At 47.2% G+C, this 108262-nt stretch overlaps 1 protein-coding gene across 1 annotated transcript; it reads left to right on the forward strand.

Annotated features, from left to right (window-relative positions):
* Window positions 1-27627: 27627 nt before the first annotated feature.
* On the forward strand, window positions 27628-70553 carry Kif5b (kinesin family member 5B). The gene is made up of 26 exons (XM_060380631.1): window positions 27628-28162; window positions 34713-34800; window positions 41743-41816; window positions 42729-42833; window positions 43254-43302; window positions 43853-43908; window positions 44000-44087; window positions 44246-44370; window positions 45768-45872; window positions 46151-46296; window positions 46978-47126; window positions 48799-48992; window positions 50114-50182; window positions 52949-53155; window positions 55716-55859; window positions 57847-58035; window positions 58420-58537; window positions 59056-59117; window positions 59207-59316; window positions 60110-60211; window positions 61409-61469; window positions 61559-61630; window positions 61774-61878; window positions 63097-63313; window positions 63844-63990; window positions 68089-70553. The coding sequence occupies exons 1-25, from the start codon at window positions 28037-28039 to the stop codon at window positions 63972-63974; spliced, it is 2892 nt and encodes a 963-aa protein (XP_060236614.1). The 5' UTR covers window positions 27628-28036; the 3' UTR covers window positions 63975-63990; window positions 68089-70553.
* The last annotated feature ends 37709 nt before the right edge of the window (window positions 70554-108262 follow it).

Genomic DNA, 108262 nt, shown 5'->3' on the forward strand with positions numbered 1-108262 from the left:
GGCCTTAAATGTTTGTTGGTTGGTATGTTTCCTGGTTTTTTGGAGACATGTGGCCTTGGCTGGCCCGTGGCTTGCTATGCAGACCCTGAACGGATATAGACCCACCTGCTCTGCCTCCCACTTCCTAGGATTAAAGACGTTTAGCACCGTACCTGGGTTGGTCCCTAACGTCTTCAGGTCAGCGAACTAAATGACGAAGATAGGTCTGCACACAGCACGGCTGGGAATGTCAAAGCTGACATGAACAATGGCTTTCAGTCACTGGTGCCTAGACTGCTGTGCTTTCCATGAAACTGATGAACAGGCCTCTGTGTGTGCGTGTTATATTGTAGGTCATGTATATATGTGTGTAGGGGGTGATGTGTGTATATGAGTGTGTGTGCATGTGTGTGCATGTGCGCACACACGTGCAAGTGTGTGTTGAGAGAGGCTAATGCAAAGTAGCTGAGACAGAACAATTCTTGGCTTGCGTGTGTAAGTATCTCTTCAAAAATATTTTTAAATGTGTTCTTTAATAATTCTATATTATGAATACAATAAAATGTAGTCACATCCGCCTCCTTTCCCCCCTCCAACTTCTCTGAGAATTCTCCTACCGCCCCCTTGTTCCACCGGGTTCCCAGGGCCCTGCCTAGTGTCTGGCTGTGCGTCTTTGCAACACAGCAGCAGCTTGAGGCAGCTCTCGGATGCCTGGGCCAGGCGCCAATCTATGGGTAGAGCAGAACATCATTAGGGAGCATTTCATTGACTTTTTAAATTTTTATTTTTTGCCCCGCCGTGCTGGGTCTACCCTCTGTCGCTGGGCCATCCAGTTCTTAGGCATAGAGGCAACATCCACTGTGTCTTTTTTTAATCCACCTCGCACGATCACAGCTGTCCATGTGTGCACAGGCTCGGCACTGGAACGTGTGAAGTCTGTTGGGGACCACACCCCTAAAGAAAGTGGACTGTCTTCTCCCACCTACCGACTATGGATAGCACCTCTCGCAGGGGTAGGCCTTTGTATGTCCCTCTCCCGGGCATGCTTGGGCTTTGACTGGCTTGACCTTGTGCAGGCCTCATGCTCACACAGGAAATGCGCACAACCACAGGGACTGGGAGTCCATATGTGCAGCTGTCATGTCATGTCCAAAAAAAAAGCCAGAATGTTTCTTAATTCCACTTATTCCGTTTTTGTTTGAGTTTCCAGGGCAAGGGCCAAATTATTGCCTTCCTACCAAGGTAAGGCACTCCCACCTCTGCAGGGAGCCCAGGGCTTCTCACAGTGACCATCTGCCAGCAGGTTCCCCCCCCCCCTGTTACCCAAGACAGTATGTCAAATATGATCAAAGAGGAAAAGAAGTAGAGATCACAGTTTATCAGTGACTAATGGGATAAAATAATGGTACTGAGTCAGGACAGAGTCCCAGCTCAGCCCGGCTAACCTAGGAGAGGACACTTGTCTGGGTACTGCGCGCCTCTGCAGCCCTGGGACAGAAATGAGACTATACTGGGAAGACCTGGAGCCAGGACCTGCCCCCTCCCCAGCAGTGTGGCTGTCCTGCTTCCGGCTTCTGCCCTGTCCTTCCTCAACCCCGCCGTGAGCCACAGTCCTTCCCCAAGCCAAAGGAGGACCATGTGTTTGTGTCCTCCAAAGATGTGGCAAGGCAGGCAGGGCACTAAGTGCAAACTCTCAGGCCTGTGCTCTTCAGGGTAGCTCTGCTGCCCCTCCAGGACGCCCTGGCTCTGCCCAGGCCCAGAAGAATCCAGCTCAGCCTCGGCCCGCTGGGTCCTGTGCTACTCAGGGTCCAGCGGGGCCTTTCAGGAATCCTGCTCCGTGTTGTTACCCTCCTCTCTGTGTGGCACTTTACCTTCGTTGCTAGTTGCTAAGCACTCGGGGAAGCACATTCCAGATGGGATCCAAGCAGCGCTGTTTCTCCCAGCAAGCCTCACCCAAATTATGTCAACACTGCCGGGTTAGGGGCTGAGAGAGCCTGCGTCTGCATTGTTAAAGCCAGACAAGAAGCCAGCTGTTTCAACATGCACATCTGCCTCTCTAGACAGAGAATGAGTTCAATCGATGACTCAAAGGATGGTAAAAAGACCAGCAGTGTCCACCGCCCTGGTTGCTTCTCACTTGGGTTGCCCTGAGCCCAGCCCTTGCCTGTCCCGGCTATCTATCGACTTGTCCGCTTCAAGGCTGCCCGGTCCTACCCTGATAAGGAGCTTCCTCCTTTCCTGGGCTTCCAAGAGGAGGAGAAAAATGCCTTTTTTTGTCTTTGCAAAACTTCCCCCTTTGAATTCGGTTCTTCTCCAGTGTCTGAAGTACCCAGGGAGGAACGATGCTGAAGATTAGACAATCTGACTCTAGACGCTGCTATCAGAGCCCCGGTCACTATCTGAGGCTTGTGCCTCACTCCCGACAGGCCCTGCCGGCCTCCATCCCCTTCTCTGCATGTGTTCCTATGCTGCCTGCAGAGTCAGACTCTGCCCACCCCACCCATCCCCACCCTCATCCCCATCTCCATTCCCCCATTTTCCCCTCCCCCTACCGGAAAGATTACCAAGGCGCAGGCACCCTCCCTTGTTGGGAGGCAGCAGCATCACTCTCCCTGGCAAGGCCTCCCTTGGGCATGCTACTGTTCCCTCCGGGGAGCTCCGCAGCCACTGCTGTTGCCTCAGCTGGAGCTGGAGTTTCCCCACCCAGAGTCACCGTGCTGGGAGAACCCGCTCTCCCTCACTGCTGGTGCCTCTGGAGCACTGACATCATGGAGCACAAGGTCCCCTTTGCCTGTGCACACCCTCCCGCTCCGTCTCTGTGACTGACAGCTTGGGTTGCATCCTGCTCTCCTAAACAGCATGTTCAGCCTAAGGCTGGTGGATATTAAGTAAGGCAGTGTGGAGCAGAAACCCTCCTCGCATCATTTTGTTTTTGCTTCTCTGAGTGGATCACAGTCCTTGGCTATTTGAGAGAGAGGACACTTTCTTGCGATAGCTGATAACATGCAGGCCTCCATTCTCCTCCCCCTAAGTCTGTGTGATCCAGAGTAAAAGCCCCCAAACAAACAAACAAAAACATAGGCTTCAGTAGGGAAAGAGTTCACTCAGAAGACACAGGGGCAGACTCCAGTTTTAAGACCACCCGAGGAAGTCTGCCGCAGTTTTATTCTTTGTTTTTGTTTTGTTTGGAAACACAGCAGGCTGGTTGCTCTTTAGAACATGAACTTGGAGCCGTTATTAGTTGGACTTTGTATTCTCATTCACATCGATAAGCAATTCGGCTTCTCTGCACTTATGACTTATTCATACAGATGGCATTCTCTGGGGCAAAGCTTGGCTTGCCCAGCACAGTTGGAGAGTGCACTATGTTTCTAGAATGATCTTCCTTCTAAGACCTACCTAGAAGTACGGCATCTTTCAGGGTCCTTAATACGGCTCATTACCTCAGCCAGAAATAAGATCATGGTGACAGTTGAAGAAAGGGAAAGGACTTTCTATTAAAGGGGTCATTCCAGAGTCTTGATTTAAATTCCCTTATTTCAAAAGTTACAGGGCTTGTTTGTTGGTTTGTTTGGGGGGTAGCGCTGGGGTTGATCTGAGTGCTCTAGACATGTGACTCTCATTTTATTTCTAAAGGTACACGTGTCTATCAATTTCGTGTGTCGGCCACAGTTCCCTTATGGAGGTCAGAGGAGAGCTTGTGGGAGTCAGGTCTCTCTGTCCCCCGTCGTCCAGGGATCACACTCAGTGGTCAGGCTCACGGTGAGTGCCTTTACCTGTTGAGCCATCTCACCAGGCCTACACATGACAAATTTGCACTCTGCTAGTGAGCCAAGCCCCCAGCAGTTAAATGTCATGGGAACATGGGATTGTGTGTGTATGTATATATGTTTGTGTGTGTGTGTGTATGTATATATAGGTGTGTATATATGTGTATGCTATGGCCAGTCTATATGTGAACTGGAATCATATACCTGGGCCTGATATAATAACACCCTCCTTTGGATTTCCTGAGAAGGCCCTGGGGACACCTTTGTGACAGACGTCCTAATGCACCATCACCTCTGTCCTGGCTCGCATGGCCACAGCCCCATCTCCTAAAGGCTTACCAACTCCAGCAACATGATAGACCCTTAAAGTGGCGTCTGGGGACAGTCAACACTTAAATAGCGCGTCCCACACTACCTGGAAGACGCTTTTCTCTTTGGGGCAGCAACTCTAACAAATACTATTTTATTTTATTTTCTTGGCCTGGGCATCGAACTCGCGGCCTTGTGAATGCTAGGCAAGTGCTCTATTTTAAGTCTTATTTACTGTTTGGGTCTCAACTTCCATTGCACTTATCAGTATGGCTGACACGTTGAAAAAGAAAAAGAACCAGGCGCAGTGGCTCATAGCTTTAATTCTAGCACTCAGGAGGAAGAGACATGCTGATCTTAGTCGAGGCCATCTTGGTCTCACGATGGAGAGCCAGCTAGAGCCTACATTAATAGTTGTAAATTTAACTGATTTGAATGTCTCCATCTTGTATTTCATGGGCCTGATGAGGCCATTGGGGCTTGTGACTTTTAGGTTTATATTAATTTTAAACTTATTTTATGTGACTTTAATTATATAATCAATGTATACATATTTAAAAAAAATTAGAAGTACAGATAAGTGAAATTAGAATTCCCTATCAGCCGACTCTGAATGTGGGACAATGTGGCATAGCTTTTTAATCTAGAAATAGAGAGTTTTGTTTGCTTTCTTTCTTGAGTCAAGGTGTCAGGTAACCTCTGAGCAAGAGATGGAAATTTACCCTCACACAGGTCTTTGTTCCGTGACTGCTGCTTCAGTCACCGTTCAGACAGGCCTCTTGGCGCTGGATACTCAGCTGACAGACTGCTTCTTTGGTTGCACAAAGCTGACCTTCCCTCCCAAGCCCTTTCCGCTGACAGTAGTGAGTGCATGTTTGGGGAAGCCTGGCTATGGACACTGTAGGAAAGCCCCATGTGCCCCAATACGTCCACTTTGTGAAGCAAAGCCAGTCCAGAATGCTGGCAGGTGCAATGGCTGAGTCATAGGTCCAGGGTGCATACAGCTGGGGCTCAGCTGTGCATATAGGCTGCATACAGCTGGGGCTCAGCTGTGCATACAGGCTACATACAGCTGGGGCTTTGAAGGACCAATAGGGTTATCCCTACAGTGGCAGAAGAACATTTTCTGCAGAACTGTGGTAAGCCAGGGTGAGTGTGTGTATGTGTATGTGTGTGTGTGTGTGTGTGTGTGTGTGTGTGTGTGTGTGTGAATTGTGAGGAAACACCATGACCAAAAAGCCCGTTGGGGAGCAAAGGGTTTATTCAGCTCACACTTCCACAGCACTGTTCGTCACTGAAGGAAGTCAGGACTGGAACTCAAAGCGGGCAGGATCCTGGAGCAGGAGCTGATGCAGAGGCCACAGAGGCTGCTGCTTACTAGCTTGTGCTCAGCCTGCTTTCTTACAGAACCCTGGACCGCCAGCCAGGATGGCACCACCCACAATGGGCTGGGCCCTCCCCATCAGTCAGTGATTAAGGAAAGGCTCTACAGCTGGATCTTAGGAGGCATTTTTTTTTTTCCTCAATTAAGGTTCCCTCTTTTTTCAGGTAACTATAGTTTGTGTGTCAAGTTGACTGACAGAAGACTGGCTAGTGCAACTAGCCAGTGAAATTGACACCAATACATCAGTATTAAGCCACACTTTTCTTATTTGTCCCCAAATTCTTTTCTAATTTGTCTCACATTAACATTATAACTTTAAAACTCCCACAGTCTTTAGAAAGTCAAACATATTAAAATTTCAGTCTCCTTGAATAAATATCCAACCTCTCCAAAAATCCAAATTCTCTTTTAGAAGTTCGGAGTTTTTTTCAGCTGTAGGCTCCCTCCAGTATCAAGATTAAAATAAATACCTTCTTCAAGAGGGAAGAACCAGGCCACAGTCACAATGTGAACCCAGCGAAACCAAACTCCAGCAGTATAAATAACGCAGGGTCTCACCTGGGATTTCCTCACGCTCTCTGGGCTCCTCAGGGAGCTTGAGTCACGTCTCCGGCTCTGCTCTCCGCAGCACACACAGCTTGCCTTCCACACTCCTTCTGCCTCCACACCACTGCTGCTGCTCTTAGTGGTCAGCCCACGGTGCTGGCATCTCCAAAAGGCTGAGGCCTTCCACTACCACTGCTTTTCAGGTTCACTGGTGGCCTCTCACAGGCTCTCTTCCTGGTACAGGCCTCAACTTCTCTTCATAGCCCTTCTTCAGCCCTGGGCCTTCAGCTGCCACTGAGGCCGCACCTTTGCCAGTGGCCTCTCCGGGCCTCTCACGGCTCCAAGCCACAGCTGCTCTCCATCACCCCTTCACGCCTCCAAAACCAGCACCACCTGGGAGACTCTGACATTACCAAGTCCAGCCGCCAGCCCAAGGAGCGACCTCGGCCACTGCTGGCCACAGCTTGGGTGTGCGCACACTGAGAAAACACTTCCCGGGAGATTTCACCTCAGCCGTCTCTTCTCAACCATTGCTGACTCCCTAGCTCCAACTGGCCACCATCGATTGTCCAGTAACGCCAAGTGTCACTTTGTTGCTGCCGGTCTCTTGTTAATCACAGCAGGCTCTTCAGCCCCAGCTCACCAAAGTGACAGAATCTCAATTCAAAATATCAAATAGCCCTGACAGAGTCTTTCAACGTCTCTGAAACTTCTCAAGCCAGGCTTCCATCCTCTTCGCTACAATCAGCATTCTTACCTTCCAAGATCCCACAGAACATCCAGAGAGAGCTTCCAACACCCAGCAGATTTTCTAGCCCGGAAGTTCCAAAGCCCTCCACAATCCTCCCCAAAACACAGTCTGTCACAACAACCCCCCAGCGAGCTGGTGCCAACTTGTCTTAGTTAGGGTGTTTATTGCTGTGATAAGACACCATGACCAAAGGAAGTAGGGGAGAAATGGGTTTATTCAGCTCACACCTCCTCATCACAGTCCATCACTGAAGGAAGTCAGGACAGGAACTCAGACAGGGCAGGATCCTGGAGGCAGGAGCTGATGCAGAGGCCATGCAGGGTGCTGCTTCCTGGCTTGCTCCCCATGGCTTGCTCAGCCTGCTTTCTTCTAGAACCCAGGACCACCAGCCCAGGGATGAAACCCTCCACAATGGTCTAGGCCCTCTTCATCAACAGCTAAGCGAGAAAATGCCTTATGGCTGGATTTTATGGAGGCATTGTCTCAGTTAAGGTTCCCTTCTTTCAGATAATTCTGGCTTGTGCATCAAGTTGACCTAAGACCAGCCAGCACAATTCTGTTCTTCTACTGGGCCTAATTAAAGGTTTAAAAAATGGTAAAAATAGCCCTGTGTAGAACCAAGAGCATTCTGAATGATCAAGAAAAATACAGTAGAAGAAATTAAGGGCCGTTAAAACAGCTCAGTGGGTGAAGACACTTGTTGCCAAGCCTGATGATCTAGGTTTGATGCCCAGGGCTCATGAGGTAGAAGCAGAGACTTGACTTCTGAACACTGTCCTCTGACCTCTACATGTGTGCCTTGACATGTGCATACCCACCACACCCCACCCTACAACTCAATGATTGAACAAATATAATAAACATTTTAAAGAATTAAAAAAAAATGTGTATTCAGTGAAAGAAAAATTTAAAGAAACAAAGTTTTCAAACATTTCCTAAATATGCATTTACATTTTAAAATTATGCATTTAACAAATGGTATAAGAACTAAATATACTGAAAAAATATATATAAAGGGGATCTGCTTCTAGTTATTTTTACCTAAGTGTATTATAAAATGAGCCTGAGACCTCATCAGAGGTCAAGTTTTTGCAAAGATATAAAAACTGAACTAGTGTTGGCAGGGCCATATGTGGACAAGTCAGAAACACTCGTAGCTGTGAGTCAGTGCCTCTGGAATGCTGGAGAAGACAGAATGGCAGCAGTCAACCCAGGCACCCAAAGGCATGCGCTCGGAGAGCTGGTCCAGGTCTATTTTAGCAAGTGCACATGTCTCCAAAATGAAAGATATTCTCCAAATGGTCAAATGGCATCTGGACCTCACAGGGCTATGGCTCTTATTCACAAGTATTTAAAAAGTATTCAGACATTAATAGATGCCCAGAATCTTCAAAATGATAGAATAGGTGTCAAATGTTTTAAAAGCTTGTGCTTTGACCTACAGTCATTGCAGGCTTTAGCATTAAGCGACACAGGTACCTATTCCAACAGAACGTACCTTAGCACTGAAACTCGGAAAGGAGCACAGGAGCTTTTTGTTTTTTATGTTTTGTGCATTTATTTTTCTTGTTCTGTGATGAGGACAGCACGCAAGACTCACTGTCAGGCTACTAAACTCATGGCTGTCCTCAGCGTGGAAAAGGATTATGAGCCAGAAAGGCGAGTGAGCAGAGGCCCATCTGGGACACTGACAAGCTTCCCGAGGAAGGCCGCACGGCCTTCTAATGTTTGTAGAACAGCTCTGAAGAGTGTGAGTCTCAGTATCTGCGGCCTTTACAGATGCTGGCTCTCTGAGGGGTCTCTACACAACCACCAATGATCCCGCTGGGTATCGCAGTGCTTGACATTTGTGCAAACACTGTGATAAGCATGATCCATCACTCCCACTGTATAGAGCAAAACTGTCAGCTGCCAGCATAGGAGTATCTCAGAGAGCACAGTGCCAGGTGTCATCTGAGGGCCACTCAGGGTGTAATGGAGACAAGGAATGAACATACAAATCTTTAAAAGCGAGCAAACAAGCAGCCAAATCCTCTTTCCCATCAACGTTCTAGAATAGACATAAGGATCCAGCACTGGAGAGCCCGTCACTCCTGAGAGCAAGCATGCCCAGTATGCCCCTCTACCGACATAGTCTGTAGGAGCCAAGACAAAACTGAAAACGCCAGACACCTGGTTTAAACATGGCACCTTCCCGACAGCGCCAGAGTTAGCTCACAGGTGAATGCCTTCCCGGCACTGGGCCCTGCCCGCCTACACAGTAGGCAGAACCCTGGTGCTGGCTTCCGGTGCAATTCCTGTTTTCCCCTCCAGAGAGATCAAGTTACTGAGAAAAGGGTTGAGCAGGAGCCTGAAGGTGGTCGCGGTGGGCAGGGAAGGTAAGTGCTAAGTTGTAAGAAGGAAAACTTGGTTCAGATTGACTTCATCAATCTGGATCAAGACGTCTGGGAGTCTGAGGCCAGACAGTTTCTTCCCAACAAATCTAAATATGGTATAATTTGGAGGGAAAGTTTCCTAGTGTACAAGGACGTGTAATTACATTGACACTCGGGCTGCATGGCATTTCTTCCAAGGACATGAGTTCCAGGGGTAGACCATCTGGACTAGTTTAAAGGCCTACAGAAGGGTCTGGCCTGGTCTCCGGCACTCAGAGAGCACCGAGGCCATTTGGGCTATTAGTTATGCTGGCTGTGGGAGCTTGCGGGAAGCCCTGGCTGTACAGGTAACGTAAGGGGTCAGGAAGGTATCTCTGGTCCTGTTGGTGGGGCTTCATAACGGCCTGGTCCTACAGGTAATGCACACCACCAGACTATCAATCACTCCCACTTCTCAGCTTTCTAGAGGGAAGAAGGTTTCATATCTTTGCCCTTGGAGAGACAATCTCGGGCACTTCGCATTCTTGATTTCCCTGGAGATCTGTGGGTGCAAGGACCTTTGTGCTGTGCTCCCAACAAAGGGTAACTTGATGAGCCTGGACTTGGAGGAAGGGAAAGAGGCCCCTGTGTCCACCAACTCAGTGTGCTGGCCTTTCCACTGGGCGTGTGCTAGACTGCCAGGGGGAGGGGAAAGCACAATGGCTCAGTGCTCTCCTCTCACTGACACAGTGACCTTGGACCTCAGGAAGTCACTTCCCCTCCTTGGCTGCATTTCCTCCTCAATAAAACAGGGGTGATAATGCTGCAGCCTTTCCGGGCAGTTGCTGGAGGAGATAGCGGGCACGAGAGTGTTCAGGGAGTTAGCACCTGTGCAGATGTTGGCTTCTCTCCGGGGACAGCAAACACGAGGCTGTTCTCTCCTTCCCTCTCGGCAGCACTGGAGGCACAATAACAGATACCTTCAAGTCTCCCATCCCCCCACCCCCGACATCGCCACTTCTGTAATTTGAGTACAGCTTTGCACCACAACCCCATGTTATAATGTGGGGGGGGGGAAGGTCACAAATCACGATACAGCTGGAGTTCCAGAGGGTTCTTAGGCGTGCCTTCTTGCCTGGGGAGCCCCTACGAAAGAAAATGATCTTCTCCTGTCATGGTTCATTCCAACCACCTCCAATTTCAGAGACAATTGCTTTGACGGCCTGCTCCTGAGCTCTGAGTCTCTCACGCTAGTCTGGAGGTGACAGGAGGCAAAGAAACAAACAGCTGCTGTCGTCTCTCTGCAAGTGTGTTTTACTCTTGGTAGGCCCTGCGTTTCTTTGCTGTTGATAACTATGTATAAAGATCTTGATACATGTTCCTTAGACGTGTGAATCAGTAAATGAGCAAATGGAAGTGAGGGTCCTAGCTGGAAATACCAGAGGAATAACTGCTGACGTGGCTTACCAAGGTCAAGCATAATTTCCTTCATGTTAGCAATATTAATCCTGCTAGCGGCCACCTAAAGAATTCAAGCTCAGAGTAGAACACGTTAATCCCGCTGGTCGAGACTAAGACTGCTACCACAATTAAAGCCAAAACTGAAGCAAGCATTAATTAAATACTGGCCAGGAGGATGGGCCTCGGCCCTCCCTGGTCCATCCATGGGTTCCCGGGAAAATGGCCACAAGGCATGTTTTGCAGGGGCTTAAAAAGTGAAACCATGGGGCCCCCATATTTCCCATGATGTCCAACCAGAGGCCAGCATACATCCTGACATACTTCCTGCCTGTATAACTCCCTGGGGCATCCAATCAGGACGAGGGTATATCCTGGTGCGTTTCCTGCCTATGTAACACCCCCAAGCCCTCCATCCAAGCATGCACATTCTATGCAAACCAACTTGTTTAGGGGAGCAAAATCATGTGGTTTGTTATCCCCACAAACTATAGCTTCCAGCGTCTTCTCGGGAAGTCTCTGTCCTTGGGCAAGGGGTGTTGGTCTCATGGATCAATTAGGACATTAACTAAAATTTAAAACATAATTTGGGCTCTCACACATACGCCAGGTCAACCTTGGCTTCAGGAAAGGCAGAGACCGAGGGCAGCTGGGCAGAAATGAAAACAGAATGGAGCAAGGCTAGCCAATGGTCAGTGCACATCCATCGTAATTCCTGGGTAGGAACAGAACTTCAGCCCTAGGCCTCTGGTCTTCTTCAGGGTGATCAAAGGAGCCGTCTCAAGGCCATCCTGAGTGTGTAAGACTACTTGTGGAAGCAAAGTCTGGAGTCCTGAGTCTCCTCTTTACAACTCCTCCTCCTCATCCCTTCACGGTTTAACATTCAGGACCGCCGGCCACCCTAGACCAGCTCACATACCCTCCTTCCTCGTACTGACGACATTCCTGCAGAAGTCTGAATGAGAGCTGTTCCCACAGTCCCTGGCACCGGAGCGCTTGCTCTCTGTTCGGTGGTTCTGTTTGGGAGCGTCAGGGCGGTGCAGCTTTGCCGGAAGAAGGGCATCGCCGGGGGCTGCTGCTCCGGAAGTCGGCGCTCAGCTTCCCCCATTCCTTCCACTGTGTCTGCTGCTTCCTTCCATATTTTTTCCGCTCCACCATCATGGAGTCTCTTGGGTTTTTTTGTTTGTTTGTTTGTTTGATCATTTGTCTTTTTTTTTTTTGGGGGGGGGGTGCAGATGGCTCTTTGTAGCCTTGGCTGTCTTGGACACACTTTGTAGACCAGACTGGCCTCGAACCCACAGAGATCCTCCTGCCTCTGCCTCCAGAGTGCTGGGATTACAGGTGTGTGCCACCTTGCCCAGCTCTTCGTGAATTCTTAACCCTTTAGAACTCTTTCTTTTAAAAGTTGCCTCAGTCACAATATTTTATTTTAAAAAATCGTGATGTCTTAGCTAATACAGACCGAGGTGGCTAAATTGTATCTCCTGTCTCCTTGGTCCTGAAAAGCCAAGGGAGTTTTGGGAGGCGGCTGAAAGGGAAGAAACAGTTTTCACTCTAATCTTGGTAATGTACCGTCAGGTGTGTCACACTCAGTGGGCAGGTGTGTCACACTCATGGACACGCACTGACAAGCCGAGAACATGCACCCTCATCGCCCAGAGCGGACGCTCTCACAGAACAGAACATGGTAACTTCTCTGCCTCCACAGCTGGAACCCACCCAAGAACCTCCATGAAAGTCAATCACTTAGTCTAAAAGCGGAGGTATTCTATTTATAATTCTAGGAAAGAACTGAATGACTCAGGGCATTCGGTGTTATAATTATTATGCGATTTAAGATTACTGTGACACAGACCTTCTGGATGAGACCCGAGAGTCCTCTATGAAATCTCTGAGCAAGTTAACCTTTGTATTTATTCCTGCGTCAGAGGGTCCTTAGGTAGGGGACCCTGAACCTCGGCTAAGCAGCTCTGACGGCATCTGGAACCCTGAGCTGATCTTCGGCCCTGAGGAGCTGCGTCCTGCTCTGGGGCTTGCAGTGACGCAGCCACACCCCGCTCTGACTAACAGAGCAACACAGCACATGTGTCATCCCGGGGATGCTCCTGCCTCGGGAGGTTTGGTTCAGTGACTTGTGCGGCATCTAGAATGATATTTTCCTTCCTATTGGGGACGATGGCTTTTCTTGGTTTGACAATGATAAAACTACCACAGGGCAGGAAGAATGTTGCCATTACGTGCTAAAAGGGGGAAAGTCCAGTGTATTTTTGTCTTTTAAAAAGTTAGTCGGGCGGTGGTGGCCCACGGGTCGTGTTTAATCTCAGCACTTCCCTTCCGCTCACGTACTTATTAGGAGCAGCACAGGCAGTAGGTGAAGGTCCACGCAGACGTGTGGGGAAGGGCGTGAGGGAACGGCTTGGAGCATCCATGACCTCCTTGGGTCCACCGTCCTCCAGACCATCGTGCTCTGCTGTTCGTAGCCCTCCGACACCCCTGTCCTTTGTGGATTTTAGGAACGCCTTGTTCTTCGGGTGGGACGGACTGCAGCTTTTACCCCTGGTGACCATGTCACCTGACATCACGGGTGGGTCGGTTCCACAGGCACCTGTACCACCACCTGTGAACAGAATCTACCCAGCACTTTGGGTACCCTGATGACCCTGGCCATCTTGATGGGCTGCGTGTGACTTGTGTCCGTGATGACAATGATCCAGCCAAGAGCACAGGCTTGACTCGTAATCACGCCTTGGTCTTCCTGGACACCCTCAGTCACAGACAGCTTATGAAGCAGTGCAGCCAATGGCTCCGGCGGCTCCAAGGTTTTAGGCGTTGCATGCCAGGGAATGAAGATAAGGACGAAAGGGATGTTTTGACACTATTTTGCTGTTGTTCTATAATTCTAAAATGTCAAGGTTTGCTTTAAAAGAACAGGACACATTTACATAAAATCAAGACATTTCAGTGAGAGAAATCTGCTCGGTATTGGGTCAGAGACAGCACGAGGAGAAATGACGGGTTGAGGGGTGGATGGAGAAGGTGAGGAAGGCCACTCCACACCTGGGTAGTTACACTGTTGTGCAGTTAGCAATGCTGATCAAACCCTTTGCCTTGTGAGGATTTTATTGTGTAAGTAACGCCTTCCTAACGGGCTTAGGATATCTCAGGGAGGCACTGAAAGTCTTTAACGCTGTTGTTCAAGCAAATGCTGCAAATTACCGAAGTGGGGCTGCAGAGCTGGCTCAGCAGCTAAGAGCACCGTCTGCTCTTCCAGAGGGCCTGAGTTCAATTCCCAGCACCCACACAGTGGCTCACAACCAGTCTATACTGGGATGTGGTGGCCTCTTCTGGCTTGTATGTGACCTTCAGGTAGAACATTTATATAGGTAAAGTAAATAAATAAATCTTTAAAAAAAACGATTATCTAAGTAGCGGGACAGAGCCGGTTCTGAAGATGAGATCAGCAAGGAGGCGACTGCAGGATCTCAGGGCTGCAGTGTGAACCCAGGGCTGCGGGGCTGCGGTGGCGGTGAGTGCTGAGCTCCAGGCACGGTGCAGCAGGCAGATGGCCACTGCCAGGTCCCACCCTTGTCCCACACTCCAACCACAGGAGGCAGAGGGCGGAATCCCGCCTCACAGGCAAGAACTGATGCTCGAACTTGACGGCCTGAGGCTAAAGGGAGGTGATGGCGCTCGGATCTCCGGCCCTTCCTACCTGAGCTCATTCTACAGTTGTCAGACCTCGAGAGCACCCTTGACCGTCCATATTTGCTTATCCTGTGCTATGTCTGCATTCCGCAGGGTATTTTTGGATTTGCAGTGTATGCCCTAAATCTCGGAGATTAATAGCAAACTGATCACCGTCTTCCAGCCGTGTGCCACGTCTAACCCTCACATGTAGGGGAAAGAAAACCTCCAGCTCCCCAGGCTGCACACGAATCATCATTATTCTTTTTAGCCTGATAAGCTGAGGTCCGGGGTGCAGGCTTCCCTGTCTCCCAGCGTGCGCAGCACTGTTCGGCATTCCTAGCTGAAGTGAAGCGATTATGTCTTGACTTAGTGGCCTTGCTGTGGTTTTATTTGTGTGATTTTATTTATTTGTTTATGGCCATTTCTCCAGGAGAAGCAGATTCTTTTTTAAAGCCACAAGGTTGTTAATTTAGAGATTTCCCCGAGAGAACGGGACACCTCAGGGGAAGCGGAGCCTAGCAACCTCGTTCGCATCTGTTGACGAATAAAAACGTATCCAGGCACACAGGATTGAGGGCTACTTCCGGCACCCCATCTGCTTGACTCTTATTTCAGTGCTCCTTGTCTAACCGAAGGCAATGCTACAGGGGCCTCATTAAAGCCAGCCCCCAGGTGAGACGAAACTGTCCCTGAAAGAGGTGACACTTTAAACAGCTTGTAGTGTGTATTTGACTGTGATTATGCCTAAAATCCCGAGGAGAGATTTGAGAGGGAAAGAGACATTGAATGAGGATGGGAGGGGAAGCTGGGAGCTGGAATCCTGAGTTCTCCCATCTTCCCACAATCCTTTCTGATTCCTGCATCTCCCCCATCTCCCAGTGTTCTCATTTGATCATCTATCTGCTGACCTCTCAGACAGAGCCTACGACAGGAGTTTCCAATCAGTTAGCATCCATATTTCTGGAAAATTAAGTAGCCACACTAAGCAAAAGGTCTGCAGGTAATGTTCTGTGGGAGTGTGTGACTCAGACGTGCCTGATGCCTCTACCTTCGCCTCCTGTCACACTGCGGCGTGCTCAGTCAGACCTTCCAGTGTCTGTGAGTGGCAGGCGAGCAGGATTTTTACTGTGAATAATGTTTAACTTTTATTGGGTACCTATTTTGTGCCAAGTACTTTGATCGTAGTTTAAATAGAAATAGATAGATGCACATATACATTTGCAAGAACAATAAATCATTTTCAAAGACAGGACAGAGCAGAACCACATTTAAGGGAGAAATGCTATCCTCAAGAAATCTCAATCCTCGGGGTTTCCAACAATGTCGAGAAGCATTTAAAATATTATGCAGAAAGTATAGCTTACCATGTTCCTAAAGGTTTCAATTATAAAGTGTGTGTGTGTGTGTGTGTGTGTGTGTTTTCCCATGAAAGTCTGTTAGTGTGTCTTTCAAAACTGGGAAACAAGGGAACATTATGCCGTCACAGGTAAATTCAGGCCCTGAGTTTGGCCACAGGCACTGAGTTCAGAATCTAAGCTTCCCTGAGTTTAGAGCATCCCAGGCCAGCTGAGCTGAGGGCCCAGCAGATGACCAAATGGGAGGGCCAAAGGCACAACACTCTCCACAAACAAGCCATCCAGTCCCAGCACTGGCAAACTTTCATTGTCATAGTAAGGAATTACTTTAAATGCCAAATTTTCTGTGATTTATAACTAAAAAATCCAGGCGTGATGACAGTGTAACTATAAACTTACCATGAAACTATAATTCTAAAAGTTAATATATTGTATCTCAGGAAAAGTGTGGTGGTGTCTAATGTTTAACTGGAGGGTAGGGCCAGGAGGAGACGAAGGATGGGGCTACAATCAGGTTATAAAGTGAATAAATGATAAAAACTAAATTAAAGAAAGAAAATACCAAATCCCTTGGTAAACCTAAAGGAAAATACGAAGAATTTTGTAAATAGAACTCAACAGTCATATGCGTGTTTCACTACCAATAAGTTTCCTGTTCCACTAAAAAAAAAAAAAATAGTTTAATTAAAAACACTTCAAAAAGAAGGTATTCAACAGAAGAATGGGAGGATGGATGGATGGGTGGATGGGTGGGTGGGGGAATGGATGTATGGGTGGCTGGGTAGCTGGGTGTTGACTGATGTGTGGATGGGTAGATTCACAGAAAAGAAAGAGAGTGAAATAATTAGTGGAGATTATTAGAAAATTCTTGCGACTTTGCTGTAAGCTTGACAATTGACAAAGTGGGAGAGTGTGTAGTTGGAGCAACAGAATCTTTAGTTAGCGTTTGATTGTGTGTTTATTTGGGGTAAGGTCTGGTTGATCTAGAACTGGCTGATCTGAATGAAACGGTGTCTTCCTTCTAGTAGTTTCCTAATTGACCAATAAATCAGTGCGTTCACAGTGGGAACTTAATATCGGCCAGTTGTAGATGTACAAAGGGCTTTCAGAAATGTCAGTCATGTCCATCTAAATGCTGTGAATAAAACATCTGACACCTAATAGATCCCTCTAGTAAACAAGCTATTGGAATACCATCTTTCTGCCAGCACTGCTCAGTTTTCAGCCATAAATGATATCTTTATAATTTGATGATCTTGAAAAATGCAAGAGCCTCATACATTTTCAGTTTAGACATTTGCTACCCCCTTCAATTATCCTTCGGCCAGCTGAAAATCTTACATGGAAAATTCAGGTAATAAAAATTCATAGGTTTGGAATTGCAGGCCATGCTGAGCAGCATGATGAACTCTTCTGCCCTTCTCCTGACTCCCCAGATCATGAGTCACCCCTTTGTCCAGGGCGTCCATAGAGCACCACACACATGTGCAGGAAAAGCAGGGTGTCGCTAAGGGTAGCACCCTCTGCAATTGGTGGGTCCGCTGGAGGGACTAGATCATGCTTCTCTCAGACAGGGAGACTGCGTGCAGCAATCGCTTAGCTTTTTGCGTTTTGTACCTAGCGCGAGTGGAGTGGTCCGATTAAGCCTAACTGAGCAGGCGTTCCCGTGTGACTACGCTGGGATCAGGGAGGCCCTCCCCTCTTGACTCCTCTTTGGAGTCTATTGTTAAGATGTATGTGGTTAAACCATTAGGCTATACTTTTATACATGCACTGCAGAGCTCTGTGAGACACACACATCCCGTGGCCTTCTGAACAGATTTGCCTGCAATCCTTATCTTGTGGAGCGACAATGATGACTAGAACGGACAGGGAAGTGGGTTCTGGTGACCATACAGCCTTCAAGGTGCCAGACAGCCTTTGACATTCAGACGCACATTCCGAGGCTGTAGAGATGGCCGCTGAGCCAAGGACAAGTACCGCTCTTCCAGAGAACCCAAGTTCCATTTTTGGTACCCGTGCTAGACAGCTCACAACTGCCTAGCCCAGCTCTAGGGGAACCAGGACCTCAGGCATCTGACTCGCATGGATATGCTGATATGCACGCATACTTGGTTAGAAACAAAATAAATATTAAAAAACAAAAAAAGAGAAAAACCTTGGAGAAAAAAACTGTCACTTGGACACACGATGGTCCTTCACTGCAAGCAGTCACAGATGAGGTTCATGTTCGCTGCCTGTTAGTGGAGCCCACTTGACCCCTCAGTTTGTTTCCAGTTCCTGGTAAAGAAGAGAACGCTGATGGAACAGCACCAGCTGTGTCTTTACTTTGTGAAGAATCAGATCTTTGCAGCGTTAGTGTGGACGTGCTGGGATGAGCAGCACACATTTGCACACATGACAGGAGGAAAGAACGAACTGACTATCCAAGCACAGCGTATATTTCTGCACACACATCTCAACTGCTCTGCAGTGATGAACTCCTGATCAGGAAAGGCGGCAGTGTGGCATTCACAGGACAAGCAAGAGCTAGGTTTCTGGAATTCCTTGGTGGGAATTTCACCTTGGCATTTTGCTGCTCTGTTTCCTGAAATAACTTGGGAGGTGCTCAGGATCTCTCCTTCTGCCTTGCTTCCCTGAAACCCACCTATTCTGTCAGTGGAGAAAAGCAGATCACGCTTGTAAAAGCCCCTCTGGTTTGCAGCTGCCCTCTTGTAAGCATCACGCTTCTCAGATAAAGCAATTTTCCAAAGCCAACAAAACCAAAGCAACAACAGAAATTGTCTTGGACCTGCACGCGTGTTCCGTGGTAAGCATGCGCCCCTTCTCAAATACAGACATACACAAATAAATGGAGGCGGCGCTGAAGTGTTCGGGACCAGTGAGGTGTCGAGGCGGGAAAGGGCCTTGCGGTCTGAGTTCTAGGGGGTCCATGTGGTAGAAGGGGAAAACGAGCAAGTGTGACTCCACAGAGGGGCTGCAGCGAGGAGCAGCGCTTGTGCTCTGCACATAAATGAAGATAGTCGGTTCCCTCAATGTCCACTTCTGTGCTGTGGAGTCATCACTTCTACAGAGCTGGCCCTGGTGACTTATGGTTATAATGACCACCGCACCCTAAAACAGGACTTCCTGAGTAGGGAGCTGTGCACACTTGTCTCCACTGCCTCTCGAGCAGAGCATAGTGGTGAAGGGGTTGGTTCATTGAATTCCAGCGTAGTTCAATACGGATGATTTATTGGCACGTGAGAGAGCGCAGGTATTGAGCTAAAGCATTTTTGGAGAATGAGTAGCATTTTTCAGAAAGGGTATATTCTTCGGGTGATAACTAGAAACTCAGGCATAAACTGCGACAAGTTAAATACAGCAAGTTGGGGATGGAGACACAGCTTAGAGTGGTAGGGAGCTTTCCTGACAGGGGTCTTGAGTTCAGTCCCCAGTACTGCAAAAATGAAAAGAAAGCAGACCGAATAATCACATTTATCTTCAGTCTCCTGACTTTCCATATAAAATACATACAAAACTTTGTATGTAAATACATATAAAAGTCCTAACCCACAAGGGAAGGGAATCATAACCAACAAGACAGCACCGTCATTTTGGAGATGTCCTCTTCCCAAATGTTGTAAAGAGTTGAAAGCCAAGAATGCCATCCGTGCTCCACACACAGCACCCGAAAGCCTTAGGGATTGTAAGAACCAGGAGAAACGGGGCAGGGCAGAGCAGAAATAGGAAAGCTTAGATGAAGTTTCTATAGAGACCTTTTGATACATTCTCCCTCACACAGAGACGCCAAAAGTTTGCACCCTTCTGGCACAATTGAAGGAAGGAAGCTTCTTGTCTGGGTTTGCTGAGCCAGAGAGGCGAGGGCGGCAGACACAGCAGCAGAGAAGGTCGGTAGGCCGCCTTGAACACCAGAAAACAAAGCATAAAGCACCCAGCCCAGCTCAGTCAAAACAAAACAAGGAGAAAAGAACATTAAAAACCCGGCAGCGGGATGTAGATTAACCTAACGATAAATGAGAGCTCATCTCTGTGGAACTGAAGAATGTCATTGGGACATTTAGATCAGCACAATCGACAGACTCAGGGCAGTCCAGTGAAATGCTAGTTAGTTCATAAAATAGACAGTTGGAAAGTCCTTACGTGAGCATGAAGCTCAAAAGGCCTTCAACTGCCGTGGCGTTCTTGAGCAGATGGAGCACACACAGCTGGGGAGCGGACACCTGCACAACAGTGTCCCAGAACACCATGGCACTAGGATCAATGGGCCAATAAGTGACCCCCAAATAAGCCCACATATCCAACTGATTTTTCATGATGCCACGAACACACAACTGATAATAGGAAAAACTGAATATTAACCTTCAGAAGAATGAAATGAAATGAAATCTTATAACATATACAAAAATAAAATAAAAATGGAACAAACACCTAAATGTCAAACTCAAACTGTGAACCTGTCGGAAAACATAGAAGAAAGGTAGGAGGCAGTGAGGGTGCACACCTTTAATCCCAGCAGAGGCAGAGGCAGGTGGACCTCCGAGGTCAAGGTCATCCTGGTGTCCAGGGCAGCCAGGGATATTCAGAGAAACCCTATCTCAAAACAACCAATAATAATAATAATAATAATAATAATAATAATAATAATAATACATAAAGAATCAAAGAAGTACTCCATAATAGTGACCAGGACCAGGATGTTTGTGGATGTAATCCCGGAAGCATGGGAACAAAGCCAAAACTGACTAATGAGTTTACACCAAGCTAAGAGGCTTATGCATAGCAAAAGGGACAATTAATAGAGAAAACAAAAGCCTATAGAAAGAATGGGAGAACTCATCTGCAAAGTATGTATCTAATGGGGGCAGTGAATATCCAAATGATAAACACCTCAATCACAAAAAAAAAAACCAAAAAACAAAACCAAAAACCAAGTTGAACAACTTTAAATGAGTGAAGGACTTAATAGACATACAGTGGCCAACAGCTAGACTGAAAAATGCCCGGCATTACCAATCATTAGAAAAAATGCAAGTCAAAACCATGATCAGATATCACACCATACATGATAAAATAGCTATTAAAAACACAAAAGATTATAAGTGCTGGTGAGGATGTGGGGAAAGAACCCTCACCCACTGCTGGTATGAACAACAGCACAGTCACTGAGGAACAAACGCAGTTTCCTTAGAAAGTAAACAATGGGACCACTATCCCATCCAGCTAAGGAAATGCAGTCAGTGTGTCAAAGAGGCATCTGTGCTCCCCTGTTTTTACATCATTACTCAACAGCTAAGCCACAGACACAGTGCATGTGTCCAACATCAAATGGAAGGAGAAAGAGAATATGACACACGCACCGTGGATACTCTTCAGCTGAGTAAAGGAAATCTCGCCGTCTGTGTGACCTGGATGGACATGGAGGACTCTGTGTGGAGTGAAATGAGCATCCTGAGGATGCCGCTTCATTGGTCTAGTCCTGGCCTGGCCTGGCCTGGTTTTGACTTCTGAGATGGTGCACACCTGTGATCCCAGCACTGCTGCGGTGAGACGGGAGGCAGAGACAGGAGGATTGCCTGTCTGGTGGCTAGCCTGCTCGGCAGCAAGACAGAGCTAGCCTCGACAAGGCGGGAGGGCACTGACCCCTGAAAGTGTCCTTTGCCCTCCACACATGAACCCACGCTCCTACCATCCTAAACAACAACGATACTTTTGAAACGTTTAAAGCTCATCATCAGCTGCATCGCAAGTCAAAACCAGTCTGGGCTACGTGATACTCCAGCTTTAAAAAAAAAGTAAAATATAAAACTCGTACTGAAATAAAATATCTCATGTTCTCAGCCACACGTGAAATCTAAAACACTGATTGACCGGAGTAGAGAGTGACGGCCACGGGGAGCTGAGAGAGAGACTGGCCAAGACAGAAAGATTTCACTGACATGGGAAGAATAAGTTGAAGACCTGTGCTGTGAGCATGGTAGTTTAACCGAGTGGCGTGCTCTCGAGCTGTTTTAAGAGAGTCCACGGAGAGTGCCCTACTGCAAAATGGCAATTACGTGTGGCAATGCCTACGTTAATTAGCCAGATATCATCATTCCACAACACATACACACACTTCAAAGCCTCATGCTATAGGCTTTAAACACAACCTTACTTGTTGTGTTTAACTAAATAAATAATTTTAAAGATTTATTTTTATGTATGTGTGTATCTGCCTATGCCGCGCGCGTGATCAGGTGTTCTCTGAGTCCTAGGAGGTGGTGGTAGAGCCACCTGGCATGGGTCCTGGGAACCAAGCTCTGTCCTCTGCAGGAGTAGCCAGTGTTCCTAACCACTGAGCCCTCTCTCCAGGCTCTAAAAATGCACATTAAAAAAAAAAAAATAGCTGTTAGCGTTCTGGGTTGGTGGCACACACCCTTAATCCTAGCATTCAGGAGGCAGAGGTATGTGGATCTCTGTGAGCTCAAGGCTACCCTGGTCTACCCAGTGAGTTCCAGGACAGCCAGGGTTATTTAGAGACCCTGTTAATAATAATAATAAAATAATAATAATAATAATAATGCTTTTAAGGATTGAAAAGATGGCTATTAACTTAAAAGCCATTTCACATGAAATATAAAGCACATTTTTTAGAGCAATACTATTCTCTGTAATGATGTTAGCTCCTCTCCAGCTTTCTCATGGTGTTTTGCCTGCATGCATATTTGTGCACTGTGTGCAAGCAGTGTTTGTGGAGGCCAGAAGAGGGTGTTGGATTCCCTAAAACAAGAGTTGTAGATGGGGCTGGAGAGATGGCTTGGTGCTTAAGAGCACTGGCTGTTCTTCCATAGACCCGGGTACAATATCCAGCACCCACATGGCAGATTACAACTGTCTGTAACTCCAGTTCCAGGGGATCTGACGCCCTCACACAGACCTGTATGCAAACAAAACACCAATGCTCATAAAATAAACTACAAGAGTTGCAGATGGCCAGGAGACTCCATGTTGGTGGCAGGAATCAAACCTGGGTCCTCTGGAGGAACTCCAGGTCTCTTAACCACTAAGCTATTTCTCCAACTTTGAAATCTATAATCTAAAAAAAGAAAAAAAAAAGCCCAATTTAAGTGCATTCATTACACGTAAGTTATGTTTTGCAAACTTATTTCTGGGAGACAAAACTAAGTTCCAAGTTGCAGGAGCAGTTTGAAACAATAAGTGTATTATTGCATTTCGTGATTTTACGGGCCAAGAATTTAGGCAGGCCTCAGCTGGTTGACTTTTCTGCGCTGAGAGTGTTGACTGAGATTACTTACAGGTATTCACCTAATGGGTCCCTCTGGCCTGTGTGTCCAAAACGGCTTCCCTAACAAGTCTGGTCCCTAGGAAGGCAGAGCTGGAAGGCTGGGATTGTCTGAGACCACTGCCTGGAGCGCCTACACAGCACCTTGCTAGCATGGTGTTTTCAGGGGCAACCAGAACCCACAACAGGAGCATTCCAAGAGATGAGAGCGGATGGCGTGAGCCTTCTTCACAGGCAGCTTCAGACGTCATGAAGTGTGACGCGCCCTCCGTGCCGAACAAGGGCCGCAGGTGCAGCTTTGATCCTCGGAAAGAGATCACACAGAGCCTGGCTCGTTGGAGAGCCAGCCTTGAAGACTAAGTTAATCTATGTAGAGAAAGGCTCCACTCACGTATTCCTCAGGATGTTATGTTGACAAATCACAAACTCAAAGAAACCCATTGTTTCACTTCAAACGCTGCGTTAGGGGAGCAGAGCGAGCCCTCAGTGAGTGTTTAAGCAGGGACGACGTCCTGAGTGAATGGGTACTGACAAGGGCACCCATGTCTCACACCCACAGGGACTGGCCAAGCCTTCCCTGGGTCAGGCTCCTGTGGTCTGTGTGCAAATGTTTACAGGGCTTTCCTCCCCCAGCGTTAACAGCTTGAAACTGTTCCCACACAGAGATCTCCCACAGAGTCCAGCTGACCCCCCTTCTCCTGCTGTACACGATAAGGGCACTGTCAGACAGACACAGCCTAATCACTTCCAGCTTTTGTGTGTGTGTGTGTGTGTGTGTGCGCGCGCGTGCGCGCGCACGCGCGCGCGTGTCCTTTCTTCATTCGCTACACACCCTAGTCAGGTTTCCAGGACCGAGACACAGGGCTTGGCAACTGTGTAATTGTCATATTTATCTATGGAAGAAGAACGGATTAGAAAGTTTTAAAAGCCAATCTTTTGAGAACTGGAAAGATGTTTCCGTGACCAGGAGCATCTGCAACCATTCCAGAGGATGCCGGTTTGGTCCCAGTACCCATGTCAATTGGCTCACAACCACTTGCAACTCCAACTCCAGGGAATCCTCTGCCCTAACCTCAAATATGCCACGACTTTATTAGCATAATTGTTTATTATCACAAAAGGTTGAGAGAGATCATGGTTTTTTGTTTTGTTTTGTTTTTGTTTTTCCAAGACAGGGTTTCTCTGTATAACCACACAGGCTGTCCTGGAACTCACTCTGTAGACAGGCTAGCCTAGAATGCACAGAGATCCACCTGCCTCGGCACCATTCCATCTGGCCCCTGACCCCAAAACAGAGGGACAGAGCATCCTTCTCCTTGATTCTGTAATGACAGGATGTGGTCTGAAAGCAGGCTCCTGCAGGACATTTCCCTTTATGCCTTCTGTGTGTATGAAGACTGAGCTTCCAAAATCTGCTATCCAGGAAGAAGCAGCAAAGTGGGCTGGCTAGTTTCATGTCAACTTGACACGAAAAGTAGAGTTATCTGAAAGGAGGGAAATTTAATTGAGAAAAATGCCTCTGTAAGATCCAAGTGTAAGGCATTTGGCCCTGCCACAGTGAGTGGAGCCATCCCTAGGCTGGTGGTCCTGGGTTCTGTAAGAAAACAGGCTGGGCAAGCCATGGGAAGCAAGCCAGGAAGCAGCACCCTCTATGGCCTCTGCACCAGCTCCTGCCTCCAGGAATCTGCCCTGTTTGAGGTCTTGTCCTGACTTCCCAAATAAACTCTTCTGTCCCCAACTTGCTTTCTGGTCATAGTGCCTCATCGCAGCAACAGGAGCCGTAACTAAGAACAAGGGCTGACAAGCCAAGGACAGCCTCAGGTCCTTGGCTCCGAGCAGTTCCCCAGAACAATCCCCCAGGCCCACATCTACCGTCTTCGATTCCCACGAAGCCTTCTGAGTCGCTTCTTGGGAATGCTCCTCTGCTTTTCCCTAAAAACACCCCTATTACCTTAGAGTAAACCAGAGTTCAGTTCAATGGGGCGTCTTTCCCAACTGCAGCAGCAGATGGCTGCTGAAACTCTGCTCAGCACTTTAGGGCCCGGCTTTGCTTACCTGTGATGGAAGGCTAACAGTCAAAGAAACCAATGACGGTATTAGATTTACTCTTGACTTTCTCTTTTGTTTGATTTATAGCTTGTTTGTTTGTATGTTTAGGGTGGGGCATCTCTAGCTGTCTTAGGTGTCCTGGAACTCATCATGTATGACAGGCTGGCCTTGAACTTGCAATCCTTCTATTACAGCTTTTAAAGCTCTGGATTACAAAAAGGGCACACATTTATCTCCTTTTTTCTTTCAGGGAAGCTGAAAAAAAAAAGGAGGAGGAGAAGGAGGAGGAGGAAGAGACAGTGATACAATGATACATGGTTACTGGCAGGAACCAGGTACTGGAGAATTTGGAATGTAAATAAAAAACTTCCCTTTCATAAGGAGAACTAAGTGGCTGAAGAGATGGCTCAGAGGTTAAGAGCACTGTGCTTTTCCAAAGGTCCTAAGTTCAATTCCCAGTAACCACGCGGTGGCTCACAACATTCTATAATGAGATCTGGTGCCCCCTTCTGGTGTGCAGGTGTACCTGCAAATAAAGCACTCATATATAAAATAAATCTAAAAAAAAAGTTGTCTCAAAAGGAGAACTAGTTCCTTTTGAAATTAGAGATAAAGATGAATGACAGGATATAGATAAAATGAAGAAATCAGGGGCTGGAGAGATGGCTCAGTGGTTAAGAGCACTGCCTGCTCTTTCAAAGGACCCAGGTTCAATTCCCAGCACCCACATGGCAGTTCACAACTGTCTGTAATGCCAATTCCAAGGGATCTGACACCTTCGCAGTAAATAAATAAAATAAAAGTAAAAAAAAAAATCATATGAAAAATAATAGGACTGAAGAGGCAAGAAAGTAAAAATCTCAGCAGGCTGGATAATAACAGACATACAAACAGAGTAGTAAGGCATCTCTCAAGGACATAAAGTGTATGTCCATATGTCCATGATCCATAAACCATCATGGCAATTCCTGCTTACACTGACTCTCGACTTCTTACTGAAAAGCTTTGCTCTCGAAAATCATAGACTACGGAAACCATGGCTCCAAATATCAGTCAAAGGAACACCTTCCACTCACTGTGAGAGGACGACATAAACTCCATTTTGTCTGAATTTTAGGACCAGTTCTGACTTTAAAAGAAAAGTCTTCAGGTCCAGGAACTAGGCCACAGGTCACCAATTCCAGGAACAAGACCATAAAATCCCTTACCCAAGGCACAGCTTGGAGATAACCACAGGATTGGGAAAATATCATGTCTCAGGATGGAGTATCTGTGCCCACAGCCTTACCTCATCCTGTAGTTAAACATTCATGGCACAGGGATGCAGCCCACCGACCACCTGGAAGCAAGCCAATTAAGAATCGACCCTTGTAACTTCCCGCACCCACCAATGAGGTTTTAGATTACCTACCCTTGCTAGAATTCCCCTAGTTTCCTATACAAAGGCCTGCGCGCCTTTGTCTAGCGTCGACATTTTGTGAAATGGTTTGACGCCTGCATGCAGGTTTTCGGGAGATAAAACACCCTTGCCTAGTGAATATGTGAGCGGTGGTCTCCGTGCGGTGATTTCGGACTTAACAAGGTCTGGAGGATAAATAAAGCCAGTGCGGAAAACAGAAGAAAGGAGGATTAACGTCACTGAAGTTTTCCTGTGCAGCACCTCAGAGGCGTTTCCACGTAGAGTTTTTGCGGTATTCATCTTCTGAAAAGAGAATGCTAAGTCATTTGCTTGTTTTTGCAGTGCAAGGAGTGGTCCAAGCCACAGCCCTTCTAAGCAAGCTACAACTCCCGCCCCCGGAGCGGTTTCCTTAGATACGTAATCCACTCCTTCCACTAGGTCACTGGTTCTCAACCTTCCTAAAGCTGAAACACTGTAATACAGCACCTCAGGTTGTGGTGATCCCCAAGCATAAAAATCCTATGTTGCCGCTTCATGACTGTAATGTTGCTTCTCCCAAAGAGGTTGTAACCCACAGGTCGGGAACAGCTGATCTCGGCCTTCAAGGACAGTCTTCAGCGACAGGTTTCTTTGCGGTAGTGTGGCAGCGGAGTTGTTACCCGGTGGCTGGGGAAGGGGGAACCTCAGATTCATCAAATTCCTTTGGGATGCTGCTGCGCCCCACCTGTGTGACTGAAGATGTGTGTGCGCGTGTGAGTGTGTTTGGGGTGGGGTGGGGAAGGTATCCTTCCATTCTTCACCCCACCCATCTGTTCCACATCTTTTGGGAAACTTTTCTTTACTTTAAAGAATCTTCCTCTTATTGTGTCTTTCCAACCAATTCTGAACAAAGCTCGCAAGCGCGGGGCGGGGCGGGGCGGGGCACTGCTGAACCCCGGCCATGCCCCACCCTTAATTGAAATCTCCCCCGTTTTGGCAAAGCGATCTAAAAAAGAAACCAAACAAAACCAACGGCACATCAGTAATCACTTTTCTTCTAAGGCCAAAACGCAAGCAAACTGTTCCTTTTGGGCATCTGATGTTATACTAAACGGAACACCACCATTACGGGCTAAAACAAACGTCTCCAAAGAAGGCGAGCGGGCCTGAGTTCCAGGGAACCCCGCAGGGGCCTGGGCACTCCCCAACTTGCAGGCAAACTCGGTCTGAGCCCTAAACCGGCAGCGGGGTGGAGCCTGCGGCCCGGCGCGGGCGGTGATTGGCTGCTCGGCGTCGCCCCGCGCCTGCGCAGTGGCCCTCCTGCCCGCCCATCCCGCCGCCGATTTGGTGACTCCGGCCTTCGGAGGGTTCGCGCGTCGGCGGGTCGGGAGGCCGGCGAGCGGCCGCGGAAGGCGAGTGGCCGGACGGTCGGCCCGGCTGCCCCTCCCGGGAAGGCGCGCAGGAGTCGCTCTCCGGTGCCCGCAGCCCGCGACGGCCGGTGGGGGAGACGCCGGGGAGCACCGAGGCGCCGCGGCCGCCATGATGGGGCGGAAGTGACCGCGGGCTGCCGGCGAGAGCGCTTAGGTCGCGCTGCCCGGCGCTGCCCGGGGCGCGCGGCGCGGCGGAGCCCGGCCCGCCCGGCCCTCGCCAGCCCTGCCCGTCGGCCCCCGCCGCTGCCCACGAGACTGAGCGGCGGGGAGTGGCCCCGGGCCTGCCGTCGCGGCTGCCGGAAAGATGGCGGACCCGGCGGAGTGCAACATCAAAGTGATGTGTCGCTTCAGACCTCTCAACGAGTCCGAGGTGAACCGAGGCGACAAGTACATCGCCAAGTTCCAGGGAGAGGACACGGTGATGATCGCGGTGAGTGGTCACGCGGGCGCGGCCGCTTCGCGGGGCAGCGCCCGCTCCTCCGAGCTGGCCCTGCGGGGTCAAAGGCCAGGGAAGACCGAACGCCGTGCGGGCGACTTCCGAAGGTTCGAGGCTCGCCTCCCTCGCCAGCCCTGAGCTCCGGCCGCGGGGAGGTGCCTGCTCTGGCCGCCTGGACACTCCCCTACCTGGGGCTCTGGAGGCTTCGTCCCAGGAGCTGGTTCAGTGCGCTGTGTGTGTGTGTGTGTGTGTGTGTGTGTGTGTTCGTCTGTCTGTCCGTGTTTATTGTTCCTGATGCAGTTGGTGCTGTGGACTATCTTCAGATTGTGCACAATTCAGAGTGCATGCAGAACGCTGAGCTGTACAGTACGGGAAGTAATGGCTACTTTTTTTTAAGAGGAACATTCTGCTGGAGGTGAATCCCGGGGGAAGAGGAAAAGCAACTACGGTATGCTTGTTCCTCAAGTGCTCACCCTCTTGACTTTTTCATGTTAACAGTTATAAGTGGGGCCTGTAAAAAGAATTACTGGCTTTTCTGTGAAATTAAAGTAATCATGTCTAATACTGTAGTAGATAGAAGTGGGTTCAGATTGGGCCAAAAAAGTGTCAGAAAGATCTAGAATGTCACCCTCGCTGGGTTTTGATAGTGCAGGAAAGAAAGCTATCAGTGAGACAGGGTGTTGTGGTAAGGACCTTAGGGGAGGATCGCTGTTATTAGATTCGCATTAATACAGATACAGTCTTTTGAAGAAAATTGATCTTGGTAATCTGAGAGGTAGTAAATACTCCTTTGCAGTGTACATGTAACTGAGTTGATTGATTGTTAGAGAAACCCAGAGTGAGGATTTTTTATATATATATATATCTAGCCCAACAGGTTCTCAGGAAACAGCATTCTGACTTCAAGAAGATTAAAAGTGAATAAGATTGCCCTGCAAGCTAAACTAAAAAGTAAACTCTTCATTACCCATGACGCTGTGTGCCTTGCTACTGTGATTTAATGTTTCTTTTTGAGACAGAACTTTGCTGTGTAACTGCTCTGGCTGTGCGGGAACCCACTCTGTAGAACAGGCTGGCCTTGCACTCAGGAAGATCTGCCTGTCTCTGCCTCCCAAATTCTGGGATTAAAGGCGTGCACCACCACAGTCAGGCCTAGGATTCCATTTTTATGTCAGCATTTACTCGAAATTGTTTATTCTTGAGTGAAGGTCTATATTTAGTATATTGTTTGGGCTACTTAATTTAGAAATAGGGCAGAGAGGTCATAGGAGACCAGCCATTGATGGTTGAAAGCACTGGCCTGAAGATAGTGCTAAAGTTCTCTAGTGGCTGTGCAAATGTGAAGGTCTCCAAAGTCCAGTTTTGGAGATTGAATGTGTTAATACCACATCCTCTTGGTAGGCTTTTGGCAGAAAAGAAAAACAGAAACCCATCAGGTCACTAACAGATTCCAACAACTGCTGTGTGGAGACCGTGGGGTCAGTTCTTTGTTAGTAAGTCTGCAGGGTGCTCTTGCTATAGATGATGTCATAGGACAGAAGGGAAGTTAGGCATAGGAAGAGGGTGGGGCCGAGGGGCGGGTTAGTGTTGTGCCTGCAGTCAATAGCAGCTTCACTTCCAGGATTAGTTAGCAAACCTGAGGCTGCAGGTTCCTTAGGAGCTGTGGTTGGCAGCTTCAGCAGTGATTTATACAGTGGAGATATAGTTCATTTTCCACTTGTATTAAGACAGTCTTAATTCTCTTGAGTTTTTGTGCATGTTCAAACAAATCTACAAATATCACAAAGATTATTTTGCTTGGAATACCAAAATTTAGAATTTAAAAATGTATTAAGTTCTGGTGCCTTACACAGCAGTAATCACATACTTGTGTGTGAGACAGGACTGTGGCCAGCTGCATTTTGAGAACCTGGGGATTTTTGTTTTTAAACTGTTTGCTTTTTAAAAAGCTGTATGTGGTAGCTCACGGCCTTAATCCCAGCACTCTAGAATCTGATGCAGGAGGATCACTAGTTTATCCTGGGCTATAAATCATGACCCCGCTTTTCTCTACCCCCAAAGAAGAGAAAGAGAGAGAAATTAAGTTAGAAAGTGATTTTCTAGTGTAGGACAAATATGACGTATATACATGTAACAAAAGATAGCTACCATTAAAAAAAAAGATATTCTAGTCTTTCTTTCCTTTGGGAAAAGTTGTTCGTAATTTCTGTTTCAAAGTTTCTTTTCGTAAAACCGATAAGTCTAAGTGATGAATAGAAACCTTGGATAAATGGTGAATAAAAGTATTGGGAAAAGTACACTATAAAACCAAGAAAACATTAAGGACACAGAGAGGATGTTTTAAAATGTTTTATTCATTATTTAGGAACTGATTTCTTATATAGAGTAACTATATTGATATGCTGGGGTCTTTGTATCCAATTTCTTAGTGAATTGTATTTTTAAAGCCTATTTGGGAATTCAGTAGAGGATTTAAGGAATGAAATGGAGGCCTCTATGCCAAAGAACCAGATTGAAAAATAATTGTAAAACATCTTTTATTTAATTCATTTTATTGGCTCCTGAACCTCATAAATTAGAAATAGTTTAGGAGAGAACTGTAGTAGCATAACATGTAAAACTAAATTATTTAAAATAGGCTGTTTAAGTATTTTGTTTTGTCTTAACTCAAAATCTAAAACCTAAATGTGTTCGTTTATAATGTCAACTGATGGTAATCATAATCACTATTCATATAGGAAATAATTAAGAATTCTGCTTTCTTTTAAGCTTAACTTTTTAATATTTGATCCAAAATTTTTCTTGTTATCTTCAGAATCAATAATTTTAATATGACATTTTAAACTCGCACACAAGTATGTGATTACAGCAGTATAAGGCACCAGAACTTAATACATTTTTAAATTCTAAATTTTGGTATTCCAAGCCAAACAATCTTTGTGATATTTGTAGATTTGTTTGAATGTGCACAAAAACTCAAGCAAACCTTTTGATTTTATAGTGTTGTGTATGTTTTGTTTAGCTTTTAGTTTTGTTACATAAATGCTTGGTAAAGTGCCATAAATACCACACCGAGTGAAACAAATTATTCCCTGAAAATCTTTAAACAATACAAAATAGCCTATTTGAGTTAGCTTACAAAACAGAGAGAGAGAGAGAGAGAAAGATCCATTTGTTCCACTGCACTTGCTGAAAACCCCAAAGCTAAAAAACCTGTAGAAGTTATATCTTCATCTGGGTGTGCATGTTGAATGTCTTTAATCATAACTCCTTATATGGTATATTGTTCAGGCTGCCAGAATCTCAGCCAGCCTGCTGTAATTCATTGACATTAGAAGAGAATTAAAACTAATTAGATTATCTTTCCTGTTTCCTTGCCTCAAGCAAAACACAACTTGCACTTACAAGTCAATACTGGTTTGATGTACTTGATTGCCTTGAATGAAACTTGAAAGAGAGGAAAGAGCCACCCTCCCCTCAGTGTCTAAGGAAAATCCAGTGCACTCTGCAGTCTGAAAGATCTCTGCTCAGAATTCCTGTCAGTAGGCTATCCCTGCCTCCTGACCAAATTTGGTTTGATCTGTGTAATTGCATATGGCAGTCATTCAAGAACTCTAAGGTACGATGTAGTTCAGTTACAGTCATTCCTTGGATTTATCCCCTTAAAGGCTAAGTCAGTTATGGATGCAGCTTATGACTTAGAATTTGTAAAATAGAGTAATTTGGAAAACAACCTAAAATAATAGGTTGTGTAATGTATATTTGAAGTCAAAGCAGTGAATTGAAAAACAATTAAGACCAGATGTATAAGTTTCCTTTGTTTACATATTCATAAGATTGGGATGTATCTTCATTACGAATTGTTCACTTGCAAGGTCTTGATTTCCAAGGAAGGCAGATTCGTTTAGTGACTTGAGAGGGTATCTTTAATGGCAACGTTTGCCTTACATAGTAAAATTGATGGTTTATTATTTTACTGTGTGTGTGTGTGCATGTATGCAGGTACCCACTGAGGCCAGGAGAGGGCATCAGTTCCCCAGGAATTAGTTACTGGCTGCTGTCAGTGTCTGCTGTGGGTGTTAGGAACAGAACTTAGGTCCTCCAGAAGAACAGTGGGAGTTCTTAACTCCTGATTCATCTCTCCAGTGCCATAACGCCGTTGAGCTGCAATCCAAAAAGAATGTTTTGTCAAACGAGTGAAATAGCAAATGGTCTTTTAAAAAACCTGCACCTATGGGATTGAATGATAATGTGCCAGTAGCATCTTAGCAAAGGATACTTTCAGAATAAAAGTGTACCAGTTTAAAAATTGATAACCTTTTGAAATTGATATCCAGGGGAAGTCATTCTTGCTACGCTTCTAGCTGCTGAGGGAAAACAACTGGGGCCTAAATAAAGAAAGGGTTATTTTTCTCATATCATAGACATTTTAGAAATAGGCTCATATTCCAAGACCCCGACTGTTACAGTCTGTCATGCTTAGTTACTTACCATTGATTATAATACATTTGCAAGATGGATGCTACAGGTCCAGATTTCATTCCAAGAAGAAGAAAGCAGATCCAACTGGGTGCTCCTTATCAGTGAAGTGCGACCTTCCCAGAGGCCTACCACCGGATAACCACTTGGTATGGTGCAGAACTAGCTCATCTGCCCCCCACAGTGGCAAGGGCACTAGACTTGAGGGAAGGAGCAGGGAAGAGAAGGTTTGGGGTAGTAGCCCTAAGAACAGGGCTTCTTCAACTTTAACACTTGCCTAAGAGAGTCTTACACTACTTATGGTATGCTGGTTTATAAAACAGAAAATATTGGACATTTACTGATAATCAAAAGTGATTTTAAGATATTCCTTTGATACCACTTATTAAAAATGATAACAGTTTTACATGTTAGGAGACGGGTGTGCTTGTTTACTTTTCGTAAGGAATTAAGCCAGGTGACTACTTGACACTGAAGACTTAGGGCATCTTCAGTGGTTGGAAGACGCAGCTCCTTCACGTTGGCCTGGATTTGTCTGTGTGTGTCTGTGTGTGTGGTGTATGCACAGATAAAAAAATTAATTTAATTCTTTAATCAAAAGAATCAGAATATAAAATACATGCTCAAGGAAAGGTAGCTATGAACTGAAAAATTGCCAGTTAACAGAGGTCAGGTTAGTGTCAGGGGTATGGGTCAGTGATAGAGCATTGGCTTCAAAGGTCGGGTTGTAATAGGTTGAAAAGAATGAGAAGCAGTCAAGTCGAGCAGAAAGCTTGTCCGTGGGTCTAAGAAGATTTGGTTTTTAAGATGGCTTGAACACTGTAGAAGCAGTATAGAGGTCCTCTGAAGACCAGGAAAAGAGGAGCGGAACATCTGACCATACATCTGCCTGCGCCTCTTTTTCTAAAGGACAGTGTTGGATCCCAAAATGTACAGTGCTCATGACTCTAGGGGGAAATGATCTTAACATTCTAGAGTGCTCACTAGGCCTCCTACCGCACGTGAGTACCAGGGGTTGGACTTGTGTCACCAGGCTTAGCGGCTTTTACCCACTGAGCCATCTCACTAGCCCCCATATTCCAAGCTTTAAAATCTTCTGTGCCTCTGGCTCTTAGACTGTCAAGTGTTCTGTGGTCTCCATGTTCATGATACTTTCTCTAAGGAATCCATAGAGTTCAAAGGACTGTCAAAAACAATGCCATTTTCACTGTATTAGCATTGCTCCGGTCCATCAGACCTGACTTCTTTTGTTTCTTGACTGTTCAGGCTTTTTTGACCGCAGGCTCTAGCATCGTATTATCAGTGCCTGCAGCCCTTCCTCAGCCCAGCCCCAATGGCTTTGTAGCCAGTACTGAAGAGTCAGGTACTTTCTGGGACTGTCTGAAGGTCTTCTCCTTTCTATACTCTCTCAGGGCTCATTTAAGCTGTAGTCGCTAAATTATGTCATGTGTTATTTAAGCTCCGCTAAAACAGAATCTGTCTTGGTCAACACAGCATCTGCATTCCATAAATATTTATTAAATGACTGAATGGAGTTCTTGAAAGAGGACCGAATTTTAATTGACAGAAGTGCCTGTTTTAATTTTGTCCTTAACAACAGTTTTTGTGCCTGTCATTATATTTTTCTTATTTATAAAGTAATATTAGTATTGAAAATGGACGCTAGTCCTAGTGCCAAAGGCCTGAAATCCAAGCTACTTTGGGAGTTGGAGCCAAAAGAATCTCATGTTCAGGGACAACTTGACAATTTAGTGAAACCCAAACCAAAAATGCTTTTAAAGAAGTTGAAGAAGGCTGGGCTAGAAAAGGTTGAGTGATATGGATGGCAAGTGAGGTTGAAGGGACAGAAAAAGAAAACAATCTCAGCTTGTCAGAATAGACCTGGGGGTACAACAGGAGCAAGAACAGAGGTCCTTCTTTTCCTGGAGCTGCTGTTCTGAGGTCTCCCACCCTCGAGATGCACAGAAGCTGTACTGGTTTAACGTTAAAGAAGGCCATGCTATTTTTCAGTGTCAAAATGTCCACTCATCTCAGATTTGTGTAACACTTTGTTTTCATTTTCCAGTCCAAGCCTTATGCATTTGATCGTGTGTTCCAGTCAAGCACATCTCAAGAGCAAGTATACAATGATTGTGCAAAAAAGATTGTTAAAGGTAAATATACTTAACTTGTAAACTCAGTTTGCTTTCTGTCTCAGCAACAAGTGCGATTTGGTTTGTGGTCTTTCTCAGTTAGCCAGCATTGTTTTTTCTTTTTAATGCCCCCTCTCTCCTACGTTAATGAGAAGAAAGAGTGACAAAAATAGGAGTATAAATAGTGAACACTTTTCAGTTACCATGATCTTATTATAGATTGCGCCTAGTGAAGGCTGTTACTGGGAGTATATCACAAGCATGTTCTTGAAAAGTGAGCTTCTGTCCACTGTTCATGGGAGAGTTTCCAAGGTAGTATTGTAGAAGCGGAATGGTGTGAGAATAGAGTGACTAGATAAATTTCTAAAATGTCTCTCCCACCCGCACTCCATTGTTCCTTCCTCAGAGGCTTAACTTACAGTCATTAGAAAAGCCCTGGAGGACTTAGGGATTGCCAAGGAATAAAAAAAAAAAAAAGTGACACTTGCTGGAGTATTTTTTAGTTTTATATTTTCTAAAACCTTAGAACTCTGATAGCAGAGAGGGTGCTGAATGGTTAGCTGGAATTCATGTTTACTGGAAAGATGCCTTTTAATCAAAGGGCTCTTATAGTTCAATTGCTGTTTGTGATTATTATATTTGCTGACAGTTCTAAAAATGCTCCTTAGTTTGAAGCACAAATCTTAGGATATTTACTAGACATGTTGGGCTTCACTATGAAAATGACTGAGTAAGGGCAGGCATGGTGGCGCAGGTCCTTAAACCCAGGACTTGGAAAGCAGAGGCCGGCCAATCTCTGTGAGCTCAAGGCTGGCCTGGTCTACATAGTAAGTTCCAGTCCAGACCACATCTACACAGTGAGACCCTGTCTCAAAAAAAGCAGATGAGTTAGAATTAAAGAGCAGAGGTAGTACATTTTAATGACAAGATGAAAGCAGGTATATAAATGTGATGGGGAAGACTGTAGACACTGCACACTGATTACATCTTGTGTATTGAGTGTGAGACATCACAAAGTGAGGAATGGGGAGGTGGTTCTAGCAGTGGGTGTGAAATGGGTAGATCGGGGCACATGGAAGCATTGCTAGACAGTGTGAAGGGCCTAGTTGAAGTTAGCTTCCCAAAACTCCCATTTGGAGTTTCACTAGCAGGTACAAAAGACTGATCAAGGGCAAGAGAAATGATGGTATTGTCGATGAGATATTTATAGTGGTGAACCATGGTACCTGCAGGAAGTTAGAGCATACGAGACCTTGGAAGCTGGTAAAAAAGATGTAGGATTAGTGGGCCAACTGGATAGGGCTGTAATCTCAGCTCTCCAAAGGAAGAGGCAGGTAGAGGACTCCATCAGTCAGAAGTAAAGTTAAGATCATGGAGGTGGTGTGGTTAGCTAATAGTGAACACTAAGGGTCACACTGTGGAAGTGGCAGTCACATGAAGTACCTGAGAGGGCAGTCAGGTCTCAGTCAGGCCAGATACTACAGGACTTTCAATCTGCCAGGAGTAGAGCAGGAGCGGTGGTGGTGAGGGACAGTGTTCATTCAATGAGGGAGAGTTAACTTGTCACTCTCTGACTGAAATAGAGAGGAACAGTGGTATAATGCTGTTAGAAGCATCAATAATTTGTCCTTAAAGATTCTGTTATGGAGTATGATTATATTACATTCCCTGTGACGACTTGTGTGAGTGTGTCTGTCTGTGGAGGTCAGAGGTTAACCTCAGTTGCTTTTAAAAGTTTATGTGCATGTTTGTGTCTGTGTCTGTTTCTGTGTCTGTTTGAATATATGCCGTGTGTACAGTGCTCACAGAGGCTGGAAGGGACAGTCAGGTTCTCTAGTAGAAGTTTTGCGCTCTTTGTAAACTCAGAGATGTTATGTAAATATGCTTTTGTTTTCAAACCCCAAGCGAGGGCTTTTAGTTGGGCTGTCGTTTGTCCACAGCTGTTAACTGTCACGTTCCTGGGGGTGGTCTTTTCCAACTGGGAGAGGGGTGTTGTCTAGGACTCAGAGGGTGTGGCCTTTGGTGTTGGCATGCGGCGTGGAGCAGTTTGGAGAGACCAGAGAGACAGATGCTGTGGTGGTTTGAGCAGACAAACGGAGAGAAACGCTTTGGGGCAGAGCAGGGTGGAGGAACCCACTGGCTTTGTCTGCGGTTGATGGAGATTGGTACAGAGCCCTCAAAGAACCCCGTGACCGTAAACAGCCCGTAGAAGTAAAGGGGTCTGGCCCCTCTCCCCACTAACCTTTTCTCTCTCTTACTTAAGGTTGGAGGATTTTAAGGGAGGTAGCCGCCCAAACACCCCGAATAAAGTAGAGTTTTTAAAAAGAGCGCTATGGGTTCCTTGGAACTGGAGTTACAGGCAGTTGTGAGGACTGCGCTCGGGTGCTGGGGCAAACCTGGTCCTCTGCCCCAGCAAGTGCTCTTCGCTAAGCCGTCTCCAGCCTCCTGCTTCTTTGAGACGAACTCTCAGAACCTAGAATATCCCTGGTTAGGCTAGGCTGTCTTGCCTCCCGCTCCCCAGAACTGGCATTACGGGCACAAACACCCTGCCTGCGACAGAATGCCTTTCCCATTGAGCCCTCTCTCCACCCCTACTTAAAAATGAGTGCAGTGTAAGATTATGTAGCTTGTTCCCGAAGTGCTGGAGGTGAAGGCCGAGTGCTGTCCACATGATAGGCAACTGCTCCACCATTGACATTCCTGCCTTTTAAATAAGATTGAGCCCATGAACTCATGGACGGTTTAAATGGACAACTCTTTTAACATGTGCTAGGCTATGCTTCAGCCATGTTCATACTTGCACATCAGAGAAAAAAACCTTTTAAGTGCTGCTTTCAATTCAGGTCTTAGTCATATTTTAGTTTTGATTTTGTAGGTACCTTTTTAGGGATCTGAGTTGCTTAGGCTGGTCTGAAACTTACTCAGTAGCTCAGGACACACCTTACATTGTACCATTTTGCCTCAGCTTCCATTGTAGCTGGGTTTACAGACCTGTCCAACTAAATCTGATAAAAGAAATACTTTCTGTAGCTGTCTTCCTGTTTCTCACAAAACAAGATTACATTATAAAAGGGAAGGGAGACGTTTCAGAAAGATGCTGTGTATTAGTAATGGTTATAGTCATTGACCAAGATTGAGTCCTGCACTGATGAGAAAATGTACAGTAGAACTCAGTGACGAGTATGAGTGAATGCGTACACTGTGAACATGGGACTTAACCTGGACTTGCTTGCAGCGGTCTGCAACCTACAGTCTTTTACAGGGAGGAGACGAGCGGGGGTGTCTTTGGGGCAGAGAGCTCACTCCTACCCTTCGGCAAATCCATATGGAAACAGCGCTGCTCATACGGGAAACTTAATGATGTATTGTGGGTTTGTTGGATTTGACTGTTTTCACCAGAGCAGCAAAGTGAGGGAAGGTTGGTAGGGAGGTAAGACAAATAAGAACCAGGGCAGGTCAAATCTCATGTGATTTATACCCAGTTTATGTGATTGCTGGGGTGTGTTTTCCAAGATTTTAAAGCACACTGTAAGAGATTTGCATTTTACTTACACACCAGCTTTTACCTTAAAAGAAAAATGAAAATGACTGAATTCTAGTTACTATACATCCTGATGATGTTAGGTAGAAAAGCCCTGAAGTGTGTAGACGCCTGCAGTTTACCTTGAAATGCATGTGGTGGTAGCGTGAGCAGGTGCGTGACAAACAGTGAAATCATGTTAGTGACAGGAGTTACTCATAGGAGTATTCACCACAGAGCGCATTGAAGTGTATTGAAAAATGTGAAGAGTGTATTGAAAAATGGTGGCAGTGAAATTATAAGAAGCAGTCTTAGATTTGAAGATAAGAAAAAATTGCAGTTAACTCTAAGTCTGCCAACCTCAGGTAAAAGTCTTCGAAAAATAAAATTATGGCATATCAAACATACCCCCCATGCGTCCGCCAAGCCACAGTTCACTAAACAACGTGGTGTGATAGGTTGTTACAGCATTGGCCTCGCTTTCGAAGGGAACTGAGAGATGATTTAAATAAATGAAAGGACTGCGTAGACTGTGCAGACATACCATTTTATGTAAGATATTTGAGTGCCTATGCATTTTGGAAGCGGAGGGGTCCTCGTGATACTGCTTCTAGCTGTTAAAAATGCCATATTTGCTTTAATACAATCTTAGCATTTGTTGTCTTTTCCACACCCCAGACAACATGGGTGATAGTGGGTGCTTAGTAAATATTTCCACATTGCGTAGTTCAGACTCTGTAATTATATAAAACTTTAACAATTGTGCTTTGAGTCTCAGGTGTGTTACATGTGTGCATTTATTGCCCCAGTATTAGACAACTGTATATAGTCTGGCAGATGTATTATACAGACAATTACTTACAAATAGTTACTTAGTACCAATTGTGAAAATTTTACTTTTCTTACTTAAAAATGTTTAATTTTATTTTATGTGTTTGGGTGTATTGCTTGCATGTATGACTGCAACCCTAGTGCGCCAGAAGAGGCATTGGATCCCCTGTAACTGCAGTTATGATTGTGAGCCACTGTGTAGGTGCTGGGAATTGAACTCTAGGTCCTGGAAGAGCAGCCAGTACCCTAACTGCTGAGCCACTTCTCCAGCCCCAGAAAGGACCTTTTTAGAAGATTCCTCAGAACATTGAATTGTATGCTTAGGTCTGTGTGATTGGTTGAAAGCTCTTGAGCAAGGGAGTCTGACATAGACTACTGAGAATGGTTATGGATATGGAGAGAGGTGGCTCGGTCAGGCCCTGTTTGCCTGCTTCTTTAGAATTGCTAGCAGAGCTGATGCGATCTCGTGTATTGTAAATGTGACTCAAATTATTTTGTCCCCCTTAAAAACAAAAGATTTTTACAGCCCAGAGTGGCCTTGAACTTGTGGTTCTCTGTGCTGAGATGGACGGGGAGAACAGGAGCTAGGAGCCACCACAGCAGGCTGTAGTGTCTTCTTTCAGCTAATGGTGTTTCTGTGTGCGCACTCTTGGTACTTCATTTCCTTTCCAAAGATCAATAGGAATAGCTAGGGGCTCCCAGCATCTCTGTAGCAGAGTGCTTATCTAGCCTGGGCAAGGCCTTGTCTCAGCCTGCTTTTATTGTCCATTTCCACTCCCTCCCCCTCCCGTCCCCCTTCCCCTCCTTCTCCCTACTCCTCCCTCCTTCCCTCTCTCGCCTCTCTCTCCTAGACCTGGCTGACCTGGAACTTAGAAGCTAGTCTCAGATCACAAAGCTCTGCCTTCCTCTGTTCCCTAAGGGGCAGGGTTGAAGGTGTGCACTACCTTGCTGGTCAGAGTCTTTTTATCTTGACTTCTAACGGAACAGAATTTTATATTGTCTTTTTTTTTTTTTTTTTTGGCACCAAAAATCAACTTAAAATCCATGAAAATTGGGTGTCAAAAGGTGACTGATAATTCCTTTCTTCTTTTTCAAGATTTACTTATTTATTTATTTTATTTAAAGTGTATGAATGCTCTATCTACATGTACACCTGCACACCAGAAGAGGGCACCAGATCTCATTATAGGTGGTTGTGAGCCACCATGTGGTTGCTGGGAATTGAACTCAGGACCTCTTAACCGATGAGCCATCTCTTCAGCCCCATCCCTGATAATTCTTTTTCCCCTTTAACCCCTCCATCTTTTTAAGACTCTTGCATATTAACGATCCTAGTGTACCCAAGGACTAGAAGAGGTGCTTTAATAATTACTTAGCAAAACTGAATTTGGGGTAGTATCCTGGTCACTGTTGTATGATACACCACGACCATGGCAACTCATATAAAGCAAGCATTCGATTGGAGGCTTGCCTACAGTGCAGAGGTTAGTCCCTTATCCTGTGGCTGGGAACATAGCTGCACACGAAGAAGGCCTGGTCTGGGAAAGGAGCCGAGAGGTTATTACATCCTGATCTGCAGGCACACGCTGGGCCTGGCTTCAAGTTTTGAAACTTCAAAGCCTACTCCTAGTGACAAACCTCCTGCAAGGCCACATGTCCTTCTGATCCTTACCAAGCGACTCAGAAACTGGAGACTAAGCATGCAGATATATGAGCCTATAGGGCCCAGTCTAATTCAAACCATGATTGAGTGTGTAATTGAGTGGGTGAGATTAGGCAGCATTGATTATACCTGCTTGTAAAACTTGTTGCACGTATATTAATTGGCAAGGGTTTTGTATTTTAAGACAAAAACTTTAAAGTATACATTTAATGAAATGTTGAAATTTGTGTGGGTAAGTTGGTAACTTAAAATTTGTTTCTTAATTGACAGCAGGAAGTAATCTAGTCCTGAAAACAGTTGCTTTGATGGATCTTTACTAAGAAAGCGACCCCTGACTATGTCTTTTAATTTAAAAAGATTTATTTCTATTAGTTTAAAGTGTATGTGCAAGTGTTGTGCATGTGATGTGTGCTGGTGTGTACACACCTGTGAGTGCAGTTGCCCTTGGAGGCCAGAGGCGTTGGATTGCTTGGAACTGGAATTACATGTTGTTCTGAGCTGCCCTGTGTGGATGCTGGGAACTAAATTTGGGTCCTAGGAAGAACAGGAAGCAGGCTTAACCACTGAGCCATCTCTCTTAGTCATGGTCACTGTTGTTGTGATGAAAACACCATAACCAAAAGCAGCGTGCTGCTCCTCATGGCTTGCTCAGCCTGCTTGCTCAGCACCAGCTCAGAGGTGGCCTGGGCCCTCCCATATCAGTCACTATTTAAGAAAAAACTGCCCCATAGGCTTGCCTGTGGCATTTTCTTAATTGAGGTTCCCTCTTTTCTGAGCCTCTAGCTTGTGTCAAGGTGACATAAAACTAAAGTATACCTTTCCGTTCCTTCTTTTGATGGCCTTATAAACTCATTACATATTAAACCTTGATCACTTTTACGTACCTTATAGTGAGAGCATTTCTCAAGAAAGAAAGTTCTGGAAGTGTAAGATCTTTGTTTTCTCACAGATGTTCTTGAGGGCTACAACGGAACAATATTCGCGTATGGGCAGACATCATCTGGGAAGACCCACACGATGGAGGTAACATTCACACTCTGTTCTTGAACATAAGTGAGTCGTCCACTCAGTGATGTAGGTGTGGGATTCTAAGTTCCTGAGCTTGATTCGTAAGCTGGACCTGTTTCATAGTATGAAGTCTTCCAACTCAGTATAATGTAAAGGAAGGAACAGTCTAGGATTAAATGGGAGTTTTCTGCCATTCTGTGACGGGAGGAAACTTAGATGACATTAAAGGTGTTGTCTCTAGAATATCTGCTGCACTTCTCCGATAAGGTCTGCCCTTCCCTTCTCTTGCTCCTCTGGAATACCAGACGTGGCTGGCCTCTTCTAACTCTGCCCTTAAAGACAGCTTGTGTTGGCCCTATCACGGCCATCTGTGTCTGCCGTTCCCCGGGATATGCTGTGTAAAGTCACTGACAGCCTGTTCTTTCCAGGAAGTAATAGAAATAAAGACATTCCTAGCTTTTGCAGGAATTTGTTTTGGTATAGAAAACAAGGTATATTTATATGGGAATGAATTAAATCATATTTTTTAATGCAGATTATCTAAATTTAGTACTTAAAAGAATTTAGTTGGTGGCCAGGCTGTGGTGGTGCACGCCTTTAGTTCTAGCACTCGGGAGGCAGAGATAGGCAGATCTCTGAGTTTGAGGCCAGCCTGATCTACAGAGTGAGATTCAGGACAGCCAGGACTACATAGAGAAACCCTGTCATGAAAAACCACAAAAAAAGAAATAACTTCATTGGTATATGCTTATACAATATTACAAGTAATGGTTAAAAATTTTTAATTATTTGTAGAGCTATTTCTACAAAAAAGAAAAAGCTACTCCTATTAGTGCTTATCCTATTATATTTTATTAAAGAGTTAAAGTCTTTGCTTTAATTCATCTTTTGAAATTTGTTAAAAATTCTGCTTTATTTTCTATGCAGGGTAAACTTCATGATCCAGAAGGCATGGGAATTATTCCAAGAATAGTGCAAGATATTTTTAATTATATTTACTCAATGGATGAAAATTTGGAATTTCATATTAAGGTAAATTCCTGAAAACGTTATATTTGATTTGCCTTAGGATAATTCTTTTCCAAAATAGCTGGTTCCTGAAAGTCAGTTTTAAAAAGTTGTTACAGTTAGATAAGGTCGAAGGACCGTTAAGAGGTGGGAACTGATCCTAGTTCATACACCATTAGATGCTGGGTGAACTAGGTCTGTTCTTGCCGTTTAGCACAGAGCTCTAAGGGTCCCACCACACTTAACTTCTTGTCCATTGTGTGTGCTGTTTAACAGAGACTTTTTGTTATTTAAGCAGCTTAGTAACTCAGGCTTTCCTCTTGGGGTATGAGTTGTGGCTGGTGTAACGTCCTCGTCTGGACATCTGGCATCTCGGCTGCATTGCTTCCCAAGAGAACATGCTGTTGTGATTTAATGGGCTGAGCTCTTTTCTTTGTGCTTCAGGTGTCCTATTTTGAGATATATTTGGATAAGATACGGGACCTCTTAGATGGTAAGTTGATCCTTCCTCTGGTAGTGTCGGTGGCGCCTGTTGCTCTCCTGTCATAGATGTTCTCAGTAACACAGACGGGACTGCAGTCAGCGGCGAGTCGTACACGGGGTAGCCTATAGCATATGGGTACTTCTGTTGTTAATTTTTCCTAAAGTCAAGCAAAGTCAGTGAACAAGTAAAGGAGGAGCGTGCCTGGGAGGGGCGTGGCCATGAGCTGTAGCACACAGGCACTTCTGTGATGAGAGCTTTACGCCGAGAACTGCAGAGCCTAAGCAGACTGTTAGTCTCTGCTGGTGGAGGCCTGATGTTCTTATCTGTGAAACGTGTGTGCTACAAGTTTGACGTTCATACTGTCACATTAGTTTCTAGCTTACTCTCCTAGTAGATTTACCAGGCCTTGTGTGGTTTTTATAGTAATACATAGCTTATATATAATATAGATTTTTTAATGTACTTCCTGTTGTTGGGCTGCTAAGGTAAGCCTCCCACTTGTATTAGTTATTTTATAGCTGATATTACATCTGTTGCTAATACAGCTTTTCTTTTTCAGTTTCAAAGACCAACCTTTCAGTCCATGAAGACAAAAACCGTGTTCCCTATGTGAAGGTACTTACAATAGGAGAGCACAATTACTGCAGAAAGCCCCGTGAGAGACTTTTTAAAGGATGGTAACAATGCTTTTAAAACTATCCCACAGGGGTGCACAGAGCGTTTTGTATGCAGTCCAGATGAAGTTATGGATACCATAGATGAAGGGAAATCCAACAGGCATGTAGCAGTTACAAGTAAGTAGAGTATTCACTAGTCCTGCCTAGGGCACGTCAGCCTTACATCCTGCGGCAGTCTATTCATCTTAAGATGTTTCTGTTATCAAAAATAATGCTTTAGGGGAAATTATTAGTGAAGGAACTATATTGATAGTTGCTTACTAATTTCGTTGCAGATATGAATGAACATAGCTCTAGGAGTCACAGTATATTTCTTATTAATGTAAAACAAGAAAATACACAAACGGAACAGAAACTGAGTGGGAAGCTGTATCTGGTTGATTTAGCTGGCAGTGAAAAGGTAAACCTCTTGAAATTCTTGAGAACTTGTGCAGTTGGATTTGGTAATCTGAGAATTATAATTGTTGGCCAATGCTATGTGATAAGTCAATGACCTGCTCTCAAGTGACTATCAGTTAGCTATATTCAATTTAGTCAGTAGACACAGTGTTTGAATTAGGGTGTGTGTTCCTTCACAGCTTGTTAGCATGTGCTCTTACAATTTTATTCTCAGTCCCTCTCTCTTAATTATCAGTATTAATTGTCACTTTCTCCACCTTTCTTGCTTGGGTCACCTGTTGTCCCTTGATATCGTGGGGTTGTTTGAGGACCCTCACAGCGTCCGTCATGAATATACAGCATCCGCAGATGCTCCAGTCTCTGTAGAGTGATGTAGTGTTTGCAGAGACCCTGCACACATTCTTCTGTATGCACGAGCCTGTAGACAGCTGTTAACGCCTACTGTAGTGAGTGGACGCTAAACTATATTGTTCAGAGGCTCAGCAGAGACACTCCGCGTATGTTGGGGACACATGCAGTTTGTTCTGGAGTGTTTCTCCTCCTTGGCTACTGAGTCCGTCGGCGTAGGAGAGTCAGCTGTACTAATTTGGAGGTTTTTGTTTTATTATCAGTCTTACATAATTCTAATGTTAGTCTATAAAAAGGGAATAGTTAAGTGTTTTAATATGGACTTCTGTGACCGTTAATGCTGTTTTGTTTTACATAATAGTCTTGTTTACCAGAAGTCTTATCCACATCTTACCTATCAGTGACTACCCCTGGTCTGAATTCATTTAGGCAGTGTGCTTGCGTTTTAAGTCATGGGTTAGCTTATGTAATACTTTAGAATTCTTATTTTTAGCAGTTATGATATCTGCATTATGGTTTAGGCTATTTTCAGTTTGTTTTTGTGTTTTTTTTTTTTTCAACATTTATTTATTTATTTATTTATTATGTATGCAATGTCCTGCCTACATATACACCTCCAGGCCAGAAGAGGGCACCAGATCTCATTTTAGATGGCTGTGAGCCACCATGTGGTTGCTGGGAACTGAACTCAGGACCTTTGGAAGAGCAGCCAGTACTCTTAACCTCTGAGCCATCTCTCCAGCCCTGTTTTTTGTTTTTTTAACGTGGCAAAGAAATGAACAATGTTAACTACAAATTAACATATAAATTTGTTACTGTCAAAAGCACACTAAAAATAAAATTTAATAGTTCTTTAACCACATTCTTGAACAACTAGTTGTCTGACCCGGTTCTTAGAAGAATAGTAGGTGTGCAGAGTCTTAGTTTGTCAGTGTGAATACCCTTCACCTTTGTCATTTTATTACTGTTCATTGGTGACTGTTTGGAGAGCTGAAAGAAAATGATCTTAAACTTGAAATTTTGCTTGATTATTGTGTGATCTTATTATAGGTTAGTAAAACTGGAGCTGAAGGTGCAGTGCTGGATGAAGCCAAAAACATCAACAAGTCCCTCTCTGCACTCGGAAATGTCATCTCGGCTTTGGCAGAGGGCAGCGTGAGTACACATATCTGTTGCTTCCCTGTCTACCGTTAGCATGTGTGCTGGAATGTGAGACTTGACGGTTAACAGGATGAGTGTGTATTCTGAGTGTAGCGCTAGTCTGCGTAGCCTAGTTCTCATTTTGAACTCAAGTAGTTAAAATAAAGGAAACAAGCCAGGCCTGGGAAAGCACATCTGATCACAGTGCCTGAGGCGGAAACAGGATGACCGAGAGTTAGAGAAGGAACTTTACTGTGTAAAACCCACTGGGTTTGTCTGTGTGTTTGTTGTAGACCTATGTTCCATATCGAGATAGTAAGATGACCAGAATCCTCCAGGACTCACTGGGCGGCAACTGCAGGACCACTATTGTCATCTGCTGCTCTCCCTCGTCGTACAATGAGTCTGAAACGAAGTCCACACTTCTCTTCGGTCAGAGGTCTGTTGTTGAACACAGGGTCTGAGACATTGTGCACTAAAATTACTATGTCAGACAGGCGCCACTGCAGTCCAGTGTGGTCAGAGCTAGACCCTGGACTTTTGATCAGGGCATAGGTAATAAAATTTTACACTGATGAGCTTTAACTTTTCATAGACATTCAAATTAATTTTGAAATTTAGTCAAATTTTCGTTGGAGTTTAATTTCCCATTGATGAAAGTAACCATTTGAGTCAGAGAATAATAAAGCTGTCAGAAATATGAGCCTGTGTTAAACTCACTGAATACTTAACAGGCTCAAGTAATGTCCGTGAAACAGTTACTGTAGGAAAATCGGTGACAGCCTTTTCTTACACCTACAGTGATAACTCACATTACTAAGTCAACCTTGTCAGTGAGTTGGGAGAATAAATATATTTTCTTAGTTTTGAGGGTTTTTTTTAATGTTACCAAAGAGTTAAGCCTGACAAATTTATTTGTATTGTGAGTAGACACTAGTATATGTTATATTTTTTAGTTTTTGTTCTAAGAAAAAACTAGATAATCTTAGAGAATTTGTTACTTAGCTATATCGACATATATTAAATAGGGATGTTAATTAAAAGTACTTTCAGTCATATCCTTTTTTCTGTAATTATTGTTCTTCCTTAATTATGTCTTTTCCATAATTGCATCACTTAGGGCCAAAACAATTAAGAACACAGTCTGTGTCAATGTAGAGTTAACTGCAGAGCAGTGGAAAAAGAAGTATGAAAAAGAAAAGGAAAAAAATAAGACTCTACGAAACACCATTCAGTGGCTTGAAAATGAACTCAACCGATGGCGTAATGGTAATAACTTAAGAATTTGCCATTTAATTTTCTGACTTAGGGCTGTTATAGATACTTGAGATTTTTATAGGAATGTTAAATAAAAATAAAACCTGTTTTCAGTTTTTAAGCATGTAGGGGTCTTCAAATAGAGATTAAGATCTGTCATTCAGTTTTTATGTCACCTGAAACAGTAAGAGCATACATGCTGCAGGGTAGTAAGGTGCCTAGAATGGGAAGGAGTCAGTAGAGGCCCAAGTGGGTGGATTTCAGAGAAGCGGGTGAGATCAAGGGAAGTTCAGGTGTCCAGATCCATTGCATACCTGTAATCCCAGCCCTGGGGAGTTAGCGCCCCAGTGATTTTTAAGTTTGGCCCTTCATGGCCTGTGTAAGATGCCTTTTATAAAATACATGTATGTGCATACATATAGAATACATACATACATTTATATGTACTTATATGTAAACCTAGCTGGGAGTGGCAGCACACACCTGTAATCTCAGCACTGAGAAGGCAGAGCCTGATGTACACGGCAAGAGTATGCCAACCTGAAAACTAACAAAAACTCAGGAATAGACCAGAAAGAAAGTTGGTTTGAGTTGTTGATATTGAGGAACAGAGACAAAGGATGGTGAAATGGGACTTGATACCCATCACTTTTTTTTTTTAATTTTAAGATTTATTTATTTTATTATGTATACAGTGTTCTGCCTGCATGTGGTCCTGAATGCCAGAAGAGGGCAGCGGATCTCATAGATGGTTGTGAGCCACCATGTGGTTGCTGGAAATTGAACTCAGGACCTCTGGAAGAGCAGCCAGTGCTCTTACCCTCTGAGCCGTCTTTCCAGCCCTGACTCCCATCAGTGTTTACAGAAACATTTTAATTCAGTGATAACTGACAAGTAGAACTTGAGGTACTTCAGTAAGAAGCGGAGTTCAGGGTTCAGGAAGGATGCTTGGATGACTCATGTCTCCCTGTTTCTTACTCACGGTCTGGAGGAAGAAAAGGAAAAAGTGTGCCTTGGACCCCGAGGCTAGGCAGATTCCCTCTGCTCTGTACCTCACAACAGACGCCTACCGTCCTGCCTCCCTGCCAAGGGGAACCCGCAGTCTCAGGCTTTAAGCCTGCTAAGTGGACTTTGTCTCCACCATCAGCAATCCCAGGATGTGCACAGCCCTCACCAGCAGGCAGGCCTCAGTGGCACACGGCTTAGAAGGCCTGAGCTTAAGGACCACGCTTGCTGTTTGTCGGACATCTTCACATGGGCTGGCTATTGGTGGGCTTTCCTGAACAAACGTAATCTGCAAAGACTAGATTAAATAGGTAGTTCTTAAAATGCTGATGGAAAAACCACGATAAAGATGATTCAGATGTAAGGAGCTGTGGTTGACCCTAAAGAGACTGAGATGAGTGAGTCACAGGGCAGTTCAGAGCAGCTGCTGTAAGTGCCCACGCTCAGAGGTCTGCAGAGTGTGCGGAGACAGTGGAGGAAACGATAACAGTGACCAGAGTGAGAAATGGACAGACACTGGAGAACTTTTTAAAGCGCAAACAAATCTGCTAAAAGTGGCAGTAGGGAACGCCAGCACACACCTGGTCAAAGCAGAAGGAACGTGTGGACATGCAGAGGGACGGACGCCAGTTGCTTTTGGATGCGTATGTTTGTAGTAACCATCTCATTGTCATTTCAGGGGAGACAGTGCCTGTGGATGAGCAGTTTGACAAGGAGAAAGCCAACTTGGAAGCTTTCGCAGCAGATAAAGATACTGCTATTGCCAATGATAAGCCAGCGGCTGCGATCGGAGTGGCCGGCAGCTTTACAGATGCAGAAAGAAGAACGTGTGAGGAAGAAATTGCTAAGTTGTATAAACAGCTGGACGACAAGGTAGGTTTCCTTTTACCTGTTTTACATTTGTCCATTTGTTTTAGAGTGCTATTGACACCAGTCTTTTTAATCTCAGTATTAAGGTTCCGTGTGGTCTACACCTTTATTCCTGTCAGCTTTCAGAAAGCCAAGGTAGTGCTAGGGTTGGTGGCCCTGCTGAAGTTGCAGCGCTTAGGAGACAGAGGCAGGAGGAAGGAGTGTGAGGCTAGCCTTGAGTACATGGTGGCTTTGAAGACAGCCTGGGACACATGAGACCAAGGCGACGTAGGGCTGGGAGAATCGCATCAACACATTTAAGTGCTGACTTGATGGTGTTGCGTGGGGTTTTGGCTTCCATTACAGCACCAGGGAGAGAGTAAACTTCAGTTCTCTGTGGAAACTGGGCCTCAGAACAAAGTGCTCCGTGTGCTGGCCGTACAGGAAGGTGAGGCAGGAGAGTCTCCAGTTTGAGGCCAGCTGGAGACACCATACCTAAAAACAACATGGCTCTTTGGTAGAGTACTTGCTACTTGCCGCGAATGCAGTCCTGTGTTCTACCCGTTAACCAGCAAACAAAACTTAACTAGAAAATTTTGTCATTGGGTTTGTGAAGAATTATAGTGAAACAACCATTTAGAGATCTGAGGTCCCTCATGAGAGTTCATGGGAAGAGGAAAGGACAAGAAAAAAGCTCCTAAAGCAGGCTTTTCTCACTAGAACCCAGGTATGCAAATATGCAAGACTGGTGTCTTAGGGTTTCTGTTGCCATGCTAAGTACCATGTCCAAAAGCAAGTCAGGGAGGAGAGGATTCATTTTGCCTCATAACTTATTTTTCCTGTGAGCATGGGCACAATAGAAATATTTTTGGGCTTTGAGGTGAATATATAATCACTAGTTTCTGTAATAGTTTTAAATAAACTAGGGGGATTTTTAGCCTTTAAAGTGACTTCACAGACTTCGATCTTTTCTTGGTTATATGGCCTATGGCACCATTATTAATGAAGAAAAGCCTTCTCTTCAAGTTTCCTTAGGAAACTTAAAATCTATTGACTATTTTGGAGGGGTAGTAATTCAGAGTTGGTGTTGGGAAACAAGCCAGGTTATAGTATGCTTTGTTAATTGGATACTTTACAATTTTTAGGATGAAGAGATTAACCAACAAAGCCAACTGGTGGAGAAGTTGAAGACACAAATGTTGGACCAGGAAGAGGTGAGTTAAAATGCTTCGAGAAAAGCTTTAGTGTTTATCATGGAAAGGGAGAGGACTCTGGAGCGCAGGTTATGTTAAACACTGTAGCTTTAAAATGACTGAGTGTGTGTATGTATGCTGAAGGATCTGTGTGCTGTGAGTTAACCCTTGCATGTATTGAATGATGCTTTTTATTCTTGAATTTCCTCTCATGTATGGAAGGAAGAAGACGGTTTCTCTGAAATGTTAGTTTTTGCCAGGTTAATGGCATGTAGTGTATGTGTATCTGTAATCCTGGAATCAGGCAGAGACATGTCAAGTTCGGAGCCAGCAAGGATTCTGTACTGAGATCCTGTCTCAGAACCTACAGTAGGGAATTCTGGACCACACAACTGTGGTGTCTCTAACTCTTCTACTTCATTTAGATGATCACAGTATCTATCATCCTTAAATATTTCCCACAGATGTGGGAACAAAATTACCTGGAGTGATTGTTAAATACTCTCGCTTAGGGGAAAATATTTACATATAGATGAGAGGGAGGAAGACAACTGTATACATAATAGTTTTTATATTCACTTCCTTACTTGTGTTATGTATCTAACGCAGGCTTTTTCTCACTAGTAGTCTAGATATACCAATACTGGTGTCCTAGGGATTCTGTTGCCATGCTAACCATGACCAAAAGCAACTTGGGGAGGACAGGATTCATTTTGCCTCATAGCTTATTGGTTTATCACTGAGGGAAACCAGGGGAAGAACCTGAAGGCAGGAAGCAGAGCTGAAGCCATGGAGGAGTGCTGCTTGCTGACTTCTCATGGCTTGTTAGCCTGCTTCCTCTCAGTGCCCAGGACCACCAGCCCAAGGATACCACCATCCCTGTGGGACAGCCCTGCCCATATCAGATATCTGTCAACAAAATGCACCATGGCCCTGCTCATAGGCCAGTCTGGTGGAAACATTTTCTCAGTTGAGGTACTCTCTTCCAAAATGATCCTAACTTCATCACATTAACATAAAACAAGCCAGCATGGGACGGTAGAGGAGGACACTTTTAATCCCAGCACTCAGGAGGCAGAGGTAGGTGGTTCACTGTGAGTTCTAGGCCAGCCTGGTCTGCAGAGTGAGTCCGGGACAGCCAGGGTTACACAGAGAAACCCTGTCTTGAAAAACCAAAAACTAGCCAGCATAATAGATATATGACCCAAACATTTTACTGATAATAAATCATGAAGTTTATTTTAGAGCAGTTATTTGATAAGCATTTATTCTTGCTCTTAAACATGAAAGGAGATTTGAATCCTAATGGGTGCTTCAGTGTTTTTATATAAAGAACTATATCCTTGCTGCACATTTGATATTGCCGAACACAGCATCTTCCACACTTAGTTCTTCAATATCTTGATTTTATAAAAGTTGATGCTGAGAATGCCACTTGCCATAAATGCATAAGACAAAATGACAGAAGTGTGTTGAAAGGCTAGTTCATAATTTTGAAAATTCTGTCCTAATCCCAAACCAGAGTTCAGTGAATAATTTTTCATGATAGTTAAGTCAGAAACATGTGGTGGGTTTTTTAAATCTAATATTCTAGCCCAGTGGTGCTAGTACACGCCTGTAATCCCAGCACTCAGGAGGCAGAGATGGGCAGATTCTGAGTTCGAGACCAGCCGAGTTCCAGGGTAGCCAGGGCTACACAGAGAAACCCCGTCTCAGCCCCTCTCCTACCCCTCCAAACAAAAAATTTCCTCCCGTGTACCCAGGCATTTGGGTTTTAGTTAATTACAGCTGTAGTCAGGTTGGCAACTAAGAATAGCCATCATAGATGTTAGTAATTGTGTGATTTTTCTGGAAATATGAGTGCCACATGATTAAACATACTTACTCCTTCGTGTTGTCTGCCTAACCCAGTCAGTCTGTGTCGCCTTTCATTTCATTTCTCCTACATTTCTTACGATTTAGTTTAGATCCGCATTTTATTTTACCCAGTGTACTGGGGACAATTGACAAAATAACCCCTATTTAAGGTGTTTTTGAGAGCCTAAAGAAATGGCTGTCATCAGAAAAGTCTGTCTTCATCAGTGTACCTTTTTGGATTGTTGAGACAAGGTGTTTCTTTTTAGTTGGCCTGGAACTTGACATTGCACCCAAGCTAGCCTAGCACTGTTCCCGCCTCAGCCCCCTGCTGTGTGGCTGTGTGCCTCCGTGCCTGGTGTCCCTGTTGTCTGCTTCCGCTGGGACTGTGCTTGGAGGCCGTCTGTTAGGGGTGGGGCGTGGGAGTGTCTGCTATTCTGAACCGTGCACTACAGGGCATTTAGCACTCAGGGTTCTCCTCCCTGCTGTTATTGCCAGCAGTTACTAATACTAATACTCCCGTGCCTTTCCAAATGTCTCTGCTGAAAAGTCACTGTTGTGGATGGTCCTCTGTCTTCTCTCCAGTTCAAACATAACGTGTTGACAAAGTTCTCCGAGACGTGACTCAGAGGTCACCCTTAGTTTTCTAAAGCAAATCTCTGTGCCTTAAAGATGCCTTACTTTGATTTATGTGTATACGTGAGTACCTGCGTGTATGCATTTGTACCATGTGGGTTATTTCTCTTCCTTTCTTGTGTTGTACAAAGTGTTAGCACATCGCCTGTCCATAACTCCATGTTCAGTGCACGTGTTAAAGAATAAAGTATCAGCACCTTTAATGGTGCGACTTTTCATTTCTTGTTTGTGTAAATCTTGACGCAAATGAGTGTTTTCTTTCAAGTTTGTTAAAATTCTACGTATTCTTTTATACAGCTTCTGGCATCAACCAGAAGGGATCAAGATAATATGCAAACTGAACTGAATCGCCTCCAAGCAGAAAATGATGCTTCTAAAGAAGAAGTCAAGGAAGTTTTACAGGCCTTAGAGGAGCTGGCTGTTAATTATGACCAGAAGTCTCAGGAAGTTGAAGACAAAACTAAGGAATATGAATTGCTTAGTGATGAATTGAATCAAAAATCTGTAAGACACATTTTGTTTTCTTAAAACTTAAGTATAAGTAATGTTAAGTGAAAGGTTATTTATTCCTGTATGTTGATAAGATACAGATATAAGATATTGCTAACATCAGCTCTCAGGACACCCAGGTCACACCCTCACTTGTCCTTACATACCAAGCCCAGGAGCCACACAGCAGTCCTGTTATAATTTTGGTTCCTAAAAGTATATTGATACGAAATTTAATTGTTCCTTTAAATGACTTGGCATACTTTACTGAAGCTGTCAGGTGATCAAACTCAAGAAGAACGCACATAAAGAAATAGATGGAGGCGTGGCCGGGTGTGGCATGTAGCTTTCGGTAGGGCAGGAGAGGTGGGAAGACCGACTGGGCTGTGTTGTGATGCCCTGTCTCAACAACCCGAAAGGGGGCGGAGGGAAGAAATGCCGGGTATCTTCTTGAGTTACTCGGAGTAGTTAAGGCATGTTAGTTTGAGTGGTCACTGTTTTGCTCACCGGAATCCTGACTGGAGCCATGACGTTCCAGCGCTGGGAATAGGACCTCCTGGTCTGTAGCGACGGACACGTATGTCAGCTGCCAGCAGCACATAGCTGTGATTCTTCAACTCTGGTTCGAGTTGTTGACCCTTTCTATTAGAAACCAGTTCCTGGTTGTGTTTAGATTGGTGCCTGCCATCTCTTTCTGTCTGTGCTCACATGTGTTACACTTATTTTTATACAACTGTGTTTCTTTCTCAGCTTCTCGCTTAACCCAGCTGTCACACAAATCATTGAGAAGCCTGCTGAAAAATAAGCTTCACAGCACAAAAACTGAGCAGTTACTACTCTATTCTTAACCCTCTAAGCCAATTTGGTTTCCTCCAGCCCGTATCCCAGGAATACTTGCTTTTTGCAGCTTTCCTGCTCCCGCATTCCTGTCTTCATCTTTCCTGGACCTCTCCCATGGCCGAATCCCCAGGCTCAATCCCCTACTTCCTCTCTCAACTCCTCCCCTGGCTGGTAGGATATCCAGCCCTATTTCCTCTTCTGCTCAGCGATTGGCTGTTAGCTGCTTTATTGACATGTCAGGGGACCATTGGGGAGCAGAGTTCCTCAGAGCAAGGCTTGCAACCAGGTATGGGGGTACAGAAATCAGCATTTGAGTTACACACTAACCTTATGCCTATACACATGTCTGAACGAAAGCCGTCAGTACCATGAACTAGCGCCTTTAAAAGATACACCTCTTTCTGAGATACTTTAAGGCCAAAGGGTGGCTCAGTAGTTAAGGGTGTTTGTTGCTCTTAAAGAACCAGGTTTGATTCCTGGCCCCCACATGTCAGTTCACAAACCTCCTATAACTAACTCCAGATGTCAGTTCACAAACCTCCTATAACTAACTCCAGTCGCCCGGTGCTTCTTCTGACCTCCTCTGGCACGCCCCAGGCCTGTAGTGTTGTACACATACGTAACATACAAGCAAATACTCACATAACATATTTAAATAATCTAAAAAGAAATAGAACTCTTAATAAAATAAGCTTGCTGCCCCGATTACTTTGTTTTTTGATCTCCAAACAACAGGTAGGTTTGTCATACTCACTTAGCCAAGGCTAGCTAAGAATGTTGTAACTCTCTCCAAGCGGAATTATTGTAGGTGACCTAGTTATTGTTTGGTAAAACAGTGAATCTTGGAGTTGGGAAGTTGGTCTTTGTCCATTGATTTTGGTATTTAAGACAGTTGTAGAGTTGAAATCACCATTTTGTTGGTTCTAAATGTAAACAGTGTTATTATTTAGATATTAAAGAAAATGCCTGCCAGTGTAGTAAATGCTTATGCTAGAAGCACGCTGACCTTTGAAACCTAGAGGAGAGCTAGTATATTGTAAACTGGGAGAATATATGTTCTACTGATAACCAGAAACTAAACCAACCACAACCCCCCCACACACACACACAGAAGCAAATGATGGCACCTGTGTTCAAATATTGGCTAAAAGTCAGTAAATTGCATTAAAAATTCTACGTTTGATGCTGATACATCACTTTAACATGGTCCAAATTGTACTTTTCAAAATTTGTAGATGATAACCAGCTATTATTTTAAATGTACAGTTAGAATAATTAAACTCAATGGCATTCATCATTATCGCCTAAGTAATTACTTATGTTGAAGTAGTGAAAATAGTAGTAATTAAGACTGTGTGGATTGTCTTTCGTGAGCATGTAGAAAATGAATAAAGGAAGCATACCAACTGAATGGAAAGTAGTTGTCCAAAGCCAGGGAATAGCATTCCAAACATTAGTTTGCTCAGACTAATTTCAGAAATTAAACAGTAGTAGTGGGTGATAGTAATACCCGAGTCATGCTGCAGTTTCGGATGTCCGTGCAGAGAACCTCCAATCCAAAGAACTCCTGCTTTTACTGGGACATAGGAACACAACATTGCCTGCTTTACACAGGCTGAAGACTTATTTCTACCTCACAATTCATTATGATCCAGGATCTCAAAACAAGAACCAAGTGGTCTGGGGCGGACTGTGCTGCGTATTTGAAGAGCCTTATTCTCTTTCTTCCTGTCAGGCAACTCTAGCAAGCATTGACGCTGAGCTTCAGAAACTGAAAGAAATGACCAACCACCAGAAGAAGCGAGCCGCCGAGATGATGGCGTCGTTATTAAAGGACCTTGCAGAAATCGGGATCGCCGTGGGAAACAATGATGTGAAGGTAATTCACACGTGCGGTTTTCTGTTTGAGCGCACTGTTATGTGTGTACACGCGCTGTGGCACGGATGCAGCCGCACGTGTGTGCGAAGCTCAGCGGCCAGTCCCCTTGGGCTCTTTGCTTCTTACCTTGTTTTTTGAAGGTATCCCAGCGGGACCTGGGCTTGGCCCACGGGAGCCTCCTGCGCCCGCCTCTTAAGCGTTGGCAGTGCAGTAGCCCACACACCTGGCTGCTTTTTGTTTTCAGTCTTTGTGTTTTTAGTGTGGGTTAAAAACCCCTTAAGCTTTTGTGACAGACCTTTTAATGACTAAACTATGTCTTCAGTCCTGCCATTAGTTCTGTTCATACATGCCATCCTCATAGCCACGCCTGGTAGTGGTGTTAACTACTCTTTAGACTTTTATATCTGTGTCTGTGTGTGTGAGTGCGTGCGTATGTGTACGGGTGGCTCAGGAGGACAGAAAAGGCTGTTGAATCCTTGGAGCTGGAGCTACAGGCTGCTGTAACGCCCCTTGTCGGTGCTGGAGCACAGTTCAGCTCCTCTGGAAGAGCAGCACCCTCTTTCAACACACAGCCATCTCTCTAGCTGTTGTGATTTAAATAGATGAGAAAAGAGGGAGAAAACCAGGAGCACAGAAAGAGAATAACACTGAGCACCCTTCTTGGGCCGTGTTGGAGTATTCCTCAACTGTGCGAAGGTTTCCTCTTCACAGTTGCCTTGCTGGGCTAATGAGGCAGCTTAGTAAAGGTGCTTACCACATAATCCTGATGACCTGAGTTTGACCCCTGGAACCCGTGCTGGACAGGAGAGCTGACCTCATGCACTGTGTCACGTGCGCATTGGCATCACACGCAGTGCGTGTTGAAACTGATGGTAAATAGCTTTTTAAGTGTCTTAACTTTATTCCCTTGTGTACGTATTAGATTTGGACAGTAGTGAATCTGCTCCGGGGGAAGCTCATAAATGAAATGACGTATTGTTACCTTTTGCTTTTTAAAAAATAACCTTGTATGTGTTCAAGTGTTTGTGGAGGCCAGGGTCAGCACCCGTGTCTGCCAGACTCTGTCCCTTCAGTTTTTGAGAGCGGCCTTTGGCTGAACCTGCAGCTCAGTGAGCAGCTCCTTTGCCACAGCGACCCCGCTTGCCCCCGGGCTGCGCACCTCTGAGCTTGATGTTCTGAAGCTCGGCACTGCGGTCCTCACGCTTGACACACGTTACCTTTGGGTCCATCTGCCCGGTCATGCATGTCAGATTCTGGAACAAGGCTCTCCCTGAGCTGGAAGCTCAGTGACTTGCCCACACTGGCTGGCCAGTGAGCCTCAGAGAGCTGTCTGTCTCTGCCTCCACCATTTCTGGGATCACAAGTGCGTGCTACCATGCACAGCATTTTCCGTGAGTGTTGGGGAATTCCCATCCTCAGTGGTCATGGCACACACTTCACTGCTCATCATTCTGTAGCCCTGCCTGGGGTGATGTTAAACAGAGGCTACTTGAACTTTCAAGGTGACTGAAGTTCATGGCCAAAGTTACAGAGTAGGGCCCTGTCTCAAAAGCCAGCAAACAGAAGAAGGCGACATGACTCCGTGGTAGAGGGGGCTTGCCATCAAACCCAGTGCACCGGGAGTCAGCTTGGGATTCACGTAAGTGGGAGGGGAGGGCTGCAGGCCGCCCCTGCCCTCCACCTGCACACCGTGGCTCATACACATCTTGGCTTCCTGTGGCCTCTGTGAAAATGCACCCCGAAGTTAGCCAGGTTTTCTAGCCCAGCCTGGGGAAATGCACATTGAACATGGTTGGCTCTAACTTTTTTGTTCCCCTGTGTGAGAAGGGCGGGGCTTGAGACAGGGTCTTACTCAGTTCGCCTTATAGATCAGGCTTTTCTTGAACCTACAGAGATCTGACTGCCTCTGCCTCCCAAGTACTGGCGTGAAAGGTGTGTGCTGCCTCGAGTGAGCCTGTCTTTAACTTCCTCCTGGCTTTTCTCACAGCAGCCGGAGGGAACTGGCATGATAGATGAAGAGTTCACTGTCGCAAGGCTCTACATCAGCAAAATGAAGTCAGAGGTGAAAACCATGGTGAAGCGCTGCAAACAGCTTGAGAGCACACAGGCAGAGAGCAACAAAAAAATGGAAGAGAATGAGAAGGAGTTAGCAGCGTGCCAGCTTCGGATCTCCCAGGTAAGTGTTTCAGAGTAGTTTCCCATTGTTCTGAAAAGTCTAAAAGTCATTTATCATTTATTATAAGTGTTCAGAATCATAAGCTTCCGTGTATTTCAGTAATAAAGTAGGCGTTTTTTTTTAGTGTAGCTGCAGTATAACAAAGTGTATGATTTCATGTGGACATACTAAGTGTGGAAATTAGCTAGAGCCGTGTGACTGACAGAATGGGGGAGTGAGACGTCAGGGAGCAGTGACTTCTGTCTTCAGCTGGGAGCAATGGGGAGCTCTCAGTAATAGGTCGTGTAAGCTGTGTAGTCGCGTAAGCTCTAATCTTTCACATTTGAACTGTAGAATGCGCGTGAGATAGTTCTCCACTTCACGTCCCTGTTTTCTCCCTGAAAGCACGAAGCCAAAATCAAGTCCCTGACAGAGTACCTTCAGAATGTGGAGCAGAAGAAGAGGCAGCTGGAGGAGTCTGTCGACTCCCTGGGTGAGGAGCTCGTCCAGCTGCGGGCACAAGGTACGGGCTTCGGTTGCTCCGTCCACCTTCCTACTGTAATGGAACTGCTGTGCACACGCTCGCCCTGAAAAGCAGGAAGAACGTAGAGAATCTGGAATAGTGAAGAATGATCCACTTCAGTGTGCCTTTGAAATATTTTTCACAATTAAAGAGTGATAGAGGATGCGTGGAAGCCCCTGGCCTCCAGCACACACACAAGTGAACACTCCCTTGTGAACATGCGTAGTCCAAATACACGTTACAAAATAACAAACTATGTTGAGATCAGTGGCAATTCAAGAGAGTCCCACAACATTTAGACATGTATGCGTTTGTTTAAATCCTAATAGACACTATACAATGCTTAGAAATATCTCGTTTCCCTTTTGTGATGTCAGTACAGTGGTTACAAGGCAGCCTAGTGTTCCTGAGCTTGCAGAGTTTCGCCAAGTCCTTATCACGCTTATTTGCCCTCTGTTTACGTGAGGAATCTTAAGGCTCACTTTGACCTTGGTTTTTTACTCTCCTGTGCCAAACAGAGAAAGTCCATGAAATGGAAAAGGAACACTTAAACAAGGTTCAGACTGCAAATGAAGTCAAGGCAAGTTTGGCACGCTACTGCACCATAAAGTTTTAGTCCATCATTGTAGAAACTGAGTCTAACATCTTTTCCCTTCCAATGAATTTCAGCAAGCTGTTGAGCAGCAGATCCAGAGTCACAGAGAAACACATCAGAAACAAATCAGCAGTTTGAGAGATGAAGTTGAGGCCAAGGAAAAACTAATCACTGATCTCCAAGAGTAAGTGTGCTTTTCTCCGAGCTGCTGGAGACTGATTCAGAAAGGTTCCCTGTTGAGACAGGAGGCACTAACAGACATACATCCTCCCTAGAAACCTGCTGTTGTCAGTGATGTTAGTCTTTCGTTACATTTTCAGTAAATATTCCAAGTTGTAGATCGGCTTTGAAAACACTGTTTTTAGCGCTTCCATCTGAATATTTTGTAAAGGAAAAAGGGAGGAAGGACCTCCAGCTTGACAGTGAGTGCTGATAACTGCCAGCTTCCATGGGGTCTGAGACTGTGGGGACGGTGTTCTGTTCTCAGTAGTCACTGTCTTAGTTATCTGGAAGCCATTTCTTCTAAGTTGTCTGTCTTCACACATAAAGACTAAGTCAGAAATCTGTGATGATTTGAGTAAACAAGAGTGAGAGCAAACTAAATGCTGACAAATTTTGGGAGATGGTTCTTGCTGTATTAATACCTAATGGAAGCAAATATCAAGCTGTGGGAGCAGAGAAATGATTTCAAATAGTCATGTGAAAGATACTGTATGACTGAAAGTACCCACGCCCCTTCCTTTCCCACCCTCATGAGAACAGTGTAATGGTACCCTGGCCAGCTGGCAAACGAGATTGCGCATTTTAGAGTCTTGTTGAAGCCCAGCGTAGTGCCACACCTCTAGTTCCAGGCTGAGGCAGGAGGATTTCAAGTTCCCGAGCTCTTGTTTTAAAACGCAAGCCCCCTCTAAAGAGCGAAATTTTGATGATGACATTCAGGAAACTTTGAGGCAGTTTGTATTCTGTTGTTTTGTCAGTCAAAACCAGAAGATGGTGCTGGAGCAGGAGCGGCTGCGGGTGGAGCACGAGAGGCTGAAGGCCGCAGACCAGGAGAAGAGCAGGAAGCTGCACGAGCTCACGTGAGTACCCGGGGCCGCAGCCTAAACCTGTGGGCCGCTGGAGGCGCTTCTGGGAGTGGCTGTCTTCTGCCTTGCTTTATGACATGTGCATGCGAGGTCTCAGGAGACCACAGCCCTGTTTCTCAGACTGCCTGCTGGCCTGGGTCTGCAGCACCTCAGAGCCTGCCATAGAAACCGTCTGAATATCTAAAAAACAGTTTAAAAAGTTGCAGGGTATGCTTCTAATACTTGATTTTGTCAGATTTGCTTTTTCGTAGAAAAGCCGTTGTTTTGGCCTTTTTAAAATGAAGTTTTGGTGTCTTGTTTTTTGTTTTGTTTTCCCTCTCTTTGTGTGTATGAGGGGCCTTCCAGATTCATGCACATTGACCATGTGTGTGCTTGGTGCCCCCAGGGATCAGAAGAGGGTGATAGACCCCCTCTCAGTGGAGCCACAGACTCGGTCAAGTCATCACACAGGTGCTGGGGCTCAAACTGGGGTCCTCCACAAGAGTAGCAGTGTTCTCAGCTGCCGGACCATCCTCCTGCCTACTAACCATAACATTTTGAGCAGACGGTTTCCCCTCATTTCTTCATTCACTGTGCGTCACTGGCTTTCCAGACTGTGGGAGTAGGCGCAGAGCTCATGGTGATAGTCTCTCCTGGGCCTAACTACACAGTGGGATGGTTGCTCTGGAGGGCAGGGCAGAGAGGCTGTGGGAAGGTTTTGCTGAGGGTGTGGAATGTTTGCAGGGCGTGGGGAAGGTACCAGGCACGCACGAGGCCCTGGATTCAGGCCCAGCTCTCCAGGGCTAGCCAGTGAAGGTGGAATTCTACCAGATTGCAGCTAGAGTTTTGTGTGCTGTAAAATACTCCAGTCTCAGACAAATATTAGTATCAGCAGTCTCTTTAAGGAATATCATTTTGGATAACTAGCAGCTTACTCTTTGTACCGTATTTTTAAGGTAAACTTTGAGTCATTCCGTATACGAACTGTCACACGACGACTGATCTGTGTGACCCTCATAAAATATAAAATGTAAAAGACTGAAATTGTACATACAGATTCAAAAGATGCGGCATGGGCAGACTGTTGTTTAACTCTTAAGTACATTTCTATTTGAATTCATAAAGTTTGGTTTCATTTTTGCTAAATAAAACTGGAATTTATGGACTCAATTAAAGACCTGTAACCGTTTTGTAACTGTTGCTTCAATTTAGGGTCATGCAAGACAGACGGGAGCAGGCGAGGCAAGACCTGAAGGGTCTGGAGGAGACAGTGGTGAGGACATGGGGCACAGGAGGACTGGGGTGCGGTGTGTTTCTGTGTCTTCGTCACTGTGAATGTAACCGAATGTCTATTCCCTCCAGGCGAAGGAGCTGCAGACTCTGCACAGCCTGCGCAAGCTCTTCGTGCAGGACCTGGCCACCCGGGTGAAGAAGGTGACGCTTTGTGTGGTGCTCTTTCCTTAAGTCTCTGTATTGGTCGTGCCTGCGTGCGTCTTGTTCTGTCCGTGTGTGTGTGGAGGAAGCTCGGGTGCTTTGGTCATTACACTTTCTCACTGCTTTTTCGCCGTCCTCCTCAGAGCGCCGAGGTTGACTCGGACGACACAGGCGGCAGTGCGGCACAGAAGCAGAAAATCTCCTTCCTTGAGAACAATCTCGAACAGCTCACCAAAGTGCACAAACAGGTATTGAGAGAGTGTGCGGGGTGGCGGCAGTGCGAGATGGCGTGAGGGTGTAGGAAGCTCGTACCCATCCAGAGCCTGGAGCCCTGTGCCCTGTGGCTCTCCCGGCAGTTAGGCAGAGGCGGGCGCTGTCGGGGAAGCTGACATTGTAGTTTTTGGTTTCTGCGCCTGGGTCTTGCTCTTCCTCAGCAATTATGAGCTACCATGCCCGGATGGGGAGTCAGTGCTTTTTTCAAAGCTGTTAGGAAACAAAGCCTAGGGAAAGTATGAAAACGGATTCCCTGTGGAATTGAAGGTGGGATTTGTTAATTTGCTAGGCTACCTCTTGTAGTTAAGGCACAGTCTTTTCCTTTGTTGATCTTTTTGCCCATAATCTGAAGTACACAATGTAATATACTAAGCAGCTCATATTTTTAAAGGAACACATCTATCTTGCTAATTTTTAAACATAGAGCTTTGCCACTGCCAACTGAGGGCTCTCACCAGTGTGAAGTTAAGACTTGCAGCTTTACTAGTGTGTTTCCTCGGGCTGTTGGTCCCGCAGAGCAGCTGGAGACTTGGTGCAGTAGAGAGTTTGCTTAGGATGCACGAAACCCTGGGTTCAGTGGCCAGCACCCCATAAAAACTGCTCATGTACACATGCAATCCCCGGGGGCATAGAGACCGGAGAATCAACCTTCGCTACCTGAGTTGGAGGCCGCCTGGGAGACACGAAACCCTGTCTCAAAAATGGACCCAGGGGGGTGGTTGCTTTACCATCTAAGTGTATAACCGCAGGAAGCGCTGTGTACTGGCGCCATGTTCTACTCCATCGTTCGCCCAGGTGCAGAGGGATTGCGGTCCAGCCCAGTGCATAAAAACGAACAGGGCCGGGATGGTCTGTTGGGAGAGTGCTGGCTTGGCCTGCAGGACACCCTGGCCTCTGCCCTCAGCGTCACAGCCATGTGCTGACATGGCTCTAATCCCAGGCCTCAGGAGGCAGAGGCCGTGCCAGCACTCTCATAGAGTCGGTGTGAGGCTACTGTAGCGGCTGCCTCAGAACGTAGCTACACCAGTGTTGTGGGGGATATGTCCGGCAGGTGTGCGTTCCTGCACGGTGCTGCCTGCGTGGGGAAGCTCAACAGAAAATGTAGTTTTCCTTTGCTAAACTGCAGTCATAAAATGCTCAGTTTCTTAAATCATCTCATTAAAAGCTGTTCATATTTTCCTGGTAAACTTCAGTTGGTCCGTGACAATGCAGATCTTCGCTGTGAGCTTCCAAAGCTGGAGAAACGGCTGAGAGCAACTGCCGAGAGAGTGAAAGCTTTGGAGTCAGCCCTGAAAGAAGCCAAAGAAAATGCATCTCGAGACCGCAAACGCTATCAGCAGGAAGTAGACCGGATAAAGGAGGCGGTCAGGTCGAAGAACATGGCCAGAAGGGGCCACTCAGCGCAGATTGGTGAGTAGAACACGCACTCCCAGGGAGCTTGGCAACACCTGTCTCCTCTATCGAGCTGTCAGGGCGGCGTTGCACTAAAGAGTGGTGCTGTTGGGAAAGAAGATAGAAACTGAGAGATAGCCACATTCACTGTCAGGTAACTAAAAACCTGGATAGACAGAGGCCAGGAGAGACTGTCTAGGTAAAACCACCCCAGCAAAAGAGAGTTTCCGGAAAGGCCAGATGGCGGCGGCAGTTAGTTGCTCATGCCTCAGAATAGTTATTGGTGCAGAAGAAAGATGGAAGAGCTTGTAGGTGGCAGCGCTCCCGCGCGAGCTGATGGCTGCAGTTTGATCTCTCAATCCCACAGTGGGAAGAGAACTGACTTTAAAAAATTGCCCAGCTGTGAGTTGCAGGCCAGCCTAGTCCGTGCAGAGTTGTTCTCGGGAAACCAGGGCTCCGGAACAGAACTCGGGAACGGGGAGTGGCTAGAGAAGCCTGAGGCCGCAGTGCTGTCACTGCAGCCTTCTAACCCCATCTTTGTCTCGCAGCAAAGCCCATCCGGCCTGGACAGCACCCCGCAGCCTCTCCGACGCACCCAGGTGCCGTCCGTGGAGGAGGAACCCTTGTGCAGAACAACCAGCCAGTGGCGCTTCGAGGTGGCGGAGGCAAGCAGGCCTGAACGTGGCACAGCGCAGGTGCGGGTGCACGCCGGCTCTTGAGTTGTAGCTGTGTGTGGAAATGCTGAGCTCCCGGCTTGGGATTTGAGTTTCACATTAGGATCGAGAGTTTATTTTCAATGTGTGGTTTTAGGAACGCAACTTGGTGTGGTTTCTTACAGATTCAGATAATCTAGATTTTCAGTTTCATGTTTTTAAAACTCACATTGGGTCATTTATAATAGTTCTTTTTATCCTACCCAATGGGTGTGTTCTAGTTTATCATCCTCCCTTTACTAGAAATTTAATAAAGCACTTTAACTTTGTTCTGAAATTGAAACTTCTTTAAATGAAATTTAAAATGTCTTTATACTACCTCATTCTCCAAACTGGAATACCAAGGTGTGAACATTTTTAAGGCTCTTACAATTGCTTCCTAGAAAGACCGCCTAAATTGCATCTTCATAAAAATTAGCATTTTGTTGCATCCTTGCCAGCACTGACTATTAATAGTTCATAAGCTTCTAATTTGTAGGCCCAAAATAGTATCCGATTGGTTTATTAAATGAAGGTGGACTTTATCTGTGTAGGCACAAGTATGCAGAATGGAGGATAACTGGGAAAGCCGTTCTCCTTCCACCATCTGGGTCCTGGGATCAAGTTCAGGCTTGTCTGCTTCTGGCAAGAAGATAGAATGGCATTTGAGGGCTTTCTTTAGTCTATGCTGTAACTTCAAATTTAAAAGTTCCAGAGATAACAGACACCATGTGATACTTGATAGGGTTTTAATTAGTGATCCGCTCCACACTTTGCCTGATAGTTGATGACACATTGCCACAAGTCTGACTGTACTGCAGAGGTCCCAGAGGAAATGCTGGAGTTTTAACATACCAGGTAATGGAGATGGCTAACCCTTCCTGCTTCTGGGAAATGCCAGGCCTCATGTATTTTAATTCTGCTTGATCTTGTTTTGACACTTTGCATAGTGCTGACTCTAACTCTTGAGTAGAGATTAAAGCAATAATCTGTAGAGGTTAAAAAGTAACACTGTGTGTGTTTCCTCTTAAAGTTGGAAGTTCTAAGTGTCAGCCTGGCTTTGTCGCATTGGAGAGCCTGAACAAAGTAAAGGTCAGCTCTTTCTGGACTGGGGACTTGGCTCAGTCAGTTTGCCAAGTGAGTGCTGCCTCTGAGACATGAGGGCCCACGTAAGAGCTAGACATGGAAATACACATCTGTAAACCCAGGTTCCGGGAGCGGGAATCCCTGGAGCTCACTGGACAGCCAGCTAATAAACCAGAAAGTTCCAGGTTTAGTAGGGGACGTGTGTCAAAAACATACAGCAGTGAAGTAAATGACCTCTCTCTGGCCTCTGTACACACAAACTACATACATATAACACACACACATACACACACACAGGAAAAGTTAACCCATTCTTCGAGTCCATTTAAAATTCAATATAAAAATAAGTTGTGGATCCACAAAAAATAGCTTTATTGTGCAGCTGTAATAAGTCATTCATACCTAACAAATTTAATATGTATAAATACCAATTCCTACCCAAACTTGGGTCTCTGTTGTACCTCTCTCAGGGTACTAGGGCTTTGCCTTACTAGTCAAATACTACCCAGCTGTACCCCAAACCCTTCTCTGTTTCTTGTTAACATCCTGTGTAGCTACTTTTTCTAAACCAGGGCATGATCTAGGACTTTTTAGTTTTTTTTTCACTTTAAATTTCTTTTTGTTGTTGTTGGGCTTTTTGTTTGTTTGGTTTGTTTTTTTGTTTTTGAGACAGGGTTTCTCTGTGTATTTTGGCTGTCGTAGACTCACTTTGTAGACCAGGCTGGCCTTGAACTCACAGAGATCCACCTGCCTCTCCTTCCCTGAGTGCTGGGATTAAAGGCGTGTGCCACCGTACCCGGTCTTAAATTTCTTTTAATCTAGAACATACCTTTCTGTAAGCTTTTAGTGACAGTGAGCAAGGACATCCCATGTCATGACTGTATGCTGCCTCCTTCTGGATGTGTGTAGTTATGTGTTTAGTTACTTGTTCCTTTATCCATTGTGTATTTGTTTGTTTTGAGTCAGGGTCTCCTTGTGTGTTGTGGTTTGCCTGGGGCTTGCTATGTAGGCCTGGTGCTGGGAAAAAGGTTGTGGGCCACCATGCGCATAGTGCAAACATTTTTGGTGCTGAGCCATATTATCGTGACACAGGAGATAGTGAGAGGTGTCCCCAAACACTCCATGTCCTCTACCTGCCCACTTTGGACTAATAACTGACTTCAGCCCCTTTTACTAGGAAGATGGAAACAGTTACTGAGAATTCCAGGAGACAGGAAATCATCCTGCAGCACAGTCTTTATTTAACTACACGGAAACTGCTCCTTCTGCCTCCCGAGAGGTGGGCATTGTGGAGCTGAGCTTACCTGTGGATGTTGCTTTCATGTTAAAATTCACACGTAAACTTTGAACTCATAATCACATGCATAGAGTAGACCATGAGCTCACTAAATGCGTAGAGTTCATGCATGTAGCAGTGGTGTTTCACATACAGGGGAGATAAGCTAGCTCAGGTGAGCAAAAGATTTATTTAAGAAGTATAATTGTTTCTGGTTTGTTGCATTGCTGGATCAAAGGACAGTCATTTTTTTAAACTTTTTTCTTTTAACATTATGTATGTATGATAGTGCCCAAGAGGCCAGAGAAATCAGTCACTCAGGAACTGGAATTACAGACAGCTGTGGACCACCGAGAGTGTGCTGGGTGTGACCTGAGGTTCTGCAAGAACAGCAAACATTGTGACACACTGATCATCTCAGCCTTTTCATTTCTTTACCATTGTGGCTTAACTGTTTGGGGAACTAATAAACTGTGGAAAAGTAAATACCCTGAACATAGTTTTTTAATTACTTTTTAAATGTTGAGAAAAACATGGATTTAGAGAAATGATGACAGTTATTAATAGTGTTTAATACCTTTTATTTCTGGTTTTACATAGCCAAGCTCCTGTCACAGATTTTTTTAAGATTTATTCTGCCTGCATGTGTGCTCGTACACCAGAAGAGCGCACCAGAGCTCATTATAGATGGCTGTGAGCCACCATGTGAGTGCTGAGGATTGAACTCAGGACCTCTGGAAGAGCAGCCAGTGCTCTTAACCTCTGTGCTATCTCTCCAGCCCTGTCACGTAGGTTTTTAACGAGCACAACTTAAGGATAGTTGGTGTGTGTGTCAAGGGTAAGTCTGTAGGCCCACAAGTGCCGGGCGTGTTTGTGGAAACCAGAGGTCAATAGTGGGTGTCAGTCTTTGCCTCCCACCTTGTTTGAGACAGGGTTTCTTCTGCACATCCGACTAACTGTCCTGACAGCCTCAGACATTCTCTTGCAGATCTAAGAGCACAGATGAAAGGTTTGCACTTGTGCAGTGCTTCCTGTGGGTTCTGGGGTCCCACACTCAAGTGAGTGCTTTCACCCAATGGAGCGCCTCCCAGCTCCTCCTTTTATTTAGGTCATCTGTATTTTCAACTAACTGCTGCTAGTTAATGCTCCTTGATTTAAGACTGTCATATGTTTACTGCTTAAAGATTGACACACCTGCTCCTCCCCCCCCCCCGCCCCCTTCTCCATGCTACCTGAACTCCTCCCCACAAACTCATGGCAAATCTCCTGCCTCATACCTCCGACTCCAAAGTTACAAGTTTGAGCCACCATGGCCAGCCGTGTTTTCTTCATTAAACAGAGTCCGCCTGTATCCGCCCACCCACAGCTTTATTGCAGAGATGAAAAGTGGCCGACCTGGTAGGCACTGCCCTGCTCAAGGACAGGTAGAAGATAGTACAAGACAGATCAGGAGCCTGAGAGATGAGAGCCGGGCTGCTCCTGCGGAGGCCCCGACTTGGGTCCCTGTTGCCCACACAGTGGTTTACAGTCACCTGTAACTCCAGTCCCCGGGAATCCCTCTCCCAAACGCCATGGACGCCAGGCAGTTGTGTGCTGCATGTATATCATGCGGACAAGACAGTTATGCACATAAGATTAATCTAATTAAAAGGATTTTAAAAGAAATTATTTGTTTCATTATTGTATCAAACATGAGTTTTATAAAAACTAAGATTTTTCTCTGCTTTCTCCTATTTCAGGTGTTGAAAAGTAACTGAAGTTGGAAGAGGACATAAAATCAGTCTTTCAATAACTATAACCTCTACCCCCTGGGATTGTAGAAATTTACATTGTCAATGTGTAAATTACTCCTAGCCTGTACAGCTCTTTCCTCCCCACTCCTGTAAGCCCTGCTGCTTCCCAGCACTGGAGCGCACTGCTGATATCCTGGCAGGGGATGACGGTTCAGCCTGTTCGTTCCTCCTCGTCTTTGGTGTCTTCACTGTGCCGAGTGACCATTTATAGGACGCGCTCCTTGAGGTTGCCTTCTCTGTGTGTTTGGATCTTGTTTACATGACCTAGCTGCTATTGCTCTTCATTGTCCTTTTCTACTAAAACGTCTTCCTTTTTTTTTTTTTTTCTTTAAGGAAATATGGAAGCTTTAGATTAAATGTCTTAAATTTTACCACTTTCAGCACTACATGCCACAGAATATGTCAGGTCAGTCAGTACTGTATTTTTTAAAGCCCTTAAGCAGGGTGTGATGGCACACATCTTTAATCCAGGCAGAGGCAGGTGGGTGTCTGTCAGTTCAAAGTCAGCCTGCTCTACATGGTGAGTTCCAGGACAGCCAGGGCTACGTAGGGAGACCCTGTCTAGAAACAGAAGTAAGAAGTTAATTAACTAAAACGTGACGAGAATCCCTAGGAGTGAAATCAGGGCTTGTGCTGCTGGTGTAGTGTCTTGGGCCGGCCTCTGACTGTTCGCTCCTGAATGTCTGTTGCATATTACTGTAACTAGAAGCATTTTATACATGAGGGGAATTCTCGCTGTAGGGCTGTTTGGAATTGACGGTGCCCCTTCTATTTCTGCACTTCAGCATAGCCTCATGTGCCAGCAGGGCCCTGCTTCGCTCTTATGCCTGCCTGCTAAAGGGAGAATTGGGAGATGCTAGTGTCATCTTTAATATTAGGAAGGAAATGGATTAAGACATTGTAGAATTAAACACTTTTAACTGTTAAATAACTATAGGCTGGCATAAATTTATAGCCTTTGAAAATTGAGACAATTGTGAACAGGACAGAAGCTAAACTTAAAACTACATGGTTTGATTTTTCTCTGAAGTCTTGAAGGCAGTTTCCACCTACACTGTGTCATACACTATAATTTGCATAGTTAGGAATAGTAAATTGTTTGCAAGTCACTGATTCCAAAAATAATTTATATTCTTGGTCATAGTGCATAAATTTTAAATTAGAACTAAGTGTGTACCTATTTTGCCACTTATTTTTCAGATGATTAAACTCAATCAAGTATATTTATGAAAGGATCTATGAAAGTAGCAGGGAAAGATTTCACCATCCGCTTCCTCAGTGCTGGGGTAGCTGAAGCCCTGTTAGCAAAAATCACAGGAAATGGGCTGACTGAGGTTGTTATTCGGTTAGGAGAGAAGCTGTGGAGGTTCTGGGTTAGAATCTGGCTGGCAGAACCTTTGGAAAGTTTTATATACAGATATTTGTATTATTAAATTTGGAGCCATAGTCAGAAGACTCAGATCTTAATTGGCTTATTTTTCTATTTCCTTAACTATTGTAATTTCCACTTTTATAATTTGGTTTGAAAAATAAATTTATTTATTTTTTTAACAGTCAAAATCTTTGCTGTTGTAGTATGCAGCCTTTATGATTGTGTTGCTTCTATGACTGAAAGAAACACTCCACAAGCCGAAGTGAAAGCTTGATGCAGCGAGGTGGGAGTTGTGGTCAGTGAGAGGCCCAGCCCTGTGGGCATCACCGTCTCTGTGACAGGCAGGGCTGCATTCATAAGGACATTTTTCCAAATGAAAACTCGCTTCTTTGGCAGTTTTCATAATGGAAAAAAAAATTCTCTTTTGTCTGAAGACAGTAATTTCAAGATGTATCATGGGTATTGGTGCTGTGTAACACACAATGAATTGTAACTAGCATGTGGTTAAGAAAACACAGGTTTTTTAAATTTTAATGTTTCTTTTCTATTTATGATTTCAAACTTTCATAAAGTGTACTAAGAATTACATAAATTTCTTTTCAGTGAATTGAACTGCTCTTTTTGCTATGATAGGTCATTAAATATAGCATTCACTCAAAATGGACATTTTTTATCATCTAGAATATTGGAAATATTTTAATTTGCAGTGTCTTTTTTGTGACTGGATATATTAATATCCCTCTGAGTGGTATTGGTAATTGGCTCAGAAGAGAAACTCGGTGAACTAAGAGTAGTATTTATTCATGGTGATTCATTAAATTATTTGCGTAACTTAAGGAGACTAACTGCTATGCATAACTGAATTCATGTGCAACTCTCAGTTTGATTTGAGGTAGCAGAAGAGAGTCTACCTGTGGACTATGTTGCTTTATTTTCAGCACTTAGGGTTACAGTCAACACAAATGGTTTGGGAAGACATATAATTTTAAGTTAACCTGCATGCTGTAAATGTGTTTCAATAAAGGAAAATCTTTTTGAAGTGTGCTGACGTTTTTGAGCCGCGTCGTGAAGATTCTCATGTAACTGAGTGGCCTGCCCTGAGAGAATAGAATGTGTCAGTGTGTTTCTTACAGCATCGGATAGGCTGAAAGTGAAGACCTAGAAAGCCTCAGCCTTGTGTTGGTTATGTTCCTATTATTTTGCATCAGTCATCTGTGTCTGTCTTAGCAACAAGTAGCTGCTTCTGAATTCAAGTGGGCTTGAATTTTGGTGTGTGTCTTTAGAATTATTGTAGGAAGTTTTAATCCTAGACTAGAATAAGCAGCCAACCTCTAAGTAACTGCCGCTGGGTCTTCAACAGCTCCTAGTTCATCATTTTTTCTGCAACCCTAATTGTCCGTAGTATTTTAAAGGTGTTTTCACGGTGATGTTAGTGTCTGCTTCTCAATGGTTAAAAACACCTTAAAGCATACTGTACTGCAAAGGTAGGAATGATGGAGTGGGCCTCTAATGTCAGACCCCGGAAGCAGAAGCAAGAGGATCTTGGGTTCAAGGCTAGCCTGGGCTATATGCGTGTCTTAAAAAGAACACACACCAAGTACTGTTATCACACCAAAACAAATAACTTCTTAACCAGATTTTTATAGTTTTTGTAAGAAGCTTGTCTGCATCAAGATGCAGTTAAGGACCATATCTTGGAGAACCCTCTTGTGTCTCTTGGCCCTGGAAGTTAATTTATGAGGAAAGCAGGCTGCCATAGCTTCCCATGTGCTGCTGTCACAACCCTTGCATATTTAACGTTGCGCCGTGGTGTGTGCTTTCTGTACACTTGGGTTGGGTCCACTGGGATTCAGGCATTTTGTTTCACTACACGGGAGCTTACCTCACTGCTGGTGCTCCTGATGTTCGGCCAAGTCTCTCGTGTGGGGTAGTGGGCACTTGAGAATGTCATGATGGTCCACTTCTGGAGGAGTCCTGAATGGCAGCGCTGTGCGCAGCTTTTCTTCCTCCTCAGTGGTGACCTGTTGGTGGTTTGCATGCGCGTACGCACACACACAAGAATGGAGGTGTGAGGCCCACCCCCGGCGTCTTCCTCAATCACTTTTTTTTTTTTTTTTTTTTTTTTTTAATTTTTGGAGGTGGACAGGGCTTCATTGAACCTGGAGCTCACCAGTTCAGCGAGGCAGCAAGCTCCGTCTCCCCAGTTGCCAAGCACTTTTCCAACTGAGCCAACTTCCCAACCCTGGTTCTGGCTTTTAGGGGCTGCGTGAACCATCAGGTTTCCTTTCTGAAGAAATGTGAGGGTTTCCAGACAAAAATCACAACTAGTCTAAGTCCAGAGTCGGGAGGGGTGGCGCTTCGTGCAGGTGTGAGCCTGCAGTCAGTAACAAGCTGGGGAGGAGAGGAGATCCTGGGTTAGTAGCTAAGGGATGGGAGGGACCACGGTCATTTCATGCAGGTAGTTGAGCAGGACTCAATGTTCCCAGAGTGGTGGGCCTAACCGGCAAGTCCTCGACCTCAGCCATGAGAACCCTTGGCTCTGTTCTGTCTTGGACAGTTCTAGAGGTGTAGTCAACAAAAATTTGCATTGTATTTTGAGAGCTAAGTTTTTTTTCACTTTGGCTACAGAAAATTAGTTTTCTGTTTAGATAATGATGGTGGAAAAAAACTTGGATAAAGCAGGAGCTGGGATCGCTCAGTTGGTGGGGAGGACTGGAGTTCCCAATAACCACATAAGAAGCTGGGAACCTAGGCTTGATGGCACACACCTTTTTTTTTTTTTCCTTTTTTTCTCTCTCTCTTTTTTTTTTTATGTACATTGTTGTTTGATTGCATGTATATCTGTGTGAGGGTGTCAGATCCCGAGAACAGAAGTTACAGACAATTGTGAGCTGCCATGTGGGTGCTGGGAATTGAACCCAGGTCCTGTGGAAGAGCAGTCAGTGCTCTTAACCGCTGAGCCATCTCAACCAAGGACTATGCATGGAGATAACCTAAGACCCCTGCACAGAGGTAGCCCATGGCAGTTCAGTATCCAAGTGGGTTCCATTGTAATAGGAATAGGGACTGTCTCTGACATGATTGGCCTACTCTTTAATTAACCTCCCCCTGAGGGGGGAGCAGCTTTACCAGGCCATAGAAGAAGATAATGCAGCCACTCCTGATGAGACCTAATTGACTAGGATCAGAAGGAAGGAAAAGAAGACCTCCCCTATCAGTGGACTTGGGGAGGGGCATGCATGCAGAGGGTGGAGGAAGGGAGGGATTGGGACTGGAGGAGGGAGAGAACCACAGTGGGGGATACAAAGTGAATAAAGTGTAATTAATAAAGAATTAAAATATTTTTAAAAAACTGGGGAACCTACAGAGATGGCACAGTGGTTAGAGCACTGGCCGCTCTTTCCCAGCGCCCACATGGCAGCCCACAGCTGTAACTCCAGTTCCAGGGGATCAGCATCCTCATGTAGACACACACAGGCAAAATGCCAGTGCACAGGTTTTCAAAAGCTTTGTTTGATGCCATATGCTTGTAATCCAGTCCCAGGAAGGCTAGGAGACTGGTCCTGATCCCCGGGGCTCAGTTGCCAGGCCAGGCTAACCAGAATGGTGAGTCCCAGGCTCAAAACTCAGGGGGGGGTGATCCCTGGAGAACCCTATCCAGGGTTGGCCTTCGCTTTACAAATTCATGTGCACACAGAATTTACACGAAGCAGTGGAGTGCCCGTGGGGTTAAGCTTGGGAAACTTCCCTCTGTGAGGATCGGAACCCTTATCTTTGTAGAGCCTTGGGATATAGGGCACAGTGTCTTCATGGTCATGATGGAAAAGATCTGTGGGCTCTTGGTGCTCCTGTCCATGCCTATAACTGTGCCCTTCAGGGAAGGAAAAACTCAGAAGTACTCGGGTGAGTGTGCGCTGCCTGATGCTGAGATGGCCCTTCAGTGAGCACCGCCATCCGCTTGTGGGCTTTGAGCTGGGTCATCCGGTCAGTGAGCTTCTTCCTTGTGAGGTCAGGCTTACAAATAGTCAAATGGGCTGAAGACCCAGAAGCGGAAGAGACAGATCTGCCCTTCCAGAGCAGGAGACAGTGGTCAGCTTCCCACTGAGCTGCTAGCTGCTGTCCTCAGGGATGGCCAGGCCCTTGCTGGCAGGCAGGACGTGTTGCCAGAGAAGCGATTGATGGGCCTTCCTAAGCTGCTGTCTTTGTTTTAGGGCCTGGTATTGAAGTACCATTCTGTGGTGTGTGCTTCCTGGTCGGCATAGCACTGGCCTATATAAAGCTCTTCACAGGTTTGTTCCAACCTAAGCCTCTGTTCTCAGCTAGCCAGTCATTTGGGGTTTGGATGTGAAGAGTGTACTCCCATGGGCTCGTGGGTTTGAACACTTGCTTCCATGGCAGCTCTGGTCCGAGGCAGTCTTTGGAGGCCGAGGCTTGAAGGAAGCACCCCTCTGGTAGGGGGACAGTCAATATGGGTCTGTAGCTTCCTGTTCTGTTTCAGGACTGGGTGCCACCATGCCTCCTTTCCTGAGATGGACTACTGTGACCCCCCGGGAACTATGAGCCCAAGAAAAGTTGCTCTTGCCACAGCAGCAGAAATAAAGCCCACAGGTGATTCTAGGTTTCCCTGGTGACTCCAGTTGGTTTTCAGTGTGCACCTTCTCCGTGCTCTTCTTTCTGTGGGCCTGGCTGTCTGAGCTGGCATTCTAACATTCTTGCCTGGTACAGTAGTTCCACTGACATTCATTTCCTTTAGCTTTTGTCTAAGAAACACTGTCCTTTCCGTGCTGAGGCCAGACTGGGGATCTGTGCTGTTGTAGTTCTTCAAAGTGTCTTCCAATAGCCACTTCAGTTAGAAGGCTGGCTTCAGTGCGGTGATTCCCCTGCCTCTCTCTCCCATACCTGACCAGATCGGTCTGTGTTAATTTGGAGGATCTTGGTTGCTGCCGTTGATTCGCCTTTCCTGCTGCTACATTGATGCCTTTTTAACTGTTTAGGTTCTTAGATTCAGTCCTTGACCCTTTCGTTTGTGGAACTATGACTGTTGGGGTTGCCACCTCGGTAGCCTCTCTCTGTTTTCCGTGTTGTCCCATTTCCCGTCAGAACTCTGTGTCCATCACACATTTTCTGTTTCGCTATCATTTGTTTGGAATGCAGTCTCATCAAGTCCAAGCCATCCTCAAGCTCTTTGTGGGAACGCTTGTTTTTTTAAACTGTTTTATTTGGGGTTCCTTACAGCCTCTCCATTCCAGCCCTAGGTAGGAGAGGGGCTCCTGGGGAAAGGGCACAGACCCCTTTACGTCTCCCTGCTGTTTAGGGTCGATGGGTTTTTTTAGGGCTCTATACCATTCTCCATCACAGCAAACGCAGCCAGCAGGCTCCTAGACCACTGCACCCCAAGGCATTTCTGTCTGCTCCGAACTGCCACTCACTCCTCTGTCGCTGGTCTCTCCAAACTGCCACTTGCCACACTTCACCAGCACACGCCACACTCTTTCTGGGGTCTCATATTTATAACCTCCAAGCCCGGCCACAACCCTCTCCGTGCTGCACAAGCCCAGGAGACAGTTCTCAGCTGCAGACAGACTAAAGCCCAACTAAAATTGCACCAAGTTTCTCGTCACTCTGCTTTGCAAGATGTTGAATGGCCTCTTCTCAAGTTTAATCTAGCCTGGAAGGGTCGGGGCTGTGTAACGAAGGCTTCTTCGGAATCAGGCCAGATGAGAGAAAACCATGAGGCTCAGGCTCGTTCGCCATGGCCACGCTAAAGTAACTCGTTTTTCTGGATTCTTGCCGTACTCACCCCAGGAAGGGAGGCCCTGAAAGATGCTTATCCATCGCCTGATACTCTTAACTCGCCGAGTTTCGCCTCCTGCTCCCGACAACTACCAACTATGAACCAAAATGCAAAGGAAAATGTCCCCTTCCACCCATCCCAGGCTGCGCGTGCAGCACGGCTGTGGGCTCCTGGCCGAGGGTGCCCCTTCAAAGGTCTCTCCACATAAAGCCCCGCTGCTGAGCTCCTTGTCTGTCCTGCTTTCCTTCACGTCAACTCCACAGTGACTGTTATCTTTCTGGAGACAGGTTCTAACTTGTACCTCTCGTTGGCCTCGAACTTGCTGAGTAGCCCAGGTTGGTCTCAAACTTGCATCAATCTCTGGCTCAGCCTCCCCAGTGCTGCGATTCTATCCGCCACCATACGCATCTGGACGTTACTCAGCGAACAAGCAGCTATTGGAAGGATGTCTTCCTTTAAATGAGTGCTTCCAGATTTTCAGGCTCGGAAAGAAATGTATTTTAGTTACCTATGGTAAAGACACAGTACAGTACTGGCCATCGGGGCCGCTTCCGAGCACACCATGTGCTGAAAGGAGTCTGGCCCCCACCCCCGGGGCGCCAGGGGCCACGGTGTGCGTGTGTGGGGCTGAGGTCGATATTTCAGGAGCCACTTCCCTCCCTCTGCCATGGCCCAGGATGGAGCACAGGCCGTCAGGCTTGGCAGCAAGTGCCTTCACCCACCGGCCATCCTCCAGCGCCACTAATATCCTTGCCGCGGTGTCCTTCATGATCCAAGGCAAAATATTTACTTAGAGCTTTCTGTTTATGTTAGGCTGCCCGAGGAGTCTTGATACTACGTCGTACATTCAGACTGTTCTTCCATGGGCAGAGTTAAAATCTATTTAAGAAACCGGCATTTCCCACCACTCACTCCGCAGCCCTTGGAAAGGGAGCCAGCCCAGCAAAGTCTGAGCACCCCCATTGCCCACTGTTTCTTGAGGCAGACGGGATGCCACCAGCGTGAGCCACACAAAATCACCGCATTAGCATCTGTGATATATCATTTTCTCCCTGAACAAAACATTCGGCGCACAGTTCTTCTGTACAATGACAAGAATTGTGCACAGACTCCCTCTCACGGCTCCAAAAATGAACTTTTGTTTTACGCAGATGTGGGCGAATTGGAATGCACAGAGGCCCACATTTTAAGGCGGAGAACACTCGGCTGAACGTGACAAAGGGATTTTTCTTCTACTAATGGGAGACCAAATGGTTAACACGGACCTGAAATCTGTTGGCTGTCTCAGTTTCAGAAGAGCCTGAGCACTAGTGCTTTCTGAATGCCCCCGCTAGAGCCAGAGAAACAGATGAGCCGAAAGCCTTCAGGGTCCCCTGTGGGCCACGCCTGCGTGCAGGCCAGTGCCTCCCAGTGTTGTAGAAAGGTCTGGACCACCGCTGGCCCCTCACACCCACTGAGGGCTAGGGAACGTCTCTGAAACATTACATGGAAGTCTTCCAGGAGGGGAGGCCACATCCCAGCTCCCAGAGGGACAATGAAAAGATGCCAGGTTGTTAAGTAATGCTGAGGTCCCTGTCCTGGAGGCTCACATGGACAGGTACAGCTCTTCTCTCTCTCTCTCTCTCTCTCTCTCTCTCTCTCTCTCTCTCTCACCCCCCACACACACACTCAAATTCCATGTGTCTGAATCTGTCCTGCTTTCCAAGAGCTATCTCCACGGAGAAGCTGTGGAGTTTACCAAAGTCCGACTGTGCCCCAGGGCTGTGGGAATCGGTCACAGCCCAGGCACTGGCACACCTCTGCTGCTCTCGTGAACAGGAGTAGAGCATGGGGGGAGGGAGGAGCGCCTATGCCAGGAGAGAAGGGAGGATGCGCTAGAACTGAAGTCACAGTCGCCCTGAGCCACTGGACCTGCGCTCGGGTTCTCTGGGAGCACTAACTGCTGATCCATCTCTTCAAGTCCTCAAACGTGTGTGCTTGTGAGTCTCTGTGTGCGCATGTTTGGTGGTGGGGACTGTTGTCACAACAGACACAGGGAGCTCAGAGGATAAGCCTTAGAGGTCTCTTTCTTGCCATCATGGAGTATCTATGCTGAAACTCAGGCAGGCTCGCACGACAAGAGCTTTTCCCTGCCACGTGCTCCAACAGCCCTTGAACTTTCCCTGAGGCAGAGTGTCCCCAGTGTGGCCTCCTGTCCCCGAGCTCAGGCGATCCTCCTGCCTCAGCTTTCTGAGTATCTGGAGCACAGGTGTGTACCATAACACCTCGGACTTTTATGCGCATCGCTCCTTCTCAGTTTTGCTTGGTTTTGGTTTTTATTTTTTTATTTTATTTTCCCCAAGACAGGGTCTTACTACGTAACTCTGGCTGTTGTAAAACTCACTATGTAGACCAGTCTGGCCTTGAACTCACTGAGATCCAGCTGCCTCTGACTCCTGAGGGCTGGGGTCACAGGTGGATTTTTGTTTGTTCCCCCACTTTTAGTAACGACAGAGTCCAGTTTGTGCTCCCGGCATACTCCTGGGATGGGGTTGGGGCTGAGCAGGAGCCACAGTGTTAGCGAAAACTGACCTCCCTCCTCGGAAGCCATCCGTTGTCAACAGTGCCGCGGCTAGAGCTGGATTCGAGACACCTCTGCTGGGAGCCCTACAACCACCTGCCATTCAGTGTGTCCAAAGGCAAAACTTAGGTTCCCACAAACTCCCGGGAACAAATATTTTACGGGATTTTGAAATGCAGAATGTAGAAAAGGTCCTGCACAGCATATAGATAACATTAGTGGGCGCCAAGAATTTCTTACACACCTTTTCTCCAATGAAACACACAGCCGTCCACATTAAGTGAAATATAAGAGACTCAAAATGACTGGTTCCGGAGGGGCACACCTCTACATGTGCTAGGACCTCAGAGGGAGTATGCCCCACACTCTGTGCCCTTCCCTGGCCCCCGGCCATGCTGCACACCAGGCGAGGAGGATAAATCGGGCCAGAATTCATGAGTTTGATGGATGCTGGGTGTGGGGGCCCTGGGCAGAGTGTGCAGGCACCGGAGGAGGGAATGGAGGAACACAGCCTAGCTGCTAAGTGGGCCCAAGGGTCACGGTCCGGCAGTGACCGACTGAGACAGCTCTTCAGGTGTTCCAGCCTTTCAGCTTGGAGCTCTCCCAGGGACACCGCTTTATTCGGGGTGAACAGGGGCTACGTGGGCCTCTGGGACTGGGAAGGGATCTTCAGGGTGGGTGAACATCATTGGCTGGGGCTGAGATGGTGGGAACCCTTCATTTGCATGGAGGAGAATTCCAGGGGCTGTGTGACGTTTCAGGGAGGGAACAATCCTTACATCTGCGGTCTCAAGACTGAGAATTTTGGGGTGTGGGGATGTCTCCACCTCGCTCTGGCACCATAACCAGTTTCCCTGGAGGTACAGTGCATGTGGCATGCAGGGGAGGATCAGTCCAGCACAGGCCTCAGAGGCTAGTCTGCAAATATCATAGTGAGAGGAGGGAGGAGGAGAGCCAGAGTGGCGGCTGCAACACACTCCGTGTCAGAGGGTTCTGTTTCTTTCCCAAGGGGAGCTTGTACCGTGAGGAGATTTTTCCAGAGCTGTTTAGGCACCGGAGCTGAGGATAACTGGGCGTTGGACTTTACCTGTCGCGGGTGACCTGAGCGAATGCCTTTTTTTTTTTTCATTCTTTTTTCATTATTATTATCAATTGGAAATATTTCTTAAATGTCTGTTTCAGTTTTTCCTGTCGCTGTGACAAAAATATTCTGGCACAAGCAACCTAAAGGAAAACAATCTGTTGTGGCTCCCGGTTCAAGGACACCATCCATCTGCCAGGCCTCAGTCAGGGCAGCGGCAGGCGGTCTTCGAGCGTTCACAGTGAGGAAGAGGGAGCTTGCCGGCTGCTGCTGGCTCCCTGAGAGGCCCAGGACCCCTCAGGGAAGGAGCCGATCAGAGCAGGCGCATCTTCCCACCTCAGAAGCCTCACAATCAAAACAGCCCCAGGCAGGCTCTGAGGTCCAGGTCACAGGCGACCCTAGACTCTGCCAAAGTGACGGTTACTATAGTTACCACGGTAGCCGCCATCCCCAGTTTCCAAAGACACACAGCTTTTGTACTGTTTTTTGTTGTTGTTGTTGTTGTTTTTAATTTACATGAGCAGAGAAAATAAATAAATAAATAAAATAGCACAGGTACCGACACACACGATTTGCGAGTTACTGTTTGTAAACAGCTTCTTGGAACATCAGACACACACAGCACTGTGCAAGTCCCCACGAAGTCCGCTCTGCTCGGACTTGACATTGGTGCGAAATGTGGCGAGGACAGCGAACCCCAGCAGCTGGAAAACTGTCCGAAAGCCCTGGCAGGCCCTGCGGCGGTCTGGCTCGCTGCTTTCCACGGGTACAGGCTGCCCCCGGGAGGGAGCGGCGGCTCCGCGCTCCTGCTGGGGGAAGGGAGCCCTGCGGTGGGGCCGCGGAGACCCCGCCTCACTCGGGAAGCCCTTGTCGCCCCCGGGTGCTGGTGCAGGGCCCTGCGGCCCCCCATCCCTGTGCGCGCCCATCCCTGTGCGCGCCCACGCGGCCCACCCGCCGACGCTGCACACAAGACCTCAGCCCCGAGGCCGCCACTCCCCCACTTCTGGGTGAGAGCCACCGTAGGGGCCGCGGTGGACGGTGGTGTCACCTTCTCCCGGCCTTTGCCTCCTCAGACCCCGGACACCTGCCCAGCCAGCGTCCTCAGGAGGCTGAGGCAGGAGCTCGCTGGTCCACAAGTTCTCGGAGTCCCGGACGCTGCTCAGGTCACCACCACCCCCAGCTTGTCACCCAGAGGGCGTGACTCAGGCAGCTTCGAGGTCCAGGAAGACTTGTGTCAAAGCCAGTTTCACCTCCAGGAGCTGACAGAGGGGGTGGGTAGCTTGCTGTCTGCGCAAGTCCTCAGAAGAGACATCCATGTGCTGGCTCTCCTGGCCTCATCACAGTTCAGAAAGTGCCGCTTGCCTCTGAAGTAGCCCTCCTGGGCGACAGCCACAGCCTCTTCTGTTGCCTTCCTGGGGACAGCCACTCCATCCTCTGCCCCCATCTCCTGCACCCCGGGAAGGCTGTGTCCATGCCAGCACAGCCAGGCAGGGCCCCAGGGTTTTAGGGTTTGAGTGGGAAATGTCCTGTCGTGGTTTGAATACTTGGGCTCTGGCTGGTGGCACAGTGTGGAGGCTGGGGCAGAAGCTCTGTGAGGCGACCCGCTAAGGGCTGACTCAGCAAGCGGGAACTCTGTGAACAGTGCAGCACCCACTGCAAGCCACAGACAGCCACCCACCAGCCACAGACCCCCCCACCAGCCACAGCCCCCCCACCAGCCACAGCCCCCCCCACCAGCCATGACCCCCCACCAGCCACAGACAGACACCCACCAGCCACCGACAGCCACCCACCAGCCACCGACAGCCACCCACCAGCCACTGCGTGGAGCTGCACGCTCAGCTGCCTTGAACACAGCTCTTGATAACATTTCATTCAAATGCATCCCCGAACGAACACTGTCCAGGAGCTGCAGCCTACCTGGTTTGGAGCGACATGCAGTAAGGCCAACAGTGCCATCAGAACAAATCTTTCAGACGAATCCTCCACTCACCATCTCTGCCAATACAGCTCCGGGCACGCACTGGTTAAGATCAGGTGCTGCAGGGAAGTGGCCCTCACCCTTCCCAACGCTGTGACCCTTGGATGCAGTTCCTGGTGTTGCCTGACCCCAGCTATAAAATTATTTCATTGCTACTTTGTAGCTGCCACTATCTGACATGCAGGATGACTGATGTGACCCCTGGGAAAGGTCGCCACCCGCAGCTGGAGAACCACTGCCTTATGGGAAGGGGCACAGTAGAGGCAGTTGTCTGTCAGTCAGGACCCACCGACACTGCGCCCTTGGGAGCCAAGCTTTTGCTTGAAGTCAATAGATGGAAGCCCCAAACAATTGTGGGCCTTGAGTACCTCCGCTCACTCGGCCGCGGCCAGTCCTGATGATGGGTGTCCATTCTCACCTGTCCTGTGGCTTCGCTTTACAGCTCCCTTGCTACCTTGCCATTTGTGTGGCCTTTTATCGTGGTCTTGGTTTTAAGGGGCCATGAAGGTGGAAACCCAGCCCAGACCCCACTAACGGAAGTGTTTGCAACCACGACTCAGCGAGCACAAGCAGGTCATGGGAGGCTCAGGTTCCGGTGCGGCCTAATTAGGCACTGCGGCACTGACAAGTCCCACAGCCACAGACAACCAGCCTGGCTCCCGCCTCCACGCTCTATGCCCCTTAGTGAGTCTGCGGCCCCCACTGCCATGACAGTCACCATTTTGCCTTCCGTGTACAGAAGCCGGCTTCCCTGACAGCTCTGAGCGGTAAAGTCGTTTTTCCCTGTCTGGGTTGCAGGACGTGACAGGTTGCTCCACGGCTCCTTTGTCAGAACGACTCCTGGCCCAGCACGCACGCCCTACTGCAGCTGCCCTTTTGTCGGTGGGCACTCAGGCTGGCTATGTTCACCGGGGATACTATGAAATGAGCCTCGGCTTTCTCTACAGGTATCTGCTCGGAGTGGAATTGCAGATACTATGATCATCCTTTTTTTTTTTTTAATTTTGAGCCATTTCTGCATTATTTCACATAGCACTTTACACCCCCACTAACAGGGCACAAGGATTCTAGTCTCTCCCTATTATCTCCAGTGCTTGATTTATTTCCTCATTTCTTTCTCCTCTTCTTGTTAATTAAAAACTGTTATTTTATGTGTGCTGTTCTGGCTGAGTGCGTGCCTGGGCAGCATGTGGAGGTCAGACACTCAGGGCATGCAGAAAAAGCATCAGGTGGCCTGGAACATTATGGATGGCCATGACCATCTCTGAGGCCGCACAGCAGAGTGTGGGATGTGGGGACTCTAATGGGCACTGTAGTGGTTTCTTTGCAGCTATGACAAAACACCCTAATGAGCGGTTTAAGGAAGGAAGGCTTTATGCCAGGTCAGCCTAGGCTACATCTGGAAGGAAAGAAGGAAGGAAGGAAGGAAGGAAGGAAGGAAGGAAGGAAGGAAGGAAGATACGAAGATAGGAAGAAAGAAACGAAGGAAGGAAGGATAGAAGGAAGGGACATAGGGAGGAAGGAAAGAAGGAAGGAAGGAAGGATAGAAGGAAGGAAGGAAGGAGGGAGGGAAGGAAGGAAGGAGGGAGGTAGGGAGAGAGGGAAGGAAGGAAGGAAGGAAGGAAGGAAGGAAGGAAGGAAGGAAGGAAGGAAGGAAGGAAGAATCTGAGCAAGCCAGTGGGAGCAATCTGTAAGCAGCCTCCCTCCCTGGCGTCTGCTGCCATTCTGCCTGCAGTACTTCTAGCACGATGGACCGCTGCCTCCCAAATGTGCTGTCTCTAAGTGTGGACGCGTGTCCGGGGCTGCAGGCCATACTCCCTGCTGGAAGGCCTAAGAGGGGGCTAGGAGGTGTTGGAGAACACCAACTCGGAGCTGTCGGACAGCGGCTGTGCAAGGCGACCGCTGCACCGGTCACCATCACAACCAAGCAAACTGGGTCACCCTACCACGTCAGCTGTGCAGGGCATCGGCCGCCCTGAGCGCAAACCATGGCGTTACCCTTGTGTGGCTTAGCTGGCTCTCCATTACCGAAGCGAACGCTGCGCGTCCACACTGCAAGCGGACGCCGGGGCAGCCGTGCTCGCTACACCAGCGTGAGGGGCCGAGCTTACTCCCAGCCCCGTATAAAAGCGGGGTGCAGGGTGTGTGACCCCGTGCTGGCAGCAGGCAGAGACAAGCAGATGGGTCAGGCGGTCCAGCCAAGTCAGGAGCGCCAGGCCCGGTCTCAGAAGACAGAGCAACAGGGGCGTGGCTGGCGCGTGGGGGGGGGGCGCATGGGGGGGGTGTGTGGTGGGCACGTGGTGGTGGCATGCTGGGTGCGTGGGGGGCGCGTGCTGGGCCTGTGCAGGTGCTCGGTGTGCTGGGCTCATGGGGGTCCTTGGGGTCGCCTGGGGGAGGGCGCGTGGGAGGCACGTGGCATGTGCTGAGCATGCGGGCTGGAGAGACAGCTGGGGCTTAGAGCACTGGCTGCTCTTCCGGAGGACCCGGGTTCGATTCCCAGCGCGCGCGCGCGCACACACACACACACACACACACACACACACACACACACACACGGCGGCTATCAACTGTGTAACTCCAGGTCCAGGGGGCTGGCGCCTAATTCTGGCTTCTGTGGGCATCCCCCCCAAACATACAGAACATAAAACAGATGTTTTAAAATGCGCGGGGGTCTATGGGAATCTGTGCAACAGCCGGGCTTCCCGTCACGCTCACGGCCTGCACGCGTGTGTGGCGCCGTCGCGCGCTTTTCAATCCGTCCACCTTTGCTGAGACAGCCGTGCCGCGTGGCCCGCGCCAGCTGGACTTTCCGGCCCGCGAGGTGCCCACGTGGTGGGGTGTCAGGCTTGGGTGGAGCGTCGCTGGTGAGATGGAAATGACCCTGACTCCAGGTGTGTGCTCCTGCCCATGCCCCTGCCCTGAGAGTGTAAACGTCGCCCAGCACCTGGAGAGCCAACCCCCTGGCAGTTCCCGAGCGCGTGCCCAGGCTCGCCGTCTCTGGCCTGCGGCAGAGCGTGTGCTCGCCCCGCACACCGCGCCAGCTTTGGACCGGGCATCACTTGGATGGTCCCCCCCGCTGGTTCAGCACATTGTTTTGCACACACAGACTGGCTCCACACCCTCTGCCTGCCCAGGACAGTCCAGCCCGAGCGCCCGCCATTGTGTCCCCGAACCGTGGCTCTAAGCAACTTCCTCCTGCCACGCTCAGCCCCCAGCCGGCCCTGTGACTGCACGTCTAAAACGGTCTTTTGTGTGAAACTTTGTGAAAGGCTTTTTGAAAATCTGAATAGACTCCATTCACAAGCCCGTTTCCATGAACAAATGTGCCTCAAAAAAAAAAAAAAAAGGCTCTCACAGATCCATTCGGCTCGGCTCTCTCTCTCATCGACACCACACACTCTGGGGGAGAAGAGCTAAGCTTGTCCTTTCCTCCTTCTCCCTCCCTTCTTTTCTCCCCACCTTCCTCCCTCCCTCCCTTCCTTCCCACCTTCTTCCCTACCTCCCTTCCTTCCTACCTCTCTTTCTTCCTTTACTCCTTCCTTCCTCCTTCCCTTCCTTTCTTCTTTCCTTACTTCCTTCTTTCTTCTTTTCTTCCTTCCCTCCCTCCTTTTCTTCCATCCTCTCTTCTTCCTCCCTCCCTCTCTCCTGCCTTCCTCCCTCCCTCTTTCCTTCCTTCCATCCCTCCTTTCTTCTTTCTCTCCTTCCTTCCTCCCTCCCTTCCCCCTTTCTTCCTTCCTTTCTTCTCTCCATTTCTTTCTTCTTTCTCTCGTTCCTCCCTCCCTCCCTTTCTCCCTTCCTCCTTCCTTCCTTCCCTCTCTCCATTCCTCTCTTCCTTCCTCCCTCTCTTCCTCCCTTCCTTCTTTTTCCCTCCTTCCCTTCTTCCTTCCTCCTTCCCTTCCTCCTTCCGTCCCTCTCTCCATTCCTCTCTTCCTTCCTCCCTCTCTTCCTCCCTTCCTTCTTTCTCCCTCCTTCCCTTCTTCCTTCCTTCCTTCCTTCCTCCCTCCCTCCCTCCCTCCCTCCCTCCCTTCCTTCCTTCCTCCCTCCCTTCCTTCCTTCCTTCCTTCCTTGTTGATCTGCCTATTCCTCAGGTCCTACAGGACACTAAAGAGTTAAAGTTAAACAAGGTAGTGAAATCAGCAAGCTGAGGTCAGAAACAGAAACACTGATTCGTCTGTGGTAAACTTGGGCAGAAAAAAGAGGAAGTGTGAGCAGGGTGGCTGTTGGCAGTTACCATCAAAGGCCAGGAGGGTTCTAGATCCTTAAGGAATCTGCACTGCTGCTGACTTCCCTCCTCTGTGTGTGTCTATTGTTGTGCCTATGTATGTGTGTGTAAACACACTCACATGCTAGCTTGTACCACAGGTAGGGAAAGTGGGAGCTGGTCCTGTCCTTACACATGGGCTCTGGGGACCAGGTGTAGGAAGCAAAAGCTTTTCCCAAGTCATGTCGCTGCTGCCCCCAGGTTCTCTTTCCTCTCCACCATGCCGGGCATGCACGTGTTTCTCCCCAAAGGCTTTCTGGGACCAAGTGTGTTGGTCTGAAGACTGAGTCTCATGGAGGCCAGGCTGGCCCCAAATCTTCTGTGGAGTTCGAGGGTATCTGTAAAGGTTAAGCTGATGGGCCTCAGAGTCTCCATGGAAACAAGCCTCGGGGATATCTGGGAAGGCCATTCTGGACTTGAGGCCCTCAGGGTGCTGAGGACAGGAATGGCTCCTTACACTTCCTGGACCATGTGAACTGAAACCCGTGGCCATGAAGGGGGTGGGCGGTCCTGCACATGTGCTCCCAGCTACTGGAGACACCAACACACATGCATTGTCCGAGCCCAGGACATGGAGGCCAGCGTGGACCTCTGTTGAGACCTCCACCTCAGAAGTGAACCAGTAAGGCCTGGCGTGGCGGCACACGCCTTTAAGGGCTCAGCTGATGGCGGGAGAGAGTGCTTGCCTGGCATGCACAAAGCCCTGCGCGCCATGCTCAGTACCCCAGAAGTGGCACGGTGGCACAGGCCTGCTGTCGTAAAACCTGGGGAGCAGAGGCAGGTGGGTCCCTCAAGGTCACCCTCAGCTCATTGTCAGCCTGAGGCCCATCTGCGCTACATGAAACCCTGCTCTTAGAAAAAGCAATTAAGGGCTGGCGGAGCGCTTAAGCAGAGTTAAGGGCACTGCGGCTCCCAGAGTATGGGGTTTGGTTCAGCACCCACACGGCAGCTCACAGCCATCTGTGACTCCAGTTCCAGGGACCAACATGGGGTGCCGGGGACACATGCAGGCACAGGAAGAGAAAAGAAACACTCAATGGTTCTATCTGACAACAGAACACCATGTCAAATTTCTTCTCCCTACTCTGCAGACTACAGGAATGCTGGCTTCAGTTTGCTAAATTCGAGTGCCACCCTGCTCTTCCTCGTTTTTTTGTGTAAGAGACAGCTCCAGATGTGGCCTGATCTCCCTGGGCAGAGGGTAGGGGAGGAGAACAGATTAGTCAGAAATTCCTCTCACAGACCCACATAGACATATTCATAACAAATTCAAACAAAATTCATAACAAGCAATGACGGGCAAAAAGAATTTTTTTAGAAAGACGAGTCAGTCTTTTGGTGTTCCATCATTAAACCAAGACTCAAACGAGACATTTTCTAAACAAGGAAGGAAAATGTCTCACTCTCTTGATATTATTAACTGTAGTGGAAGAAGTTGTGTAATGTAACAATAATATAACAAGACTTGTTTTTAAATAATCCAACATTCATTGTCCTCATGCAGTTATTTATAGGCTTCAGCTTTATGAAAAACACCATCTGTGGGGCTAGAGAGAGAGGTCAGTGGTTAGGAATACTTGCTGCTTTTGCAGAGGATCCGGGTTTGGGTCCCAGTACCAACACGGCAACTCACAATCACCTTTAATTCCAGGTACAGGGCATCCAAGGCCCGCTTTAGTTCCCATAGGCCCCAGACAGGTGGATCTCTGTAAGTCTGATGTCTTCAAAAGGAAGGGGGAAAAAAAGAAAAGAAAGAGAAAAAATGCTACCTGAAACCACAGGGACACCGGTGTTCCAGCTGTTAAAGTGTGTCGTATGTAAATACCTTCAAAGTAAGCTTTTTGCAATTAGTGGCCTTCTCGCCTTCCTGAGCCCTGGCATTCCTGCTCACTGAGCCACAGTAACTCTTCCGGCTCTGGAGGTGATGAGTTCCACAATCCGCGGCAAGTTGTTCCTCCACCCAAGGCCTCAGTTTCTTCACCTGCCAAATCGAAGTCCTCTAGTGTCTGCCTATGCCTGAGTTGTCAGAGGTCAGAGTTACTCCAAGCGCCCAGGGCATGGCTGCCACTCAGGCAGCGCCTAGTGCGTGCCAACACCTGCTATAGGCATTCGTCAGTGTGCAACCAGTTTTTACGGCCAAATGACCCATTCTTCTACCTTCCACACACTGTTTTGGGGTAATTCATCCTGCTAAATGATACTAAGCAAAGCAAACTAAGTTCCGGGTTAGTTTGTGCTGTACATAGCCAGGTGCACAGAGCCCCCGCCTATTCTATCAGACTATTAATATCCTCTGCCACTATAAATGGGAAGACAATGATATGTGACAGAATAGCAACAAAAACTTCACAAAATACATTGTTTCTTTGGAGACAGGGTCTCAAAGTGTAGCTTTGGAGCTCACTATAGAGATCACACACCTACGGACATTTGGTTTTTGACAAGGAAGCAAAAACCTTGCAATGGAAAAATGACAGCATCTTCAACAAATGGTGCTGGTCTGACTGGGTGTCTGCATGTAGAAAAATGTAACTAGATCCATATTTATCACCCTGCACAAAACTAAAGTCCAAGTGGACCAAAGACCTCAACGTAAAACCGGACACACTAAACTGTTAGAAGAAAAAGTGGGGCTCTAAGATCAGCAATCAATAAATGGGACCTCATGAAACTGAAAATCTTCTGTAAAGCAAAGGACACTGTCATCAGAACAAAACAACAGCCTAGAGACTGGGAAAGAATCTTAACCAACCCCACATCTGACAGAGAGAGAATAACCAAAATATATAAAGAACTCAAGAAATTAAACAGCAGTAAACAAAATAACCCAATTTAAAAAATGGGGCACAGAACTAAACAGAGAATTCTCAACAGAGGAACCTCAAATAACTGAGAAGCACCTAGAAAAAACTCAATGGAGTCTGCAGAGATGGCTCAGTGGTTAAGAGCACTGTCTGCTCTTCAAGAGGTCCTGAGTTCAATTCCCAGCAACCACATGGTGCCTCACAACCATCTGTAATGGGATCTGATGCTCTCTTCTGTCGTGCAGATATACATGCAAACAGAGTGCTCATATGTATAAATAAATCTTTTTAAAAAGAAAAAGAAATGCTCAACATCCTTAGTCATCAGGGAAGTACAAATCAAAACGACTCTGAGATTCCATCTTACACTCATCAGAATAGCTAAGATCACATGCTGGAGAGGATGTGGAGAAAGGGGAACCCTCCTCCATTGCTGGTGGGAATGCAAACTTGTACAACCACTTTGGAAATCAATCTGGCCCTTTCTTAGGAAATTGGGAATAGCTCTACATCAAGATCCATCTATTCTACTCCTAGGCACATATCCAAAAGATGCTCCACCATACAACAAGGACTTTTGCTCAACCATGTTCATAGCAGCTGTATTCGTAATAGCCAGAATCTGTAAATGACCCAGATGTCCCTCAACTGAGGAATGGGTACAGAAACTGTGGTACATTTAGACAATGGAATATTAGTCAGCTATTAAAAACAAGGAGCTCATGAAATTTACAGGCAAATAGATGGAACTAGAAAAGATCACCCTGAGTGAGGTAACCCAGAGCCAGAAAGACATACATGGTATGGACTCACTTATAAGTGGATTGTAGCCATATGGTACAGAATAAGCACACTACAAGGTACAGACCCAAAGGAAATAAGTGACAAGAAGGGTCCAGGGGAAGACCCTGTATAAATCTCGCTCAGCTGGGGAGATAGAACAGACAGAGATAGCTGCTGAAGAGAGGGAACAAGGTAGGAGATGAGGTGCTGAGAATTAAGCCAGTGGAGATCAGACCTGGGGAGAGTGTGGGTGAGAGGACAGAGGCCTGTAGAGAAGAGAGAAACTGAGGGTGGGGACAGCTCTGTGACAAGCTGGAGACCTAAGTCAGGGTAGGCTCCTGGGAGGACATGAGGGGGATTCAAGCAGAGACTCCTAGTAGTAGAGGACACAGAGACTGAAAAGGACACCCTCCAACTGGACTAGTCTCCTAGCAGAAGGAGGGGAACACCAACCCACACACAAAAACTTCAACACAAAATTGACCCTGCCTTCAAGGTGTGCAGGGATAAAGACAGAGCAGATAGAGGAGAGACTGAGGAAATGCCCAGCCCATACCTGGCCCAACCAGAGACCCACCCTATTGGAGAGTGCCAACCCTGACACTATGAAGGATATTCTGCTAAGCCTGTGGACAGCAGCCCGTCAGAGTTGTCCTCTGAGAGGCCCTACCCAGCAGCATCTCAAAACAGATGCCGAGACTCACAGCCAAACATGGGGTGATGTGTAAGGAGTCTTGTGGAAAAGCAGAGGGAAGGATAAAAGAACCTAGAGGCGACAGCAGCTCCACAAGAAGTCCAACAGAGCCAACTAACCAGGGTCCAGAGGGGTTTGCTGAGACTGAAGCCTCAACCAAGGACCATGCATGACTGGACCTAGGCCCCCTACACAGATGTGGCCGATTGGCAGCTTCAAGTGGGTCCTCTAGTGAGGGAAGTGGGGACTGTTTCAGACATGGACTCACTTGCCAGCTTTTGGATCACTTGCCCCTGGCTGGGCTGCCTTGTCTGGCCTCAGTGGAATAGGATGTGCTTAATCCTGATATGACTTGATTGCCAGGTGGGTAGGGTGGGAGGGGGGGAAAGGAGAAGAGGAGGGAAGGGAGTGGGATGAAGGAGGAGAAGAGGGAAGGGGCTGTGTTCTGGATGTAAAGTGAATAAACACACAAATAAATTTAATTAATAAAAAAATTCCCCCAAGTTATAAATAGGTTTTTTAAGGCTAGATGTGGAGGTGCATGCCTCTGATCCCAGCCTTTGGGAGACAGGGCTGGAGGGTCAGGAAATGAAGCCGTAGCTGGCAACACAGCAGGTCTGAAGCCACCATTGGCTTACATTAGGCTCTGTTTCAAAGAAAAAAAAAAAAAAAGAAAGATGAATAAATGAATGAGTGAATAAGAGTGAATAAAGGAATGGACAGACAGAAGGATGGATGGATGGATAAATAAATCTGTCTTTAAAACATGTTAGCACTCCTAATGTTCTGTCAATAAGAAACAATGTTGGGAGAGCGATTTGACTCCCTAACTGGCACTGCTGAGCTCTCTTTGCTGCTCTGAGAGCTTTGAGTAAAAGGCTCCTCAGCCAAACAGCAGTGAGACTGACTACCCTGACCTAGACAGCCGCTCTGCATATGCCACAGATGCCTGAAAAACCACGCAGTGATCACAGCTGACGGCTGCGGGCAGTGGGTGCACAGACACACGTGCAGACAAAATAAAAACTAAACAGAAATAAAACCAAACCTCTTCAAAAGAGAGTAATTAAAATGACTGTAGTTGGCTGTGGTGGTGCCTGTCTTTAATCCCAGCACTCAGGAGGCAGAGGCAGAAGGACCTCCGAGTTTGAGGACAGCCTGATTTACAGAATGAGCTCCAGGACAGCTAGGGCTACACAGTGAGACTCTGGCTTAAAAAAAAAATTTATATATATATATTTATATTTATATACATACATAAACATACACACACAGAGGGAGAGAGACAGACAGTCAGAAAGACAGAGAGGCCTCTTGTCACAAAGGGAAATAACCAATGAGCATGCTTCCCGTTAGAACACTGCTGGATTATTATACATTATCAGGGTACAAAGATTCAAAGACACGTCCAAAGAAGCTATAATGAATTAGCCAGTCAAAACCCAAGAACCACTGCAATGAACAAATATGTGATTGAGAGGCAGGAAAACGGAGCAGTGGGTGAACTACAGAAAGAGACAGAACTGGTGAGAGAACCCGGCTTGAGCCCCCTCCCCCCAAAGTCATTAGTTCCAGGAACTAAGCCATGGGTCAATTCCATGCAACAATTCCAGCAACAAGACCATAGAGTTCCCTACCCAAGGAGCAGCCTGGAGATAACCACAAGAATGGGAAGGTATCTCATCTCAGGGTGGGGCATTTGTGCTGGGCAGCCCACCGACCTAGCATTCCTGAGGTCTAAAGATAGCTCGCTCAATGCTAGTTATGTTAGTTAGCCAATCACTCTGTAACAAGCTTGCCCCTGCTGAATGTCAGCCAATCGTGTAACTGCTAAGCTGGGATTTCCGAGTTCTTGTTTAAACCCCAAATAAAAACCCTGCATGCAGCTGGTTGGGGCTCACCACTGTGTTGGTGATAATGGGCAGACAGAGCTAAAGCCTGAACAAAGCACTTTGCTCTTTCATATGTGGTCCAGCTCCTGGTGGTCTTTGGGGACCTTAAGATCTGGGCATAACAATGGCTGTGGCAGGTGAGACAGGGCTGAGGTCAGCGCTGCCATTGCCCAGTAGGATCGTGGGGTCCCTGGGCAAAGGCTCGCCCTCCATTGGACCTCCTCACAGGGCCACAGCTGCCTGCGATGCTACCAAGAGGCCACGCTGCTGTCTGTGTTCCCTGTGGGTGTGCGTGGTCTGTGCGGCCGGCTGATGCCTGGGTGATGTCCCTGGGCTTCCATGCCTGCTGAGGCGGGGACAGGGCATGCTGACGTGCCTGGAGAGCATGGTGAGACCTGCATTTGGTGCAGCTGCCGTCGGCGGGTTGGTGGTCCTGATACAGCCAGGGGCATAGTGATCTGTGTGGCCACGTTACCAGGAAAGCCTGTGCAATGTCTGAGGATATGGGAGCGCTGGTCCTGCCCTCCTGGTGGGGGATGCTCCCCTCAGCTGGTGCTGGCCCCAGTGCAGCTGGAGGAACACTCACCTTCATGGCTGGGGAGTGGGAGGGCATGTGGACAACACAAAACAAACTTGTTTCTTCTTATTTATTTATTTATTTATTTATTTATTTATTTTTTCAGTGAGGGTGGTGAGAGAGGTCACAGGGGCGGGAGGGAACAGACATGGGGGGACTGGGAGAAGAGCAAGATCAGGACACATGATGTGAGATTTCTAAATAATAATAATAAAAAAAAAACAAAAAAAAAAAAACAAAAACCAAACCACCCCTCAAGAGCAGTTCCAGGCAGAGAAGCATGGCAGGTGTCGGTCCTGGGGGACCCCAATTACTGCAGCTGCCACACATGAAATGAAAGCTTTACAGGGTCACAGAAAGCACCAGTGGCGATACCCATGGCCTCTCTTGAGGAGCCTGTGGCTGTGGGGCACTGCAGGGCTCTCTGAATCCACGCTGGAGTTTAACCTTTGGTGCCACAGTGTTTACATATGTCTTTAGAAGGTGCTTAAGGCAGCAGGGCTCTATCTTGTTGGCCTATTTTCTTATCTATTTTATTGGGGTTCTTGTATCTACCAACCTCCCCCAACCCAATCCCTTCCAACACCCCAGCACCAGGTAGGAGAGACAGAAAGAAGGTCAGTGGGGAGAGGGGGTGTTGAGATCTTTTTAGACTACTTCCTGCAGATTAGGGTCGTTGATTCCCTGGGGCGAGTCCAACCTTCATCTTGTCTGATCTTGTCCAGGGAGATTATTTTTTTAATTTGCCATATTTAAGAGTTTACTGAGGGCCAGGAACGTCTTTGTATCTGCACAAAGTTCTGCAATGTGTGAAGTGTATCTGACACAACTACACTGATGTCTGTATGGACTAGTTCCATCACACAGATCATTTCTAGGGCTGTCCCTATGGACTGGCTTTTCTTTTCACCATGAGTTATATTCCCATGCTTTTGTGTGTGTGTGTGTGTGTGTGTGTGTGTGAATGCTGTAGTTCATTTGGATGCTAAACTTTGTGAGTTTTATATTTCCTGGGAGAGTGTTTGGTATTCCTATGCGTTTTGAGCTTTGTCCTAAGATACAATTAACTAAGTTTGATATAATTTTATCTTTCTATTTTAATAAAAAAATAGGTTCAGTGAAACAGCTCCGAGAAGGAAGGGGCTTGCCCTCTGGCCCAACAACCTGAATTCAATCACTAGGTCCCACACGAAGAAAGGACAGAACTGTCTCTCACTTGTCTTCCGAAGGCTGTGCTCACTCCAGGATGTCTGTGTGCGCATGCACACAAATAAACAAACAAGTAAAAACACAAAATGCACATTTTAATCACACTTACTGTGTGCATGCACACACGTCATGGTGCCTGTGTGGCGGTCGGAGGACGGCCTTCAGAAATCTGTTCTCTTCTTCTACCGTCTGGGGTTGGAGAGTCAGCTGAGCCTGCCAGGAGCCTTGACATATGGAACCATCTTGCCAGCCCTGATCTTATGGTTCAATGTTAGTGTCCACTGGAACCAAAGCAGCTGTTAGCCAGTCCTGACCTCGCCTCTTTAAATGACGATGTCCAGCACTGGTTCAGAGGGTAAGAACACTGGCTGACCTTGCACAGGGCCCAGGTTCCGCTCACAGCATGCGTTGGTGGCTCACAGCATCTGAGGCTCTAACACCCTCTTCTGGCTTCTGTGGGTACCGCGCACATGTGGTGTGCACACACACACACACACACACACACACTCACACACTTAGAACAAATCCATCAAATAAAAATGTTAGAAGATACTAAACAGAAAGAGCCTTTTAAGTACTTTTTTCCAATGTTCCATAGTTAGGAGGCCTTTCATTCAGGGAACCCAAATTATTCTTGCCGTTAGGGTTTGGGAAGAAGATGCTCCGCTGGCTCAGGTTCCCCAGCTGGCAGTGCTGTTCCGAAAGGCAGTGAAACCTTCAGGAGGAGGGATGAGTACCCCGCTAGGTAGAGCCTGTAACGGTGACACCCTTGGTTCCCGTGTCTCCCTCTACTTCCTGCTCTGTGGGGATATGACCAGCCTCTGGCAGATGCCCCCTGCAGCCACCAGCTGAGAAGATTTCCTTCCGAGATGGAATGAAACCCTCTGAGAGCGTGAATCAAAACAAATATGTCTTTCCGTGCTTCTGCCTGAAACTGTACTCACAGAGACTGAAAACTTATCTAATGTGGAAAACACAGAAGAAACGCGGCTATTGTCTTCTTTGACCAAGCGGCTCATGGGCCTTTGGGACTGGTTTGGGAAGGGATTCGGGTAAGTAGGCTAGACAGCCCCACGGTGCTGAAGTGGAGCTTAAAGGGCAATGCTGTGGGAGTGCGGAAGACCAGCAAGTCAGTAGAAACAATAAAGAGAGTGTGCAAGAGGTTTCACATGCAAATAAGGACTCTGAGATGAAGCCCAGCCGAGTCACAGTCTGGTAAATAGTCTACATTTTGCCTGCGTCCTTAAAAACGGAGTGAGGCCGAATTCACAAGGAATGGACTAAGCAGTCTGGCAGAGGAAACTGCAAGAGAGCAGAGCGTCCAGGCCACGGCCCAGTTACTGTGGCTCTCCTCCTGTGTGGGGGGCTGTCTCCCACCAGCCCATGAAGTCAGGAGGGGCGAGAGCCAGACGAAAGGCTGGAAAGGCCAGCCAGCACTGTCTGGGGACCACTTCCGGGAGCTAGTGCAACCTTAATTCCAGAGACCAAGGACAGGTGTACACAATTGGTTAAGACTAAGCCCTTCAAGGGTGCTTGATCTGCTGTACACAGCAGGCTCCTATCATGCGAACGGAACACAGTAGCTAATTATCATGTAGGCGTGGGGAGGAGAGAGCGAGCAGGGAGCTGTGTCAAAGGCCATGTGTCAAATGTGGTTAGGGGCGTACTAGAGATACTCTCCAGGTGAAGCCAGGCAGAGAGCAGGAGGCATCTTAACAGGAGCTCAGCATAGCTGCCCGGACTGGGAGGACCACAACCTCAAACAGCAGGGGCCTTCCAACAGTTCCTGACAGCTGCTTTAGCTTTTAGCGGAGTTTACAGTGAGAAGGAGGAACAAAAAGTGGAGGAGGATGGGGAAAAGACCACTTGGTCAGAAAAGAGCAGATTCAAAGCTGTGAGTGTTAAATAAGACCCAAGTATAATCTTGTGTCTGTATGAAAATGCCGTCCTGAGACACATTAGTTTCTGTACCGTGGCAGTGTGAAAGAGAAATGCCCCGGTAGGTCCACGTATTTGAACACTTGGTCCCAGCTGGTGGTGCAGTTTGGGGAGGTCATAGAATTTCAGGACTCTCTGCTCTGTGTGTGTGTGTGGTTGCTCTGTGACCTTTCCGCTTACTGCTCGGGTCACTGCGTCTTTTCCACCACTGTGAACATCTAATCTCTGGGTAACAAGCCAAAGCTGGACATGGCATTTTATCCCAGAACACGGAAGTAATGAACACACTTGCCAACTAAAAAGCTCAACAGTAAGACTGGAGAGAAAGAAACTGGAGTTGCTTAAAGAGATTATTAGGGGATGGGGATCACAAGATGGCTCAGTGGTTAAGGTCCTGGCTGTCAACGCTGATGAAGAGAATTCAGTGTCCAGAACCCACATGGTGGAAAGAGAAAACAGACACTAACAGTCACACACACACACACACACACACACACAGAGTTTTACAGAGCGAGAGATTGGGATGATTAGCCCTGTTAAAGCCCCGTACTTTGCAAGGGAACAACTGGAAAGATGCCTTGAAGACACTTTAAGCATAACAAAAGGACCAGAGCGTGGCTCATTGGCTAAGAGTGCTATGCTCTTGCAGAGGACCCAAGGTCAGCTCCCAGCACCCACACCCGGATGGATCACAACCTTCTGTATGTCTAGCTCCAGTGCAGTCCAGCTCCTCTGACCTCTGCCGTACGCGTGTGCACATACCCTGCGCCCAGATAGACAGACAGACAGACAGACAGACACACACACACACACACACACACACACACACAGAGTTAACAAGAATTTTAGAGACCCATCTACTGCAGGCTGTGCCGTGTAAAGCTGCAAACTCTTTTCTTTGAAAACAGGGCACCTCCACTGCATCCTGATTACAAAGAACCTACGGGAAAGTGTTTTCATGGCTTCAGTCACCCTGGCATTCAGAGGGCACTGCAGCTAGTGTCGGACAGCCATGCCCAAAAGCTGGCATCCTCCATGTGGTGTGAAGAATACAAGCGTTACAGAATCATGGAGGCTTCCTCCGAGGTTCCAGAGAAAAGCTTGTGAGAGCAGGCACTGGGGGGCTGTGTTGGATTCCCCGGAGGGAGCACATGGGTGTGAAGCTTCGGGAAGCCTCAGCTGTGCTGGCGCTGCCATAGTGCTGGAGAGGGCTGCTAGGAAAAGCTCCAGGTACTTATGGGAGCCAGCCCAAGAAAGGAGTCCCCTGGGCTACAAACCGCCAGGCCAAGGAGGGGAAAGCGCACATGCTAGTTGGGGCTCAGATGATGTCAACGGCTTAAACAGCAGGCGTGAGCTACAGAGTTAAGTGTCTGCCTGTCAGCGTCAGTCCGGCCTTTCCTCCCTCCAGGCTCCCGTCCCTCTCTCTTACAGTAGGAATGTTGACTCCATCTTACTGTACATCAAATTATACAACTTTCTTGTATTATTCCTAGAGAATCAGAAATGCTTTGTGCCTCCGGGCGTGGTGGCACACACCTTTGATCCCAGCACTGGGGAGGCAGCCTATGAGTTTGATGCCAGCCTGGTCTACCAGGACAACCAGGGCTGTGTAGAGAGCCTCTGCCTCAAAAATACATATGTACATACATACATACAGAAGATTGTCAAGCCAGGCATGGTGGCGCACACCTGGAATCCTAGCACTCTGGGATTTAGTGTTGAGACAGGATCTCAATATGTAGCCCTGGCTGGCTCGGAACTCAAAATGTAGACCAGATTAACCTTGAAGTCACAGAGACTCCTGCCTCTGCTTCCCTGGTGCTGGGGTTCCAGGAGTGTGCCGCTATGCCTGGTTTTGTACTATAGGTTCTAACTGTATTCGCCCCAACTCAGTCATTTTCAATTTCATTTTCCAACCCAGGAAATTCAGGAGACCCTGCTTGTGTTTTCTCACCATGGTTTTTCGAACCCTAGGTGCTCCTCTGTAGATAGGAAGGCAGGGCCAGGGTAGGGGTCCTCTCATTTGCTCTTCTTCTTCCGGGGAACACTGTCCTGAGCTTCCTGCTGTCCATGCTGTGGAAACTTGTGCTTCATATGTGTCCAGTTTCTTGGTTAAGGTCAGACCATAGGCTCAAGTCTGGTTTCATCCTGGCTGGAAGCAGAAACTACTTAATGACTCTTGATCTTCCTAAATGACCGGAAGGAAGGTTGCAGTCTGCCAGTTAGCAGTTAAGTAAGGGGTCTGCAGTCAGAGCAACGGCTGAGTCAGGCTTCCAGTCACAGGTTAGGGACTTCTGGGATTCTAAGGACCAAAACAAGGACTTCCTAAGTAGCCTCTAGCTCTGTGCCTCACCAGCTGGGTACTAACTGCACGTGTGACGATCTGCACCTCTCTTGAAGGCTTGGCAAAAACTGCTAAGTTCAGATGGCTTCCTCTCGCCCACACCCTGTTTCTCCCTCTCTCTCCCTCTTGCGGCAGGGTCTTGCTAAGAGTCTAGGCTGGCATCAACTCTGTTCCTATGAGTTGGGATTATAGGCATGTGCTTCTAAGCCCAGTCCTCCCAAACTTTTATTTAAAAAAAAATGTGATGGCTATATTTGTAAAATTTTATTTTATTGATTTTTGTGCGTTTGAGACAGGGTCTGGCTAGCCTGAGACTCACTGGCCTCAAAACCACAGATACCCAAGTGCCTCTGATTCTTGAGTGCTAGAATTCAATGTGTGCATTACCACACCTAATCTTATATAAAAATTTTAAACATTGACCAATGAATATACATTTGGTCTTTGTCTGGATTCACTAACTTTTAGTATCTGGCCACAAATAGTTTATTTCATTTTTAAATTTTTCGATCAATTGAAAAAAAAAAAAGATTGACCTGCAGCTTCCAGACGAAAATGCTCTCTTGTGAAGTCCCAGCATGATTCTACCTGGGACTCATTCTATTATACACATACAATAGCCCTAACTGTTCCAGGGCTGGGCTGATAGCATGGTCCATGAAGTCCTTGCCTTGCAAGCATGAGGGGCCAAGTTTCTTTCCCAGAGTGTATATAAAGATGACAGGTGTGATGGCACACGCTTGTAAAGCCAGCGATGGGCTTGCAGACACAGGCAGTTCCCAGGGGCTGTCTGGCTGGCCAGCACACACTAAGCAGTGAGGTCCAGGCTGAGCGGGAGACCCTGTGTCAGAACACAGGGTGGACAGGACCTGAGGACAAGAGCCAAGGCTGCCTTTGGTCTCCCATGCAGTTACAAATGTACACAGCCTTTCTCCAAGTGCACGCGCGCGTGCCAAAGAGCACAAACGCTCACACACTAGCTCCTATGTAGTTCATATTTAAATGTTTCCAATAATCTTTTGTAATTTTGCTTTTTTGATAGATTACAGTGCAATCAAGAATCACTTCTGAGCTGGAGAGATGTCTCAGTGGTTAAAGCACTGAATGTTCTTCCAGAGGAGAATGTTCTTCCGGCACCCACACGGCAGCTCACAACTGTCTGTAACTCCAATATCCGACACTCTCATACAGACACACACGTGCGAAGCAGGCAGAACAGCACTGCATATAAATAAAAATAGAAAGAATCACTCCCCACTGTGGAGAACTACTAGTTTCTTATCTTTTGAGGCAGAGCCTTACAATTTAGGCCAGGCTGACCTCCAGCTGGAATTATAGGCAGGTACCACCAAACTATGCTCATTCCAGCATATTTTCATAGCAGCCTGAACGCTCCACCCTCTGTTTGCTTCTAGGATAATGGTGACAATCTTGAGTAACTCACACTTGCTATCTTATTACTGTCGATTGTAAAGAATTGTGACAGTGCTAGCAAATTTTGTGACAACGTACGAAAGAGAAACTGTTCCTTTCATGAGACTTACATTTATCTTGTCACTTTGAAAAATGTTAACTGCTGAACACAAATAAACGCTGGTTTACCAACCAATATGCCCTAAAATCATTCAAGGACTCAAGCGTGCTATTACAGAATTTAGCTGCAGGGTAATACATACATGTATATACATATATAGTCTCAGCAACAGGCAATGTGCTTAATTTCAGATCTGTTTCATTCTGTCATTTCTGTTTAGGATCGCAGAATTACTTTTCCTTACGTACTATTCTCCTGTGGTTTTTAAGGAAAACAGGTCTGTTATCCATCCGACAGCTGAGCCTGCTGAACACTTCTCTAAGAGAAACAGAGCAGAAAATCCCTTATTTTAGAACCCCAGAACATCCATGAGAGAAATAAACACATTCCCCCCCCCCCAAGGAAGACTGCTTTACTACATAAATTTCAAAGCCACCATCTGGCAGTCAACCCTGTTCTCCCAGCAGATGGAACAATCCATGAAGGGTGAGCAGGGAGAATGGAATGGGTGAGCACCACAGGGCATGAGCTCGCGAGTGGTGATGGGGGGACAACGACAGGTCCCAGGGGATGACGGGAAATAGGGCACGGTTGCACACAACGAGCCTGGAGCCAGCAACATGTCACATGACAAGCGGCCATGCCTGTCAGTTGAGAGCAAAAAGTGTCGTCTCTTTTTTTCACTTTTACAATTTTGTTTCCAGAACTGCATATGACAGACCAGCTGTTGAAGGGTGGAAGAGTCGTTGATATTCAAACCCAAAGTGATTACATTCAGTCCCCGGAAGATAGTGCGTGTTCCTAACAGAAGCGGCAAATTCAGAGAGAACTTCGGGACAAAAGAGGGGGAAGGCAAGCCGAGGCCCTGCAGTGGAGGTGGGTTGGCACTTCTCTTCCAGAACTCGTGTTCAGGGGTCTAACATGGTGGCAGGGGCCTGCAATCAACACCCAGGAGAAGGCAGGACTACTCGCTCTGGGCTAGCCTCAGCTCAAGAGCCGGTGAAGCAAGTACAAGAAAAGATAAAAATAGAGGCTCCCTGGCTCGGAGTGAATGTGGAGCAACCGAGATATTCTCTTTGTGTGCTCGGGAACACCCGACCCGGGCTTGTTGGCCCGGCAGGCTCTGGGACCAGGAAGTAGGCCTAGATGCTGACAGGACTCTAGAGCAGCAGTCCTGCAACTTCTCAAGCAACTTCCCCATGCTTCTAGAGAAGAAAAGACAAATAGGACTAACAATTGTTCTTCTGATACAGTGAGTTTTGCTTTAATGTCTTCACTGTTATGAAAATTGCCTACCAATGCTCCTTAAGGGAGGAAGGGTTTCTTCCAGCTGACCATGTGAAAGGAGGGTGGGGAGGCATGGCATTGGGTGCGGAAGCTGCCAGTCACTGTGCCTGTGGCAGGAGATGTCCGTGCGGCTGTTCTCCTGTGTGACGAATCTGGAATCCCAGCCCGGACAGTGGTGTGGCTCATGTTTGAGTTGGATCTACCTACCTCAGCGAACCCAGTCTAGAAGCCCCTCCTGAGGTTGGCTTCTAAGGTGAATTCTGATCCTGTGAGGTCTGCAATCCATCACCCAGGGCTTGTGAGTGAACCCACGGTCTGGTGCATGCCGGGCCAGGTGCTGAAAGACAGCCAAATCCGCAGCCCCACAGGTTATGTTATAGTAACGCTCAGATGTGACTCAGCGGCAAGTCACTCGGCATCTGAGGCACCATTAGATAAAGGACTCCATGTTATCCTCCCTCCCCGGCCGCCTTCTCTCCAGGGAGCCCCATCTAGCCGGGGACTTCTGCCTCAGCCTCCTTGAGCGCTACCCATGCTTCCCCCTGTCTCCTAGAAAACGTGTAGGACGGGGTGGGGAACCATTGACAGCAGTCTCTAACAGACATGAGAAGGAGCTGTGCATGGGAGCCTTGGGGGGCCAAGGTAGAAGTGTGAGGTCAGGAAGCCCAGGGCTGCCCGGCCACAGTGTGAGAGCCTGGCTCAAGAAAAAAACAGGCTACTTCAAATAGGCGGAAACTATATAGACAGAAGATTTTCTGACAACAAGACCTGAACTTAGGCAACGAAATGTCATATGTGTGAAACTTGGAAAAATAAGTCTCAAAGAGCAGATGTTAATCAAGGCATCCGGTTAATGGCATCCGGTGATGTCGTTCCCTGTCAGCCAGCATATAGACAAACACCCGAACGAAGGTCACGGAAATGAGGTGGAACCAGTTTGACAGAGAGTGTGCAATCTTGTTTCAACAGATTGATTACTATGAGGAAAAAGAAAATGGGTAGCGCCCAGGAGGCAGGCTGTGGGCGACTCCAGGAGAGGGCAGAGGCCGGGACACACCTTCTCAGCCACTTCAGTGGGCTGGAGGGCACTGGAGGTGTGTGGCCGGACAGAACTGGAGGTGGACATGCTGTCGACGGAAGCTAGGGGGAGCAGGGGACAGGCGCTTCACCCGAGGTTGACGGAGGAACGCTGTGCTAGCGCACCCCTCCAAGCTGACGGAGCTGTGGCAGCCCCTGGCACAGAACTTACCGTCAGGATTGAAGGTCTTCCTCTTTTCCTCACTTTCTTTACTCATCCGCAACTTCAGTGTCTCCCATGTAGTTCACCCAAGCTAATTAACATACAATAAATATTCATCGACATGAAATTATTTCTTTCCCCGCAAGCACACAGACAAGAGCTGAAGAAATGTAGCGAGCAGAAGAATAAAGTTGGGTCTTGGGGCACAGGCCTGGAATCCGGGTACCTGGGTGGGTGGGGGGCAGGATTGCCCCCACTGTGGCTCCCTGGCTCAAAAACTCAGCAGAGGTCGGCGAGCACAGAACACACTTCAACAACTTTCCTGACGCTTCTTCAAAGGAGCCAGGTTATAGGCCTATTTTCGTTTCTTCTGTTAAAACGAATCTTTTGAGCTTGGCGTGGGAATGCACAAGTGTCATTTCAGTGCTTGGGTGATTTACTGAAGCAGAAGCACTGCCATGAGTTCAAGACCAGCCTGCGCTACGTAGCGAGTGCCAGGCCAGTGGGCAGCGGACGCCCTGCCTCAAAAGTCCAAGCAAAGCAAGATTGTTAACAATTAATCAATGCCAAGAGGCCCCTAGGCACGGGTTCGTGCGCCTCCGGAATGCACTCTGCAGACAACGGTTAGAGTCAAACTGCAGCTCACGCCGATTCCCACACTGTGTGGAGCACACAATCAAAGCAGTTTCCGGCAACTCCTGATGCGAAGCCGAAGCCGTTGGTCCTGGAAATCCCGGCTGCTGACGTGGTGCCCGGAAATGAGCACCAGCAACATCCGAGTTAGCCTCTTATTTCTGTCTTCTCTCACCAGGGTGGAGAAAGGGCTGCCTCACATCCCTCCCAGCCTGAGAGGAAAGCCACGTTCGACTGGACTGAAAGACCTGTGTCAGGACAGAGTAGACACCCAGTCCGTGGGGCTGACCTTACAGAGAGATGACTGAGCCAGCACATGGAGCTTGTACAAAGTGTCACGGCTCGTCCAGTGGCTTGGCTAACACTCAGAAGGGTGCCCCTGGCAATGCTGAGGGAGGGCGCTGGTGCCTCCCTGGCTCAGAGCAGGAGCGTGTTACCCGCTGACCCACCCTCCTGCTTCCTAGGATGCCTGGCCTTCCAAGACACATGGAGGATTGACTCAAGGTTGTCGTGGTGGCTGTGTAAATGCTGTCATGATAATACCCAAGACTTGGTACAGCCTTCCTGGGAAGAGGAATTCTTCCCCTTCTGCAACATCTAATCCCTGTAATAATTGTACTTTTTCATTTATCTATTTATCTATCTGTTTATTTATTTTTATAGATTACAATTTATTCACTTGGTAACCCAGCTGCAGCCCCTCCTTCATTCTCTCCCAATCCCACCCTCCCTCCCACTTCCCCTCCCATGCTCCTCCCTCAGTCCACTAATAAGGGGAGGTCTTCTTCCCCTTCCATCTGACCCTAGCCTATCAGGTCTCATCAGGACTGGCTGCATTGTCTTCCTCTGTGGCCTGGTAAGGCTACTCCCCATTCAGGGGGAGGTGATCAAAGAGCCAGCCACTGAGTTCATGTCAGAGATTTCCCCTGTTCCCCTTACTAGGGTACCCACTTGGAGTCTGAGCTGCCATGGGCTACCTCTGAGCAGGGGTTCTAGGTTATCTCCATGAATGGTCCTTGGTTGGAGTATCAGTCTCAGAAAAGACCCCTGTGCCCAGATTTTTGGTTCTGTTGCTCTCCTTGTGGAGCTCCTGTCCCCTCCAGGTCTTTCTATCTCCCCCTTCTTTCATAAGATTCTCTGCACTCTGCCCAAAGTTTGGCTATGAGTCTCAGCATCTGCTTTGATACCTTGCTGGGTAAAGTCTTTCAGAGGCCCTCTCTGGTAGGCTCCTGTCCTGTTCCCTGTTTTCTCCCTATTCCTATGTCCGTCCTGTTTGCCTTTCTGAATGAAGGTTGATCATCTTACCCAGGGTCCTCCTTCTTGCTTAGCTTCTTTAGGTGTACAGATTTATAATTGTAAGTTTTTCAATGATTAAACAAAATTGATGTACAGAATAAATTATTTTTTTATCTAACTAAATATACCCTTTAAGCCTTTAAGCCTTGCAGCCGGGACACTATGTGCGCTTGGCCCTACTTCCCCTTAATGCTTAGGAGAGAGGCTTGCTGGAGCAGGAGACGCCTCTTAGCCAAAGCTGTTCCTACGACTCACTGAGGTCTGCCACACTCTTCATGCTCATATCAGCCTCACCTGTCTGCCATTTTACTCCTCTCCTTTGTGCAATTGTTAACGCTGATCTTGGCTTTTCCTTGGTTGTTTCTGCTTTTCTTCTGTGCGACGATACATTTTAATTACTTTCCCCCAACCCCTAACAGTCCCTCCCCCATTGCCCTCATCATCCCTACCTTCCACTTCCCAGACTCAGGGCTTCTAATTTTGTATGTGACACACTAGTTGAATCAGGGCCACCTGTGTGACCACTGCCTCCCGACTAGCCTAGTGGGGTCACGGGGTGTGTGTGTGTGTGTGTGTGTGTGTGTGTGTGTGTGTGTGTGTAAAACTGAAGTCAGTGACTGACCTTTCTCCAAATCTGCCAGCAGCAAACAGTCCAGCAGTGAGTGTGACTCTCCACCCTCCCCCCCACCTCTACTCTGTGTGGCCTATTCTGCAGATCCTGTACCGGCCTGTGTAACAGCAGTGAACTCTGGATTGCAGGGCTGTGTCCCAGCCAGAAAGGAGAGTTTCCTGCTCTTCTCCCCATCTTCTGGCTGGTCTTTCTGCTTCCTCTTCTGCAGTGCTCCCCAGGCCTTAAAGGGTTGCACAATGCCGATCTTTTTTTTTTCCTCAGTCTTGACAAAATGTTACCTCTAGGATCTGTCTAGGTTAAAGTGTGCCCCTCCCGGGCTTCCTCAGGTCCTGGCAAGCCTGGCCGGGAAAGAGCTCAGGTGCTGCCTCCTGGCAGCCTCCATCCTCATCAGAGGGACCGGTCCTCGCACTGCTGACCACTCCCCAGGTGATGAGGGGGACTGCGCAGGCTGTTCCCAAAGGTGTAATTTTTTTTTTTTTTCAATTTTGGTGGTTAGATTAAAAAAAAAAATGTTGGCCCCTAGCTAGGAGCCAACACGGCCTGTAGTGACCATCAACCTCCTGTGCTGGGGCTGGTGCAAGGCCAACAGAGTACCTTGCTCAGGTGGCCACAGTAATCAGGTGGCATGGCTTTAGGCTGTGTCTAAGTTGTAAAGAGCCACACGGGGTACTTGAGAAACCTTTCCAGCTGAGTTGAACAGGAAGCTTCCAATACCTTAAAACTGGCTAATTTCCAAAAAAGGGGGCAACTTCAAATGCTCTGTCAACCGAGCTGTTTCCAGCTGGCTGCGCCCTCCCCCCTCCTCTCCCCTGCTGTTTCCTTCTCTGCCTGGGGCTAACCACTCCCTGCTCTTTAAGACTATTCTGTGCTGTCCTAACATTTGCTTATGAGAGACACCACCAGAAAGTTAACACCTCAGGAGTGTGGCCAGGCCCAGCTAACAGGAGTCAGAACCATCTTAACCCGGGAGACTGATTCAGCTCAAGCTCAAATAGGTACTCCAGGTACTTCCCGCCCCCTCCCACCTCCCCCCCCCCCCGCGCGCCCACACCCCAAGCAAAGCAAATGGCTTCAGATTCTCAAATGGAACCAGCTTCAGGGATCTTTCCCCTCTTTAAATTTTATTTTCTTTTAAATTTTGTTTGTCTGGGTGTTTTGTCTACGTGTATGTCTGCACCCTTTGCCAGCCTGATGCTTGAGGCCAGAAGAGGACAGCCGCTGGGGCTGGAGTCAGAGACAACTGTGAGCTGCCATGTGGAGCGGAACCTGGGTCCTCCGGAGCAGCCAGTGCTCTCAATCAGGGAGCAGTCTCTCTAGCCCTCCGGGCTTAAAGAACATTGTTACATCTGATCTGTCTAGCAGGGTGAGGCTGCCCACCCCCTCCACTCTTGTGTGTAGGGCTGGCTCTCTGTTTTCTCACGTGGTTTCGTTCCCAAGGTCTAAACTCAGATCGTCAAGCTCGGTGACCTGCTGAACATCTCACTAGCTCTCGGCTTCCAGAGTCCTGGTACAGCAGCAGACCGGCCGTTCGGAGGCTGTTACGGGCCATCAATGCAGCCTGCTGCCAGGCTTCCATCAAAAGGGGTGAGTGTGGGAATCGAAGTTAAGAGCACTTGCTGCCCTTCCGGAAGATCTGAAGTCAGCGTCCAGAACCCACATCAGGCAACTTGTCACTGCCTGTAATTCCAATCTCAGGGGGTCTGATGCCCTCTGTTGACATCTTCAGGCACCTACACACATGTAGTTCACACACACACACACACACACACACACGCACACACACACTTTTTTTAAAAAGAGAAAAAGAAGAACGTGTGAGTTTTAAGAAAAGCCGAGTCACGTGGAGTATGATGGTGTACCACTCTAATCCCAGCAGTCAGGTGGTGGGGGTGGGAGGCTCAGGAGATCATTGCCATCTGTCTCTGTATTAGTGAACTTCAGGCTTGCCTGGACTACAGGAGAATAGATACAGAGAGAGGGAGAGGGAGGGAGGGAAGGAAGATGGGAAGGAGGGGGAGAGAAAAAAAAAGACTAACCCTAAGAAGCTTTTCAAATGGCCCTAAATGGAGGCAGGTAGCCATTTTTCTGGTGTGTGTTTGTATGTGTGTATCTGTGTGTGTGTGTGTATGTGTATGTGTGGGTGTGTATGTGTGATTCTGTTTCATGAAGAAGCATAAACAAAGCTTTGGGGGCCTTGCCCTGGGCATTTTCTCGTTTCGGCTGCCCTGACACACAGCATGGGCCGCCAGTCTCACCACACTTTCATTTGGCTACAAGGAAGCCCCGACGAGTGGGCGGAGACCTGCATCCAGTCAGACCGTGCCCCTCTCCCAAGCCTGGAGTTTTCTGCTGGGGCCTTCTCTCCCCACCCCTCAGGGCGCGATCACTTCCGCTCCACAGTGTGCCAACTGTTCGCTCCTCCTCTAACCCTTTTAGCAACTTTTGTGGACACTGGCTGTTACTCGGGGTCCTCCTGATTGTGAGTTGCATAAATATTTATCGAAGACCTGTTCTGTCTTAAAAAGCTTCTTGTTTGAAAAATGCTGATGGGTGTTAATTCAGGGTCTTGTCAGGACAAACAGTAAGGATGGATGACACGAAGGCGAAGTGCAACAGGCTTGAGGGGACTGAGGCACCCGAGAGTAGTGCAGTCGGAGGACATCCCCCCCCTCCAGGCCTCACGGTGGAGGTGGAAGGGCCACTGAGACAGAGATGGAGGGAGGAGACGACTGTCAGTGCAAATGGCCTTTGAGCAGGTGAGCAGATACTTCTAGACAGTAAGACAGAGCACAGAGGAGAGAAAAAGGCGGCATTTCTGTCTTCCCACTTTGTTACCGATGAATGACTTTCTGAGATATGGCAGTGCAAGGGTACGGATCCCTGGAAGGAGCGTCCAGCACACGGAGGGAGAGAGAGACGCCGGAAACGGAGCGGCGCGAAGATCACCGTCGGTGGAGGGCACGAGGGTTTATACACAAAGAGCAACGCAGCTCTGTTTGCTGCTGTGTTATCCAGCTGTCTGGACAGTTGCGATTGCCGTGGATCTGGCCGATAGCTCTGCAGGTACGTCACTACATCTTTCCATGCTTTAAAGTTTTCAGGACAGGGTCTCTCTGCATAGCCCTGCCTATTCTGAAACTGTAGCTCTGCAGACCAGGCTGGTCTCAAACTCAGACAGCCGCCTGCCTCTGCCTCCAGGTGCTGGGACGGAAGGCGTGCGATACCGCACAGGGCTATCACAGGGCTATCGCACCTTTTGGTCTCCAGTTTCTGTTTGTATGTAGTACTTGGGGCCCTGTGCCTCAAAGATAAGGCTCCACCAGACCCCGTACCTCCCGCGCAGATTACAGCTGATTCGGGGAAAGGGGCTGTGCTTCTGTAAAGACGAGCACAGGCATTTTACTACTCTGATATTCTTAACAACTCAGAACCGCATTTTTCTAAGTCTGTAATGAAGAAGGTTGCCTGAGAGCAATTTCTCAACCCCGTCCTGTGCACAACGGTAGGGTAAGTTGGCAGCGCAAACGCTACACAACGGAAACCGCACATTGTCAGCCCAGCGCAGCCCAGACTCACCCGGACGGCTGACGACATCCCGCACAACAAGGTCAGGTTCAAACCTAGAGCTTCCTGCTCTAGGTTTGATCTGCAGCACCCTTCCCTTTCAACAACAAAGGGGTGGAGGGAAGTTTCTTTCCCACTTCCTGTTCCCTCCCCTTTGCCCGGGTTTGCTTCTGACACTGTCTGCCTCTGGGGTTCTTGCCATGTCTTTCTCCTATCTCCTTCTCAGACCAACCCAAGGACAGACGAGGAAAGGGAAGCTATGCCCTGATAAGAATGTGCTGACCTGTTATTTTGTTTGGGCCGCCACACATCCTGATGCAGGCATCGACATCTTAACAGTGTGCTGTCTGGATGTTTTATCTATTGGACCGAACGCAACTTTCCTAGTTTTCTCTTCAAATTTGACTTATTACTGGATGTTTACTAGATTGACTAGAACTGGCAAGAGCAGATGTCCTTGCTTTGTTCCATTATCAAGAAAACAAAGCAAACTAACCATGTCATTTCTCTCCCGGCTGTGACAAATTGTGACAGTTTTACTGCCATGTGAATATGCTTAACCCTCCACCCCCCACCCTAACAGGGTTTCTCCATGTAGCCCTGGCTGTCCTCCGTAGACCAGGCTGGTCTCTCACAGAGATCTAC

Source organism: Meriones unguiculatus, chromosome 3 (genome assembly GCF_030254825.1).
Source record: "Meriones unguiculatus strain TT.TT164.6M chromosome 3, Bangor_MerUng_6.1, whole genome shotgun sequence".
NCBI classification, from domain to species: Eukaryota; Metazoa; Chordata; class Mammalia; order Rodentia; family Muridae; genus Meriones; species Meriones unguiculatus.

Excerpts from the sequence above, each read along its gene's own strand:
- Kif5b (XM_060380631.1), top strand. The coding sequence starts at position 28,037 with ATGGCGGACCCGGCGGAGTGCAACATCAAAGTGATGTGTCGCTTCAGA. Across the intron at positions 48,993-50,113 it reads ATAAACAGCTGGACGACAAG|GATGAAGAGATTAACCAACA; the intron begins GTAGGTTTCCTT and ends TACAATTTTTAG. Across the intron at positions 55,860-57,846 it reads TGGGAAACAATGATGTGAAG|CAGCCGGAGGGAACTGGCAT; the intron begins GTAATTCACACG and ends CTTTTCTCACAG.